This window comes from Plecotus auritus, assembly GCF_963455305.1.
Source record: "Plecotus auritus genome assembly, chromosome: 5".
In the NCBI taxonomy this organism is placed as follows: Eukaryota; Metazoa; Chordata; class Mammalia; order Chiroptera; family Vespertilionidae; genus Plecotus; species Plecotus auritus.
In genome coordinates, this window is record NC_137776.1 from 148,101,638 (window position 1) to 148,245,816 (window position 144,179).

Consider the following 144,179-nt stretch of genomic DNA (forward strand, 5'->3'; position numbering starts at 1 on the left):
ACTGACTAAGGGGAACATCACTTCTCCTGGCCACTCGTCTTTGGATTAAACACTTCTGATCCCTGCACTGAAAGGCATACAATCCAACAATGTTGACTTGGAATAATCGGAAAATGAGCAAAGGTACATGAAGAGGGGTGTTCATCTGAGAACTATTTATGATCACAGAACATCCAGCATCAGGGGATTTCTCAAGCTACAATACTAGTATTTCCATACAGTGGAATACCATGCAGCCTATAAGGAGAAAGGGGAACATTCTAAAGATACTTTTTCATATGTGAACTCATAGCTTTCCAAAAAACCTGTTTGGAAATGTGCTTGGTCCCCAAGCCAGATGGAAACTATAAAGTGACTTCTCATGCTTTCTATTTGTGGATGTGCTTTATCTCTGATGCATAGCTCTCTTGAACTTGGTAAATCAAAAGTTTATCACAAAGAAATGTCTGTATTTATGGACACGAGGAAGATATTTAATACCTTTAAGTGAAAAGCAAGTTAAAACCAGCATTTCCGGTATGACAACAATTTTGAAGTTATGTAGATGTAGACACAAACAGTGTCAGGCATATAAATCAAAATACTAACAGGGTTTATCACTGACTGCTGAGTCTCTGGGTGGATTTTGTTCTGTTTCCTCTTTCTGTGTTTCTAATTTTTCTGTCATAAACATGCCTTTTCTCTCTGTCTGTGTGTGTGTATGTGGGTGTGTTTATGTTTCCCTTACACAAGATTTAAGATTTTGGTAAAGATGCTGTATCAGCAGCAACTGGGGAATATCCTCCCCACCCTCAAACTGACAGCAGCAATTGTATAGAATTTGGTATTAAGAGAACCCAAATCCCTGACTTCATTCTGTCATTTGTTAGCTTTATATCTTGGCCTCTTGACCCCTCCTCTCTTTTATTTCAAAATGAGGATGACAAGATGTCCCACAGGGTAAATTATAATGCACTACCCTGGTTTGGGGTATTATTATCAAACTCTCTGGGAACAGTCTTCATTCAGGGATAGTGGGGCAATAAGGGCACATGCTCTGAAAATTAAAAGGAGTGGAAGGCTTCGATGTCAGGAAAGATAACGTCAGGCATGCTGAGAGCAGGGGAATGGGAGTGCCTGAAGGTCACTGTCAACCAGCTGAGGCAGGACAGGGAGGAGGGGCAGACACCACATTCCAATCAGCCAGACCAAGGGCCTGACTTTCAGCAGCCCCAGAAATGCAGGCTTGGTTGGATTGGTCATCCAACCTTTAATAGGGGAAATTTCCAGAGGATGCAATCTTCCTGGCGAATTCATTTCTGAAGAATTATGAAATAATGGGTTAGTATCTGTTGTAATTATGTGGGAAGCTAACTGCTATTTTTCTTGATGAAGCTGACTGGGGCCTGGGCTGGAAAAATGCATCTGCCTTCCCCAGGCAGATGTGAGCCGGGGAGGCCTTTGTCTCATTGTGTGCCTTTTCTTTTCTTGGTTTTGTTTCTTTTCTGCAACTAAGACTGCTGCTACCACTGCCACTATTTGTTTTTGCAATTGTTCTTTGAAGGCCTCCAGCGAGAAAGCTGTTCTAATTGTACGAATCATAGCGCAGCTGAATCATAGGAGCAGTCCCAAGTAATCTGTGCAACCATTTCACGGAACCTTCAGACTAGCTGGGGGCACTTCCCAACTCCCGAGAGGCCAGTGTCTGATGAGGGACATAAAGCAGCCGCCAAATGAGATGTGGGAACAGTTGTGTGTCATAAGCATCAGTTCAGTCCTGGGCAGTCAGAAGTCAGGCTGCCCTCAGCCGCGCATGATTGGCAGTGCGCTAATGCAAGCTGCCAAGCCGCGCCCCGTCTTGTTAAAAATGGGGTCCCAGGTAAAGTCTGGCATAAAGAAAATGGAACCAATCAGTGCTGGGTTCAAATTACACTCTGCAGGCTAAAAGCTGCATGAACTAGGCAAGCTGCATGGAACTTGCTAAATGTAACTTTGCCTGTCGTCTTAGAATTCCAGCTAAAGCCCAGAAAGGGGAGCTGTTCCCCTCCCACTGCCCATCCATGCAGGGCTTAAATTGTCCTGTGACTCAGAGCTCATCACTCCAAAACAAGGTAAGCCTAGGGCTGCACTGAGGAGAATGAGAGGGGAGAGGAGGTCTTTGAAGAGTGTTGTGTTCTAGTAGGAAATTCCCAGGAGGGAAAGGGAAGGGGATGCTTTCTACTCCTTCAGTGAGGCAGCACATTTGAACTGAGTCCCTATTACCTTGCAAACACAGTTCAAGGTGCAAAGCAGGTGCGGAGAGCTCCCTGAGATGCATTTAGGGAGATGTGGTTGCCAGTGAGAATGAAGGCTGAGATCTCACTTGTAGGCTCGTCTGTGTAACTGTGAGCACACAGGACCAAAGGCCTTTTCAGGAACATAATGTCTGAGTTTTTCCATAGGCTGAGTAAATTCAGAGGAAGGGAGATGGGTGTGAATTGTCCTGAAAGTCTCATACTCAAGGGACACGGCACTCTGTACTTTAGGGAACTCCACTAGCCTTTTTTTCAGCCTTGTTTCTCTCTTCAGAGAAACAGTTCATGAGGTCAAGGAGACATGCTTACCTTAGGGACACATCCTCCTGCAAACCATGCCCTCGTTAGACTGTGACCTGGGTAACTGGGGCTGCAGAATTACCTTCCCAAATAGCCCCAAATTAAGCCTACTTCCAAGAATGGACCCTATCACTGTGTACACATGCCCAGGCCCAAGGGCTGCTCAAAGGCTAGCGTTTTGCAGATGGATGTGAGGTCAAAGGGGTCCACACATATATGCGCAAGACCCCTTGGGATGGCCAAGGGTGAGAGAAAGGAAAGGCCAACAGTGGGCTGGTGGCTCGATGCCAAGGAATGTGAAAATTCTAGATATAATTAGAATTGCTACCTTATGAAAGTCTGGTTGTTAGGGAATAAGGATAGAACACATATTATTAAATTGTCTTTAGTTTGAATTTCAATATTTAAGTATACTAAATATTTAAAATTTATGGGCTTCTGTTTGTACTCCTGCCTAGAGATCCACTGTATCCGGAGTAGCTCTGTCCAAAGGGACTGCCAGCCAGATGAGTCGAATCCCATAGAAATAAGCTGAAGGGGAGAGTCATCTGTGGATAGCAGGATCCATCTCCAAAGTCAAAGAGCACAGGGCAAAAGTTCCCAGAGCCAAGGGGAGGGGTGGGGAAACTTGGGAGAAGGTTATGGAAGGCAAAGTAGGAGAAAATAAAGTGGTAAGAGGTGTCAGGGATGAGCCTCCAAAGCCTTCAATATATAGTTAGAATTTAGACATATGCCTTCATAGAAGGCATTTAACAGCCAGGAGACAATCACAAACACAGTGCTGTAAAATGCTCACAGTCTACTCATTCCTTGTCCCTGCCTTGATCCCAGAGAGAGGGAAAGAGGGGGCACAGGTGCTAAAAGAGCAAACCATAATTCATTCATCGTACTCTGCAGAACCAGGTTCAGCCAGGATTTGGGTAGAGGAGATGTATTTATTTGCATGAGAAATTGCAGTTTGACTTGTATGTAATTGGACTTTGGAAAAAGCTGAAAACTCAAAAGCAATTGGAAAACTATGGGATTGACCAAGATATTTTCAGGGAGTGAGAAGGCAAGGTTGAACAGACAGGTTTGGAACAGCTGTGGTGTGCAGGAAGGAAATACGCAGTTTACTGACTGTACCCCCTTCAGTTCAGAGTATCCAGTTGATGGTAACTACCCTGGCCTTCAGTTTCCTCATCCTCAGTGTTGTACACCAACTTTAAAAAGACGTTGTGAAGAATAGAGATAATACAATGTTTCATGATCTAGTGAGGTAGGTTTTGAATTTGCTGTTGTTGTTCTAAATAGCATCATTATTAAAATTGTGGCTGATAATACAATGGTGAGCTTCACTTTAGTTCCCTTCACCCACTCATCCATTCCTGAATGGTTCTAAAACTCTGGGTAAGTAGAAGTTTCTAGAAGGCCCCATCTCTGGATTCTGTGGGCATAAACCTGTCAGCTAGCTACTAGGTAGCGATTGTCTCTTGACATAGGGATGTCATCACTGAATCAGTCAACAGCAAGAGCCATGGTAATATTCATGGAGAACCTACAGAGTGACAGGCATAATACTGGGGATGTTATATATGTTTTAGCCATCAGCCAATTCCCTAAAAAGTGAAAAAGACCCCAAAAAATGTGCCTGAAATCTTGAGAGCTAGAAAGTTACTGCTCTATAGAGGCTGCCCGGGAAGGCTTTCTGCTTTCTGCAGCCAAGACCAGTAAGAGCTCTTCAGAGAGCACTCGTGATGACAGGAAGGAGGGACAGTGCATGGAGGACTGCAGTGACACCCTCTCCAGGAGCTTCTGTCCCGAGCCTGTGAGTCAGGCCCACTTTATAGCTCTGAGAACTAGGAAATCTTGCCTGATGAGGACAATGGCTATGCACTCCCTTCAAGTCCGTCATTTTGACAAAATTTGTACATTAAATTGGTGCTGCATTCAAGAGTCAGTAATGAGTTTTAGAACATGAACCCAAAGCCAAGCAACTGTCAAAGGGGGTCAAAGATTTATTGAACCCATTCCTTCCTGGGATGTTCCTCCCAGGGTACCATCTAGGAAAAAGATTCTCCTTATTTGCCTCGTCTGGTGGCCCAGGTAACACTGCCCAGGAATGGTTCTCCATCCTTCGGAGTTCACAGAGACGTATGGGAGCTTTTCACCTGAGGGCTACAGACCGGTGAGGACTGAAACATCTGTGACCCACTGGGGAGTGCGCCCACTGAATGGTGTCCTGTCACCACAGGAAAACAGGAAGCAAATATTAAAATGGCCTTGAGGACCCGTCACCAAAAAAAGTATTCATGCACCTGGAAAATGAACAGGGGAAAGGATTCAACTACCCCAATAATCAAGAAAACATAAATTCCAGTAGCAGTTTTTTTCAAAAAACATTTCATAAGCATCTACCACGTGCCAGGTATTAAGTCTTAAGAATTCAAAGATGAAAAGGCAGGTCTAGCCCTCAAGGAGGTCACACTCTGATTGGTGAGAAAGACAGCTAACAGACTTTCGAAGCACAGAGACATAGGCATGGGAGGCAGGTTGGTGCAATGTGCAAAGATATATACTAGGACACCTCACCCAGATTTGGGAGATGTGGAAGACATCCAGTTAGAGGCCTGAAAGACAACTGAAGGTTAGAGAACAAAGATGGGAAGGAGGGGTTAAGGAGAAGGAAAGGGAGCCAGAAAGTCCCTCTGAATGGAGAGACCATCTTGTGCAAAGGCTGAGAAGGAAAAGAATAGGGCTGGTGGTTCAATGCAGCTGGAGTCAAAGATGGGAAGGGAGGGGTGTTGAGTGAGGAGCCTGGGGTATACACAGTAGACAGACCCTGCAGATCCTTTGACCCCAGCTAAGTCCAAGGTGTTTCCTCAGAACATGTTAGTTAATGGCTCTGAGCCTGGGAATGTGGGAGCAGATTTTCATTTGAGAAGGACCACTCTCCTGCAGTGTGGATAGGGTAAAGATGTGGGAGGCCTGAACTAGCAGTGGGAATGAGATAGAATCACTAGTGGTTAAGAATGATGCCTTATTTTGAGACCCCTTTCCCCTGTCCCCTGTCCCCAGCCCCCTGTGCACAACTTGAGACAAATTTGCTCGCAAGTGGTTTATTTTGGAGGTGAGCAAGTTCGATGAGGGAGTAGGAAAGAGAGACAAGGAAGGAAGGGAATAAAGCCAAGGGATGGTATATTAATAATCAAGCCAACGTTATGGGCAATTTACTGTGTAGAGGATGCCCAGGAAACTGGGCTAATCTCCAGCAGTGAGATGCAGGAACTTGATACAGGGAGCCTCTAGGGAACTGTCCACAAAAGCTACAGGGAGCCTCCAGGGTGAGCCAAGTGGATATGGATGCAGCACAGAGTCCCTTCCATGAACTGGACTTCCACAACCAGATCTCACAGCTCCTCTACATTTCTATGGAAATTTACACATGCCTGAGGTGTAAGTAGACTGTGAGTAAGACCAAGGACAGTGACAGAGTCCCTGAGGACTTAACCTCCTTGTGCCTCCATGGCAAATGCCCTGCCTGAGTCTGGGCTGGGTTAACAACCCCTCGTTGCCATCAGTGTCAAATATTTCATAATAATTACTATTGTGATTATTTACTGAACACTGACAGGGTTCACATAGAAAATGTTTTGTGAAATAATTAACATTGTAAAAATGCAGTTACTAGAATTTATTTCTTGAAATGGATCCAAAAGTACTAGAAATTTTTACTGATAACAGGAGCAACGTGCCAACCAGCTGCAGGTCCTGTGGGGGCAAAACGTGGATTTCGCTCTTGGTTTTCACCTGAACTAAGCTGTAGGCACAAGAAATGATGGCTCAAAGCTAGATATCATCTCCTCATTTTAAATTAGTTACTAATTCTAGATGATTGGTGTATATGTTAGATGGTTTAGGTCAGTGGTCAGAAAACTGCAGCTTGCAAGCCACATGCAGCTCGCAAGTTGCAGTTTGCTGCTCTGTTGACTAATGAGTTTGCCGACCACTGGTTTAGGTCATGGATTTAGGAGTCATGAGACTAAAGTTTTGGTCTTGATTCTGTTACTTACTGACAGTGTGACTTTAGGGATGTCATTTAACTTCCTATTAAGACTCAGATTATACAACTATAAAATGGAGCAACTAATTTTTGTCTCTACCACATCTGCATCATAGCAACTGCTTGTGTTGGTCAATGAATAGAGAAGTATACTAGGTGTACTGGTTAATAATGTGGATTTTGTAATCAAAGAAAACACAATAATTTCAAGAGAAACATCAAAAACATCTCATGACTCCTAAATCCATAACCTAAACTATCTAACATATACACCAATCACCTATTCAAAATAATGTCCATCGCTAGCTACACATTTCCCCCATCTTTCAGGTAATTTGTGGATACCGTCCCAATGGAACTTTTCTTGTTTTGAGGCAAACCATTCAGAGACCCAATTTTCCACTTCTTTGTACGTTTTGAAGTGCTGCTCAGAAAGTGCATGTGCCATCTATCAGAACAAGTGGTAATCTGAAAGAGCAAGGTCTGGTGAATACAGCGGTTGGGTTAATACTTCCCAGGCAAGATCTTTTAACGTGTCTTTAACTGGTTTTGAAGTGTGTGATGGTGCGTCATCATGAAGCAAAATTAATTTGCTGTGTCTTCTAGCACATTCTGGTCGTTTCATGATCAAAGTGTGGTTCAAATTGATTATTTGTTGTCGGTAATGATCAGTATTAATGGTTTCACCTGGTTTTAGAAGCTCATAATACACCACACCTTCCTGGTCCCACCAAATGCAGAGCATTGTCTTCTTTCTGAAGCCTTTCCCATTGCTTGTAAATGATCAGAAATTATTTGCTCAGCAACGTTTAATCTTTCTGCAAGTTATTTTTGAGTTTGACATGCATCTTCATCCAATAATGCTTGTAATTGTTGGTCTTCAAACTTTTTCTGTTGACCTGGACGTTCTTTGTCTTTCACATCGAAATCATCACTTTTGAAGTATTTTTTTTTTAAGAATCTTTATGTTCACCATAAGCTTCCCGAAGTATACGATATCTTTCAGCAACACTTTTCTTCAAAATAAAGTAATGAATTATAACTTCCCGCAAATGCTCTTTTTTTGGCACAATATTCGATATTTTTAAGTGTAAAAATATCTATGATGTTAACACCTTCAGAAAACTTGACATATTAAGTTTTGAAGATTGCTGTCAATACAACAAAATAGCATGCATATCAAATCGCATATATATCAACATATATGTAACTTCATCTATTGGAAAAAATCTGCATTATTAACCGCTACACCTAGTAAATAAAAAGCACTTAACAAATAGTAAGAGAACAAAAAAGTTAATTATTATTGCTTTTGTGTTTTTAATAACCCAAAGTCAAATTAGTTTCACTATAATCCTTATTGCTATTATTATCAATACTTTATAGGTCATATAGAAACAAGTGAGCTATCTTGCAGACATTGCTGAATGTGGAGTGGGAGACCTGGACCCATCTTTTGCTAACTGTTTGATCTTGAGCAAGTCACTTAATCTCTCTGAGCTTGGGAGCTCCATTATCTGTAAAATGGGATGACTATGCCAAGCCTCTCTATCTTACAGCTGGGGCCAAAATTAAAATAAGATTTCTGAAAGCACTCATAAACTGCAAAGTACATGAGGGTAAAAGCTTTTATTGTGTGTGGGGTTTTTTTATGGCACTGTGCTTTGTTTTATGAAGGATTTAAAACATCAATTTAAGACATTAATTTCTATTCTTAAAGGCTGCAACATCCATGAGGCCATATTTTGGTAGAAAGCAGACAGGATCTGCAACTTTGGGGGTATAGGGGAATGTGCTAGATTTCACACAGTTTCAAAACCTCAGATCTTTTTCTGAGTACCAAATGGGTGAACTAGAGTGTGAGTGACTGAGATCAGAAGACAGGAAACTAATTCTCAGCTCTTGGAAGCTGGTGCAAGGTTTAGCTAACTAAAGCAGGTAACCAGCAGAATGTAGTGGGAGCTCGCATTGGACTGTAGGATCCAGGAAAGTCAAGGACACGTCCCAGCTTGGCATCTTACTAGCTGTGTGTCGTCCATCAAGTTACTTAACTTCTCTGAGCCTCTGAGTGTTGTACCTAAATTGTGGATAAGAATACCTCACAGCATTGTTCTGGGAGTTAACTGAGTAAGCTACCACCCTCTCAAAAATCAATAGCCCAGGAAAATAATGGAGAGCCTGATTAGGCCAAAAAGCCTTTCATTAATATGACAGGCATCAGAGAGTAGTGGGAAGAACATGGACTCTGGAGCCAGATAGTGAGCGCTCAAATCCTGGTTCTGACCATTACAAGCCACATGCCATCTTGGGCAGGCTGCTAACCTCTCTATGCTGTCTCCTCATCTGTATCATTTGGAGAATAAGACATAAGTTATGAAGATTAAATACGTCTATATTTAGCATGGTTCAGTGGTTGAGCATTGACCTATGAATCAGGAGATCACAGTTTGACTCCCTGTCAGGGGATATGCCCAGGTTTTGGGCTCAATCCCCAGTGTGGGATGTGCAGGAGGCAACCGGTCGATGATTCTCTCTCATTATTGTTGTTTCTATCTCTCTCTCCCTCTCCCTTCCTCTATGAAATCAATAAAAATATTTTTTAAAAATAAGTCTATTTTTTAATAAGTGCCAGTCCTGTATGCCATACTTAGAGCAGTGACCCCACGCAGGCCCTTATCTGCCTGGAAGAACTCAGGCAGAGAAGTACCAGTACTTCAAAGACATCATTTGCCCTCATTTCTTGACTGACAGCTTTAAAACCATACGTGCTGAATCTTCAACCATCCCCCAATGCTACATAAATCTTTATAGAACTGGATTGTAAAGAGCCAAGTATTGGAAAACTGAAAACTCTAATATCCCAATCGATTGCCTGAGAGCAGTTCAATGGCATTTCTTTAAGCCCTCTAGCATCATCCAGGCCCTGCTGTCAAGTCCTCCACCTTAAACCCAGAAGGCAGAGGGCAATGCCGTCATGCAGTTTGTCCCGGTGCCTGTCTGCCTGCTGTCAGGTGGAATAAAATAAATGTTCAAAGGAATCAGGTTATTCTCATTTAGCACCAGTGCATGGGATCCAGATGTTGGAACTTATTCCCTCCAGCATAATCCCAAGGTTGACTACATCTAATTCTATGTTAGAGGGAGGGGGAGGAGGAGGTAAGGAAGAAGTTAGGTGCACAAGAGTAGGAAAGGCCACATTTGTTTTAGCAACACTACAGTCTCAGTCTGGGTCAAAAAATGGAAAACAGAAAACCCTTAAGAAAGAAAAGGTTCTTAGAGATAGGCTGTTGTTTTTTTCTTTTCCTTGGATCATGTGAATATACTAGTAATTCAAAGCCTCTTTTCTCCTCGACTGACCTCAGATGAAAAATGGTGGATAAAATCCCCTCTAAGGAGAGCAGTTGTCCCTGGTCACAGACTGTGCCTTCCAGCTCCAGCAGCCACAGAGCAGGCGGAGACCCAAGGCCCCCACCACAGGGGTGTCCACATGCCCAAGGAAAGGAGCCCTTTGGAGTCTGAGCCATCTGGGCTGTGCGAGAAACAGTCCCTCAGTGCTGTTTTGAGCAGGTCATTATCCTCCCCCTGCCTTTTGTTTCCTCTCGTCACCATCCTGAGCCAATTTTGAACAAGGCAGTCTCAAGGCTTGTTTGGATTCCTGTGCTCTCGGCTCTCTGAGACCCTTAAAAGCTTGAGAGGAAACGTTTAAGAAGCATGATTGAGGCCAGCTGTGCAACACCCCAGCCAAGCCACGCGAACCACCCTTCTACATGACCGATTCTGATTGCTGTGGCAGCAGGCATCCCATCCTGGTCAGCAAAGATGGCTAAGGTGGCTGGAAGGAATGAGATGATCGGGCCACTGGCCACACAGTCACACCCGTCCTCCCTCAAAGCGCCTCTTGTGCAGACATCTTTCTTATGTTTTCCAGAATGACAAAGTCACCTCAAAGGAAAGAGAAGAAGGAATGTTTAGAAATGCCTTCTGAATGCTGTCTTTCATTAGCCTCAATTGCCAGATACATTGGCTTCTTAGGCTGAGTCTCACCTCTCATATTAGTTGTTCCAGCGGCCCCAAAGATGGTTGTGATTTGGAACTCCCATGGTGTGGTAGGGTATGAAAATGGCTATAATCCTTCACCCCTCCCTCTGTCAAAACACTGTGCACTGTGACTTTGTAGTTTGTCCCACGAAGAGGATGCATCTCCTTACCCATTTCTTGAATCTGGATTTGCCTTGGACTTGCTTTGACCAAAAAGTAGATGGCTGCAATGGCTGCAGACAGGACAGGTTGACATTTCCAAACTCTTGGCCTCAAGAAATCTTTCTTTCTTTCTTTCTTTCTTTCTTTCTTTCTTTCTTTCTTTCTTTCTTTCTTTCTTTCTTTCTCTCTCTCTCTCTCTCTCTCTCTCTCTCTCTCTCTCTCTCTCTCTCTGTCTCTCTCTCTCTCTCTCTCTCTCCCCCTCACTCCCCCTTCACCCCCCCCTTTCTGTTCCTAAAGCAAGTTAAAGCCTATTGGGTGGACAAGCAATTATACACAGGCACCACCTATTTCTTGTATAGTAATTCTCCCCAGAGGGGAAAGTGATGTGCTCTGAATATAAAGTAACTTTATTAGCATAGAATAGCACTATTTCTTGTCTTTAGAGCTGAAAAAAGGCAACCTCCAGAGGCTGCAGGAAGGCTTGTGGAGCAGCAGGTTCTCTGCATGTGTGTGTGGGGAGAGAACCGACATTTATTGGGTACCTACTGTTTGACTGGCATATGTTATGTCTCTGCTATTTTAGATAAAATCTCACAACATCACTGTGAGGAGTTTTGAGTAGCAATGATTTATAAGTAAGGACGCTGAAGTACATTGCCCAAGGTCATACAGCCAGCCTATTCTAAAGCTACAATTTGTCCTGTGCTATCACACCTAGAGTTTTTAAACTGTATTACTCAAATGAGAGGCTTCTGTAGAAGGGTGTCAGAAGTTCTTCAAATATGTGAGTAAAATAGCTTTCTTATATTCACCTATTTAAGACTGTAATAAAAATTCACACACCCCAAATCTACTACATCCCGACATTTAACATATTAGAGAACACCATTATCTTGTCACTGTAGGATCTCTATATGAATTTTATTGTACAGACCTCAGAATTCAGCTGTCCCTGATGTCTCTGGCACATATTTAAGTATCTATTATATATATGCTGTTGCTTAGGAGTATAGGCAATCTACACTGTTCTTTTCTTCTTAATTCAGGCCCATGTACATGAGCTTAAATAAGGGAGTATGCTACCATGCACATGCACGTTCCTTTTAATTTTATTTTTTAAATTATAGTTGACATATAATATTATATTAGTTTCAGGTGTACAGTATAGTAATTCAACATTTATATACATTATGAAGTGATCACCACAATAAATCTAGTAATCATCTGTAATTGTACATATTTGTTATAATATTATTGACTATATTTCCTGCTATATATTATATTCCTATGACTTATTTTATAACTGAAAGTTTATACCTCTTAATCCCCATCCCCTTTTCCATCTACCCTTCACCCCCTAGTGACCATTAGTCTGTTCTCTGTCTATGAGTTTGTTTCTGTTTTGATTGTTCATTTATTTTGTTCTTTAGATTCTATATATGTGAAATTATACGGTATTTGTCTTTCTCTGTCTGACATATTTCACTTGGCATAGCACTCTCTGAGTTCATTCATGTTGTTGCAAATGGCAATATTTTAATCTTTTTATGGCTGAGTAATATTCCATTGTGTAAATGTACCACATCTTTATCCACTCATTGATCAATAGACACCTAAGTTGCTTCCGTATCTTAGCTATTGCAAATAAGGTTGCAATGAGCATAGGAGTACATATATCTTTTTAAAGTAGTGTTTTCATTTTCTATGGACAAATACACAGAGGTGGAATTGCTGGGTCATATGGTATTTCTATTTTTAATATTTTGAGGAACCTCCATACTATTTTCTATAGCGGCTGCACTAGTTTACATTCCCACTAGTAGTGCACAAGGATTCCCTTTCCTCCACTTCCTTGCCAACACTTGTTCTTTGTTGTCTGCTTTATAACAGCCATTCTGACAAGTGTGAGATAGTATCTAATTGTAGTTTTAATTTTCATTTCTGTGATGATTAGTGATGTTGCGCATCTTTTCATGTGTCTGTTGGCCATCTGTATGTCTTCTTTGGAGAAGTATCTATTCAGGTCCTCTGCCCATTTTTTAATTGCATATTTGCTTTTTTGATGTTGAGTAATATGAGTTCTTTATATATTTTGGATATTAACCCCTTATCAGATATATCATTAGCAAACATCTTCTCCCATTCAGTAAGTAAGCTGCTTTTCATTTTGTTAATGGTTTTCTTCGCCATGAAGGAGCTTTTTAATTTGAAGAAGTTCCAATTATTTATTTTTACTTTTGTTGCCTTTGCACACACACACACCATTCTTAATTAAATACCAGGCTTGGCCTGGGTCCAGACCATAGTATTGTAAATATTTGCACAATTACTTGGGAACACAACATAATAAATCTCTATTGTGGATGGTTTCAAAATTTTTTTGAGAGTTTGGAGTCTTCCCATCCTTATGTTTATATTTATGATGAGAAGAGCAGGCATTTTGAGGGAAAGAAAAGCCAAGGTGAGGAGGGACATACAGCAACTGTGTTTAACAGAGTTTGGTCTTATAATTAAGGGAAACTGAGGGCATGACACACTATGCCATGATCTAGGTGATGGCTAACTCCCAGACTCCTGTCTGCCAGCCAATTATTGGGACCACTAAACTTGCAGGTTGGTAAAAGATAACTACTATCTGGCTGGCAAAGTGGGCCTGGACAGCCTCCTGCCTGGAGGAACCTTTATTGGACCAACTCTGTCCTTCCCACCCTCCCAAGGGGAAGAAAGGAGGATGGATGAAGCAGGGCTGGGCCTGCCTTGAAGGAAAAGGGCGCAGTTGCCCTCTTTGCCAGAGCACAAGAATCCCAGCTAAGTGAGGCAGAAGACCAGAGCTGGTTCTCCCAAATTCTAAGCCAGTGGGTGATTCAGCTTTGAGACAGAAATGTCCCACTGTTCCTCATCCAAGCTTCTGTAACAATTAAAAGTGTCTTCAGAGATGGAATAGCAAGCAATTAAATAAAAAGAAAACAAAAACAACAAGAAATATGTTATTTGTTAACTATATGTGAATTTGGACTCTGTTTTTATAAAGAAAAAATAATGATAATCAGAAACAAGATCAACAAAGTCAGTAAAGTTTGTCTTCAGATACTAGAGTATAAAAAGCTTATGCTCTAGGATCTGACATATTTGAGTTTTAAGCAGCTTTTCCACTTATAATCTGTATGAGTTTGGGCAAGCAACTTCATTTATTAAAGTTTAGTTTCAAATCTGTAAAGTGTGGATAATACCAATGCACAGAGTTATTCAGAAAATTTAATAAGCTAAATATATGCAATTTCTTAGCACAACAAAGAAGGTGCCAAATAGCTCCATTCATCCCATTTCTATTCCTAGGGCTCTTTCCACCATGTCACTTGATATACAAGCTTCTATTTTCTTCTACCCTCAACTAAATCTATGAGTCTGATGAACTAAATCTATCCAAAGTTGCCAGTGATGCTTGATGATTTTAATTTTCACAAAGGTCTAGGTGTGAAATTGTATAATTTCAGGGTCAGATACCCAGAAAGTCAGACATTATTTTGGACACGAAGACCTTTCTGGCATCTTTATTTAGTTAATTAGTAAAATCATCCACAGTCCAGGTCAATGATCTTTAAAATGCTATTCAGTTGTGTTCACCCCTGGAGTTGTACAAAACACTCCACTAAGGGGCAGGAAAAAAATATTGGACCCTCTATATTTATCTTTAAAAAGGAAAAAAGGAATTATGCTTTCCGAATACCATGTAGATTGACACTAGCACTATCTATGGACTTTTATGTCTAAATGTCACATGCAGGGAAGAGCCAAATTTCTACAACACAAAGGGATTAACATTGACATATTTTCTCATTCATTTGCTTTCATTTTTTTTACCTGGCTAGTGACTCAAATCTTTATTTTAGAGGGAAAACCACTAGTGCTAGTACTGAGTTCTACAGTGTTGCTTTAATGTATTTAATTGGACATGGGATTAACAAGAGACTCCCTAGGAATGTCCTGGATTCAGACAAATCATTCTACTACTGTATAGAAGCAATCTAAATTTCCCAGTGATTAACACCCCAGTCAGTACATTAACTCCTGTCTATTTGTTCAAGTGATGAGAAGCTCAGAATGAACAGGTGGAAGCCTCTGCTCCCAACTCACTGGGATCCTTGTGTCTTCTGTGAAAGCATTCATCTTTTGGGAATATGACTTCTCAACAAGTAAAGCTGAAATTTACAATAAAGACAAGCAAAAATTTTACCAATTATCATTAGGAATAATAGAGAGAAGCCACTCCCATCTCCACCCCCTGGTTCTCTGGTCTATGTATTATTTGGCTACAAGAGAAATGGCAACAAGTAAGTTACTGGATGTTAATACATACCGTATTATATAGGATGGTACTCGAGCCAGATAAAAAGTTTTATTTGGCTAGTGCTACACCTGAGTCTTCAGTAGATCACTCAATATTTTATAAGGCAAACTGCCTTGGATGATAAAGTACTTTGTAAAATAATGAATTCCATGGGCTGAGGTAATAACTACACTACTTCACCTTAAAATGAGTTCCTGGTCAAAAACAATGTGGTGTGGAATACCATGACAATAAATAAAATTCATGGAGTGGTGCTAACTAAAGCATCCTGGGCCAGAAGGCAAATCCAAAGTATATTACAGAAAATTCAAAGCAATTTCCATGATGGAAATCCCTACTGTTGGCTTACTTATCCATGATCAAATTGGGGTGGCTCAAGAAAGAGGTTGACAGATAGCCACACAATAGGTCATCTTGTCCACTTGATTATTGAGTCTCCTCTACAGTGCTTTTCCTTTGTTAAACATTCCACATGAGACTTAAAAATCCTTAATTTTGTATTTATTCTGAGAGTTCCATTCATAAACTTCCTCCCCAGACTCCCTTTTTCCTTCCAAACCAATGACCATGTAGGCCAACTTTTAGATTCTATCCACAAATCAGTAGAGATCCATACTTTTGCCATGTCTTCTTCCAGATGAAGTGAACAACCATGAAGCATGCTGCTCATTGGCAGGATTTCCCTTCCCAGTGTGCTTCAGGATCACTTCTGGGCACACAGAATTACAAGAGTAAACTTTAGTGACTCTCACCCTCTTATAATCCCCTCTCATTTGAGTGTGGGTGGAACTTGTGAATATGATGAGATATCACTCTTATGGCTGTGTTATCTTATATGGCAAAAGGGAGATTATCCAGGTGAGCCTGATATAATCATGTGGGCCCTTGAAAATCAGAGTTCTCTCCAGCTGGTGGACAGAAGTTAGAGAGACTCTAAGGGTGGAAGGGATTTGTTGATCAGTTGGCCTCATGTGAAGCTGAGTCAGAAACACATGCCTAAACATTAAATGTGTTTCTTCTGGAATCCAAAGAAGTTCATCAGGTACTGTGCCTCTTTTACAGATATAGGTAATGGGAAATGGAGTACTATGTTCTTTTCATACAATATTTCCCAAGTTTTACAAGGTTGATGTATGAATCTTATACAACCAACTAACTTAATTTATCCCAGTCCATAGGAAAAATAAAGAAAAGGATGTTTCAATTTGTATGACCAAAACATTGTTCCCACTTCATCAGATCCATAGAAATGAGATCCCAAGCAATCCATTCAAACCTTTAGGCCCGACTCCAGCAGACGCTATGTGCCTTAACGCAAATCAGCTAGTTTATGCCTTGGTAAGAATGAAACAGAAAGCTAAGTAAGCCTGTTATATAAGCATTGAATACAACCCATCCAAAAGAGCATGGATACTTAGTTAAGGCTGAATATTAAAGCCACTACGATCAGAACTACAAATAGCCCATAGAGTGCCTTTGTGATTATTAAAAATGGACATGCCATGCTCCAGGTCAATGCAGGCCTGCAGCAGAAGCATGGCCTGGTGAGAGGAGCCCATTCCCACCCATCCACTCATCAGGCACCCTTATACAGGGTGCAGTGTGCACAACCATTTGTTCACAATGGCACTGGCAAGACCACATATTGACTTATCTAAAAAATGATTCACGAAAGTATAGTCATCTATATTTCTCTCCTGAGCTCTGGGGCTCTTTCTCCAGGACTTATGGGGAATGAGAGCATATGTAGGCAGAAGGAGAGAAACAGCCCCTAGTAACTAACCTAAGTATCCAAGTAATATTTGCTGGAATGGATTTAGGATTAATTGAATCACTTTAACTTGACTCTGTCTAGATGCTAGGTGTGTTCTTTTGTTGTTTTTTAATATTATGAGTACATCTTCTAAATAATGAAAATAAAGTAATAAACAACCAATTAGTTTTTCTAATTAATTAGTCATCAAGTAGTTATGCAGTTTCTATGATCTATTCAATTCTGAACTAGAAGATATAAAAGCCTTATAAGAAATAAAACCCTTGAGGTTTTAACAATCTAGCTAGGGAGATGTTATTGATGCATAGGAATGATAGGACAATTTACCCCTTGCACATTTATTTTCCCCAACTGGCAGCAGAACATGAGAATTACATTTGAATATTTTGTTAGTTTTGTAAACATTTTTTCTTTAACTTTACAAAAGATATAGCTCCCCATTTTGCCAATTTTTTTAGTATATAAGAAAATGTCATGGCCCTAAATGTTTTTTCTACATCAAAGTTTCATATAAGCCAAAACAATGAAGCCAGTCTGTGATGTGGGCCTGAGCAAGACTGTTTCCTTAGCAGTACGCCACACATCACTAAAGTTGCTGAGGCGTTGAGACATCCAGCCCCCATAATATTTCTAGAGCCAGGTGTCTCCATACATGTCCACAAATATAAATCACTTGCAGAGATGGATGGATCCCTGTGTGGCCTCTGCTCTATCCCATTCATCACCGGGCCAGCCAGCTGACTGCTCCACCGATGTTCTCACCCTGACCTGGAGGCACCACCTTTGCTGAGAGGCAGAGGTGAATGAACCCCCTTCATCACTAGTGTTTCCAGAATATGAGTCTTTTTCCTGCCTCATGAGCCATTCTCTTCATATCTCCAGCTGCACAGGGGGTCTGAGAAGAAGTTTGTGCCACTATAGTCTCTGACACTACGCAGATATTCAACTGGGAAAGAAAATGAAAGGGAATGGGATCCTGAGAGCTTAATGGGGACAGAGCTTAATTTCTTTTGCCTTTTTCTATTTCACTAATGAAAAAAAAGCACAGTCTCCTTTTAAAGATGAAATTACAAATTGAAATTTGTGTTGAAGGTGTTTGTCCACTCTTGTTCATACAATGGTCCTCAAGATTAAGAGTATTTAAGAATCACGTGACAGAGTTATTTAAAATGTGAATTCCTGGGCCTCAAGTCCTGAGATCCTGATACTGCACGAATAGGGTGAGACCCACTGAATTAGCCTTTCTATCAAACAGAATAAGATTCTGATACAAGTGGGTCTTAAACTGCATTTTGAGAACATTAGCATTTGGTGATTGCTGTTGTTGCTGTGTTATTGCTGCTGCTGCTATTGGGATTTTCAACAGCTGTTTTCTTCATATGCACCCTATCAGCTGCTTACTCGCTGAATTTTCAAATCTTAGCTGAGATGTCTGGGACAGAGCATTAGCGAGGAGTCAGGAAACCTAAGCCCAGGCTTTACCACTAACTAACTGTGTGTCTGTAGGCCAGTCAACTACCCTTGCTAGTGTTCCCTTGAAATAAGTAATTTTCGAGATCCTTTTTCAACTTAAAATATTTAGATATATGAACCTCAGTTATAATGGCCAATGTATGCTTTCTTTATTTCATATTTCTGAAGATGTTGAAAAGCTCTAATTCCTGGTGTTGCAGGAATGTTACGATCTATGTTAATCTGAAGAAGTTAGTTAATCTCCCCAAATCTCATTCTTCTCATTTGCATTAAGGAAAGATGAACTTCTCCCCTATTTACTTAATGGGATAATGTTCAACTCAAGCGGAATTAGAAATATAGTATTTACAAAGTACTATGTGGGTGTATTGCTTCATGCTTTCCAAGTCAGATGATACAACTATGGGTCATAGGATTGAATTTGTCTCATAAATATATGTTGAAGAAAGCCAGATTGAATTGGGTTCAAATAGAATTGGAGGTAAGAAAATGGAGACAGAGAGCAATAGACAACATTTTTAGGAATTTGCCTTGTGAAAGGAGCAGAGAAATAGGCTATTCACTGTAGGAGTATATTGAGACAAACAGGAGGAAAGTAAGTAAGGTGAGGGATATTACAGAACATTTACATATTCCAGAGAATCAGAAGGAAATGAAATAGCAGCAAGAAAGGGTCAAAATTGCAGGAGTCTGTCCTCAAATAGATGACAGAGGATGGGATCCATAGTTTTAGGTTGGAGCAATCATAACTTGGCTGTTGTAACATAGAAAGTAATAGTGCAGCCGAAACCGGTTTGGCTCAGTGGATAGAGCGTCGGCCTGCGGACTGAAAGGTCCCGGGTTCGATTCCGGTCAAGGGCATGTACCTTGGTTGCGGGCACATCCTCAGTGGGGGGTGTGCAGGAGGCAGCTGATCGATGTTTCTCCCTCATCGATGTTTCTGGCTCTCTATCCCTCTCCCTTCTTCTCTGTGAAATATCAATTAAATATATTAAAAAAAAAAAAAGAAAGTAATAGTGCAGAAATATATATGTAAGGAAGTTGATAGATTTTTGGTGAAGAATATGGAAGCTCTTCCTTATTAATTATATTTATCTAGAATAATAAAATTAAGATAATATCTGAGACTGAAGAAGGAGATGGAGGTTTGAGGAAAATGAGAAGATGCTAACTGATTTACTGGGATAGTAAAAGGTAAACTGACAGAGAAATGGCAACACTAAAAATGCACTGAAGGTTGAAAGTCATGAATTTCAAGTAAGGTCATTCTGCATGATTGTGTGTTTTTCTTTAGCCACATTTAGTTGCTTGATTCAGGTGCAGAGTAGGTGTGAAATTGGATTTTTCAGGGTTTATTTATTTATTTATTTATTTATTTATTTATTTTAATCCTCACCAAAGGCTATTTTTTCCATTCATTTCTAGACAGAGTGGAAGGGAGGGAGACGGGGGAGAGAAAGAGAGAGGAACATCAGCATGAGAGAGACACATCAATTGGTTGTTTCCTGCTCATGCCTCCACCAAAGCCAGAGATTGAACCTGCAACTGAGGTACATGCCCTTGACTGGGAATAAACTCACAACCCTTCAGTCGGAGGGCATTAGTCTAACCACTGAGCAAACTGGCCAGGTCAGGGTTGTTGTTTTTTAACCAGTGGAGTATGATGGGGTGAATGAGTTAAGGAAATGAGGATATGTGCAACAGGGTGATTCTAATGGTGGATCATTATACCCACATTCAAAAGGAAGGACATGTATCAGTGGATTGGTAGCCCTGATAACTTTGAAGAACTGGAGACTGATTATTAGAGGGAAGGAACTGGAAAACAGGAAGTGGTAGCCAGAGAGTGGGGTGTATTTAATCGAAGGTAGTAGTATTGATAAGGTATAGGGATGACCATGGAAATGGGTGATTAAGGTGGAGTGAAAGAAATATCATGGAATTGAGAAGGCCAAGGAAGTGAGGGACCAGGATATTGGATGGACCATCTACATCAATGTTTGATTTCCCAAAATGCTGCATGAATATGATAGTGAGACAGACACTAGGCCAAGGGCCAATGCCTTTCTTCAGTAAAATGAAGGGAGTGACCAGGGCAGTAACGGAGGAATGGATAAGATAGTCCTCTGGCTTTGTTTGAAAGGAATTCTTTTGGAGAGAAGTGAGTGATGACAAGAGAAGATGGATGAAGAGGCCCTGAAGAGTGGAGAAGACAACTCCATTCTTAGTGGTATGCCGGTGATTTCACATGGAAATATAGACTTTATTTCTCTTGGGAAAAAAAAAAAAAGAAGAAATTCCATCACCAGGGACCCCATTTTCACAAATTAACAAATGGCTGAAGTTAAGTTTGGCTGCCCCTGTTTGATGGGTCATTTAGTCCCCATTTTTTCCACAGTCCCTACCACATCCTCCCTTCTCCCTGAAACAGGGAACCCAGGTTAACTTCCACTTACTATGAACTGATTTCTAAAAATAGACCTAAACTGTAAGCAAGTGTTTTACTATATTCTATTTCTATTAAATAAATAATTGAGATGAGGCCTGGCTGGTATGGCTCAGTGGTTGAGTGTTGACCTATGAACCAGGAGGTCACTGTTCGATTTCCGGTGAGGGCACTTGCCTGGGTTGCAGGCTCGATCCCCATAACTTGGCTTGCAAGACGCAGCCAATCAATGATTCTCTCTCATCATTGATGTTTTTATCTCCCTTTTCCTCTCCCTTCCTCTCTGAAGTCAATAAAAATATATGAAAAAAAAGAATTGAGATCAGAAAAAAAGACCAAGAGGACTATATCTTTAATTTAGTCTTCTCCTTTTTAATTATTTGCTTGACTCTTTTAGACATTTGGTCATGAGATTCCTGACATGATTCAACTGATGAATTTATCTCAATTCAAATCTGCCAGAAGTTATTTTCCATAGGCCAAAAATTACAGTTTCTCTTATGTGATAATCCTATGGCTTTGATAGTCCAATTTGGCTTGACAACACCGTAAGAAATGAAACTCAAAAATAATCAGGTAACCTAGTTGTGGCTCAAAAATAAAGCACTTGCCTAGAATGTGGGTGTTAGGAAGACTTGATATGCATTTCCTTCCACCTTCCCACCTCACACTGGTCTTTTAGCAGGTAGGATTCATGAGCAAGCCCAGAATTCTTGGATCCTCTGCCCTGGATGAACTATCAAGGCCAACTTACTTAGGATCTGCCTCTAGGACTAGCAAAGAACACAGAAGGAGTTACATCCATATGCTCCATCATGGACCTGTGATCTCGAGTGTGCCCTTGACTTGCTTAAAAGTTAAAAAGATAATAAAGCAAAAGGAAAGCAATCAAGATCAAGTTATTTCTGCCAATACATCACATATGAAACAGTCTCCTGGTTCTGGCCTAGTTACTCTGAAAGGTAGCAGGTTCCTAATATATTTGAAAGTGGCATTCTTAGAATTTTCCCCAATAAAGCAGTTCATCAGAATAGGTCAGAATTGGGAGATTTATTTAAAATACCTCATAACAGGTACAGAGTAGAGTTTAGGTATTTCTGGGAGCCTAAAACATAAAGATGTTATCCTGTGTGCTAAATTGCCTAAAGCTGAGTTTTAAACTATAGCAAGGATCATCATATGCTTCATTGTCCAAACTAGGACACTTTTGAGAAGAAAGGGGTATTGCCACATTAAAAATTACTTCAGGTATGAATAGGACTTCCAAGAAAAGTAGGTGGCATGGTCACCTTAATTACAGGTAGCTCACCTCACAAGACTTCAAAACATGTTGCCCAGGGACCAGAGAGGAAAGACATGAACAAGATTTAGCAGGATTTACCCTTCAAGACAGTTTGCAGAGCTAACCTGGGTTTGCTCCCCCTCACTGCTCACAGCTCAAAGGCAGGTTTCCAAAATACTATATATTTAACAAACTAACTTTATTTAATCTCTGTGAAAAGCTTAGAGGGGATTTAAAGGAGGAATGGGTAAGCCAGTTCTTCAGCAGCAGAATTCTCTGCCTAGCCCTAAACTGTTCACTCCCCCTCCCAATCCCTTGTCTCCTTCCCTCCCCACTCTGCACCCCCCTCAAGCATAACTCTGTTCACAGTCTCGCATAATTGGCAACCTGCTTTGTTGTTGGTTTGCCTTGCTGATGCCTCATTATTGGAGGGTTGCCAATGTTAGCACACCAGCTACATGCACCAATGGTCTGATCTGGGGTGGATGGGAAATCCTACTGTATATTCCTGTGCAGAAGAGAGTGCACTAAACAGCTCTGAAGAGGAACTAGACAAATGTTTGAATAAAAAGCAACTGAAGGGTAACTGCTAATTCAAAAGAAGAGATGGTCCCGGCTGACTTTCTTGGCTTCCTTCCCTCCTAGATCTCCTGTGCTTCTTTGTTATCTGTGGTTTAATCCTCAAACACAGTTCCGGTACGATCCATGAGGCAACAATTCTAAGTGCTAACATATTGGCTCAATTATCCCATAAGACGGGAACTAAAAATGTTTTTCCTTTTGCTGCTACCACAACTTTGGACAGCTTGCTTAAAAACACACATGTACAAAACGGTTCACCCCCTGTGCTCATGCTGATTTCCTTCTCCTAGAGGCAGCAGGAGCCACGATAAAAATATGAGACATGTAGAAAAGAATCTGCTTCACTTGTTTATGTAGTTTTTGAAAGTTGAGTTAAAAAAAGATTTCAACTTGGATTTTCTAATAGGTTTTTATTTTCCACTATAAAACAAAGAGCTATAATTGGTTTTCACCCCAATGCATGGGATCAGCAAATTGGAAGTATCTTAGTGAAATCTTAGAAATGTTGCGATCCAAATTTCAAATTTTTACATATTTTTGTGTGTATATGTCCCTGTTGCCTCAAGGCAAAGAATGTTCCTGCTCAGGATTCACATGGAATAACTAGTGATCATTTTTTTCATGAGTGAACTGCTCCTGAAGGTTGCATGAAGACTTTTTTTTTTAATCTGCTAACTAGTTTCCATTGTGTTTATGAAAATCCCCCAAGCTACTTTTGTTTGTCTTCCACTCTCTTCCTTCAATGGAAAGCAAAGGCACAAAAGACAAGCAAAACTCTGACTTGCTCTTGATAAATATGGCCCCTATAGCACTCCGTACAATTTAAGAGCTGAGACCATTATTTCAGTGCAGCCTGTGATTGTTCATTAGCACAAAGAGTTTATAATAAATATAATGAAAGACTGCTGGCTGTACTCTATCTTTGTTATCTAAAGCATTTCCATGAATAACTACAGGGATTTGTCTCCAAATGACTTATTTTCCTCCTTTCTAATAAATAACATGTAATTGGGGTAATATATTGTTTCCTAGTTATGTTGGCAATGTAGTGAAAGGAAACAAATGCACAATTTTCAATATGAAAGAATAGTAGATAATTTTTATATTATCCCTTAAAGTATTTAGACTCATTATGCATGAGTTAAACTGCTGGGAGGTCTAAGTACAAAGCAAGAGCCGAGGTTCTACATTTAATGAGTTTCTTTATTACTCAGGGCATGAATTACTACCCTGATACTATAAAACTGCAGCAAGGGCTCTGCATCTCAGATGAGATTCTCTTTGAGGAATGCACTCGTCAGTGAACTGTCAGCAATGGGATGGACTAATCTGATTTAGAAAGGATTAGGTTAGGAACTGTGCCTCTGAATGTCAAGGTATCTACATCTCTCTACAGGGGAGTGGAATGTTTAACTCTTCACATCCAGGTCTGCAGTGTTAGCGGAGCCTTGTGAGACACGAGGTCAGATCCATTACTGAACATCAAGACAAAAATAAATTATACTGATGGCCTCCTCAGGTCCCCGAGAGAAATCCATCTTCAGTCCCATGATACCAGGGAGCTACTGCCAAGACATGGCCTTGGAATTCAAAACATTCTTCTGGAAAAAAAGAAAGAGAAGAAAAAGGCCTCTGTTAATTATTAGAGAAAAAAAGAACAATATGCACCAAATCTAATCTCTCTTATAGCTCCTCACACTTCACTGGACAGGAGTAACTAAATAGTCACTAGAGTTGGAATCTGCTGAATGTCTGGGAACAGGGCAGGAAAGAGGCAGGCATCAAGGAGTCGTGTCTTAGCGAACTGAAGCAAGATCTGTGGAGCCTATGACAGTGCAGACTCTCCCTGGCCTGGGGTTCATTACTTTTAAAAGCTAGGTTGCCTATTAATAAAACAAAAGTTGGTTCAGTATGGTCTCTCATCTCTAAATCTTGTATGATAGAAAGCACTGGAGGGCTCCCCTTTACTCAATTCTTGCCCAACTCTCAGAAAACGGGTTCCTACACCCCCAGATCATGGCGGCCCGACAGGCTCTGTGCACACATCTGGCATGTATTCAGTGGAAAATTAATTGGAAAAATTATCAGGAGCTCCTCTCAGGCATCAATGTGGGCATCAAAACACGGTGGGTCCTCTGAGCGGGAGATAAAAGTAGGAAAAGGGGCACCTAAGAAGTAATTGTTGATAGAGTCAGTTGAATATTTACTTTGTGCAAAGCTTGCATCTAAGTTCTCCATATTTGGACTCTTTCAACTCTCGTGCCAACCCTGTAAACAGGCACTGCTATCCCTGCTTTACAGATGAGGAAATGAAGGGATAGAGGCTACATGCTTTGGCCACTCCTCACAATAAAGAAGTTTCAAGATCCAAATTTGAACTCAGCAGACTGGCTGCAGAGCCCATGCTTTTAAGCCATTCTGGTATCTCTCTGAAGACATTACCTACTTCCTCAGTTTACCATCATAATAAGTTATAACTGGAGCTAATAACACTTTAATAAAAGTGATTTCCAGTTGGGAAAACAAAAAGTAGTAGGTATCCTATTGATTAAAGAAAAAAAACCTAAAATTTGAGACTGAAGTTCCCAATTTTGCTCCTCACATTTGGAAGTGTAGAGCCACAAGCTAAAAGCATAAAGAATTAGTCATTTGGAGAGTAAAATTTTAGGTCCAAAGTGTCTGACTTTAAGCATATTTATGAAAGAACTTATTTCAATAAAAGTCATTTCATCTGAAAGCCAGGTAGAAAACTAAGGAAGGCTTTCTTCTCAAATCCAGAGTGGAGAGTCCCCTCCATAGATTGTACAGAGTTGGTCAGAACTAGGTTTGGGCAAGATGTGAAAACAGCGACTAGTTTTCTAAGCCAGTAATTGGAAAACATAAAAAGGCATGTTGGGACACATCCTTTAATAATACATGCCAGGAAAGCAATTTCTATTAATTAGAATGTACATTATTAATAAAGTATTTAGAACTCTTACCTTAATTTAGTTGTTATCAGGAAATTGAAAGTACTACTAATTCCACCCTAATGGTTGGTGGCTAAATATTCAGAAGATGGCGGGTAAGTCCTGATAAGCTGCAAGTATACTGAAAGAGCTCTGTGGCTCACAAAGGACATACCTGATTTTAAGTAATTCATGTTCCATCATTGCTGTCATCCAGCATGTGTACCAGCTATGCAACTTTTTCCTAAGAAATTCTTCCATAGCTTCCACTGACTAATTCTACCTATAAGTCCGCATACCATTACCTCTGCATTCTGGAGCAGTCCTTAGCATTCCCCTTCATATTTAGCTCATAGGATGGGAAGGAAAGCTCCTGAAAGAACCTGCTTTATGCATAAGCAGATCTTAGGGCTTCCCTGGGACCCCAAATTTCTTTCTTATTGATGTCTAAGATTTTTCGTCTTCATTCGCTGCTATTCATCTCTCTTCATTCCAGCTTTTCACTATCGTTGTCAGATCCATCTATATCTGATACTGAGGATTCAAAGCCCTTTTGGTCTGGTTTCTGGGTGTTATACACTACACCTTTAGCTTGCTATCACATCATTCCCCATGGTCCCATCTAGAATGTTCTAAGGGTCATTCATAGCTCATATTCAGTTCACATTTCCCCCTTCTTCATTAGATGGTGTTGACTCTCTCTTCTGAACTGCCATTGTGCTCAGTGTCTCCATAATCACTTTTGCAATTAATAATGCATCATAATTTAATAATATGACTATTATTGTTTTTATGTGCACAGGGACAGTTTTAAGTGCTTGGCCTGTATTATTTCATAAAAAGTGTCACAGTGGCCCTAGCCGGTGTTGTTCAGTGATTAGAGTGTTGGCCCTTTTATGGAAGGGTCATGGGTTCAATTTCCAGTCAAGGGTACATACCTGGGTTGCAGGTTCAATCCCAGCTCTTGTAGGGGCATGTAAGGGAGACAACCAATCAATGTGTACTCTCACATCAATGTTTCTCTGTCACCCTCTCTCTCCCCACTTCCTCCCTTCCACTCTCTAAATGAAATCAATGGAAAAAATATCCTCAAGCAAGGAATAACACACACAAAAATATCATCACAGGAGTCCTATGTGATAGGAATTATTATTCCCTCCATTTTACAAATGAGGCATACAAACGATAAATAACTTGGCAAAGATCACAGGGCTGATATTTGGCAGAACTGTAATTTAAACTCAGCCAGTCTGAGTGAGGAGTTTATGTGTAGTATTGTTGTTTCACTTTTATGGACTAATTTTGGTCAACCCAAGGAAAACATCAGCTTCTGAAATCATTTCTGAGCATCTTCACCCTTCGCAATGCTTACACATTTGGCACTCAATAGCAGGAGCTGGTATTAGTGTTATTATTCTTTTTATTATCATTATTATCTGCTGGTTGATTTTATTTACTATAAGCATGTCCTATTCCTACAGCTCTCGTTCAAAATGTATCTCCTCTCTGTGCCCTGAATATATTGCTGTGCTTTCCCAATATCTTTACGTAGATTCAGTTATTAGATTTGATGGCCAGAGAAACAAGCAACAGAAGGGATGGGAAGCTTTGAAAGGACAAGCAGAGGTGATGTGGTGGCCACTGAAAGCAAGCCACCTACATCCCAATTATCCACCTACAGCTGGCTCTGCCTTATGACATATTGTTCTTGATTAATTATGCAGTCGCTAATAGAAAACATTAACTAATGGATATTAATATTAATTTGCCATGAATAGTCATTGCTGTGAGTCTCTGAGGCTTGCCTTCTGACCGTCTGAATTTGATTTTAGAGAATCTACATTTATGCCTATGGAGAGCCTTTGGAAGACCATGAGAGCCAAGGGTGTAGAGTGCATATGGAGAGAATAATGTTCATTATCTTATTAAACCCCAGTTCCTCCCAGGATAGTTAAGAGACAGCTGGCAAATTTTATCCCTCATTTGCAGAAGGAGACACAGTAATTTCATAATATGCTTTAAGTCCAGAAGGGAGCAAATGGAAAGCTAAGAATGAACAGCGACTCTCAGGTGCTACCTGTGGCTATCACATACTGAAGGACACAGAGGCATGGTGACACTGACTAGTACAATTAGGCTGCCCAGAATAGAAAAATGAACACTTTTATGCCTCTCTCAAAGCATTTATCCTTTGTGCTAGCACCTAGCACAATCTAATGTATTCTATTATTTTCTGTATCTTTACCAAAGATGTTATAAGCTCCATTTGAATATACACATGCACTGTGCTTTAAAGTTTTTAAAGCCTGTTTATAAACCTCATGTTACTTAATTCATAGGGTCTTCATGAGATATGGTTCCAGTAGCCTCAATTTTTATAATCATCTGCCCCTTAATGTCGTAGAGAGAAAAATACTTGCTCCAGTGCATCCAGGTCATTAGTGGAAGAATAGGAACTGCTACCCAGGTCTTGCTGCAACATAGTCCAGGGTCCCCCACACACACCTTTTGAACTTTCTGTTCCTCTCTTTGCATCCATCTTGCCCATAGATGCCTCTCACATAAGGTAGACAAGTGAATGTTTGCTGATGATGAGGATCAAAAAATAGTCACCTGAATACTGACTTCTACATTTGGCCTCCTGATGTGCACGCTCAAGGAAGAAGCAAGGCTTTTGAGTTATAGCATTTCTTCCCAACTCTGGACTTCTAGCATGAACAGGGAGTGTAGAACAATGTTCGTCTCTTTTGGACATTCATACTGTTCTTTTTTTTTTTTTTCTCCAGGGAATATTTGTTGAGTATCTACCATGTGTCAGCTACTAGGTGCACAATGATAAATAATAGAAACATAACCCAACAATGATAGATAATAGAAACATAACCCAATCCCAGTCCTCATGAAGTTCACAGTCTAGTGGGAAATGTGGAAACTATCCTTGGTTGTGGTTGGGGTCATGCTGCCACTTAAGAATTCATTGAGCTTGGGCGGGGGGAGGGTCAATCAGGGGGAAAAGGAGATATATGTAAAACTTTAGACAACAAAAAAGAAAAGAATTCATTGAATCTGGCCCTAGCCAGTTTTCTCAGTGGTTAGAGCATTGGCCTTCAGATTGAAGGGTCATGAGTTCGATTCCGATCAAGGGCACATACCTTGGTTGCAGGCCCCAGCTGGGGCACGTGAGGGAGGCAACCAATTGATGTATCTCTCCCCGTCCCTTCTACTTTCTCTAAAAATCAATGGAAAATAAATATCCCCAGGTGAGGATTAACAACAACAAAAAAACAGAATGTATTGAATCCATTCCTTGTATTTTAGGTCTTAGTTCTGTTCTGCATCATATTTTCACTAGACTTGAGACTCAGCCCTCTTTCTTAATTTACACACACACCACTCATAGCATTGCTTTAGTGAGCGAATAAGACTTAATGGAAGTTTTTAGAAATGGAAATATACATTGCAGTATACCTGATAATTACATCTTCTAAATATGACTATTATTACCACCTCCAAATTGACATTGTGTCTCACTAGGATTATTGCAACAGCCTCCTAAGTGGTCTCCCACTTGCCTCTAGAGTCTATTCTTCACACAGCACCCAGAGTGATTCTTTTAAAATCTGAATCAGATCAAGTCCTATTCTGCCCCCAACCCCCCAAACACTTTCCCTTCTCACTCAGCATAAAATTCTACAGGGGAACCTGTTTACAGCTCTCATTTCCTTGCTGACCTGATCTCCAGCATTCTTACCTTTTTTGTCCTGCTCCTGACACAATAGCTTCCAGAAATTTCCTAAGAAACAACAAACACACCCCCATCCCCACCCCCACCCCTCAGGGTCTTCACATCTTCAGTTTCCTCTGACTGGATCACCCTTCCCCAGATACATATGAATCATTCCCTGCTTTCTCCAGGTTTCTACCTAATGATCAGCTTATGAGCAAGGTTCCCTTTTCCTATCCCCGAACACAGATCTCAGAGCAGTGCTTAGCATGTGGGAGACACACAATAAGAATTGTTGAAGAATAAATAAGTGAGCTCGAAGTTGGAAAGTTAGGAATCCCATTTCTTAAAATATAGCCCCTGGTCATCTCCACAGCCTCATCTTGGCCTCCCCATATTGTGTCGCTTTCAAGCATCACTTTCCCTCTACCTGTCTCTTTGGCTACTTTTGTATCTCCTGTGCCTCTTCCCTTTCAAGAACATATTCTAGCCACATCCCTTATTACTTGTGAAACCTTAGGAAAGATACTATGTCCTTATTATAAATAGGGTCAGGAATGGTACCTTCACTAGAGTGCTGTTGCGAAGATTGAGTTAATACATGGAAGACACTGAGACCAGCCTGTCACAGAGTAAGTGTTCAATAAATAGAGGGGAAAGGCAAAACAAAAATTTCTCTTATTTGTTTAAGGAGAATAATTCATATCATTCTAAGCTCTAAATCCACCTCAGTTGTAGCCCCAATTTTGATTATCCAAACCCATTAAGACACTCAACAGAACTAAAGGGCTTTTCATCCAAGTAAGATCCAGCCACTTAAAAGGGACAACACAAAAGATATAACCAGTGGTCAGGGAAGTCTTCTCCATGGAAGCGATGGTTATCCAAGACCTAGAGAATAAGTAGGAATTGCGCTCTAAAGAGAGAGGAAAATTCCATGCCAAAGAAGCATGTGTGTGAAAGTGCAAGGAGTGAGATCATGATGTGCTCCAAGCTCTGGAAATGGAGCTCAGTGTGTATCATGAGGTCAGAGCAAAGGATGGACACTGATGATCCCACAGCTTTATAGTTTGAATGTAAGATTTTGATGTTATCTCAAAGAGATGGGGGAAAAGCCATTGAATCTGTTAGGTTTTGTAATAATATTGGACTAGCCTTACTGAGAGGTCATTGTGGATACAGATCATAGAAGGGACCAGACTCATGTGGCAACTTGAATGGCAGATAAACCCACTAGTAGCTGGGCAAGAGAGGGAAGTGTCAATGGACAATGAAGTTCATAAGCGCCCATACTCTACCAGTGAATTTCTTCGTGACCCTTCAGAGTAGATCTTCATCCTACATCTCATGGCTAATAGCATCACTGTAGCCCATGAGGGGTCTTTTTGAAAGTTAAATAGAGTATTGCTTCCTTGAGACACTGTCAGCCATCTACCAGAAAACAATTTGATTCAGTTGATAAAAGGCAAATCCAGCCTTAACAATAAGTGAGAATATTTCCTATACATAAGTCTTGAGTGCCTCTTATTCCTCTCAAGCACAGGGGCCACTTCTTGGCCATTTCCTTCTCAGACATGTCCCCGTCTCTACAAGCCTCTCTACTTCTATGTTAATCCAAGATCCTAAAGAAATATTTGGCAGCTAATGTGACTGAATCAAATAATTCATGTAATGTTCTATTAACTTTGGCAAATCTAATTTGTCCTGGTTGTGAGTGGCAGCCATCTAGAACTATGCCCCTGGAAAATTCCTAGCATGCATGAAATTGATGTAATTCCACTTGTACACCCAGGTTCCCAAGGTAGTCCTTCCACTGGGCTCTGCTCTGCCTTCTTTTCTTTTGTATCCATGTTTTATTAAAGAGGTAATCTGTTTCCACTTAAAATATTCTATTTTTGCCAAAGTGCATGGGAGAACAGCATAGTACCTACCTTGTCTGGCCAAAAGTTGATTTGCAGCCAAGAGCTCCAAATCTGCGCCCTAGGAAAGTGGTGTAGTATAATATGAAGAATGGTCCTGGGTAGCAGAACTGGCTCAATGTCTATCTTCCCGTGATTAAGTTCATAGGCTTTGGCTAGTCTCAGCACCCTCTGAACCTTGGTATAAAGAGCAGTGGCTTCACATTATTTCAAATGAAATCTTCTTACCAGGACTTATGGCCAATAATGAATGCTAATTAAGGCTGCTCTGGCAGTAGGGCTGGGATTTAGTTTGGATCCTATGTACCTGGCCTCACTCTTCCCGCTTTACCAGCCCCAATGCTAACACTTCTTAAAACCAGGCTGTGCAGGACACCATTTGAAAACTTGGCCAGATCTCCTCAAAAATCTCTGCCACTCAAAGTGTCTTTGGTGGTATTGGCTGTGATTTGCATTCCAGAACATTAAGTGGAAGTGATAGCTCCAACTTTAATGTTTACCGCTGTGCCTACACCATGGCAATATCACAATTTCTGTTCTTATTAACTCATCTCTTGATCCCTGTGCAATATGACTCAACAAATACTTATTACAAGAATAATAATATGTTATGTTTGAATAACATTTGACAGTTTCTTAAAACTTTTCCCTTCATCTTTTTTAACTCTTGTTGCAATCTTTGCACTCTGCAAACTCTTTATATAATTGGCACCTGTCTCTGACAGCTGAGAAAACTAGAGTGCAAAGAATTTAGGTGACTTGTACAAAGGTACAAGGACAGGATTTTTTTGTTGTGTTGCTATTGTTGTTTTTGGCTTGTGATGATCATGACCTGCTTCATTTTATAAAGAATTTGCAATAATTTAGATGAAATTATCTTTCAACATCTTACAATACCTTTAAAATATCCTTCCTTTTTACCTTACAATAAAAAAGAAATAGGTAAATAATTAGATATCGGGACTACTGAATGTTAAAAATTAAGATAGCAGATCAGGGCCAGCAATGGGGAAAAATGAAGATACACATGTTATAGATCACTTAACTACAATGAAAAAGAGAAAGAACTCTAGTCAGGCTCTTCCTGCTCTATGTCCAGGCTTTGCTCTAGCCCACTAGACCTACTTTCCATGCTCAGTGCCCTGCTAGGTGCAACTGGGAATAGAGAGACAAGAAAATCTCTGTTCTAATCTTCTAATGAGGATGCATGTGACTGGATGGTTGAGGGCCTTTACTCCTTGGGATATAGACATGAAATGGTCTTATTTTTCCTTATAACTAACATCCAGTTCTGCTTCCTCAATCCCCCTCCCTGGCTGGGTCATCAGTTCTCTTAATAAAATCCTAGTTAAGTTCCATTAACTTTTCTTCTCTTTTGGGTATTAGAATAGGCTTCTGCTGACTCTTCAGGATTCAGTCCTCTTCTTATCATCTAAATCTCACACTCGATTCATGCCATGCATCCTCCTCCATCGGGCAGGTTGGCTAGGAGTCTCCCGGCCCAGGCAGACAGGCAGATGAGGAGTAACTCTCACACCTTCCCTCCCTCTGACTGAGCCTGCTGCTCTGTACCAGCTCCTTACCTTGACTGTCTTTAGCCAGGCTGCTCTCCTTTTCTTGGTTGCCATTGCCTCTGTCTCTCTCTCCTCCCTCTCTCTCCCCCAACCCTGACCAGCCAAAGGTTCTTCTATGTGAAAAGTCTTCAATTTCTGGATCAACCCTTAGGCTCACTTATTTTTTGAAGGGCGCGTGCAGAACTCCCACTGCACAGCCCCCTGGAGTGAATTTGCAACTTCAGAGTGACCTCTTCCTTCAGGGTGGCCTCTCGTGGCTCCACAAATGACCCATCCTGTACCCTTTTGCTGCTGGGATTCACTCGTCCAGCAGGTGGCCCACCTGGACATTTGGCGTAGAGTTCATAATAACCAGAAAGTTTAAGCCCAGGCAGCTTCAGCATGGCAGGCTTGACCTAGAGGAAATGTATGTTGCTATGCAGTTGGCCTCACTGATACCCCTTTCATGGCTCCACCATTTCTCTCTTGACTCTCTCTCCTTGTTCGAGAATCACTAGAGACTCTACTAGGTTATTAACATGCCAATTTTCAGGTAAGAAACCATCACCAGTGTCCAACTCAAGGGAAGAGAAAGACAGTTCAAGCACTGGAAATATTTATGAAGAGGTGAATAGATGAGATGCTATTTTAAAATTGTACTCTCCCAACAGCCAGCTTTCTCCTCTCTCCTCAGGCTTCCTCTTTCAGCAAGGACAGATAGCAGAGAGGAGGGTGAAATCGTTTCCCTCAAATAGACCTTCTGGAAGCACTTTCAAGAGATGCCTGGTCCAAAAATTCTGAAAGTTCTATAGGATACCTAGTATAGTTCTGGAGCTTACCTGATAGAAGACCAGACCAATCATCTTTTTGTCTCATACCCTGGACCTATATATTTCTGGATTGATTCTATTTTCTGTGTCTGAGCAGGTCCCATAGATGGAAGTTTTCAACACTTATATGTTTTTTAGATAAATAAAAAGAAGAGGTGTGATTACCAGAGCATAGGAGCTTGGAAGATGGGGAACTGTGTCCTCTAATTAACTTGAGGAACATCAATGTTATGGGGCGGCCACTTGGCCCAATAAGGTGACTCTTTGCTAGAGTGAAAAAGAGAACTTGCAATCAGGAAGGGAAGAATTTTCTGTCCTGCTGGAGGGTGGGCACCATTTATCATGCTGCCTGGGCTGTCATATCGTTTGGAGGACCCTGGAGAGCCCTGACTGTGAGATTGAAGGTTGGTGCCAATTTACAGCAACACAAATGCATTGAACAGGAAAGAGATAGTTCCTAATCTCTTCAATTTTCTTACATTACCCTGAAGGCCAGAGAATTAAATGAAACAGTAGCTGATGACAAGTTTAGAGGGTCCTGAATGCATGACAGGAAAAGTATTAAAATAGCTCAATAGTTTTATTGTATATGTGTGTTAATCTTGCCCCTGAAAGAGGAACAAAAGTAGAAAATGCTGCCTTTTGGTTATACCTATTCCTCAAAGGGAAAATGATACATGAATTCTGTTTTCCTGTCAGATATTCATATGCAGACAACCACAGTAGAAATGGAGAACATGAAACATAAAGAGACAACCTGAAGACCCTCTGCTATACACATTATCTGCGTAAGATGACTCACAATTTGGTATGACTGCATGACGTGTAGCGAATCCATTAGTCTGCTTCTGCCTGCAGTGTATGTCAGGAGAATCTTTTTAAAAATTAAAATTAACCTCTCATCACATTGGGTGAAATGATCTCTGACTAAGTACAGGTTCTATGTATGCATATGGATAGGATTCAAACACCCAAGCCATTCCAGGGCCTTGGATTACAGAAACTGAGCTAGTATGCAGCCAAACTCTGGGCAGGCCTTCCCAGAGTCATATTCCATTTCCTAACTTACTGAACTGTTGTTGAATACCTACTAAGTTCCAGGAACTGAACCAGATACTAGACATACAAAATTCCATATGTGTTGTTCCTATCCTTAAGAGTACTTTATTAAAGAGCAGTGAGATAAGCATTTAAGAGCTTCAGGTTGGGATTTAAATAATCTGTTTCAAATCCTGATGTAGACACTTATCCACAGTAATTATCTGGGCAAGTTATCCTTGCTATGCTTATATCTTCTTCTGAAAAACTCGGGGTGACAATAGTATCTGACCCAGAGAGTTGGTGTGAGGAAGTGTATGGTAAGATAAATGTTCACTTTTACTAGCTATGAATATAATGTGTCTAAACTTATGGGAATACAGATGAGAAAGCAACTAATTCTGTGAGGAAAGGAGAGCTGAAATAAGCAGGTGTGATATTCGATGTATGTTTTAAAACATGAATAAAATTTGCCTGCCAGAAATAATGACTTTAGAAGCCTGAATATATATGACTTCAACTCGACTAACACAGTCAAGCAGTTCTTTCCCTTGGAGCATGGAGATCAGAGGTCAAAATCAGAGTCAAAATGAGAGTGGCTATGCCTATTGTACAAGTGTCACTTGACGCACAGAGAAAATTACTGTTCTAAGACCACAGGTCATAGCCTCAGGCCCTATTTAATGGACAGTGAGGATCAGTGGGCTGTTTGAGGCTTAATAGGGTAGGTCAAACCTATGGACAGTATTTAGCATTACAATAATTGCTAAAGATCGCAAGTATTATCTTTCTACAATACTTGGAAGATACCAAAGTAATAAATCAGATTTATTTATTCTATTTAAAACTAAGGTCATAGAAAAATTTTAAGTTGAAACAAACACCATTCAATTTATTCAATAAATATTTCTTGAATAACTGTTAGGTATCAGGAATTATGCCAAGCCTTGTAGCTACAAAATAAAACAACATAATCCAAGATCTACAATTTTCCTTTTAAAAGGCAAAGTTTACAGATGTGAGTTAATTCAAGCTGACGACATGTAAATTTATAATGCAACTGTGGGCCGCTATAGTTTATAAATGCCCAAAAGAAATGAATGGACAAACTTTCTCACAATGCATGCAAACAATGAAAGGAATTGATCAAGGAAATAATAATGCAGGAATAACAAACCTCACTGAATTATTAAAAAGATATCACAAATTAAAATATAGTACAATACAAATACCAATATATTTTAAAGGGTTAATATCTATCATAAACTTTTTATATTGATGAGGCATGCTTTCGTATTAATGAGACCCTGCTAGAGCTGAAGGACAGAAAACAAAAGCTTGAAAAATACTATATGAAAAAGGTCAGCCTCACTAGTAATCAAATAAATGCAAACTAAAATGGGGTATTTTTTTGGCTATCAAATTAGCAAAAGAAAATAAAGGATAATCCCATATACAGATGAGGATGTGGTGAGACATGTTTTCATGCACTACCGGTTGTCAGTAAATTGTAATGACCTTTCAGAAAAGTAATGTAGCAATTCATATTGAGAATCTCAAAACCAATCCTACTCTTTGAAACTATAACTTTACTATTAAGATGCAGTGTAAGAACTTGTTGAGAAACTTGGGCAATGATTAATATACAAAAATATTCCTACTTCTTTTATACTAGTAAAAAATAAATGAAAATGATAATATAGGTATCCTCTGAGGTAAAATAGCTCAGTAAATTCTAGTATACTTTCCTGCTGAAATACAACACACCCTTGAAAATGCTATTTTAAAAGGGAAAATGTTAGGAGGGCTCATGATACAATATTGAAGCAAGGCTTACAAACCTAACCAAGTACTTTTTGTTACATTTGCTAAGGTGCCCTTACTTTGAATCAGTAACTTAATAGAGTCAGTAATGCATAAATTGAGTCTATGGAGATACTTTCAGATTTTAGATACTCCCTGTTTACACCTAAACATAACATTTTGAGTGTGTTATACAAATAATTATAATTATCCATTTACATGACATTAAATAGAGCAAATTTACAAAATAAATAAGAAACATTTATTTTAAATGAGTATTTTACTCAGTCTTTTCTATCAGTTTACTTTCTTTGTTAACTCAGGTCAGTCATGACATACATCAATTGTTTTGTTCTTGGCATAATTCTGGCAACTTTAATTTATTAGTTGTGTTTATTAATATTGGTGTGTTGTGTGTTTTTTATCCCAAGACATAAGAATAGTTGATTAGCATTCATTTGGGTAAATATTGCCTACAGAAAATGTAACTTTCTTATTATAAAAAATGAATTATTTTAAATTCTCAACAAAGATGTTTCCAATTTTATCCAAATCCATCTCCTCTCCTAATAAGAAACCTTCCTTTCTCTAGCTTTGTGATATTGTGTTTGAAGGACATTTTATAAAGAGCACATTATATTATCCTTTGAGGATATTAATCTATCAGGTATTCGACCTGGGTTAAACAGCCCTGAACCTTCATCTTAATTTCTTCCCTCACATTCAAATATGTCCCACACCATTGAGGCAGCTTTAAAAGATGCTGCTGCTACTGTGGTTTTAGTTCAGCTGTTTCAGTTTGATGGCAGCACACTAAATTAACTCTGAAGAGAGACAGTAAAATTAATTCTTGCTATACCCCTCAGCCATCTCCAACTACAGCAAGCACCAGCATTGAAAATAAATTTTTTTCCTGTCCCACAAAAACCTCAGTGCCCAGCAGTGCAGAATTATAAAACTAAACTTTAAGAGTGCATTCCCTTTAGAAACAAAAGTATGCCCATCTCACCTGTACTTTTCTATTTTACTACAATTTGCTACATCACTTCTTGCATCCATTTGTCAGTTTAAGAACTTTTCTCCCATATTCCTAGAAAGAATGTAATATGAATGTGTTTACAGGGGATGAGTGAGAGCTTAAATATGGGGATACTGACTTCGATTTACAACCTTACTGCCAATTGAGGCTGCAACTTCTGGGAGTAACTTAACATTTGAAGAGGAACACACCTTCAGTTCTGCTTGCTTTACTTTGCTGCTCTGCCAGGGGGCTCATTTGAGTCAGGGCTACTGAGCTTTCCTTTATGAAAAGTGGATTCTAATTTGCACACATCTTTTAATCTCAAAGATGAGGTGGAAGAAATACAAATGAGTGAGACAGAGTAAGAACAGACAATGGGCATGTATGTCAATGAAGGAAATGAAACAGGGTCAGCAAAAGATTCCTGCTTAGGATTCAATGACATATTGCTCTGCTGTTTCAGCCGTAGACCCATAGTCTGGAAGGTTACCTGAATTTCTTGGGAATAGTTGAATAGTACCATTTTTTCCATTTCTTAGCTTCACAAATATCTTCTTCATGGCTTTATTTCTACTCTTTCTATATCTTATCATGGTATTTTGTCTGAATTCATCTTTAAACTCTGACTTATTATTATGTTGTTAGTATGGTCATCTGTAATGCAAGGACACAGACTGGGTTTACATAAATCCAGTAAATCCTATAAAATAAAAGGGTAATATGCAAATAGAACGGCAGAACAACTGAACAACCAATCAAAGCGTAATATGCTAATGATCTGCTAAGGATGCTCAACTGCTCGCTATGACATGCATGACCACCAAGGGGCAGACAGTCAACTGGTCAACCAGTCGCTATGACATGCACTGACCACCGGGGGCCAGATGCTCTGACTGGTAGGTTAGCTTGCTGCTGGGGTCCGGCTGATTGGGACTGAGTGAGATGGGCTGGACATGCCCTGGAGCCCTCCCTGGTCCCTCCCCAGCCCATTGTGCACTGGTGGAGTCCCTCAGCCTTGCTTGCACACTCTCGCAATCCAGGACCCCTTGGGGGATGTCGGAGAGCCGGTTTCAGCCTGATCCCACAGTCCACTCCCCTTGGGAGGGCGCCAGATGCAGGGCTCATGGCTGGTGAGCGCTGCCACAGCAGCGCAAGCCTCTCCAGATTGGGACTGATTGGGCGCGAGCCCATGGCAGGCACAGTGGGGCCGGGATGAGTGGGATGAGCTGGAGTGGCAGGTAGGAGTTGCAGGCGGCATTGGACTGCGGGTTTCAGCCTGATCCCTGCAGGCCACCAAGACGGTCCCCCCCACCCATGCACGAATTCGTGCACCAGGCCTCTAGTAAGAACATAAGAATATGATTATACTATAAAGAGTTACTATTTTTATATTTTAACCTTATAAATTACAAAACTTAGAAGGCTAAAGAAAATATTCAGAAGGGGCTTACATTATAAATGGACAATCTATTCTAGCTCTTCATTTTTTTAAATTTTTTTTTTAAGTCAGCTACAGCCTATTGCAACACAGGAGTCAGTCGCTCCCCTAATGTTGACCTACCACTAGCCAGCTCAAGTATAAGTCCCAGGTATAACCATTTTAGTTTCAGCAGAGTCCTCCACCCAGGTTTTCAGACATAGCCTAAGAGCACCTATTTACACTTGTCATATTGTAGTAAATGTCATGCTCATTTTCAAAAATGACAGAATCTTCCAGATGACATCTTCCTACCAGAAAGATACCTTATCAAAGTTGGTTTCTGAAACAATCGATTTATCTTTAGCTTCAACCCAATAGCCTCAGTAGAAATGCCCTTTTAGGTAGGAAATACCATGGCATTTGATCTAGCCACAGAGGCATCATATGTGAATTTACTTCAGAAGAAAGAAATGATTAAATACTTCCTTTACCAGAGAGTAGAATTGAATTACTGCTCCCAAAAATAAAATTATGATTGATGAGCTAATTAGCCTCCAAGATTTCCTTACAGAGAGATGAGAGAAGGGATGAAAAATTCACACATACTACCCAAAAGAATAGCTAAGTACTCATGGCAAATGAGCTAAGGGATGTGGGTAATGTTAAAATGAATAATTTGACAAAATAAACTGTCATTGGAGGGTCTATCATTAAATTGTCATTAAAACAACCTCCTGTTATTGAGCAACACTTTTAGGAAAAAAATAAATATTGCCAATCACGTGGAGAAATAGAATTATCCTCTGTAAATCTCAAGACACAGTCTCAAGAGAGGTTTATTATAATATTAGTTTTAGATAAAGAGGGCATTGAAAAGCACACTCTACTATGACAACTATTAGGCAAGCTGATGAAAAGCCACAAACACTTCCAGACCATCCCGTCTATTCTAGAACAAGAGATCCTTAAAACTCAACTATTTGTGAAAAACTGTTTCTTTATTTAACAATTACAAAACCAGTATCCTTAGGGTTTGAGTTACCTCTTTAAATAATTATTTTAATTAAAACTGTGTAGCTCTGTTATTGATTATAATAATAGAATTCTCTCTAAATTGGCCAATTTTCAGAGTACAATGTGAACTAAAACTAGATCACTAAGTTATGTTTGACTGAGAGAAGGTAAGAAATTAAAGCCAATCTATTACTCCAAATATCAGTTTGGTCAATACCTTCAACATTATTAAGCATTATGTCATGTCAAAGTTTTTAAAAAAAATAACAAAACAGATTTCCTGTTTTCATTTCTATGTATTATGTTTATCTTGATCTGCAATTAAGCCTCAGAAGAAAAGCAACGTTGAATCAACAACTAACTCGCATTCTGGTGAGTTAGCCATAACAATGAAAACACATATAAATTCTGAATTGTCAAAAGGCAAAGTAATCCCAAAGTGAAATGTGGAACATTATGAACCAATATAGTTACACCCCCTAATGCAGACTCCAGACAATTTACAGACCAGTAAATGGCATCACCTGCTGCAAACGATTCAAGCCTACACCCAGGAGTCGTCCAGGAGGCCTTCATTAACCTCAGTCTTCAAATCTTCATCTTCAGTCTCTCGGCAACTGGTGGTGCCATGTAACTTCAAATTACATTCCCTGTTGGTCTGCTTCTCTCATTTCCATAGCAAACACTCTAATCCAGGTCACCATCATGGCTCAACTGCTCTATGGTAGTAACTGGTTTTTCTGTATCCCCTCCCACAATCCATTCTCTAAGCAGAATGATCAACTCTTATAACTGATTCCTCTAAAGTTTATTAAACTCAACGTGGCCCCTTCTCACCTTTTCTGTTGCATTCCACATTTTCCTCCCAGCTCTTGTTCTACTATTTACCCACCAATAATACTAGTCTTTTTCCCAATCCTAAGGGACTTGACCTTTAATACTCTCTCTCCCTAGAAGGCTCAGTAGCTAGCTCCTTCTCATCAGTGAAGAGTTCAAACCTCACCTCTCCAGAGAAACTGTCCTTACTACTCTTCCCATAGCCTTTTAAGTTACTCTCTAGCACATCCTCCACTAGCAATTGTTTACTTGCCTTTCTCTGTTCACTAAAATATGAGTTCATAAGTAAAAGTAACTTATTTCACTCAAATTTTGAGTTTTCAGTTTCATTAATTTATTCATTCCACAGATACTTTGAACTCTTACTATTTTTAAGTGCTGTTCTAGATCTAGTGTGAACCAGACAAAGTGTGTACCCTTGAGCTTACATTATACTAGGGGGAGATAGAAAAATAAGTCATGGAATTTCAATAACAAGAGCAGTGAATAAAAATTAAAGCAGTGTGAAAAGATAGACACCGATGGAGAGTGTGTAGAGAGTTTATAAATAGGGTAGACATCTTTGAAGCCATGATTTTTTGAGCAGAAACTGAATGAAGTGAGGGAGAAAGATATGGGATGATCCTGAAAAAGACTGTATGCTCAATTATGAGAGAAAAAGCAAGTGTAACTAACTGTCTAAAGTACCCTGTTCATGGCCAATTTTTTAGGTCCTCGAGCAGGGTCTACTACTATACTCAGTAATATTTGTTGAATGAATGAATGAGAAAGCACTCCATAAAGATTTATTGAATAAAATAGAGGCCTGATGCATGAAATTCGTGCAAGAGTGGCTGCCTCGATCCCTCTCTCGCAGCCCAGATGGCTGCCTCGATCTCACGGCTGAAACCCTGGCTTCGTCCTGGAAGGACGTCTGGAAGGATATCCAGTCTAATTAGCATATTATTTACTATTACAGATGAGAAATTTTGGGTGTGGTTCTTAGTGTTACCTAACAAAAGTGGATACCTTGGGAAGTTAATAATTGCTAGTGCAAACTCTATATGCAAAAAAAGAACACACATACACACAGAGGCAGTTATCTTCAAAATGAGAGGCTGGCTACCCTGGTATGATGCAGCTCCAATTGTAGAAGATAAAAAGAATAATAACAAAGGCATCTAGAAAGTGTGTTAGTATAAAATCTGCTAAAACACTAAAATTATTTGATCAAGTTGACCAAGTGTAGTCAAATAAGAATTTTCAACTGTTGTAACAGGCCATCAATCAAATTGATATAAAATTTATCAGATCTATTCTAAGCATTTCAAGATTAAGCTGCAAAATGAGCTTTTGAGGATTGGATAGTGTGTCCTTTGACATAATTAGTCTGATATCTGATACAGGATGTGAGTTGAAGGGTAATAGGTCAACCCTTTAAGAAAACATCTGAATGTGATAATTTAAGTAGCTATTACTTGAAAATGTATTTCCCAATGAATAGTGTCATCTTTTAAGTCTTGAAAGATTTTCAGACTTTGGATCTAATATTGCAACCAATTTTCAAAATTATCAGCCACAGTTCCAAATCAGGAAGTCAGACTTTGTTAAGCTGTCACTTAAATACAGGTACACTTGCTTGTTCAATTATTATATCCATTTTTTCCACTTGCCTCTGAACCATGTTTAAAGTTAATTCTTTTCCTGGGATAGTTTTTTCTCTATTCCAATGCTGGGTGCCAAGCCTTCTAGATTTTAATTTCTGCTAAAATTGTAGCTGGTGTAGTAGATGCAAAGTTAAGCCTCACTGATGAACTTCACTAGCAGAGGCCTGACACCTTCTTTTAGCATCCTTTTTCCAGTTAATGGGCAGAGTGACAAAGTTCTCTGTCCTGTTATTTGTTTCTGTCATTATGATTGTAAATCTTAGAAATAAAATTCTCATTGATGTATTAACTGGATTTATGTTAACATCATAGGATAGGCCCCCCCCCAAAAAAAAAAAAAGAATTATCAATAGTGCTGTGGTTGAGAAAACTTGGGTGATATTATAATGATTAAATGACTCAAAATTTGCAAATTATTTAAAACAACGCATAACATATAGTATTATGTAGTATTGCTTACATTTTTTAAAAATATATACATCATATGTGGATATTTATATACACATATACTTCTCATCCAGGGTTTCTGTGCTAGCTGTCCCTCTTCCTCGAAGGCTCTTACCACAGATTACCACATTGTGTACTCTCCCACTTCTCACACATCTTGCTCAGATATCATCTTATCCGAGGGAATATCCTGACCACCTTATCAAAATTTCACCAATCTTGCCACTTTCTTTCCCCCTTATTTTGCTACATTTTTCTTCATTGCATGTTCAGCATCTGAAATACTATATATTTATTCATTGGTTCATTGTCTGGACCCCAGCAAAAATTGGTTGCTGCCTCAATATTGCATTTTAATTCTGCTGTGCATTTATTTTAATGCTGCAAAATAGATTGTAAAATGCTTGCAGACATGAATCATAATTTATTATACATTATCTTCTGTAAATTCTACTGTAGCACTCTGCAAATAGTAAGTGTTCAGCCACTAGTAGGTGGAAGTGTTCAGCAGAGCAGTTGGAGACATGCGCCTAGAAATGGGAAAGGAGCTTAAAGTCAGATATGGCTATTTGGAAGTCACTTGAAGTATGCAATTATTCATATAATTCAGACTTAGAATATATCTTTTAATAAAAAAGGTATTTAGCAAGAGGAAATTAGCTACCTCACTGGTCTTCATTAATCCTGCTCTTATTATCAATCCCTGAATTTTTCTTCTGAAGATACAAATATTTTGATGGTTGCAGAATATAAGTCAAGCAGCAGTTCAGAGTTTCAGAAGCAATTGCCAGAGAGCAATATGATATCAGGAATTGGAGAAGGAAGGGGAATGAGCAACTGGGATTTTCTTGAGTAAATACAATATAGAATAATTCAACTGTGAAGAGCACATATGAGACCCCCAGTGCATCTACATTTGGGAAGAAATGGAACTTTAAAGATGTGCTTTCATGTGGGAAAAGCCCTTTTTATTGCAAATATACTCCCACTAAGTGGCAGTTTTCATACCACAATGTTGCTGCATTCATAGCACATCACCTGTCTCGTGTGACAGAAGTATGGAATGTGCAGGCCATTTCTGAGTGCTCTCAATTCTTTGGAGACTTACAGATTATATTATAAAGTATTTACGGAAGTAAGTGCTGCTTTAGTTGGTTGGCAAAAACACTTCCTATATAACCCTCTCCCCTTTGCACCATCGCAAAAACTTCCCAGATAAATTTTCAGGGGTTGATGTTAGCTAATAAGTAGTGTTTGTTGCCTTTGTTTGGTTTTTGACTTCCCAATAGTGTGATTTAAAATTATATTGACATATGTCAGTTGTAAAAATTATTTTTATTTTAGTTGTATTTCAAGAGAATTTTTTTAAATTTGAGCAAATAATAAATAAGCAGGCTTAAACTTCAAACTTCATGAATATCTAGTTCCTTGGCAAATTATAATTGTGGTTAGGAAATAAAAATTTGCAGCAGATTAATGAATGCTCATTCATTATAATGCTTTTCCATAACATATTTTTGTGTGTGTAAGATCTAGGAAGTAATAAATATTCATTTCCTAGTGAGCAACCATTTTTCTATTTTCTTGGGATTTTTTCCCTTAGGTTATACTATCCTTCAATGTTATTCATTTAATATGAACCCTCCCTTCCTCTCCAAGGTTATTTACTGGTGATCCTCACCATTCACTCTCTTTGCTGGCCTGCTGCCCTCTTAATCTTCTCTCATATGTGCCATATAGATTCCCACCACTACCTCCTTTCTCATGCCATGCCTCCTCCTCCTTCTCTGCCTATCCAAATCCTGCCCCTTCTTTAGTTCCCACCTCAAATCCTGTATTATCAGATTTCTCCTTTGAACCACAATGTTCTACCTGTCCTCTAAGTTTACAGTAATTACCTCAAACTGCATTTTATTTTACTTTAAAGTAAAACATATATACAAAAAATGCATAAACCATAATTATGTAGCTCAGTTAATTTTCACAAGGTGAATACAACTTTTAACGTTACCTAGGTCAGGAAAGAGAATATTAACAGGTCCTCATAAACTAAACTAATTCATGGACCTAAAATAAAATGCATGCTGGGGCCATGCTTTGTTAATGTAGTTAAGTAAGAACATACCTTTAAATAAAAGAAAGTGGGAATCACGGAATTGCATTTTTGGATATAGTTTATGCAAAAAAGATGACAAGGAATTTCAATCCTCATTTTTTGTACTAAAAGCCCTACAGTTTAATGCTAAAAGACTGATTAATGTGAATTTCATATTTATAATTAATATGAATTTGTACGGTTCCTGTTAAAATAAAATTTTAAGGCAGCATTTAAAATGTTTTTCACCATTTTTGATCTAATAAGCAATGATAATGGCCATCAGTGATTGTAGGAATGGGAAAATATGTTAAATTTAAGGAAAACCTAAGAAGTAATATTGGCAAGACCTGGTTCAGTGCTAAGGAAAAAGAGAGAGGAAACCTGAAAAATGTTCAGATTTCTAGCTTGGACACCTGAATGGCATCAATAAAAATTGAAGCCAGGCTGCAAGGGCGGCTGTGAGGGCTGAGCTCCTTGCACGAATTTCATGCATTGGGCCTCTAGTCTAAATATAAGAAGCTAGTAGACCCTTGGCTGTAGGCACTGGAAGCTTGGGAAGCTGCAAAGAAAGAATTTGGAGATTTGGGATATCAGTTGTACTTGGAATCATAAATATGTAAAAACCAACCAAGGAGCATGTAAGTTTAAAGAGTAGACTAAGGAAGATATACTGCAACAAAGAAAGAAATGAAGTAAAGTTCATTCTGGTTGTTCTCTGTAGTTATAATCTATTTTAAATGAGAGAACCCTAAACCATGGCTTGTAGGGGAAGTACAGTGTTAGGTTTCTTCAAGTCTCCAGTCACAATATTTTCATCAACTGATAAATATGTCCCTTGTTTTATGTGTGCTTCTGTTTAAAGATGCCTTCTTTAATATATATTGTTGACTCATTAGCATTGAATTCATGGCCACTAGCACTGTCTCTCATGCCTGAAAGAACACATTTTCTTCATAAGGCCCATCACAGTCTTCTTGCTCTTGGAACATTAATAGCTCTTCAGCACTATGCTTTGGGGCCATTTTAAGCAGGGGAATCATCAACAAGAAGCAAAAAAAGTATGCATTCAAATGACTGTTACAGAAAAGCAGATAAGGTCTTGTACAACCTCATGTTTGTGGAGAGCCTCAAATTTTTCACTACTTTGCGCATGCCTTTGATTGACTGTGAAAGTGCCACAAGTATGATTTGGGAGTTATAAATGAATTTTAGCAAGCAGGCAAATGTGCATGTGTGGAATCTGCCAATAATGAGGATTAACTAGTTAGAAATGCTTCAAGGAGCCATGGTGAATTTATCAGTGCTTAGATCATGTGAAAGAAGACCGTTTGCTGTGGATTGAGGGGTCCTCAAACTTTTTAAACAGGGGGCCAGTTCACTGTCCCTCAGACCGTTGGAGGGCCGTACTATAGTTTAAGAAAAAAACTATGAACAAATTCCTATGCGCACTGCGGGCCCGGGATGAGTCAGCTGCTAAGCAGGACAGGCAGCGGCACCCGGCGGGCCGGATAAATGTCCTTGGCAGGCCGCATGTGGGCCACGGGCCGTAGTTTGAGGACCCCTGAGTGCCTACGGAAGTGAAATGGATAGAGTGTTTAACAAATAACTCTGGAAACTTTGAGGGGAAGGGCTAGAAAATGGAAGGCTTCTTAAAGATATACCCTTTTCCCAACCAGAACAATGGTACAGAGATTAAGCTGATTCCAATATATGTATTTTTTAACCTATTTGGGAAAGCAACCAGAAGAAAGCAGGTATTTTAAGGATTAATAAATGTATCTGCTTGACAACTCTGTATGCAGTGTTTGCAATCAACTTTTTAAAATCTTTATTGTTGAAAGTATTACATATGTGCCCTTTTTTACATTGACCTCTTCTAGCCTGCCCCCACCTCCCACCCTAGGCCTTCACCACCCTATTGTCTGTGTCCATGGTTTATACATATATGCATACAAGTTCTTTGGTTGATCCTTTCCCACTCACCCACCCACCCTCCTCTGCCTTCCCTCTGAGATTCAACAGTCTGTTCCATGCTTCTATGTCTCTGGATCTATTTTGTTCATCAGTTTATTTTGTTCATTAGATTCTACATATGAGTGAGATCATGTAATACTTACCTTTCTCTGGCTTATTTTGCTTAGCATAATTTTTCCCTTCATGCAGGGCAAGCAGCCCAGGAAGCAAGATCCCATTGGTGTTAATAAGATGCCTATAAGAGAACACAATAGCATTTGACACATTTTCCTTTTTGTAAATTCTGAGCCTCTCACTCCAGCTGCAATGTTAGCTGACTCAATAGAGGAAAGTAGTTTCCAAATGAGTATTGTTCTTTGGGAATCACAGAGTAATGTCTACCCAAACTTAATTATAACCGTAAATGTTTCCAGCATTTAAAAAGTATGAATAAAAAAGCAAACACTGAAGAGGCTATGCCTTCTGAAACTGTATAATGCTTGGAAATTTTCTTAAAGTAAAAAATGATATATTCTTAATCTGTTTTTTAAAGGATCACTGAACACACCCTTCTACATATAAACAATTTCAATAAAATGAAAGGAACAAAATTATTCAATTTAGAGAATGGTTCGTGAATCAACAACCAAAGAGAATTTACTGCAAAAGAAGGCAGATGTTTTCAACTGTTTTTCCCACATAATTTCTAAACTTATATTTTATATGGGGAAAATCACAGTTTATGAGAAAGACCCCTGTGAAATAGTTTGTATAGTATTATTTATATTTTTATCATTTCTATTACATTCTTGGGAAAAAACACACCGAGTAGCCAGAATAAAATGGGACATTTAAAAGCAACAGAAAGAAAATGACTATGTAAATATAGTTTGATAATTTAGGTCAGTCAAGTAAAATACTTTTCAGCATACAAAATAACAACCCGTGAAGCCCTCAGCACAATATACTGTATATACATATGTCATAGTGAGTAATGAGAATGGCAAGTGTGGAGTTTGACTTTGAACATGACTGAGTTCCTCCCAGACTGACAGCCAACAGCCCTCTCTCCCAGATAAACCATAACCTCTGTCAAACTATGAAATTCAACTACCTGAATGCCCTGAAGAGTGAACTGCACAGCTTCTGAAGGAAGACAGCAGTTGAAGGAAGGAACCTGCATGGGGTGTGTTTCCCTTTTTTCCCCCAGCTTTTAGCCTTGGAGGAGATATAGTTATCACCATATGAGGCAGCTAAAACTTCAGTATAAAATTGGCAGATTTTCTGTGGCCAGGAGCCAGAGGATAGAGTTCAGGGCAGCAATGGTCATTGGAAAATGAGAGGCACCCTGGAGAAACCAGAAGAATGCAACCCCAAATTCTGTGCCTAAACCCTGACCATGTCTTTAGGTAAATTCTTAAGCGTGCACATGCAGAATAGACTCAGTAAAGCCCAAGTAAGAATCAGAGAACTGGACTGACACATTTGAGTTCTCTGCAAGACAGTGGTTTGAATCTAAACAACTTAATTGTCTGCTAAAACAAAATATCAACACTGTTCAATGATATGGTGCGAATCAGTGTCCACACCTAACATTTCCAGTATAAATGATATAATACAAAGTTACTTAATATATGAAAAACCAGGAAAATAAAGACCCTTCTCAAGAGAAATTACTGTCAATAAAAATCAATCCAGATATGTTCCAAATGTTGGAATTAATAGACAATGGTTTGAAATAACATACCAGCAATTATTATAACTATGTTTAAGAACTTGAAGAAAAATATGTTCACATAAGTGAAAAAAATAGAAATTCTAAGCAGAGAAATTGAAACTATAAAAATAAAAGAAATATAAACCCTAGAATAAAAAAAGCATATATTAAATAAAAATTCACTGAATATGCTTGAAGAAGAATGGAGATGACCAAGAAAGAGTCAGTGAACTTAAAAATTGATCAATAGAAATTATCCAACTGAAGAAGAGAAAGAATGGGTAACTATGGAAGAGTTTGGGTATTTACCAACACATTTCCTTTTTCTCCTTGGCCTGATGCTGAACTTATTTCCCAGCTTCCAGGCTGTTAAGAGTAAACATATGATAGTGTCCTCACTTATGTCATATAGCTGGAAGTGAGGGCCATCACTTTCAATAATGAACCATATAAACATTCTGTATTATTCTCCACACTCTCTCTTCAACAATCTACCTGTTGATGGCAAATATCTAGGGTGATCACTGAAGATGATACTGTCTCCATTCCCTAATGCTTACTGGACCACAGCCATCTTCTCCAGCCCACCACACTAGCAAGAAATAAATTTCTATGGTGCTATGGTCCTGAGATACTTGGGTTGGTTTTCCCCAGCACATATTGTTACTATACTAAAGCAGTAATTGTTGTTAACTTTGATGTTATTTTTATATGATGATTTTATACTTTGTCTTCCGCATTCTTTCAGTCCAGTCTTCATGTTAAAAATGAAAGACCTTCTGAACAATCCTTCTTCAATGACTAATACTTTCTTCCCAGACTAATCATCAATAGTAATAGTTTAAAAAATTATTTGAATAGATTTTACAAATGAAAACTTTATTTTTCCAAATCAATTCATTTGATATTAACAATAATCCCTTGATATAAGCTTGGCAGCTGTTAAATTTTGCATTCTCTAGAATGCAAAAAAAAAGGAAGAAAATAGAAGCTTAGAGAAATCGAACTCACTAGCTGAAAATGATATAGTTTCTATATAAGGCAGACAGAACTCTCATATAAGTCTACTAGTAGCTGCTTAAAGATGAATTTGCCTACTGAAACATTTTATCTCCTTTCATCTAAAAGGGAAATTCAAATCCCAACTTTATTATAGGCTCTCCTTTTTAAAAGCTATACAACCTATAGGATAAATTTTATCAGTTTCTTTTGGACATCTGCCTTTTTCATACCAATAAACTAGTTTGAAAAGTTGAAAAATTCCATAGAGAAGGCCCACAGGGCACCACGTGTCTGGTTGAAATGTTCTGTTGCCCGAATTGACCATTTTCAGATGCTGTGTTTGAACCACACACAAGCCCAGTGCTCTGGTCTGTGACCTTTCCTCCGTGTTCCATGGCTCCTGCACAAGTGCTCTCATGAAAGTGATCTTAGGTTTTTAAAGGTGTGAGAATGTTTCATCAACAATAAGCCCTGTCGGTGTGAGTCTGGTTAAAACCTACTCTTCGTCTACTTGCTTGTCAAATTGGGAGGGGGTGGCAGAGAGAGGTTAGAAATGTTGTTTTATTGTTTTTTTTCATAGTAAGAAGAAGTATAACCTTGCTGAGAGGGTGACAAATTCAGTTACAGTCAACCAGTACTTGACAGGTTTTATCAGAAAACCAAACAAGGAAAGAGTGTGTATGCCTGCCACCAGCTGTCACAGTATTGAACAATGAATGTTTGATGAAGCCGACCTGCAAATACACACATCTCTGTGGATGTCGGCTTTAAGTAGCAACTAGCTGACAAAATTAACAAGGAAAGGCCTTGGTAGAAGATAGCAAAAGAAAAGAAAACAAAACCAAAGAAAAGGAATCCGAAATCTCCCAGTTCCCTTATTTGTTTAGGTGGGTAATGAATGAGATGCCACACAAGGGGAAATTTGAAATGCAGTTGCAGTTTTGTTAAGATAAAATGCATGGTCCTCATCTCAGCCCATATTGAAAATACGGTTGGGATAAGCATCAGATTTTCCAAATTAGTGGTTCTATGAGAAACAGAAGCTGGTCTGCGGGAAATCGGAGGGTGTGTCTGTGCTTCTGAAGCAGCCTCTGACTTCTCACTGACAGGACAGGGGATGGAGAGGTTGCCTGTTTGGCACAGATTGCTCTACATTACACAGACTGGCCCTAGATTCTCGTTATCCTTTTCAAAATCATTTTTTCCTGGAGCCTAAAGAGGAACACAAATTCTCCTTCAGCCAACAAAAAGACCTCAACCTCTCTCCCCTTTCAAGCCAAAATCAGTGGCATTGCTCACCATTAAGAGGAAATGCCACATGGTCATTTGAAGCCATTATACAGTAAATCTGATTTCTCTCAGAAGCTTATGAAAGTATTTCAAATTAGAGAGTAATCAAATTGTTATTTATTATTTAACTAGAGGCCCGGTGCATGAAAATTCATGCACTGGAGGGGGGGGGGGGTCCCTTAACCCAGCCTGCCCCTTCTCACAGTCCAGTAGTCCTCAGGGGTGGGAGGCGAGCTGGCAATCAGGGGAAGGCGATGCTCCATCACACCTCTGCTGCTGCCACTACCAGCAGCACAAGCCTCAGCCAGGCCTGATTACCTGAGCCTCGGGCGGCCCTGGGTGGCTGGGCAGCCAACATCCGAGGCTTGCCTGTGCCTCAGGCCGGCCCTAGGCGGCTGGGGGGCTGAGGGTGGGTCCGGCCACACTGCGTGCCTGCCACCCTCCTCTACCCGCCACCCCCCCTCCCCGCCCTGGCAGAGCTGAAAAGACTGGGGGACTCCTGCGGGGCTGAGGGCACTGGATGCCACCATCTTGTGGCTATGGGTGCTGCCATCTTTGTGATGGTGTGATGGTCAATTTGCATATTCCCTCTTTATTATATAGGATAATCAAAATATTATTAAATGATATTTCAGGTTAACCAAGAATAATTTCCCCATCTTTATCTACCCCCTCCCAAGTATTTTCATTGTACTGCTTTGAGACAGTAAGTCCTCACTTAATGTCACAGGTAGATCGGTTCTTGGAAACTGCAACTTTAAGCCAACATAACCACTTTTATTATAGGCTAAGTGATATAAACAAGAATTAAGTTCCTACAGCGTATTTCTGGTCACAAAAACATCGCCAGACTCTAAATAAAGACCCTACTTTTTATTAAACATGGAAGTAAATGTGATTTATACATATTTTTAAGAAAAAAATGAATAAAAACAAGATAATGACTTCCCAACCCACTTATTACAGTTCAGGGTCATGGGTTGTGGAAACATCTCCAGGCAGCTTAGTGCACAAGACAGGACCGACCTTGGATGGGATGCCCTTCCATAGCAAGGCCCTCTCACACATACATCTGCACTCACTCAGGTTGGGACAATGTAGATGGGCCAGTTCACCTCATGTGCACATCTTTGGGATGTGGGAGGAAACCAGAGTCCGCAGAGAAAACCCATTCAAATATGGGGAGAACTTGCAAACTCCACAAAGACAGTAGCCCCAGCCCAGAATAGTTTCGTTTTTTTTCTTATCAATGTTGTAATGAACCAATAGTGAACGAAACAATAGTATTCGAAACCTTCTAATACTAAGCCCAAGTCGCATCTTGACTTGCATTACATTTACATGTTTACTTGTGGGTTCCCTGGTGACAAGGATCTGATCTTGTTTAATCTTGATTCCTCTCCATCTCTAGCAACTCTGACCACTGCTCATGGCAGGTCTCAGTGAGTTATGATGGAATTGAATGTAAACTAAGAAATATTTAAGAGATTCAATTGAACTACATTGTGGCCATCCCAGACAGAATCCTGCAGCTCCTACATTATTACTCAAATGATATTTTTAGTCCTTCCTTGGCAAAGCAGAAAAATAAATCTACTAACTTATGGAAGAAAGACATAAAAGATTATATCCTATGCTTTGCATTCAGCCAAGGGAAGTAAGTAGAAAACTTAGGGAGGAAATTTCACATCCATATCCCCAGATAGAAGCTTTAATAAAATGTTATACTCCATAATTAAAGTATCTTTCAGCTCAATAATGAATTTTCACATGTGCATTTTCCTTGTGAACTTTCATCCTGTTCGTACATTTTTTTAGCTCATCTCATGATAGCATCTAGTATTTTATGGCGAAGAGAGTGGTGTTATAAATATAAATGATGCACTGTCAATCTGAAAAAGCCACAAATATTATCTACAGGGGCTTTTCAATACTTATCTCTGCCTCTCCAAATTTTTCCAATCCATATTGAGTTAAAGAATTTTGAAGATTTTTTTTAAAAATCAGTTCTATTATATATCTATTCCCAGAGTGGTGAATAAGGTTTAATCTTGGCAACAGAGATACAGAGATGAAAAATGCCTATGATGGATTCTATAAGTAAGTAGTGTCTGTAAAACTAAATTAGCCTTCATACTGCATGGATGTGGGTCTCTTATGCACACCAAAGGGCAATGGCTAACTTCACTTTGATACTTTGCTATTAAAAGCATGCAGGAAGGGGAGATAGGAGGAAATGAATGCAATTATATAAACAAATATTAGGGGACAAAATTGCACAAAGAGAATAATGATAAAAACATACTCTATGGAGATTGGTGAAAAGAAACAGAGGTAAGGATTAACCTTCCAATCATTGTTCTAAAGGAATGAAACTGCCAGTTAACCTCTTATTTCTCCTTGAGAATAGGAGAAAAGGCCAGCTACCTTTAATATAATAACAGAGACACAATTTAGATTATCCTTATTGCCAATATCAGAAGCAACCCTAGGGGACAGCTCAGGGGGCTCATCACAATCCCAGACATCTAGGAGAAGGAGATGGAGAAGGAGGAGGAAGGAGACGAGGAGGAGGAAGAGGAGGAGGAGGGGGTGTAAAATAGTAGTTGTGTAGAAAAAAAAAAACAGAGTAAATGGTCAAATGCAGTTATATAGATTGTGGGTATGTGTGTCCTTTAACCTAGAGTTCACAAACCACTGTGAAAATAGAGAAAAACTAAATTTTAATCCTGACCTTCATCTCTCTCTGCTTCCTGGTGTCTGTAGCTATATTACAAATCCACAGCCACATTTCTGTGAACTAGATATAATGTATACATGTAACAAACTTTCTTATAAAATTTCTTGCTGAGTCAGAGATTCAATTACACACCACTCCTACCTCCAGAGCTTTGCACTCAATGAGGAAAATCTGGGCTCTCATTAATATTATCAGTGTAGTTAGACCATATCGTCCAGCAATCCCACTTCTGCGTATATATCCAGAGGAGATGAAAACAGGGTATCAAAGGGATAGCTACATTCCCATGTTTACTGCAGCAATATCCACAATAGCCAAGATATCAAAACAACCTAAGTGTCTATCATTGTGTGAATGGCTAAAGAAGATGTGAGACCTGGCAGTGTGACTAAGTGGTTAGAGTGCCGGCCTGTGAACTGAAGGGTCACAGGTTCGATTCCTGGTCAAGGGCACATACCTGGGTTGTAGGTTCTCCCAGGCACTGGCCAAGATTTGCACGTGTGTGAGACAACCCATCATGTGTCTTTCTCACATTGATGTCTCTCTCTCTCTCCTCCTCCTTCCCTCCCTCCCACGCTCTCTAAGTATCAATGGAAAAAATATCCTCTGGTGAGGATTCAAAAAGAAAAAAAAAAAAAAAAAGACAAGAAAAGAAGGAAGTCCTGCCATTGGCAAAAATATAGACCTTGAAGTCATTATCTAAGTGAAATAAGCCAGACAAAGACAAATACCCCATGGTATCACTTATGTGTGGAATCTAAAACAAACAAACAAATGAACAAAAAACTGATTGAAATAGAGAGTAGAAAAGTAATTGCCAGGGGCTGGAGTTTGGGGGAAATAGGGAGAGGCTGGCAAAAGGTACAAACTTTCCGTTAGAAGATGAATAAAGTCTGAAATCTAATCTATAGCATGACAACTATGGTTGATAGCATTATATTACTGGTATATAATTGAATGTTGCTAAGAATAGAACTTAAATGTTCTCACAAAAAAAAATTTTAAAAAGTAAATATGTGAGGTGATGGCTGTGGTAATTAACTAATTTGGGGAAATCCTTTATATGTATAAAATGGCCACAATGTACACTTTAAATATAGTATAGTTTTATTTATACCTCCACAAAGATGAAAAAGTATCAGTGTAATCAGAATGCATTTGAAACTAGTGGGGAAACTGAAATATAGAGGGGTAAATTGAGTTTCTCAAAATTTAATAGAGAATCAGTAGCTGAAGAAGCAGAATCATTTTTCTGGCAGGAAGTTGGTGCTCATGTTAAAGAATTTATTGAATCCATGAATAAAGTGTGCACGTTTATAACGTATATCAACATGTGTATTTTTTTAACTTTTTTACTTGAGCACTGGAAAGAAGGTCATTTGGGAAATATGACTGATTTCTGCAATGTATTGACTAAGAAATCACTTAGGTAGACTTATTGCCTGTACTATCAGTGTTTTTATACATAAACGTGTATATATACATGTATATATATATATATATATACACTATACCATATGTAGATTCATGTAATTATGATAGAAAAATAACCTAAAGAGAGATCTCACAACTATCTGCTTCTTAACAAAATACTCCAAGTGGCTGCCATAAAAATTATTTGAATGGAACAGACTAAACTTGTAGAGAAACCCTAAGAACTGACTTGAAGGATTCATGGATGTTAACTGCTATTACAGCCTGTGTGTTAAAAGTGGCCTCCTTGGTGATAGATTTTTAAAAGCACCAGAAATGCCCAGCCAGCATGGCTCAGTGGTTGAGCTATGACCTTTGAACCAGGAGGTCACAATTCAATTCCCAGTCAGGGAACATGCCTTGGTTGTGGTCTCAGTCCCCAGTAGGGGACATACAGGAGGCAGCCAGTCAATGATTCTCATCATTGATGTTTCTATCTCTTTCCCTCTCCCTTCCTCTCTGAAATCAATAAAAATATATAAATAAATAAATTAAAGCACCAGGAAGGGCCACGTTCCCTAACTGCCTCCTTCCTATGCCACCTCGCCTGAAATTCTATTGCTAGAAACCTATCTCCTAAGACCAGAAGGAAATGATCAGTAATTCTTATTGATTGGTGAGAATACATGTTATATTTTTTTATATAATTTTCTTAATTTTTTGGATTCCCTAAAAATTTTTTACCATGATAAAAAATTTTTTTAGAGAAATGATTCTTGAAAAGAGTAACTTTGCCAAATAACTTTGCAGTCCCAGGAATGTGTGGTACAGTGATAAAAATATATAGTTGATACATAATAAATATTTGCACTGGACAGAAATATCTATTTGTTTGGGGTATTATCTCCAGAAGTTGACAGGTTTAAATTTCCTTAAGGTAATGAATGACACATTTTCAGTTCTCAGATTCTGACTTTGGTAGATGTTCGAATCATCATGTTCTCAAATCTATGGACATGCATGGTGTGCTCATTTTAAAGGTGAACAGGGAGGGGTCTGCAAGAGCTACCAGGAAGACTGGGCAGGGGAACTCCACTTAGACCAGTCTACTGTTATCAGAGTGTCACCCACATTATACAAAGAGCCAAAGAGCGGTTTGGTGTTGATTTATCAGAACCATTAGGAAGGGGAAGGGACAGGCATTCCTAGTAGATAGTTTCTAGGGCTCTAACTTCCACTTCAATTAGAGCAGTTCAGTTTCATCAATTAAATATATTGACACTTCACATAAAATTTCACTTAAAGAAAGAATTCCACTGCTGACAGAAAAGAGAAACAGAGAAAGAGAGAAGGGAGGGAGGGAGGAGGGAGGGAGGATGGAAGGAAGGAAAAATAAAAGGAAAGAACTCCATTGGTTTCTAGTCCTGGTCCTGGAGAAAATTTTCATTCCTAAATGCAAATCATTTCAAAGGCTAAAGAAGGAAAAGGGCTGTCTACTTTGTGAACTGATAACAAAATCTCTGCCTCATTATGCAAGTCTAGAGAAAAGAATGGTTTATAAACATTGGTTTTTCAGTCCATCGGGCGTCAGGACCCTGCGTTGCCAAGAGACACCTCAGTGCTGAAATGAAATAAGAAGACCCGTGTTTACATTAACATCCCCATTTGATTCACTGTTTGATTAAGACAGTGAGGGAAGAATCAACCTGCCCAGCGTCCTGATTGGAAAGGGCATCACTGGAAGAGAAGCTGTGCACAGGGCCCCCAGCAGAGGCAAAGAATCAAGCCTGCATTTCATGTCCCAAATGCCCCTTCCTCACTGCTCCACCCCGCAGCTCCAGTGGCCCCTACAGCCCACTATTATAACCCAATATTAAGAAAGAGGCGGATAAACCTCTGGGCCAGTGCATAGATTTCTGAGAAAGCTGCACAGAGCCCTGAAAACAGGGTAGGGTTTAGAGTCTGACAGGGATACGGTTGGGAAAGGTAGTTTATTTTCACAGGAAATTGAACAAGAAGCTCTCCTTTGCCATGAAGTCTGCCACCTATTAACTTCATCTGCCATAGATTTAATTACTTTCATGAGAGAGAACAAGAGTGAGAGTGCTGTAGCTGAGAGCCTCGGAGGACGTGAGGACAGTGCTTTTATATGCCTGCTCTAGCCCTATCCCTTTGAGGAAAGAAAAATCAGAGGACGTATATGCAAACAAAAGTATTTCGAAGCGCTGATTTAAGGCAAATGTTCTTAGCAGGACTCCAACGTGGATGAGTTGCAGTCAGCTGGGGGAGGGGAGGTGACTATGTGGAGTGAGGTTTCCAATAAGCACTATCGTGCCAAATCGTTAATTTGTTTGTTATGAATTAGACAAAGTTCAAAGTCATTCCTATGGTAACATCAACCTTCCTCCACTGCATCTCAAACTTCTGGAGGGAGAGTGAGCTAGGTGGCCACACAGGTAAACAGGAAGGCACCCCTCCCTTTACTGTTATTCATACGAGGACCTTTGTGAGAAGCTATTTGAAATGTAGTGCCAGGAAGTTTCCCCTTACTTGCTGGATTTTCTATCAAAATTTTAGTATAAGAGTGTGGTACACATAAACATCCCGTATGCCAGGTTGAAAGAGCTGGGGACCTCTCATCAGTAAGAAAGTGTATTTTCCTTGATTTTACCACATCAATTCCTGAACTGTGTGGCTTTAAATAATTCCTGGGGAGATTTTAAATGGGTTAAAACATGTAAAGCACTCAGAAAGGTGGCTAATGCTATACTCCTTAGTTATTGATAGGACCTTAGTAAGATTAGGCCTGAAGTTTGGAAAATGCTGATAAGACTTGTTTCTTTCCAAGATTTGTTCCGATATGAAAGCAATACCTTTGCACTCTCTAATCTCTGTTTAAAAAGTACGAAAAGGCAATAACCCAGAAGCAGGAGGAAATTATTAATGACAGGACTGCCCTTTTATCTGTTCTCTGAATTAGTCTGCCACTGATTCCAGTCTTTCTTCCTTTTCCTCAGATCACTGAGGTTTCTTCCTCTTTACTCCATCTTAATTCTCTTCCACAAACATTTGTTGACAGCCTACTATGTGCCAGAAATGGTTCTAAATAGCTCAAACACATAAACGCTACTTCTCAAACTTTATTCTGCCACCCTCATTTTAAAATTTTGTTCCTTTGCATTTTGTGTTATTCAGCTGTAATACCCACTTCTCTTCTTTCTTCAATTTTCCTCTCCCTTCAAAGTCATCTAGGAAACTCACAGCCACTTCCCATCTTTAGTTAAGATTTGATCCCATAGTCTTCCTCTCCATCCTCAACTCCTTTCAATACCAGTGTGGCCTCAATTCTCAATTGACAACCCCTTTTTTAACAACCTAACATCTCAATTCTTCCTTGATTTTCTCAATTTCAATGAGCTTCATCTTCCACATTCCCAACACCCATGACCACACACACCTTGGACCTTTTCATTATCCAGACTATTCTACAACAGAAGTAACTTTTTTTTTTCAACAAAATTTTTACTTTTATTTTTTATTATATTTTTTTTCTGGGATTTAACAAACATTATAAAACTTACATGGGAAAAAAAAAACTTACATGGAAATATAAAGAACATGAAATAGCCAAAACAACTTGAAAAAGAACAAAATTGAAGCACTCATACTACCTGATTTCAAAACTTATTATGAAGCTATGATAATCTAAGATACGGTAATTTAAGTATGGCATTGGCATTGAGTAGACAAATATATCAGTGGAACAGAACAGACTGTCCAGAAATAGAACCATACTTTTATAAACAAATGGTTTTTAACAAAGACCCGCAAAGGCGATTAGATTTTTCAACAAATAAGCAACATTTGACAATCCACGTGCAAGAAAATGAACTTCGATTCATATCTAGCACCATCAAAAAACGAACTCAAAATGGATCATAGACTTAAATGTAAAACCTAAAACTATAAAATTCCTATGAGAAAATAACAGAAGTATCTTTTAAATATCCTACCCCTGACTACCACCTCTAGTCTTTCCATTCTGTTTACTCATACACCACAGATACTCAGGACTTACTGACATCTGCAGACTTTGGGCTCCTCTTCTTTCTCCCCAAACTGCTCTCTGTCTGCATTTCCATCCCTCTCCAGCCCAACCCCCAGAGGCCACTACCTTCAAGATACTCTGAATAGTAAAAATCCCCCTATCTTTATGGCCTCCCAATACATGGGAGCAAGCAAGCACCCACTTGGAACGCCTGGCAAAAATACTATCTCCTTCCGCCCATGCTCACTTTCTCAGCACAAATGAAGAGGCTGAGAAAATGGACATTGGAGTCAGCCACACCTGGGCTGACATCCCATTGTCTGCTGCCTGCCTGTGATCTGGAGCAAGTCGCATATTTACCCTGTGCCTTCATTTACCCATCTTTAAACTGGTGTAGATAAAACATCTGCCTCACAGGTTCATTGTGAGGATTTGGTGAGATATTAGTAATAAAATGCTTACCACTGTCTCATGTGGTTCTTGTTCATTATTTTTCCTTTAATTCCAAGACTTCCTTTGATGTTTATTTTAACCAAAGCTCGCTAAGATAAAATCAGCAGGGAGAGGGCCCCACGTAGATTGTGACTGGGGAGATTGCCCCATAGAGAGGAACGTTACTTTGATGATGCCTAGCTCATCATTTTGGAAGGGACTAATGTGTGCTCTCTCCCTTCAGGCTCTGGCTCCACACCTACTAAGAGGTGTGGAAAAAGATATGATTTCGCTGAGCATGAGCAAAATTTGAGGATGCTTCATGGCATTTAATTACTTCAGTGCATGTCAGAACTTGCATGGTCATGAGGGAGAGAAGAAAGCTAATGCCGTGAGAAAATCCAGCAGACACACATTTTATTTTGTTCATCATTAAAGGATAGAGTAGTAAAGTTTTCTGACAATTCACAGAGACAGTTTCAACTGCTCAGAAACAGGTACCCTCAGAAATAAGTAGATTATAAAACTGCCTCCCATAATCTCACAGAGGTTTCCACTCCTCTCCCTTTATGGAAGTAGTGCATAAGACCATCGGAAAACACAGATATTTACATTACGATTCATAACAGTAGCAAAATTACAGTTATGAAGTAGCAATGAAAATAATTTTATGGTTGGGGGTCACCACAACATGAGGAACTGTATTAAAGGGTCGCGGCATTAGAAAGGTTGAGAACCACTGCTTTATGGCATCTGAAATTCTATTGTTTGAGCTTGTTTTTTGGTGGTTATTTAAACACGCATGTCCATTGGGGGAATAAATGTTTATTCCCCCAATGGACATAACACAGCACTTAAGCTGTTATCAGTCCTTTGTACCTTAGGATTAATGAATGTCAGAATCTGTCCTGGAAATATGTTCATTTGTACTCTAGGATTAATAAGTGTCAGAGTCAGTCCTGAAAATATGTTTTGACAAGTCAGGCTGGGAAGAGGAAGTACCAGGTCACTAAATTCCTGAAAGTTTGAGGACAAAAGCCACTCCAGGGAAAGGGGATTTTAATCCAGGAGACTGAGTGCAATAAACATTCACTCCCACACTTCAGACCTGTACCTACCGGCAGGCCTGTGTAGAGGCAACAGATGGAACATTTTTTAACAAATGTGCCATACTTAATCTCAGCCTAAAGGTGCTTCATTTTGAGAATTACTGAGGCAAAGTTCCTGAAGCATTTTGAGTCCCTGCAGAAAAAAAAGAAATTAGATGATAGATAGATAGATAGATAGATAGATAGATAGATAGACAGATTTTTCTATTTAAAAATAGAATGTTTTTAATGGGCTGGCAATTTTATATCTAATATCTTGCACAGTATTAATACTTGACTGTTTATTGCCTTATTCATTGTTATTTCATTGCAAACTTTACAATGAGAATCTCAGTAATACTCTTCTGCTAAAGATGATCTAATGAAGGCATTATCTATTTGAGCTCACACCTCATTATAACAAAATTAAGTGATTGCCAAGTCAGAATCAAAACATTTCTGACATTTAGATTATTTCTTGTCTTAGTAATACATGTCTATATAACATAACTTTTTAATACAGGGTTCTCCTAAAATATTCAAGTGGTACCCACACATGCAAAGTAGCATGTTTGGTAGGGAGAAGGCCAAATTTAAAGTCAAATGATTTGCATGACTTTTCCCCCTACCTCTGGAGCAGGTTTCATATATCTTCCTGGGCTTCACTTTCCTCTCTATGAAATGACAATAATAATAATAATAGTTACCTGTGGGTACTGTGAGGTATTGTGTTATGAGGATTAAATGAGACAATGCCTGTGTCTGTGCTTTGTAAACTCAAGTACCCTGTTTTTTTTTAGTTTTATGAATGTTTTATACATTAGGTAGAGTTATATAATATGCGTAGGTCTCTATATACAGGTATAAAACTTGGTCACTAAATTCTCCATGCAAAGAACATAATCTCCACATGTAAATAAACAAACAACAACAAAAACATAGTCACAAGATTCTCTAATCCATGTTTAAAACACAACCATTAAATAACCTCTATGTCATGCCTAAGACAAGCATAAATCCAAAAGTGAGATCAAAGAAATGACTGCTTCAGCTCTCAGTTCCTGAAATAAAATATCCTGCTTCAGCTCCATGGCCTTATCACTGGCCGATTCACTGTGATAAGATCAACTACAGTCTCTAAAGACTTATATACACTGTAGCACACACAGTGCACTTACACAATGACATAACATCAGAGTGCAAATGCCACCTCTTCAGAGGGGACTTTCCTATTATCCATTCCAAAGAACCACCAGCCCACTAATCACTCTCTGTGCTAAATCTGTTTTATTGCCTTTGTAACACTTGTTATAATTGGAAATATCTTACATTTCATTTGTTCATTATATCACTATACAATTTCCCCATCCCCATTCCCATACAAATATACAAAACATGAAAGTAAATTCCTAAAGGATAGAGATTTATCTGTTCACTGTTACATTTACAGCACCTGGAATAGTGCATGGAATCATATTTAATAAACTAGAGGCCCGGTGCATGAAATTTGTGCATGGGGGGAGGGGGAGGGTATCCCTCAGCCCAGCTTGCACCCTCTCCAATCTGGGACCCCATGAGGGATGTCTGACTGCCCCTTTAGGCCCGATCCTGGTGGGATCAGGCCTAAACGGGCAGTCGGACATTCCTCTCACAATCCAGGACTGCTGGCTCCCAACTGCTTGCCTGCCTACCTTCCTGATTGCCCCTAACTGCTTCTGCCTGCCAGCCTGATCACCCCCTAACCACTCCCCTGCCAGCCTGATTGATGCCTAACTGCTCCCCTGCCAGCCTGTTTGCCCCTAACTGCCCTCCCCTGCAGGCCTGGTCACCTCTAACAGCCCTCCCCTGCAGGCCTGGTCCCCCCCAACTGCTCTCCCCTGCAGTCCTGGGTCCCCCCTAACTACCCTTCCCTGCAGGCTCGGTCACCCCCAACTTCCCTCCTCTGCCGGCCTGGTCACCCCCAACTGCCCTCCCTTGTAGGCCTGGTCCCTCCCAACTGCCTTCCCCTGCTGGCCTGATTGCCCACAACTGCCCTCCCTTGCAGGCCTGGTCCCTCCCAACTGCCCTCCCCTGCTGGCCATCTTGTGGTGGCCATCTTGTGTCCACATGGGGGCAGGATCTTTGACCACATGGGGACAGCCATCTTGTGTGTTGGAGTGATGGTCAATCTGCATATTACTCTTTTATTAGATAGGATAGAGACCTGGTGCATGGGTGGGGGCCAGCTGGTTTGCCCTGAAGGGTGTCCCGGATCAGGGTGGGGGTTCCCTTGGAGCCTGGGGCGGCCTGGGCAAGGGGCCTGTGGTGGTTTGTAGGCCGGCCACACCCCCCGGCAACCCAAGTGGAGGCCCTGGTATCTGGGATTTATTTATCTTCTACAATTGAAACTTTGTAGCCTGGAACAGAACCAAGCCTTCTGCTCGCTCCGTGGCTGCAGCCATTTCTGTTGGGATTTATTTATCTTCTATAATTGAAACTTTGTAGCAGAGGCCAAGGCAGGCCAAGGCTTCAGAAGCTTGGCTTCCTCCATCGCCGGGGGCAACCCTAGCCTCCTGCTCTCTCCAGCTCCATGGCTGCCACCATTTTTGGGGGGATTTATTTACCTTCTATAATTGAAACTTTGTAGCCGGGAGTGGGCCGGCCAGGATGTGCGGAAAGCTTGGCTTCTTCCATCACCGGGGAAACCCAAGCCTCCCTCCTGCTCTCTGTGGCTGCAGTCATCTCGGTTGGGTTAATTTGCATACTCGCTCCTGATTGGCTGGTGGGCGTGGCTTGTGGGTGGAGCAGAGTGATGGTTAATTTGCATATTACTCTTTTATTAGATAGGATAGACAACAAATAAATGGACATTGAATGAATCTTTATGTAAAAAATATTGAACAATTAGCCACATCAGAAAGATAACCAGTACAGGTAACATAAGTGCATGTTTATCTCCATCAGCTGTCCCTTTATCTCTATCAGATCTGTTGACGTTGGTATTGTATCTTTCTTCTAGAAGAACTTTGAAAGTACTGGGTCAATGACTCAACTTCTGACCCTGATTTCTCCCTGACATCCAGGTGTGGGGTCTTGAAGTATTGAGGCCATTTCCCCTGAGTTGTGGAAATATGAACTAACAGATTGTGAACTGCCAAAAATCTCCTTCCAGCTCAGTCAGAACATTGTCAATGACAGTAATGTTGACAGTTTTTACTTCAGAAAATATAGGTATAATGTGATTTCAGTTATTCATCTCCTCAGGTTGATGGATGGAAGTCTGAGCACTGTTTTTAGATGCTTGGTGAGGAATCTACAGACATCCATTTTTTTCCTCCTCCTGACAAGGCTGCCATCACACTGTCACATCTTAAGAATTTTCCAATCCATGAAGAACAGATGGGTTTTTGTTAGCTCACTTCTATCCTGGCTACAGTGTACACGTGTCAAGAACTTATGTTCAATTACTTCCACCCACTGCTATTATTTCTTCAGCATCATGGTTATGAAAGCACCTTTATGAATATGAATTTTTATCATTGTTTAAAGTAATGTTTGGTGCCTGGCAGGTGTTGCTCAGTGGTTTGATTCCTCGTCAGGGCACATGCCCGGGTTGCTGGCTCAACCTCCAGTATGAGGTGTGCAGGAGGCAGCCAATCAATGATTCTCTCTCATCATTGATGTTTCTATATCTCTCTCTTCCTCTTGAAAATCAATGAAAATATAATAAATAAATAAATAAATAAATAAATAAATAAATAAATAAATAATAAAGGTTTGGCAATCTTGTCAAAACAGTATACCTGGTCCCACTATTTTCTTGGGGGGATACCAGGACTCCTAAAATACTGTTAGAGGCTTGGTGATCATATAACAGATGACCAGAAAAGAGTGGATTGCCTTTACCTTGCAGGGTGAGGAGATAAGGGTAAAGATAAGGAGTGGGTCTTCACATTATATAAACAAGAAAAAAGATACTGTGTTGGTTTGTAAGGATAATGTTAACAGGTGGTTGTTCTAATAAGTTATTAGGAGAAATCTTCCAGGTGTCAGAAAGCTGGACCTGGCAGAAGTGGTGTTCAGCTCATCTTTGATGCAAGTATTACATACACTAATCCTTGAGTGATAACATGAAAGTTGGTACATATGATGGTTAATTTTATGTGCAACGTGGCAGGGCCCAGGGTGCCCAGATATGTGGTTAAACATTATTCTGGGTGTTGGTATGAGAGTGTTTCTGGATGAGATTATCATTCAGATCAGTAGACGGAGTGAAACAGATTCCCCAATGTGGGTGGCTATTGGCCAGTCTGTTGAGGACCTGAATAAAGCAAGAAAGCAGAGGAAGAGGAAATTCACTGTCTTTGCCTGTTTTTTAACTCAGAGATTAGAGCTCTCCTCCACTCAGTCTGGAGCTTACACCATAATTGTCCTGGCTCTCAGGCCTTCCTTGTTGGACTAGATCTAAAGTCTTGGGTCTCCTCGGTCTTCAGCTTGTAGATAGCAGATAAAAGGCCTTCTAGGTTCCATAATTACATAAACCAATTTTTAAATAGCTGAATAAGTTGGTTGTCTTACCTTTCTTCTCTTCAGAATCACCAAACAGCAATAAGAACATTGACCAAAACAAGAAACAAAACAAACAAACAAAAAACCTTCAAACTCATCCTCACCAAATTTTTGAGGCATCTATAACCTAAAATTTCAAATTCAAAGAAGGGCTAACAAATGAATTGAATATGCCACAGGGAGAGGATGCCTATGTTTGCAGATCTCAGAAACAACCTCAAGAAACAGATCTCCAAATCATTGACCCAAACATAGAGGTAAATCCAAAAGTCCCTTATCTGGATTAATGAGGTGACAATAACTTTCTCAGAGCAAAAGTAACACTAAGTCTCAAGAAACACACTGGCCAGTCAGATTTGCAGGATACATTCTTTTTGTGAGGCTAGCAGGGAAGAAAACTTGGCATTGTGCGTAGTTCTACAGTGTCAAACATTAGAAAAATATAGGCTAAAAGAAATAGCTCACTCTCATAGCAACTCCACTCCTTTAAATGGCTTTCTTACAGTCTAGAACCTGATTCTTAAAAAAAAATTTTTATTGATTTCAGAGAGAAAGAAACATCAATGATGAAAGAGAATCATTGATCTGCTGCCTTCTGCATGCCCTACACTGGGGATCCAGCCTGCAACCCAGGCATGTGCCCTGACCAGGAATCAAACCATGACCTCCTTGTTCATAGGTCAACACTCAACCACTGAGCCACTCCAGCTGGGCTAGAACCTGATTTTTATTCCTCTCATCACATGAACCTCCACTGAGCATATCTTACTGAAAAATAATTAATAACCAAAAATTAGCAAGCACAGAAATTATACAAATATGCTATAAGGAGAAAATGAAGATAGTATTGGGAAAAATAAATAGGAAATGAATTAAAAAAAAAACACTTTGGAGAGGCTGTTATGAATACATGAAAAGTTTGAACAGATCAACAGGAATTTTTTAAAAAACTATACATAACACAAGAACATAAAGGATATACTAAAATCAGAGAAGATACAGCTATAGAGAAAAAAATAAAAATAAACTATAAGCAGGCAGAACTAAAAAGCAAAAACAATAATCCATTTTTTAAAAAGCCTAAGTAGTATAAATGAAAATAGACACTTTTGAAGACACATTAAAAAATATGGGGCCTAAAATTTGGAAAAGCCAAATTAAGTAATATAGAACTGAATAAAGAATTAAAGGATACCATAGAGAAAAGTATAGGTATTGAACTACCTAAAAGCTGGGGTCTTTGGACCTACATTCTGGAACCTAGCTCCACTGCGACTGGCAAGTTGGGGACTGTTAGAAACTGTTCTGAATGTTTGCTTTTGAAATTTTGAAAAATAGAAGGAAAAAAATGGTCCTGCAGTAGATACTTCAAGATTCACTTTTTAAATTTCTCATGAGATTTGTGGTCTCATAATTCCCAAAGACTAATGGAAATTGCCTCCTCTTTTTATTTAAAACACTTTTTCTCAAACAACTCTCACCTCAACATTCTTTTAGTTAAGAGTTACGTAAAGGTAGGCAGTGTGGTCTCCTTTTCAAGCAACCCCAAAAGACCTCGTATGCATTTCTCCTTCAACCTATACACTCACCTTCCAACTCCGCTGAGATCCAGAACAATGGCTGGATTTTAACTGACCATTTCTCTTTGCAAAAGAATCTGCATTTGGAAGGATAAGGAGGGCCCTCATTGGGAATCTCACCAAAGGAAAGGGAAGAAAAATGCTTTCACCAAGGAAAACATAACAGCCAGTAATCTTTCTTAATCCTTTTTTTCTACCTGAATTATGTTCACATGCAGAAAGCAAGATAGAATGTCCAACACTGTTTAGTCTAGCTCTGGAAAGAAATAATTATTTAAGTTGTTCTAAACAAACACCAGACTATCAAATTGTGTGCAATGGATGAAGAACATTGATCATTCACACTTTGCTCTCTTTACTAGTATTAAATATCACTCTTCCTTTAAACTGAATAAAACTTCATCAACATTGAAAGGAATACCCCCTTTGCTATATTTATAAATGTGGGAAGACAGATCTATCCCTAAAAGTGAACATTGACACAATTTCCTGGCAAAGAATGATCTGATTGCTATTGCAAAATACCTGTTCAGGGAACAAGGATGCATTATTAAGAACTAATAATTCTGCACCTCCATCTTATTGGGTTTCAATATAGATGGACATAAAAGCATATAATTATAAACAAATATCCCAAAGGTTAAATAATCTCAAGGAATCAAGACAGATGATTACATGCCTCCCACTTGATAATAGTAGTAATTTACTCCAATAGCTAATTTTCTCCCACAATATTTTTGCTTTGCCAAACACCCTTCAAATGTTAGTCCTCTCTCAAATGATTTCAAATTTAAAAATAAGTAATGAGAACTCCCATGCATTACTTCACACACATACTTGCAAACATAGCCTTTCCATTTCCAATTCAAAATATAGTCAGTCAGTTCTGATGAGACCATGGGGGGAAGGCTTCATGGTCATGAGGAAACGTAGGCTGGCTTTCCCCTCTCCTGCCATCATCAATCACAGATTGAAACTCATTTTAAAATTAGCCTCTGCCAAACATAGAGGAGTAAATCCACTGCAGACAAAAGAGATATTAGTAAACCCTCTACAAACCAGGGGATTAGGTCAGGGCAGTAAGAAAACAGGCACCAACATGCCTTTGCAAAAAAAAAAAAAAAAAAAAAAAAACCATGGCCTATGAATTCAACAAAACCAGGTCTCCATAATAATGGTCTCTCCCCTGGAAATCCAAACACTTGTTTGTATATTAATTACTACCTTGTCATCTTTTGACAGCCATTGAGTAGTTAGGTCTTTCTTTCTATAGGCACTCAGGAATTTAATTTTCAAACATAAAATTTATTTTTCAAGTTACATATGTTTCACGGAGAAGGAAGAATGACAGCAACACTGTAAAAACCAAATTTGTATACTGACATTTTGCACATGTGAATGTGTTACTCATTATAGTCATTAAAAAAAATCATTCATGATAGATGTATTAGTTTCTTGTTGCTGCTACAATAAATTATAAACTTAGCAGCTTAAAACAACATACATTTATTCTCCTTCGATTGCAGAGGCTAGAAGTCCAAAATGAGTTTTACAGAGCGAAAATCAGGTGTCCTCAGCAGGGTTCCTTTTGGAGGCTCCCGAGGAGAATCTGCTCTTTGTCTTTTCCAGCTCCTGGTGGTCGCTGGCATTCCTTAGCTTGTGGCTGCATCACTTGAATCACATCACATTCTCCTCTTCTGTAGTCAAATATCTTCCTCTGCCTCTCACTTTAAAGGATACATGTGATTTTCATTTAGGGCCATAAAGAATCTTTCCATTTCAAGACCCTTAACTTAATCATACCAGCCAAGTTTCCTTTGCCTTATAAGGTAATATATTCACAGGTCCTGGAATTATGACATGGATATCTGTGGAGATAGTATTTACCTACCACAGGTGGTCTTATTTCTGTTTTATATAGATGAGGAAACTAAAGGTCAGAAAGCAGCTTGCCCACTTTCATGGGCTCATACAACCATAATTCAAAGCCCTCATTGATTGCCCTATATTAGGAAAAAGATTTTGTATTTGAAACGTATTTTAGAATTTAAAAATATGTATTAATACAAAAATTGGTATGAAAATGAAAATGTGATAAGATCTTTGCTTATAACTGATGGCTTGCTTGTTGTGCTTCAAAAGACATACAAAATAAAGTTTGTGCTGTGCAAAAGTATCTCCAAGTCCATGATCTAAAAAGGGGTGAAATCCCACCCCCCTTCCACAAAGACTAAAACTTACTCCAGGTTTATTTATGTAAATGTTTAATCATGTAAATGTAAAGTTATTGACTACAGATAATTTATGGCCATTTCCTTATAAAGCGAAATAGAGATTTTTCTCTTTGATTTGAGTTCCAGGAGATGCTCTAGAGGCCTGGGAAGGGGGAGAAGGGGCTAGGCCAAGGGGTAAGGAGGAGGCTAAGTGGGCTAAGCTTTGGACCTGTAAGCCAGAGCTCCACTTATCTCTCTTTTATATTTAAGAGTCCCGAGTGAAAACCTTCTAGGAGTAATTTTTCTGGTGCTAAAATTAATTTGGAAAGCATTATTCTTAACCTTTAAGGACTTTTATGACTCCTAATGTGTCTATTACACATCCAATACATTTGTGTGTGTGTGTGTGTGTGTGTGAGAGAAAGAGAGAGAGAGAGAGAGAGAGAGAGAACAGAATCTGAATCTCTACATAGTGGATTCCTCCATCATTTTTGCCATCTCCAAAATAATTGCCCATTCCTCTACAATCCGGCCAGATCAGTCTTTTTAGGTTGTGAACCTAGGCAGAGTGAATGAATCAGGTGTGCCCGACACAGCATGCTCAGCCACTCTTTCTAGCCACTAGGGTCTCTTTAGTGTACCCACTTCCTCAAGTGAGCTAGTCTATCATCACAGCAATAAACACTTAAAGCCCTCTCAGCGTCAGCCATTGACTTCCTTCTCAGTGAGCCACATATGCAGGCACTTCAGTTGTGTCTACAAACACACACTAGTAGGGGGAAAAACAAAGTAAAAAACACCGTTTATTTTGCAAACAACTGCTCAAAAACTATATACTCTTCTAAATCTAGTTAATTATTTTCAAAATAACTTGGCTGAATACAGTCTTTTTTTACATCTTCAAACAGGTCTTTGTTTGTTGACACATTCTTTTATATTTGTAAGAAGCACATAAGGACTCCTGCAAGGTCATGCATTCCTAGTGTAATCAGCTCATAGCCTTGGCTTACAGAAGGAAACAGTACAGAAAATACTCCTATAATAGAAGTTCCTCTTCTGGTAATAATGGGTAGTAGACTCTAGAAATTGCACTAATGCTTAAGGACCACCAAAATACTTTAGTACTTCATACCATCAACCAGGCTCCTAGAATTATAGCTGACCCTTGAACAATGTGAGGGTTGGGGTACAAACCCCCAAGCAATGAAAAATCCATATATAAATTTTGACTCCCCAATACTTAGTTGTCCCTCAGTATCCACAGGGGCTTGGTTCCAGGGTCACCCTTGGATTCTCCTGTATAAAATGGGGTACATCAATGCATACAGTCAGTCCTCTGCATCTGTAGACTCCCAATCATGGATCCAAAACAGTACAGGTGTTTATTGAAAAACATCTGCGTATAAGTGGACCTGTGTAGTTCAAACAGGTGTGGTTCAAGGGTCAACTGTACTTGATTTAAAGCAAGTTCAAAAGTATTAATTTAAATCAAGCTATGCAGTAAGTCAAGCTGACTTCTTTAGATTATATCATTCCTTCATTCATTCACTTATTTCCCCCTCTATACATACCATTCTTTCTTTCACATTAGTAAAAGAACAAAAGCTTCTGGTTTTGATGTAACATCCCATCTTTGTAAAATGAAGTGAGTTGTTTTACCTTTCTTAAGAATTATTTGTGCCACCTGCCTTTTTCATATACACTTTTTCCCCCAGTGCTCATTGAAAGGAGAGAGAATTTACACTAAAAAGACAGAACTTTGCTGGGATATATCCCAAGCATATACAATTGATTAAATGTGCAACTTTCTAAATGGTGCACATTTTTATTATTTGTGAAACATTTAGAAAACATGTTTCAAAACATTTGTATGAGCCCATGGTGGGCATACAAATACCACCAGTCTTTGAGAATTTATTTTTCAGAATAATAGCTCCAGTGAGTAGCACAGAGTGCAGGATGTCACTAAGGTGGGGTGGGAGAGGGAGGGACAGCTATGCTGACAGAGCACTATAGATATATTCAGACGAGATAATCAGCTGTCATTGGGAAAGGCTTTGAGGTAAGTGGCTTAACAAGCATTATTATAATTGCCTCTGGCAGCAAAGAGCTTGCACGGGGGGAAGGCTGAAAAGAGAGTGAGGACACCAAGGTCTCGAGGGCAGGGAATTGTCTCCCCAAAGGGACTCACCGTCTTAAGATAATTCCCTAATACACGTCTTTAGGAGGAAAAACTTGCTGCTTGCTAATTAGGCTTGTTCGCAGTTATTTTTTAAACCTCTCTTTATCTACCTTTAATCCATCATTTCCCATTCTGTTTCCCAAAAGACCACATTCCTAAAGCATGTTCAGTAGAAGTGGAGTTGTCCAGATGAGCAGCCGGTAATGCCAAAATCATTTGTAGGGCAGCAGAAAGGGGCTCTGGAATTGGAGGACCTGGCGGCAGCAGCTCCACATGCTTCCCTCTGCCCATGCATGTGTTGGCAGTGTGCACCGGTGAGCCAGAGTTCAAGTGCTGTTATGAGTCACATTTTACACCCCTTGGCTACTGCAGAGTGTTTAGGAGGCAAACATCTCATCAGCCTTGTAGACTTGGGCAAACAAGACTCTTGAGAATCACAAGTGATTTTTCCTCCTTCGTCCAAGCAGGCGTCCTCTCTGTCATTGTTTCAGTTTAGACTCTGAAAGGCAGTCCTCAAAAACAAAAAACGCAGACGCTCAAGCAGGTTAGACTTGCCAATCAATGAAATTGCAAGAGTGCAACAGGGAAGACAATCTAAAGCTGAATAGAGGGAAAGTTGGAGCCATCTTCGCTTTTCTTCTCCTACTTTACCTCATTTGGCTGCGATAGTAAGAAGGTCTGGTCCCAGGCATCCTAGTCTATGAACTCATGGAAATCCATATTGGTTGTCATCTCCTTTTGTGACTATAAACCCCATGATACCAACCAGTTAACCAAGTCCAGCCTCATTTTTTTTCTGGTAAAGCCCATTTACCTTTACCCCAGGACCTAACTTCCAGAAATTTGCATTCTCAAAAAACATGTCAGGGTTTTGAAATACAAGCTACTTCTGGCAAAATAAAATAAAATAAAATAAAAAAGTAAGTTATAATCCCAGGGAAATGCAACAAGAGTCTGTTCTCTGAAAAGGTGAATTTGTTCATACATGCAATGGACATGATATGCAATGATGGAGAAAAGCACACTTTAATTGAAGTGGATTCTTTTAGTGTCATATAAGTTATACAAATATTTTGGTACTATTTAGCACTATGTCTAGAGGAATAAAAATTGACTCACATATGAATTGGTCCTACCTCATCATGATTACTGTGAAAATCAACTTTTCTCTTACTCCTACTCAATAGTCAAAACCAACTCTTGCCTCCATCTCCATCTCATGAATGTAACCAGAATGACTTGGCTACTACTGCTCCCTTACCTAATTTTAAAGTCCTAAGAAGATATGCTGTCTTAGCAATTGGATCCTCAGCTTCACTACTTTTCTGTAGACTACCGAGGGATAATCTTTAAAATCCCATGTCCATTGTAAACAAAAGAGCACAACTCTTTACCTTTGTCTTTCTACTAAAGCACTCAGTGACCTATCTAATTTGTTCCACCACCATTTAAAAAATGTGAATAATGACAACACTTACTCACAGAAATATTATACATATTGTCACATAGTTGCTGTATTCATTTGATAGGGCTGCGGTGACAAAGTATCAAAAACTGGGTGACTTAAACAACAGCAATTTATTGTCTCACAGTTCTGGAAAGAAGTCCTAGGTCACGGTGTTAGGAGGGTTGGTTTCCTGAGGGCACTGAGGGAGAATCTGTTAGTGGGTCCGTCCTACCTTCTGGGAGTTTGGGCATCCCTTGGCTTATATATATATAGATAGAATCCCAACTTCTGCCATTATGTTCACATGGCATTCTCCCTCTGTGCATGTCTATCTCTCAGCCTAAATTTCCCCCTTTTATAAGTATACCAATCATATTGGATTAGAGCCTACACTAAGGACCTTATCTTACTTGATCATCTGCATAGACCCCATTTCCAAGTAAGGTCATGTTTGCTGGCAGTAGGCATTAAGGTTTCAACATCTTTTGTGAGACCCAATTCAACCTATAACAGATGCTAAATAAATGTCTTTTGAATTGAAATTAATTATACTTTATAAATCACAAACCCCTACCCAAACCTATATACTATATGATTATAGAAAGCGCAATGAAGTCCCTCCTGTCCAAACGGGACATAAAAGAACAGGCAACAAACATTTCATTCACTAGATACTTCAAGTGGGTTCAGAAAAAAATAACTGTAACTAGATAGTTTTTGGCCACTGATGTTTGAAAATTGTGGTCAGTACTATACACTTCGGTGTGTAAGTTGATTTCTAAGTCAGCCTGCTTTTTTTTTCTGATTTGTGTTTTGACCTACACGAATCATGTAGGTTGACCCTCCTCCCTTGGTGGTGTTTTCTACAACCTGCCTGGTACAGCAGCTGTTCACTCTCTGACACACCACCCTGTATTGGGTTTGCAAGTTGGAGCTAAGTGGAGCAGGATGTATGGAGGCTGCATCAGAATCCAGTGCAGGTTTGCTTTTAATAAGTTATTTAAATTTAAAGAGTTGATTTAAGTAGAATGAATCAATAGAATGTACTTTAATCTCAAAATTTTCACAACACTTATTATTCATTATAGATTTCTCTATATAGTGCTTTTCCAAACATGCATATTTTTATTACCTCTCCCCTCCCCCAGAAATACAAAAGCACAAGTGTTTTTATTTGGGGGGGGGAGGGTTCAAGAAGTCCTCTAATAACTAACAATAGATGAGAACAAAGTCTTAGTTCGTAACAGAAAAATTTGTCTGCATTGTTCTCCAAATTAATTTTTTTCCAATATCACTACAATGTTCCTCTTCAGCTTACCTAAGTGCCATGCTCTACTTGGATGAAGTGGCATATGGCTGCAAGTTATAAAAACAAAGTCATGAGTGCTCCCATATTTGCATTCCAGGTTTAAATATCCACAGGGAATTTGCAGTACCTGTTCTTATGGTACGAAGATGGTTCAAGCTCTCAGTATCACAATTTGGTCACTCTCAGAAGGAGCAGAAGAGAGAATGTTAGGTTATATTTATTGAAAGTGGATCATGCTTCTGGAACTGCTCACAGACATTAGCTCTAACCCTCAAACCAGTCACACAAGAAAGGTATTATTATACCAACTGACAGAAGAGAAAACAGAGACTCAGAAAGGTTATGTAGATTGCCCAAGAACACAGTTGGCAAGAAATAGAACTAGCATTCTATTCCAGATGCCAAAGTCTACTCTCTTTTTTATCATGGCATTAATACTTAATATTTTTTTACTTTATCAACTTAAAAAATGGTAACCCCGACAACACTCTTGTTATAGTCATGACAAAAGCTTATTAGAATCACTGGTAATTGCACTTTTAAAAAAATGTTATGTGAATTATCCTTTCTATTTCAAAGAAAATCACTTATAAGAAATCCTAGATCTAACAAGATAGGAAGAGATATAATTTTAAATCCCATTTTTGAAAGTAAAACTTTAAGAATAAATCACACTTAATTGAATTCAGCAGCAAACACTAATAAGAACGTACAGCTTACAACAGGGGTCAGCAAACTATCAACTGTGGGATACATCCAGCCTGCCTCTTGCTTTTATATGACCCATGAGCTAAAAACGGTTTTACAGTTTTGAATGGTTAAAAATAAATCAAACTAAGAAGACTATTTCATGAGCATTATATGAAATTCAAATTTCAGTATCCATAAATAAAGTTGTTGGTTGTGGTTTTTTGGAACACAGCCTCCCACATGCTAATTTGTTTATGTACTGTGTCTGGCTCTGAGCTACAATGGCAGAGTTGAGTAGCTGTGACAGAGATTATACACCCTGCAAAGCCAAACGTATTTACTCCCTCCCTTTTACAGAAAAAGTTTGCCAGATCCGATTATAATAGTCACTAATTGCTCTCAAAGAAAGTACAATATAGAATAGTGGTTCCCAACCTTTTTTTGGCCAAGCCCCACCTAAGCATCTCTACAATCCTGATGTCCTCCACCCCCGTGACATAAAATTCTTATTATTCAAAAAGTGAACTTTTATCACATGGAGGAAGCCTAAAAGGCCATTAACTTAATCTAAACAAGCTTCCAAAGAACATGGCATCCAAGAAAGAGAAAAATAAAAGAACAAAAGGACAGTTGAAGTACTGAGGAAGAAATCGCAAAGAAATTGTTTTTAAAAATAATATAAAGTGATATGAAAAAAATAGCAAAGTTTTAAAACATATCATAGAGAACTGAAATGCATAAATATGTCATAATATAGATTTATATACTGTATATGAAGCCCCTAGAACCATAAGAAATGCAAAAAAAATTCACTATTAATAACTCATTCTCTAATTGCCCTCCTTAAAAGTCAAATTGTCCCCCTGTGGGGCGTGTGCCCCACATTGGGAGCCACTGGTCTAGAAGGATAGGATATTTACACAATTATCTTAAGGACAGATCAGTGCATAAAGGACTTTGAGCTCAGTGAATATTCAAAGGACAGGAAGATGTAAAAAGGCTGTAGGCACAGTGGGGGGTGAAATAGGTGAAGGGGGTCAAAGTTACAAACTTCCGGTTATAAAATAAATGAGTCCTAGAGATATAACGTACAGCATGATAATCACCCTGGTAAGTCTAGTACACATCTGACACCAGGCAGAGTTATTAGAATATTATTGACTATATTTTCTATGCTGTATCTTACATCCCCGAGACCATAGCTGGCAATTTGTACTTATGAATCCCTTTCACCTTCTTCACCTCAAACCCCTCTCATCTGGCAACCATCAATTTGTTCGCTATATGTATGTGTTTGTTTCTATTTTGTTTGCTTTTATAATGCAAGGCAGTCTTAAGTGGCAAGGTTGTGGGATAGACCAGGGCCACCAACAAAAAGGCAATGCGAATTCAGCCTGTAAGACAGAAGTAGGATGGGTCTGTGGACCTGGGAACAGCCCATGAGACCTACAAGAAATCCTACCCACCCAAATGTTGCTGAAGAGTGGGGGAAGGAGGCCCCCTTTCCCAAGAACAAATGTAAAGGACTGTTATCTGAACTGTTTGCACTGAACAGAGCAAAACCCTCATCTCAATAAAACTCCTTAAATACAAAAATATTTAGTATGCCCAGTCTGGCTCCTCTTGGTTTTTCTTTTCTTTTTATTTTTTTAAATACTCAATGTAGCGTACAATTTATTTCTCCATTTATAAAAAGCCTTTTTTTTCCATTCTGTTTTGGTTTGTGGGTTTTTGTTGTCATTTCTTCCTAAAGCGCTGTTTCCTCACATTTGCATCTCCCAGCCTTTTTAATGTGATATTCCATTTAAACTGCCTTTTAATTGTACGTGCTGCCTTGGCAGAACATGACTGATGTACCCACGTTAATTAGGGCTCCAGTCAGCAGCCCGTGCCAGCTGGAAACTGAGAAACAAGCGTAAATTATTCTGTCATCAATCAGCTCGAAAATGTTTGAATCACTAATTAGTTTGTAATTTGGGTGACAGTTTATCTGACGCAGGCAGTGTCAGAAACTTCAGATCTTAGATGAATAATTTGCCAGGAACAAGCACAGATTCCCTGCTTTTAAATACATGAAGGTTTATCTGCATGTTGAAAGGTGGCTCGGCAGTCTTCATTAACTTCCCACTGGGACTATGTAAATCAGGAATCAGTGTGAGCCTCTTCAGGCCCTTGGTGGCTTAGCAGATGATATTTAGAAAAAGAAAGCCTCCTTTTCTCTCCATTTTTTTAAAATTAATAATTCATAAACTGATAGACAAGGATGTTTGGGCTTTAACAGCTTAAAAAAAACACAATGGCTTTTTTTTTCATTTTGAAAAAAGCAATCACCCCCCTTTTACATGAAAATTAGTTGTGCTGTATCTTGCTGTTTAACTGATTTATTCTCCTCCACCATCATGTGACTGGAATGTTAAATGGGGAGTGATTATTAGCCCTTTCAAGAAGGATCATTATTGGGACTTTATTAAAAGGCAGACTTATGTTTCCATTTAAAGAGAAAGGTATGTAGACAAGGGTGAGGACAGGAGAGAAGAATGAGCAGTGAAAAATCAAAAAGAGGAGTTTTTGTCTAGAAGCATCATAAAATCTATTCTTTATCCAGTTATGGATGCTAGAACGGCCCCAGTTATTTGAATCAAGTATCAGGCCTGCGTCGTAACTCCCTGTGTTAACTGTTGATAGACAAGATGTCATTTGTGGGATACTTTAGGATTATGGTGTGGTTTGGATCTGTAGCTCCATTATCCCTGCATTTATAGGCCACACATTGCTGTCTTCAGACATGACCATGGATAAAGGGAGCTGTCACCTTTCAAAATTTGTTTGCAAGAGGTGAAATCAAGCCATCCTATTTATTGGAATAGGGCCTAGTGAGCCAAAAGTAGCAAAGATAATGCTGTCCATTTCTAGAACCAAAAAGATAGGTGAGTTTAGAATGTTCCATACCCTCTTCCTAGCCACCATTGAGTGCCACTGTGGCATTCCAGATGGAAAGGCAGAGGGATTACCATGTGATGGGAAAGCATATGGATCAGAGGGCGGTGCAGACTCCGCAGTCCCAGTCTGGGCTAAGGCATCCATAACCAGGAAGGAAAATATAGGGTGAAAGAAACTGAGCTAAAAACTTAGCATAACACTTTTTTCTCTCAAAGCGAGGCCCTCATTTCTTTTGTCTAGGAGTTTCATGGCAATCTCCCATAGCCCTAAAGTCACTGTCAGTCATGCTTCCTCTCAGAGGTTAGTTCATCATTTCAACCCAAAAGCCACTTCCTGAGTTCAAGTTGAGAGATCTCTCTTCTGGATGACCAAAGTGAGTTCCTGGCCAGGCACCCCCTTTAGTCTTTTCTCTTACTCACTCACGCTGCACCACCACATCAGTCCACTGACATTGAACTCATTCCAAATGGAAGGGTAGACAAATGGAGAGGAGGAAGGAAGCTGTGTTTGGCAAGGGCAATGAAAACAGCAAAAGATAAAATGTCCAGAATCCCTATGGTGTGTTGAGAGGACAGTGAAATAAATAATCTGACTAATTAATACCGGGTGTTTAGGTTTAGGGATAGTACATTTATCCTGTGGATAATGGGAATTCATTCACTCAAAATTTCCAAATGAGGAAGTAATATACTGAAGTTAGCCAAGTGAAATATACAATGTCTATAATTTGAGTAATACTATTTTGGTTGTATGCCTTGAAATTGTCTTATTTAGACCAGAAAGTTCTTAAGTATCTTCACTTCTGATCTGCCAAAGGCTTTCATTCAACCAAAGGAGTCTTTCATTCATTCAACTATAGATTTTAAGAAATCTATAATAATAAATGCATAATATGCTAATTAGATCAGATGTCCTTCCGGATGACCTTCTGGATGAAGCCGGGCTGCGAGGGAGGCCCGGGTCCCTGTTGCCTGCCAGCAGGCCAGAGGGAAGCCCGGGAGCTGGGTGCCAGAGGGAAGCCAGTGCCGGCAGCTGGGGGAAGGAAGGCCTACTCTTGCACAAATTTTGTGCATCAGGCCTCTAGTTTTTAATAAAAACATAAATATTAAAAACTGAAGAGACAAGCTATAGCCTGGGAGAAAATATTTTCAAGCCACATACCCAACAAAGAACTAGTATCCAGAATATATAAAGAACTGTCAAAACTCAACAGTATAAAATAACAGACAAGCAATCCAATTGGAAAATAGCAAATGACACAAAGTGAGAAATTAGACTGAAGAGGATATACAGATGGCAAATAATCACATGAAAAGATGTTCAGCATCATTAGCCATTAGGAAAATGCAAATTAAGACCATAATGAAACATCACACATATTTATCAGATTGCTTACTATCCAAAATAGTGGTATTACCAAATGCTGGCAATGATTTGAAGAGACTGGGCCTCTCTATACTGGTAGAAATATAAAGTGGTACTGCCACTCCAGAAATAAGTATGTCAGTTTCTCACAAAACTAAATATGTAGTTACCACACAACACAGCAATTGCACTCTTGGATGTATAGTCCAGAGAAATAAAAATTTGTTTACACAAAAACCAGTACATGAATGTGCATAGTGACTTTATTTGTAATAGGCCAAACTGAAAAGAACTCACAAGGCCTTCAATGGCGAGTGATTAAACAAACTGATATACATCCATACCATGGAATACTACTTAGCAGTAAAATGGAACAAACTCTCATACAAGCAATAGCTTAAATAAATCTCAAGAAAATTATGCTGAGTCAAAAAAGTCAATCCAAATGCTATCTGATTGCATTTTACTAGTATGTAGCATTCTTAAAATGACAAAAGTATAGAGATGGAGAACATATTGCTAGGATTCTAGGTGTTAGGGTTTGGGGAAGAAGAACAGTGAATGGGGTTATTAAGGCAAAATGAAGAATCTTTGTGATGATAGAAAGAACTGTTTCTGCATCTTGACTGGTAGAGGATGCATAAACCTACAAATGTGGTAAAATTGCATAGAACCAAATACACTCATAAACGTACATTTACAAACATACACAAGTACAAATAAAATGGGAATCTGAAAAACATTGGTGAGTTGCATCAATGTCAGTATTCTGGTTGTGATATGCACTGTGGATTTCCATGATGTTACCATTTGGAGAAAACTGAGTAAACAGTACTCAGATCTCTCTGTCTTTGCAACTGTATGTGAATCTACAGTTACCTATAAATAAAAGTTTAATTTAAAAACTATGAGGCCTGAGGGAGAAACCAAGATGGCAGCATAGGTAAACACCTAAACTGCTCCTCGCACTACAATTTCAAAATGACAACTAAAAGACAACATGGACATCATCCAGAACCACAGGAAGGCTGGCTGAGTGGAAATTCTACAACTGGAAGGAAAGAGAAAAGCACACTAAGACTCAGAGGAGCTGCGGAAGGCAGAGGTACGGAGGCGCACACACAGAGAGGGCTGGCAACTGAGTATGCGGCTGGCTTTCTCAATCAGGAGGGAGATAAAAGCTCCCAACTGCTCTGAACTCCAGTTCTGGGTGAGACTCTGGGGACTCAGACTCATTCGGGGAGAAACTGGACTGTGTGGCAGCAGGCGAAGTTCGAGGGTGGCTTTCTCTCAGAGATGCTTGCAGCGATTACCACGGGACACTGAGACCCAGGGGCCTCTTAGGGCAGGGCTGACGGGAAGCCATTGCTGTCTGCTCCACCCTGAGACTTCGTCCCATCCAAGCTGAGCACAGAGGCTTTTGCAAGTCTTGTCTCATAAGGGTGTCTCCAGCACAGAAGTTATCCCAGCATAGACACAGCTGATCCTCACAGCCAATTGGCCTGGAGGTCAGTTCCTCCCAGTGATACCAACAACAATCAAGGCTTAACTACAACAAGACTGTGCACACAGCCCACAAAGGGGTGCACCAAGAGTGTCCACCTCAGGTAACTGGGGAGGCTGAGCCACTGGGCCCTATAGGACACCTAGCACACAAAACCACTCTATCAACTCAGGGAAGCAGCCAAAATGCAGAGACAAAGAAACAGGTCACAAATGAAAGAAACTGAGGAAAACAAACGACTGGATATAGAGTTCAAAACCACGGTTATAAGGTTTTTCAAGAATTTTCTAGAAAAGGCCAATAAATTGAGTGAGACCCTCGAGGATATGAAAAAGGACCAACTAGAAATTAAGCATACACTGACTGAAATAAAAAATAATATACAGAGATCCAACAGCAGACTAGAGGATCACAAGAATCAAGTCAAAGATTTGAAATAAAAGAAGCAAAAAACATCCAACTGGAAAAGAAAAAAGAAAAAAGAATCCAAAAATGTGAAGATAGTGTAAGGAGCCTCTGGGACAACTCCAAGCGTACCAACATCAGAATTATGGGGGTGCCAGAAGAAAAGAGAGAGCAAGATATTGAAAACCTATTTGAAGAAATAATGACAGAAATCCTCCCCACCTGGTGAAAGAAATAGACTTACAAGTCCAGGAAGCACACAGAACCCCAAACAAAAGGAATCCAAAGAGGACCACACCAAGACACATCATAATTAAAATGCCAAGAGCAAAAGACAAAGAGAGAATATTAAAAGCAGCAAGAGAAAAACAGTTAATTATCTACAAGGGAGCACCCATACGACTGTCAGCTGATTTCTCAACAGAAACTATGCAGGCCAGACGGGAGTGGCAAGAAATATTCAAAGTGATGAATAGCAAGAACCTACATCCAAGATTACTCTACCCAGCAAAGCTATCATTCAGAATTGAAGGGCAGATAAAGAGCTTCACAGATAGAAAAAGCTAAAAGTGTTCATCACCGCCAAACCAGTATTATATGAAATGCTGAAAGGTATTATTTAAGAAGAGGAAGAAGAAAAAAAAGGTAAAGATAAAAATTATGAACAACAAATACATATCTATCAACAAGTGAATCTAAAAATCAAGTGAATAAAAAATCTGATGAACAGAATAAACTGGTGAATATAATAGAATCAGGGGCATAGAAAGGGAGTGGACTGACAATTCTTGGGGGGAAAGGGTGTGGGGGGGTGCGGGAAGAGACTGGACAAAAATCGTACACCTATGGATGAGGACAGTGGGGGAGGGTAAGGGCAGAGGGTGGGGTGGGAACTGGGTGGAGGGGAGCTATGGAGGGGAAAAAGAGGAACAATTGTAATAATCTGAACAATAAAGATTTATTTTAAAATAATAATAAAAAATAATAAAAAAACAACTATGTAGTCTACTGGAGGTCATGGAGGGATTAAGAGAGATAAAGAGAAAGAGAGCAAGAGAGAGAGAGAGAGAACATTGTGGCGATTGTGAGAGGCAGAAGGGTGGATGGAGGTGGAAGAAGGTGTAAGAGGAATAAATAGTGATGGAAATAAAATTTTAAAAAAAGAAGAGAAAAGAAAAGGAAGAAAAAAATGTAGACTAGAATAACTCTGTCAGTGTCTCTGCTTGAAAGATCTGCAGAAACACAGGACCCATGGAGAATTTTCTCCCACCATTTCAGAGGTGGGAATGGACGCAGGTATTATTCAGGGATCCAGGTTGATGACAGCTCTACCATGTTCAACACATGGCTTCTAAGGCCACTCTGTTGGTGGGGAAGTAGGATTAAGATCCCAGATAGCTGGAAGGGGAAGAGTACAGAGAAGAAGCATGAAAGGGAGATTTTATGAGACAAGCTTAGAAGTGGTGCACACCACTTGCTAAAAATAACAACAAACAAGAAAGTTTGTCAGAGCCCAGGGGGATACTCTAGCATTATTTCAATTCTTCCCTTTCTTAATGCTTCTGAAAAGAATCAAAATAGCCTCCTATGATGAAAATTTTATTTGTAGAATATTTGGTAAATGAAAGGGAAAGATGAAAGTGCTGATTACTACTGCAATATATCTTTAAACCTTGTTATTTTTAAGATAATTTATTTCACTATCAAGCTCTTCATTAAAAATTCAGAAATGAAAAACCAAGTCAGTGATTACCATATTAGCTTAGTGGCATCTAAATTGCCTTTTATAACCCTTAGCATATTAGTATAAATCAAGCATCTGAGGGAGTGGGACAGCATACAGGTTAAGTTTTCTGTAAGAAGGCAGGAGGGAAGATGGGCTCAGAGCCTGCTTTTAGTAGATCACTCCTGGGTAGAGCATGACAGGATAGCGCATTAGGTAGCTAAGATGTATCATAAAAACACTGGATACCAGGCAGAACCTACAAGCAGATTAGCCTTACCTACTTCACAACCAACCATCTGATTTACCCAATCATTCATTCAACTAATGGGAACAAGTATGCAAGTACTGCACCAGGGACTAGGAATTCAATGGAGAGCGAGACAGACCAAGTCTATGTTCCATGGAGTGTATAGTCCCTTTGAGGGTCAAGCCATTTCAAATAAAGTTTGGTAAGTTTTTGATAGAGGAAGTAGAGTTTACTGTGACAGCATATAGCAGGAGTCTAGGCTCAATCGGAGATGGCTCCCTTGTGGAAGATTAAGTTACCATGTGATGAATTATTAGGAGTTGAACTAGGATAAGAAGATGGAAAGAGGCAGAATTGAATGTGTTGGGTGAATTTTTTTTTGTATGTGTGGAGTAGGGCAATTGTAACAAAGAAGTGGGAAAGTTTGGGTGAGCACCTCAGGCTTCTGCCAGTGTAAAGAAATGGGAAGTTTGATAATGAAACTCAGAATCTAGGTGCCCTATGAAGGCAAACTCTGGCTCTGTAATGATGATCAGGAATGGAGTGGTCATCGCAGAAAACAAGGCAGTAAAAGAAAACAGTCTTTCTAACACATGCTCTTCCCCCTTCCTCTGTCCACACCTCGATGATAGAGAAGACTAAATCTCCAGTTGTGTATCTCCTTCTCTTGGGATACATCTATCCCAAAGTCAGTTTTAACTCTTTAACTCATCCAGCAGCATGCTCCAATCCTCTCCAGAAGCGTCACTGAAATATTGACTAACCATTTATATTACTAGGCTGTGGATTCAACTATTCAATCTTGTTTCACTTCCTAGAGTGTTACCCTCAACTGCATGGTCCAAAATGGCTCATAACCTTATTCACAGTCAAACCAGAAAATTGTGAGGGTGGGGAAGTGGAAATGGGGGCAATGTCCCTTCTTTCATAGGAACTTGTGTACCTCCATCCCCCTATATTCCACGGGCCAGAACATAGCTATGTGCCCACATCAAGCCCTAAGAAGGCTAAGAAATGTATCATTTATTTTAGGTGTTGCTATGTGTCTAGCTAAAAATTAGGAATTTGATTACAATGAGATGAAGGGGAGAATGGATATTAGGACAAATAGCTATCTCTGCTACATCATTTTCTTTGAACATGATTAATCCCTTGTGTAGGAATTTACTGCAATTTCAATTCAAAGTAGCTCAGTAGTAAAGGCCCATTTATGTGGAAATACAAAGGAAGAAAAAATATTTACAAAAAGCTCTGGTTATTCATTTGAGGGGTGCAAATCAGGCCACATTACACATTAGAATATTTGGCTCTAGAAATCTGTAGACTAAAGGAAAAACAATTCTATCCATCAGCCATCTTGAATTGTCTACTCAGAATTCCCAAAGCTTTGGGAAATTTGTCTGAAGTTAAGAAAACAGAGAGGCCCTGACCGGTTTGGCTCAGTGGATAAAGCATCGGCCTGCGGACTCAAGGGTCCCAGGTTCGATTCCAGTCAAGGGCATGTACCTTGGTTGCGGCCACATACCTAGTAGGGAGTGTGCAGGAGGCAGCTGATCGATGTTTCTCTCTCATTAATGTTTCTAACTCTCTATCCCTCTCCCTTCCTCTCTGTAAAAAATCAATAAAATATATTTTTTTTAAAAAAAAAAGAAAACAGAGTTTTTAGCCTCTGTTTCATTACATCTGTTAAAAGATGGACATAATCATTAGCCAGGTTCTTTATCCTATTATATAAGATCATCGGATGATAATTTCATTCTTTAATCTGCACAGATAGAACCACTTAACTCTGTCTACAGCCTCTGACCCACTCAGACTCCAAGCAGCTTCCTGAAGAAAAATATAAAGTTGGTACCTCGCAGCTGTCAGTACCTCACTGCTGTACTGTTGATCCATTTTACTCCAGGTTTTTCTCTAACCTTGGCATCCCAGTTTCTGGGTTCCGGTCTAGTCCTTATGATCGAGTTTCGCCTTCTTTCTTAAGGGCCAAATACTGTGAATCAGTTCCCTTCTCATACTTCCTTCCTATTGCATTTCTTCCTAGGCCCCCTTCCCATGAATAGCTTTCCAATAGTAGATTCCTTTATTCTTTAAGTGGAATCACTGCCCTATTCATCATCCAATTTGATTATTAGATGCTTGAACTCCAGTTTTTTTGGAAAACAAACTATTGCTAAGCCAACTAATCTGAAATTCTTCTGGGACCCACTTAAATTCTCTCTCTCTCTCTCTCTCTCTCTCTCTCACACACACACACACACACACACTCCACATAAAGATGTTTTGGTCAACAACAGACAGCATATATAACACTGTTCCCAAAAAGATTATATTAAAACTAAAACATTCTTATTGCCTAGTGACTTCGTAATGTCCTAGCATCGTAGTGCAATGCATTTCTCATGTGTTTGTGGTGGTGTTCATGTAAACAAACCTACTGCATTGCCAGTCTTATAAAATACAGTGCATACAATCATATACAGTACATAACACTGGATAATGATAATAAACATCTATGTTACTGGTTTATGTATTTACTATATTACATTATTATTATTATTATTATTATTATTATTTTAGAGTACTCTTTCTACTTATAAAACATTTTTACTGTAAAACAGGGTCCCATGTTACACTGGCAACTTGTGTTTATTGTGACTCTTGATTGCATCATTTACTCTTGTGCTTGACTTAATCTCATGCTGTTTTGTACAATAACGTGCTGTACAGGTTTGTAGCCTAGAAGCAATAGGCTATACCATACACTCTATGATCCTCACACAGTGACGAAATCACCTTACAACACGTGTCTCAATGTATCCCCATTGTTAAGCAGCACTTAACTCCATTATCAATAATGTCTAATATGTCATTTTGCCCTCAAAGACTTCTTTCCTAATTTGAGATCAGCCTTTAGATAACTGTCTCTGGATATTCATCCTTGGAATCACCAATTAAAGACCTAATTTCCATTTGTTGACTGCTAGCCCTTTGGTTCTACCTCAATTCCTGATATTACCTTTTATTATTAAAGATAGTCCATAACTACCTCAACTGGCAAATGACTTTTTTTAAGTGATGTTGTAGTCAGATTTTGCCAGGTCGTGCTGTAGTAACAAACAAACCCAGAAGTTTAATAGCTTACTGCAACAAAGATTAATTTTTCACTCTACTTATAAAGTTGCATGTTGGCTGCAGCTCTACTCCATACCCGCTTTATCTGGGAACAAAGTCTGAAGGAGAAGCCCTATCTGGACCATGCCATTATCAAAGCAGAGGGAAAAGAGAGGTGGCAGAGCCAATGAGGGCTCTTAGAGCCTCTGCTCAGAAGTGTCACATGTCACTTCCACATACATACCATTGCCCAGAGCAGGTTACAATACCAAGTCACGCACCAATGAAGCAGAAATTATAATATTTTACAGAGCCAACCCTTCTAGAAAAGGGCCTTTACCTTTTAGCAGAAATATTGTCTACAAAAAACTTTCCCAAAATATCCCAAGAGCTTTCTGAGTTGCCTGACATTTGCTGGTTAGGACTAGAGATATCCTCCATGAAGTAGAAGTTGAAACTTCACACATCTTTCATGGACTAGGTAACTAACTAGCTTCCATTTGTTACTATAAACACCTGATCATTAAGCTAATCTGTTTGGTATCCAAACAGTCTTTTTGATTCCCCACTGATAAAGCTGCTCTTAAGCTTGACAAGTAGAAAGGAGAACAATAGAGTGGAATAGAGTTAGGAGGGGTCCCACCCCAAGAACACAACTACAGAGCTTCCACCTGGTCCTAGCACAGACAATGTTTCTATGCAGGACACCAGGAAATGGGACACTATGAGCCTGCTCATGCTTAACTTGGATCTGTAAACCTCTTCCTTCATCCTGCTGTACCAACATTTTGAAATTCATTCTCACTCCAATCTTCCATGTTGTGCCTTCAATTTACACGGCCCATCAAGACATTATTTTCTACCCTCTTCAATATCATAATCAAAACATTGACACACTGCCATCAAGTACATGCTGGTGAACAAACCATAGGCTTGTACTCCAAATAATCTGGCTTCCCAGATTGACAATGAACCTCATCAGAAAGAATTTAGCTAGCTCTTCCACTCTATGTGGTTGTTCCTCCAAAAACAAATAAACAGAAAAAAAAAAACACCCACACAGCTATTAAAACAACAAATACCAACAATTATTAACATTAGTCTATTCTCCTTCATTTTAAAAAATGACCAGGATCTAAATAATCTCAAATATCAGGGCAACCCTAAGGAATTACCTTGAAATTTTTTTATTTCCTTTACCCACTCAAGAAATGATGTTTAACTCTTTCTCTTACTTACTATATTAGGGTTGTAAAACGGCCCCAGGCTCTAAGGGTTCCATGTGCTATCAGGAGCTAGGAAGTATGTGCGTCTGTCCAACAATGGTCTGATCATTCAGCTACTAAAATAATTCTTAACAGAGATATATTGTACCTTTGTAATCATCATTTCCCCAAACCATATCCACAGCAAACATTAATGATCAATCTCAGCCCTCTTTCCTTCCAGCCTTAGAATCCTTCTCCACACAGTGCACCAGGCAGCATCTTAGCACTGAAAGGACTCAAGCTGGGCACAGAACCCGAAATTAACTTGTTTTCTTAGTCCCAGAGAGAACTGAAAGTCCTTTGCCACCATGACAGCTGCCTGTGATAAAACCCTTCCTTACCAAGTCCCTGGGGTATTTCTACAGACCATGTTAGTTTCCTTCTGCTAAGAATCCAATCTTTTCTATCTACAGAGCTTGGCAATATGACATACCCATCGATTTGATTTTAATTTAGTAAGTTTTCTTTCATTCACTACTTCTCCTTTGTTGACTTCCCTTTTGTGCCTTGAGTTTTTTTATTAACCTTATTTCACTTTGAATATTTAAATCTACATAGAAACTTGAGACAACACTAGTAATATTGGCAGATTCCCAGCTCACTTAACCACTTTACCTTTCTACATGTTTGCAAGCACTCTCAGTTTTGAGCAGAGATAGAAAATGATTTTTGTTAAATAAATGTTTCGAGTTCTAAATGAGCAATTGTAATTTAATAGTGTATTCATTTCCTAGGACTACCATAACAAAGTACCAGGGACGGGGTGGCTTAAAACAACAGATATTTATTGTCTCACAGTTGCGGTATCTAGAAGTCTGAAATCCAGGCATTGGCAAGGCAATGCTTTCTTTGAAACCCACAGGGGATGATCATCCCTGGCCTCCTGCTCGCTGCTGGTGGCTTGCCAGCAGTCCTTGGGGTTCTTTGACTTGTTGCTGTCAGATTTTGATCTCAGCCTCTGTTGTCACATGATGCTCTCCCCTCCTGGGTCTGTCTCAGTGTCTCCTTTTCTCTTCTAATTAAGACACCAGTCAAGTGGGTACTAGACTTATTCAGGTGATCACTTTGTAAGGTATATATGTCTAGTTGCTATGTTCTACCTAAAACTATTATAATATTGTATGTCAACTGTAATTGAAAAATAAAACTTAAACAAAGACTCCAGTCTTATTGGATTAGGGCTCACACTAATGACATCATCTTAATTTGATTGCATCCGCGAAGATAATAAAGTAAGATTCACAGAGGTACCAGGAGTTAGGATTTCAACATACATTTTAGGGAATTTCAATTCAACCCATATCACCAGGTAACATAGCTTTAGAGACAGTGCTAATTGTCTAAGTTGGCAGACTTGAGCCAGTGCCTAATTGGGAGAGAGAATGCATTATCCTTGTTGTGAGAGGTGTATCTCAGGTAGTTCATCTGCTTGTGCAAGTGTGTCACTCTCAAACATTTCTGTTTCCAGATGAGACACTATACACCAAGTGACAGATTTATTGGCTACTCTTCACATATGCAGTCTTGCCCTGAAGGGACAATTATTTATTCAGCAAGGATTCCAAATAGATCCCAGTTCCTGTTCTTTGAACAATATCTTAATTCTTGATAGTGTCCTTTGCAAAACATAATGAATCTAGATGAAATTAAAAATATTATTCTATTTATACATTTATTATATGCCATGTATAAATGTTGTTGGTTTGTTCTTTTTATAAAAATTACACATGGCCATTATGGAATATGTAAAAAAATAGAAAAATATAACGTAATAGCCCATTATTCCATACACCTTATTATTATCTTCTTGTAACTCCTTTCAGTCTTTATGCATAAATTTGAAAAATAATTATGAACATACTACAAATACAAGTCTGCTTTCTTTTTTAAGTGAGGAGCTTTAAATCTGTACTTTAATTGTGATGATAGATACAAAAATCACTCAGTTCCTGGTAAGGGTACAAAAGAAAAAGAAAATACCCTATTCCTTGACCCTAAGCCTCAAAAATTGCATATTATGAGTAAACAGCTTTAGTTTATAATAAACAAGTATTAGTTGTTTAGGTTGTATTAGATAACTAAGAAATTAGGTCTACCCAAAGTGGTTTAAATAATGCCACCTTGCCCAGCCAGCATGGCTCAGTGGTTGAGCATCGCCCTATGAACCAGGAGGTCATGATTTGATTGAGTCCAGATTGCAGGCTCATTCTCCAGTAGGGGGCATGGAGGAGGCAGCTGATCAATGATTCTCTCTGATCATTGATGTTTCTATTCTCTCCCTCTCCCTTTTTCTCTGAAATCAATAAAAATATATTAAAAAATAGATAAAGGGCCCATGCTTTAGGTCCACCCAGATAATATAAATAATAATAATGCCACTTTTTTTCACCTCAGGCACATAGAACAGGACAGAAATATTTGATGGGAATAAATTTGGCTGTGCTCATCACATATGCCTAAATAATCAGCAATGTGGAATCCCCAAATTAAATAGATAGCTGTATGTTTCCTGTTTTTATTGAAGAAAATTATATGTGATATATTTCTTAGAACTATATATGATAAATATATAGTGAAATATATGACAGAAATATGAGGCAACATCTTTAGTTTCTGACTTGTTTTTCTCTTCTTATAATTCTCAGAAATTTCAATATATCTACACTGACAGTTCTCTTGATGTTCCAATCTATCAGTTTGTCATCCTCCTCAACTCATTACTTAATCTCTGTGTCACTAAAGTTACTCACTGATAGAGCTACAACTGGAATCCAATAAATTCACTAAAAATTCTCTCTACTCCATAACCACCCCCTCCTTAACTTCTATCTTATTCATTCTCTCATACTCAAAGAATGTCCAATTCCTTGAAAATTACCAGTTTTCTTTGCTTGTGAAATATCATCTTGACTTCATATTTCTACACAAATTCTAAATCTCTAGTCACTTACTATTTTCTCCACTTCCACTATTGGGAAGAACAATTGAAGAAAGTCAAGAAATTAAGCTTTCTAACTTCAACTAAGCCTTCATTGTTGAGTGTCTTATTTCAGTGTATTACAGCCTTCATATCAATTTTTCTATTTCCACATTCTTCAAACCTTCGGTTCCACCCCGAAGTATACTCCCCACACCCAAGAAATGGCCACACCTGCAACTTTAAAGGGAAGATCAAGGCTTTTGTGGTCAGGCAGATCTAGGACCTCTACATAGTAGCTGTGTAACCTTGGGGAAGTCATTCACTTCCTGCAAACCTCCCACTATTGTGAGGATTAAAAAAGTAAAAAACAAACAAAAAAAAAACAAGCTTTGTGAAAGCCCATCACCCAGTGCCCAAAAGGTGCCCAAAGCCAATAAATGTGAGCAGAACCCAAAAGTTGAATATTAGACAGCCATCTAGATTGCATTTGCTTAAGTCTGGCCAGGAACCAGAAACCGAGTGACAGAGTTTGTGACATTAAGACTCTACTCTTAGACAGAAGAGATAGAATGTGGTGATGATAGCCAGGAACAATTTGGGTTGAATCTAGTAGCCTCAATTTTTTCCTTTCTTTTGCTTTTCCTAGCCTCTTTTCAAGATGGCTAGCTGGAGGAATTGTAAAAACCTTTGAAGGGTCAGCAGAGAAGTACATGAGACAAAACCAGGAGAGGATCTGGGTTTTTCTAGATGGGCTAAGTTTTCTGTGTTCACTTAGATGGCTAACATGTGTATGAGCCCTGACTCTTGGTCCTATTCCAGCTAATGTATTTTCTTGTTAACCCAATGTTGATGGCTCTAATACTGAGAATTTGGGCCACTGTGACAAAGCTTGGGGAGATATTTTAAAACATCCACTATGGTCCCATTGTGGAAGTGACCATCTTTACAGTGTATGTGAAAGTTTAAGCTGCTGTCCACAGCCCATAAATAGCAGAAACCACAGCTACTCATTCAGAGCAAAAGGGGATGTTTGAGTAATTTGAGGGTTAATGAATGTTCTGACTCAGATGGGCTGGTTTAAGAGGGGTAGGTGCCATGGACCAAACTGGAACTCTTTCTAAGTCAGTCAGGTTGCTCTACGAAGATTCACCACAAGATCTGCAATGTGCTAAGCCATGTAATCTAAAAAATGCCACCTGAAATAAAAGTCCTTATCTAAAATAGAGGAGGAGTGGGATGGTGCTAATAAGGTTGGCATCCTCTGTGTGACAGACCCCCTGTTAGAGACTTCACATAACCTATTATGGGGAGCTATGGTATGCCTGGTTTTATTCTAAGCACTTCTCACATAATAACTCATTTAACAGTCATAATCACCCTATGAGGTAGGTACTGTTATTAGCTCCATGGCGGGGGGGTGGAGGGGGAGTAATCCTCACCTTAGGATATTTTTTCCATTGATTTTTTAGAGAGAGTGGAAGGAAGGGAAAGGGAGGGAGAGAGAGAGAAACATTGATGTGAGAGAAACACATTAATTGGTTGCCTCCTGAACTCGCCCTACCAAGAATGTGCCCTTGACCAGGAATCAGACCTGCAACCCTTCCCTGCACAAGCTGACATTGTAACCACTGAGCAACACTGGCCAGGGCTATTGGCTGCATTTTACAGAAACAAATATAGAGGTGCACAGCTGGCAAGATTCAAACAAAAAGCTTGTACTGCTTCATTCAGCCTCCACCGCGATCTGCGAGATGCACCTTATTATCTCCCCATTTTGCATAAGAGGAAACTGAGTCTCATAAAAATTATGTGGTGTCAGGTAAAGGTTACATCAATTTGGTAGCAGGTCTTTTGGGCTCTGAAGTCTGTCTCGTCTCATCACCTCATGCTGCCTAGTATTCTGAAGCCATGATTCCTCCTCCATGCAGAAGTGGCACCTGACAACCGAACGGGTTCTGTCAACAGGCACAGGCGGAATGGATGAGCGCAGGTGTCTCGGCGGGTCTCCCCTGTGCATTATGGTCTCAGCGAGAAGGGCCATAAAACAGGGACAAAATGAAAGGCTTATGAGTACTAAAAGGCTATAAAATCTCCCTGGGTTTCATTTCTAGCAAATCAAATGGAGAGGAAAATCCATCCTGGCTCTCTCTGAGCTCTGCAGAGGTGGTCTAATTCTGAGTCCTTCCTGTATGCTTCTGCACGTTGCAACACAAACCTCAACTCTTCTTGTTGGGATGCTGTTAGTTTGCATGGGGCAATTTCAAAACTGGTCCCTGCTCCTGTTAAGAACTTTTGATTATTGCCCAGCTGGTGTGACTCTGGGATTGAGCATCAAACCAGGAACCAAGAGGTCATTGGTTTGGTTCCTGGTCAGGGCATATGGTGGGGTTGAGAGCTCAATCCCCAGTAGAGAGCATGTAGGAGGCATCCAATAGAATAGATGATGTTCCCGTCTCATAGATGTTTTTATCTCTCTATTCCTCTTCCTTCCTCTCTCTCGCTAAAAATCCATTAAAAATTTTTTTTAAAGGAACTTGTAATTATTACCTGATTCTGGATTGTCTAAGAGGGAGTTTCCTCCCTAATACAATGAAAGATTGCATTCATGATTTTACTTTATATGTTGGGAGAAGCTTCTTTTAAGATGTTAATTTCCTTCCATCACTGCTTTTGTAGCCTTTCTCCCCTTATGAATAATACTAATACATTATGTAAAAACTACATGTTGTTAATATACTTTATTAATATTGTGACCACTGAGTTCTTGAAGATTTTCTTTTCCTACAAATGAAAATGTTAGTTAGCTTTGGCTGTTCTGAAATGATCATCAAAGCAGGCAAGAAAGGGGCCATCATCCGTTGTCCAGTCAGTTCTCTTCACCCTGGCTTCATGGTTTAAAACTAGTTGTGGTAACATTGTCTGCCACGCATTCTGTTCAGGCTATTGAGCCAAAGGAAGCTGTCCACTTTGATGGCTAAGTTGAGGTTGGATTAATACCCTACCAGTGGATATCAAGAGCAGAGAAGAGTCTGCTGAAATGGGGTGTTTGGGAGAGGGAGGGAGAGTGCCTGGTAGCAGCTGGGGTCTTCAGTAACATGGAGATTTTGTAGAAGAGTCTTTAGTAGGAAGTCATTCAGAATAAACAGTAAAATTAGGGTAGAAACAGGAGCAATGGGGGTGGGCAGTGAATAATGGGGTGAAAACAACAATCAGAGATCAATTGACACCATTCCAATAACATGGAGATCTTCAAGTTGTGTCTGATGGGGAGAAGCAATAAAGAGCAATGTAGTAGACTTAGTCTGTTTGATTCCCAATGAGTCATATAAGTGGATTTTTGAAAAAAAATTAAGGAGAATGAGGACTAGATTGATCAGGAGCCATTCAGCCAAGCTGGTTGACATTGGGTAGGCTCACTTAGTGTCCCTGATGGGGGATGAACTAGAGATTGTGGGTGTGAGTAATCTAACCAGGCATCAAAGAAATGCAGGCACAAGGGACCCTACAGATGGCCTAGACTTCCTATGGTGGTAGCTCTGTGAAAATACTAGGGGTCTCTTTTGTAGCTTGGAGAAGGTAAGACTGTCCCCAAACTTCTCAGACTAAGAGTAAGAAGACAATCAAGACTATATGCTGCTTGACAGTTGTGGGTTGGTTCCAGGAATGGAGGTGGAGTTCTGGTGCAGGTGGGGATTGGGGGAGGGGGGAGATAATATAAATACTTGAGAGTTCAGGATTCATTTATTTAATAGGAAGTTATTGAACACCTATTATTGACAAGCATTCAGTTGTGGACAAAAGAGAAAGTGAAAAACAATTATAAATGCTATAAATGCCAAGTGAAAAGGGCTACAATGGTGGTAGTCCAAGGCTTTATGGGAACACAAGAGCCCCAGTCTAATCTTTGGGAGTTCATGAATGTTTCCAAGAAGTGACACCTAAACTGAGAGCTGTGAGTAATGAGCAGTTCAGCCAATAAAAGGGTGAGTGGACTGTTAGAGAGAAAAAAAAAATTCAAGGTTTAGGGTGTGGAGAACTGAACCATGGTACAATGGAGAACTGAAAGTTACCCAGTTTCACTGGAGTGAAATATTCAGAGATGTGGCAAGGGACAGATAATGAAGAGCTTTCTAAAGGGGTTTATACAGTTCAGCCCTGTCCTTTCGAATTTAGGGTATAGAGGGTCAAAACTCCACCCTGTACTGTATTAAGACAGCTTGATTTTTAGGGTTGAGAAGTGCTGATTTAGATTCTGGCTCTGCCATGTAAAATAGGTGAAGTGAATGATCCCTCAAACTCTCTGAGCCTCAATTGCCCATTCTGTGAAATGGAAATTCTTTTCATACATTGCATAGTTCTTTTTTCAAATTAGAATGTTTCACCATCCATTTGAGGAGAAACCTTTAGTAAATGGAAATAATTATTCATTTAGGTTTCTTATATTGTTTTTAATACCTATGCCACTATTCAAATTCATGATATTTTCAGTAAAACAGGACAATGGATATAGAAGATATATTTAAAACCCTCTCTAATATACTGCTAGCATTGTGAGCCGAGGTTCAGACTCACAGTTTTTTATCTGTAAATCAGGAAAATAACACTTGATTTCTCACTTCCAAGCACGTTGTAAAGTTTAATTGTATGTTATCCATAGAGTACTATGAACTTCTCAGCATATAAATACAAGTTAAAGACCTCTTGTTAATTCATCTTTCTTCTCTGACTTATCTACATGCCAGTCCCATGTAACTCAGAACTTTTGGCATTTTCTACTCAGATATTCCTGATCTTTCTTATAGGAAGAGTCAGTATCTTGTTTTTTTTTCTCCTTCTCTGGATGTCTGTGCATTGACCTTCACTCAGCCTATCTATGTCACTCATTCATCACATCCTCTGAAGCATTTCCTTTGCTCACCGAGGACTTTGGTCAAAGGATGTTTCAGACCACCGAGACGGCTTGGTCTCTGTAGTATTCTTGTGAACTTTCAACTTTACATTTTATTGGGTACCAGTGGGATTCTAATCCAGGCAAGGAAGATTGATGATTTGGTTCTATGGTATATGCATGACTCTAAATCTTCTAGACCCCCTTGGTTTTTAAAGAAATTGATAAGTCATTAGGGCTGAGATAGTGCCCTTCTGAACTGAAGACAAATGTCTAACTTGTTCAGGTCACTTGTGGCCTAGTGGGTTAAGCCTGTCATTTCTGCCCAGTTTTATTTTTCAGATATTATTAAGCAAGACAGATGTTTTTGCCTGCTTTTTTTCTGAGTGGGATTTCTACAGACAAAACTAAAGGTGATGTAGTCCTGTAGGACAATTAATACCTGGAAATGGGCTCCTGCTCTCCTCCTTCCGCAAATGAAATGCATTGTTTTTTGTGCTAACTGCAAAGCAGGAATGAATTTTATTAATACTTAATGCAAAGTTTTTAATTTTAATTAAAATCAATAATGGAGTTTTTTAAGGTTGGACTCAATATTAATAATCTCTCAAGTATTTTCAGTGTTTACAACAGATGCTGCCATATGTCACAAACCACAACTACATGGGATAAATAGACAAAACACTTGTGCTTAGAGTGAGAAAGGGTCAAATAATGTCAATGCATCCTACAAGTTTCAAAAAGAAATCACTAAAATGCTATGTGGATGTAATTTCTACCAAAAATTTGTTGGAGCACAACAAATATGGTTTAATTCTGGGGAGCAGGATAGGTAAATTGGTTAAGGTTCAGGCTCACAAGAGTCTACAATTGTATCCATAATATTTAATTTTTTTAAAGAAAACAAGATCAAAAGCAAAGGAGGCAAAATGCTGATTTTATAAGTGGCAAATGCATGGCTATTCATGGTATCATTTCTATTTTTGTCTAAATGTTTGAAATAAAAATATAGTTTTGCAATAACAGTGTTACTTATAATATTTTTAATTTTGAAAAAAAAAAAGGATGATAAACGTAAATTGGTTCCACCTTACAGAAGGTTCAGGACTCCAGTCAAGAACTTTGCAAACTATCTTTGCTGGAAACATGTTATGGATGAAAAGGTGACATTGAGCATGGAAACAGAAACCTTAAAATGTTTTGAGAGTGCCATTTATGAGTTAGCTCTATAATTCTTTACAGCCAAAAGCAGAATTTTACATTTGTCCTTGTTACTCTTCATCCTATGTGCCCACAAATCTAACCTATTGAGGTATTCCTTTAAAAGCATTTATTGTCTTTATATAATTTTTAAAAATAAGCATTTTAGAAAAAAAAGAAAGCAAGAAATCTCTGTAAATACTATCTTTCAGAAACAGAAGCATTTTTTTATATACCCCTTTTCCTTCACAAATTGAAATAGAAATGAATGTTGAGTGGAGAAGAAAATTTCATAAAAATTAACACTAAAAATTTTTATTTAAAATATATAAAATTTAATAGAAAAATAATAATCTATAAAGAAACAGAAGGAATTTCTGAACCTTGGATAAATGAATCTTTTTTACTAGAGATAATGATTCTATACCAGGGGTAGGCAAACTTTTCGACTCGAGGGCCACAATGGGTTCTTAAACTGGACCGGAGGGCCGGAACAAAAGCATGGATGGAGTGTTTGTGTGAACTAATATAAATTCAAAGTAAACATCATTACATAAAAGGGACGGTCTTTTTTTTATTTCAATAGTTTTATTCATTTCAAACATTTTAACAAGAAGAATGTAAACACTAATTATTATAATTTGAAACTTCAAAAAATGGAGGAATCATAGCACAATAACATACCTTATATTGAAGATGGCAAAGGCAAAATAAAATTGCCTAACAAAGGAAAGGTACAAAAGCCTTTCAAATTAAACTTAAATATAATAAAATAATTTAAAACTGAAACAAATAGAAAAGAACAAAATTAGTAAACAGTAAATTAAACATTTTCTTTAGTGCAACTTCCAAATTATGCCTGGGACGTAGATGTAGATGGCAATGTAGACTGGGTTGAAAGGTTTTTGGTCTTTAAAACATCAACTTCAGTGGGAACAGTGTTGTTGGTCTCCTTTTAGCTAATGCTCTGATACTGTGCTCTCCAGGGGCGTGTCTCCCTACATCACCACGATAACATGTCTATGCATTCCCAGGGTGATGTCGGGGGACGCGTCCACGGACATTACAAGGAGCCTCTGGAAGATTGAGAGGTTGTTCCTTCTACTGAATGGGCAGATATAAATCCGCCCACTCAGAAGAAGGAGCTGCAGCAGTGTTTCCCGACGTTGCCATGTTAATACTGCTGCTGGTGAAGGAGCGGAGGGGAGAGCAAGAGAACCCTCCGCTCTTTTGGCTCCGCGGGCCGGATAGAACAACTGAACGGACCGGATCCGGCCCGCGGGCCGTAGTTTGCCCATGGCTGTTCTATACCATCGAATTAGTTAAAAAGCAGATTTAGACTTCCTGGGTCTGGTCTGGCTTTTAAAGGAGCTTAGAAGTCACCTCTCCATCCTAACAAGTAAAAAACTGAAGGAACTGAAAACTCAACAAAACTTGTTAGATGTGTCAGAGAAATGAAGTCACAGAGCAAACCACAGCCCCCAAATTGAAGAGACAGACAGGAAGATACAGAGAATCACCTATGGGAGCAGAAACCCAGAGACCAGAAATTTCTGTGGGAGGGGATAAATTGATTGGATTAAGCGACTCAAGGCCCATCTCTGGTACTGAAAATGAGATCATTCCCACACAAACCTCAGGTATGAGATGAACTCGATAAAGGAATATTGGGGTATGATTGGCAGGAAACTTAGGGAATAAATGCTATATAGACAACAAATAAAAGTCCACTATATGGATTCACTTTCTTGTTTCAACTAAAGTGGTTCAAGTACTTCTTGACTGTCTCCAGCTTCAGCCGTCATGATGCCTTTCTTATAGATTCATGGTGTTCTCTTGTATTTTTTGTTTGGTTATCTCACCCTCCTCTCTTATCTACTATTTGTTTTAAAAGCTGAATCTACTACAGAATTTCTTATGCCCTCATACTGATTTTTGTACTTGCCCCCCTCCCCCTTCTCATTGGATATTTTAGGATTATATAATATTTTTTAAATTTTTTTATTGATTTCAGAGAGGAAGGGAAGGGGAGCAAGAGATAGAAACATCAATGATGAGAGAGAGTCATTGATCAGCTTTCTCCTGCACACCCCACACTGGGGATCAAGCCCACAACCTGGCCATATGTCCTGATCAGAAATCAAACCATGACCTCCTGGTTCATAGGTCAATACTCAACCACTGAGCAACACCAGCCAGGCTAGAATTACATTTTCAGGCTCAGCTCCCATCCTCTCCATATGTGTTTTCCTATATATTCTTCTAAATACCTTAATAAAGGAACCTAACAATAGTGACAATTATATTGTTACTAGAGGCCCAGTGCACAAAATTCGTGCACTCAGGGGGAGGGGGGGTTCCTCAGCCCAGCTTGCGCCCTCTCGCAGTCTGGGAGCCCTTGCGGGATGTACGACTGATGGCTTAGGCCCACTCCCCATCAGTCGGGACATCCTCAGTGCTGCTGTGGAGGTGGGAGAGGCTCCCGCCACTGCCGCTGCACTTGCCAGCTGTGAGCCCGGCTTCTGGCTGAGCGGCACTCCCCCTGTGGGAGTGCACTGACCACCAGGGGGAAGTTCCTGTGTTGAGTGGGATTGGGCCGAAACCAGCTCTCCGACATCCCCCAAGAGGCCCCCGATTGCAAGAGGGCACAGGCCAGGCTGAGGGACCCCACCAGTGCATGATTGGGGCCAGGGAGGGCCATGGGAGGTTGGCCAGCTGGGGAGGGACCACAGGAGGGCTCCAGGGTGTGTCCGGCCAATCTCGCTCAGTCCTGATCGGCCAGACCCCAGCAGCAAGTTAACCTACCAGTCAGAGCGTCTTCCCCCTGGTGGTCAGTGCACGTCATAGTGAGCGGTTGAGCGGCCTTAGCATATCATTAGCATATTATGCTTTGATTAGTTGAACGGCCAACCAGACGACCAGACACTTAACATAATAGGCTTTTATTATATAGGATTAGAGGAGATGCAAGAAATATATCAGTTAGCCCCACTCGTTCCTTGATGTTATACTTGGTAGGGATTGGCAGGTGTAACTGTAACATGCAATAAGGTTGAAGGAAACCAATGTTTTTCCCTAGGGAAGAACATTTATTTAGCAATCTTTAAATGGGTAAAAGTTTTGAAAAGAGAGAAAAAAAATCTGATTCCTGATCTGGTACCATTCTAGAAATCTTTCTCCAGATTGCTTCCTAGGCTTACCTCTCCTCTGTTCTGAGTTTTCTATCAGTGAAAGTAAGAATTTTTTGTGATGTGAGAAAGAAACCCTCAGGCTGATTAGCTGATTGTATGCCATTTTGTTTTATCCACACTTCATTAGCCCAGGTAATTGAGAGTCAACTCCATTTCCCTCTCCTATGGAGATTCTTCATTCTCTCTTTCTCCCTCCCATCCCCTCTCCATCCTCTCTCTCTCTCTCTCCCTTTCACACACACACACACACACACACACACACACACACACACAGTACACCCATGCACATACAACCTATCTCTTTCACAATATATCGCTTTCATCTAAAAGTTTGAGATATTCTAAATATTCCTTTAGCCAGGAACCACATGACGACTCTTATAGTGAGTTTAGGATGCAGAGAAAGATGGTCAAGTTTAATGAAATTTTGTTTCAACTGAAATTTTTGTGGGTCTTAAGGAATTAAATTATGTATGTTTTCATAGGGAGTTCATTTATTATTTTTTAATTGCTCCAACTTAAGATCTTTAAGAAACCAAGTAGTGAGTTATTTATAATAAAGTTAGAGGCAAGGTTTGAATAATCATCTTTCCTGTATTGCAATAAAAAAATCAGGAATATATCTTATATTATTAACCCTACCCTAATCACAAAACACCCTAACAGTTTCTCAGATACATAACTGACGCTTGTTTCTATGAAACACTTAACCATATACTAGTATAAGTTTCTCACAAACTTTGAAACTCAATAAAATAATTATGAAAGATAGGTGTGTACATTCCTTCTCAATTTTTGGTGGAAATTTTCTTAAGAAAACTTCAACTATTATTTCACTTGCATCTTAATGAGAGAATTTTTATCTTTGATTAGTGCTTTTTTACTAAGAAGTTAGTATTTATTTTAGCTCATTAGATACCCTATGTTAATAAAATAAAACACTTTTCCCATTTTTTCCATCATAATCTAATTCACTTGGCCATACTCATTGTTCAGGTGCCAAATTTCTGTGATGACAATTGGATGTGTGGTTCTAAGCGAATAGTTAACTGGGCCTTCAGACAAATGACAAACATTAGCTCTTAACTGAATACACAATTATGTACCAAGTGATACGTTCACTGATATTTTTACTTTAGAAGATAAATGATTGAATGACAACACTATGCATCTCTATTATAAACCCTATAAAGTTCTATTTATTTGTTATTTCCAGATAATATGTTCCAAGATAAAATCTATCTTAACAGATTGCATTTCCAAGAAAAATAATTACTGTTTCTGTTTGTTGCTTTTACCACAAGCACTTTCAAAGGCTGCTTAGAAATAGAAAGTAGTTGTGCTCCAAGGGAGCCTAAGAGCCCTACCACGTACTGATGGAACCAAGACAGTACAAATGGCTGATAAGATCAGTTGTAGGGGAGCTGGAACCCAGTGACAAATCCCAAAGCCAAAGGCCAGTAGTGTTAAGAAGAAACCAGACATATGACTAATGGTGGGAGACAGAATAACATTATCAAGTCACAAAGCCTAGGGCTAGACTATCAGGGACAGGTAGAGATGGAGTAGGGGTCACAGAACATGGTAGAATGGAAAAGTCAAATGGAGCCACTTGGAAAGGCAAACTTTGCTGCTCCCTTACATCTGCACGTTGTTTTTCATCGGCTACCTCTTGAGTTTGAATATTACAACACTTGGTAAGGGAAGTATCATAAACAGGTCTAAGATATTTAAAGATGAAAGCTATTTGGAGTCAGTTCTGTCCTTTTCTCACACATACACACAAAAAAAATTATCAAATGTATTATTCACACAAAGCCCAGCCATTCCATGGCCCCTTGAGGGCATAATTTCATGTTAAAGAAGCATAAGTCTGGCATTCAAAATCATTGAAAAACAACGTAAATTTTTACTGCAGCCATTTATTAAAAAAAAATCTAAGGATGGATGCATGCAGAAAAACTTGGGCAATCTTTTCTTTTCAATCTTGTCAACTGCTTTCACTTCAGGCAGCTGCCCCAAAGTTCCTGTTTCTCCCCATAGTTCAACTCTCCAAAACTCTCGCTCAACCTTTGAGCACAGCATTTCTTGTATCCTCCCTCATCTGACTCTGGTGCAGCCTCTTTAATATGTTGCTCATTTTAACCTCTCTGACATCTCTGATCCTCCTATACCAAGATTCTGTTGAGCAAAAGTATGCCTAAGAACTCACACAGCCATCAAAAAAAAAAAATTATTCTCTTTGTTTTCCAAGGTTTGTTGCAGGCGGGCGAGGAGAGCTTGAAAACACTTATAACTTGTTTCTTTTATCCTATATCACCAGTCACATACATGATCTTTCCTTTTAAAGTAACAGTTTGTTAAGTAGCAAGGTTAAAAAGGAAAGCTCTGGCCTTGCCTTTGAATTATGGAATGCAGGCAAAGCTTTCCTTTGATAGACAGCAAAGCCCCAAATCCTTGACCATGTACGTACACCAAGGAGACTTGGGATCCAACTTTACAAGTTTAAGTTGAGAAAACAGTCACGTCAAGCTCAGGGATAAACCAGGGTTAGGCTTTACGGTAACTCAGAGCTGCTCTGAGTGTTTATACTTCTTTCAGGGACTTGCTTTTTTACATTAACAATTTTATCTTCTACAGTAAATATTTGTATTTGAATTAGCAATTATCAAATGAGCAAAATTACTCATTAATCTCAGTGTTACCTGAGCACAAAATATGGACTGTTTGGATCACAAACTCCCCACCAGGTCTGACTATTGGCAGATCTTTGTAATTTTAGGTAAAGAAAGAACTAGGATCACTTGAGTGATGAGTAACAATTCCAAAATCAGATGGAATATGTGCAACAGTGTGATAAGAATATTTGAAAATTAATAAACTTCTATGGGAACCATTTATTTTGTATTTCTACTGGTGTTTCTTCTTTATTACAATAATCACAATGCCCTTCTTTAAATGATGTCATTTTCCATCAGTGCCCATAAAACCACATTGTGTCTGTTAATAAGGTATTTATGTCTAAAGTAGATAGGATATGATCAGGGGTCATGTTGAACAATACTGTAATGCTAGCTCAGGGGTGGGCAAACTTTTCGACTCGAGGGCCACAATGGGTTCTTAAACTGGACCGGAGGGCCAGAACAAAAGCATGGATGGAGTGTTTGTGTGAACTAATATAAATTCAAAGTAAACATCATTACATAAAAGGGTACGGTCTTTTTTTTTATTTCAATAGTTTTATTCATTTCAAACATTTTAACAAGAAGAATGTAAACACTAATTATTATAATTTGAAACTTCAAAAAATGGAGGAATCATAGCACAATAACATACCTTATATTGAAGATGGCAAAGGCAAAAAAAATTGCCTAACAAAGGAAAGGTACAAAAGCCTTTCAAATTAAACTTAAATATAATAAAATAATTTAAAACTGAAACAAATAGAAAAGAACAAAATTAGTAAACAGTAAATTAAACGTTTTCTTTAGTGCAACTTCCAAATTATGCCCGGGACGTAGATGTAGATGGCAATGTAGACTGGGTTGAAAGGTTTTTGGTCTTTAAAACATCAACTTGAGTGGGAACAGTGTTGCTGGTCTCCTTTTTAGCTAATGCTCTGATACTGTGCTCTCCAGGGGCGTGTCTCCCTACATCACCACGATAACGTGTCTACGCATTCCCAGGGTGATGTCGGGGGACGCGTCCGCTGGCATTACAAGGAGCCTCTGGAAGATTGAGAGGTTGTTCCTTCTACTGAATGGGCGGATATAAATCCGCCCACTCAGAAGAAGGAGCTGCGGCCGTGTTTCCCGATGTTGCCATGTTAACACTGCTGCTGCTGAAGGAGTAGAGGGGAGAGCAAGAGAACCCTCTACTCTTTCGGCTCCGCGGGCCAGATAGAACAGCCGAACGAGCCGGGTCCGGCCTGCGGGCCGTAGTTTGCCCACAGCTGTGCTAGCTACTTTAGGAGAGGTATTCCTGAGGAGGAGGTAGATAAAGTTATTCAACTTGCTCTAACAAATGTATTATATTATAATTTTATGACTATTACTATGCAGTAACAATAAATAAGAATTGTCAATTAAACAGCAAGGAGAGACTCCCAAAAGACTCTGGTATGTGTGCAAATTATATGTATACTAGAGGCCCGGTGCACGAAATTTGTGCACTGGGGAGGGGGGTCCCTCAGCCAGACCTGAGCCCTCTCACAGTCCAGGACCCCTCGGGGGATGTCCGCCTGCCTGGCTTAGGCCCGATCCCTAGGTTGGCAGTCAGACATCGCTCTCGCAATCTGGGGCTCTCGCAGTCCAGGACCCCTCATTCCTTACCACCCACCTGCAGCAGAGGCAGGAGAGACTCCCACCACTGCCACTGCGCTTGCCAGCCATGAGCCCAGCTCAGGGCTTCTGGCTGAGTGGTGCTCACCATGCGGGAGCGCACTGACCACCAGGGGGCAGCTCCTGTGTTGAGCATCTGCGCCCTGGTGGTTAGTGCACATCATGGTGACCGGTTTTTCTGCCATTCAGTCAATTTGCATACTGGCCTTTTATTATATAGGATGGTATACATGGGATCATGAAAGAAGAATAGTGGACAAATTGAACAGGAGAAAATAGTTCACTGTTTGGGAAAAAAGTAAATGAAATCTTCATTTCATGTCATACCACAAAGTAAATTCATGTTAAATTTTAAAGATTTATATAAAAAGAAGAAAAATCATAAAATGGTTAGATCATCTCTGGGTGCTAGAAGATTTAGCAAAAGAAGAAATAGATTTGGTGACATAAAAATTAACTTCTATACATAGAAGAGGCTTATAGATAGAAAGACAAGCAGCAAATGGAAAAATACTTGCCACATACATATAACTGGTTGATATCCTTAATATATAAAGAGCTCTTACAATTCAATAAAAAAACAAGCCATAGGAAAAAAATGGACCAAAGAAATGAACAGTAAATTTACAAAAGAACCATATTAATGGTAATAATTAATGGGGGAAAAAAGCTAAATCTCAGGAATTTTTCAATGCAAATTAAAATAATAGTTAAATATTTTTCATTCTTCAAAGTTTTAGGACTTTTTAAAGATCTAATAGCCACCATACATAAGCATGTAAAATGATTATTCTCATACTTACTCTGCTATAAGACTGTAAATCAGTACATCTTTCCTCAGGGAAATTTAGAGACTTTCAAATGTATATATTTTCTTTGGCAGAATTAGCACATCCTATATAATAAAGAGGTAATATGCAAATTTACCCTCATGCCCTCGTGTCACAAGATGGCCACCCCCACATTGTCACAAGATGGCTGCCCCATGTTGTCACAAGATGGCCACCCACATTGTCACAAGATGGCCTGCAGGGGAGGGCAGTTGGGGGGGACCAGGCCTGCAGGGGAGGGTAGGTGGGGGTGATAGGACTGACAGGGGAGGGCAGTTGGGGGTATCAGGCCTGCTGGGGAGGGCAGCTGGGGGCGATAGGGCTGGCAGGGGAGCGGTTAGGGGGCTATCAGGCTGGCAGGCAGAGTGGTTAGGGGCAATCAGGCAGTTAGACATCCCCTGAGGGGTCCCAAATTGGAGAGGGTGCAGGCTGGGCTGAGGGACAACCCCCACAGTGTATGAATTTTGTGCACCGGGCCTCTAGTTACTCTATAAATTCTTTCAGAACTTTATCCTGAGGGAAAATTTAGCTATGTGCAAAGAGATTTACAAGAAAAAATATTTATTACAATGTTATTTGTGGTGTTTTTAAAACTCAGAATTGACCTATATGTGCAAAATTAGGTGACTGTTAAATCTATTATTTTGAAAAATGTACACAATTCAAAACTTACGTTTTTGTAAATTTTTCAATAACATAAAAGTCATAGTATTAGTAATAATATCCAGATACAAAACCATGTTCAAAAGGTAGTATTTTTTAATGTTTGATGTCATTACACTATACAACAGGTAATTTGATTTATTCCTGACACTTTTCTATATCTACAATAAGTATGTATTATTTTTATAATGAGGAAGTGGGGAAAAGGGAGAGCACTTTGGTCAGCATAATAAAAAGGTCAGATCAATGCACTCTTTTTTTTTCTTATTAAATAATGCAAATGGTTAAAGACACATAACAGACATTATAATAATTGTGATTTACAACTGTTTCTTGTGCTTAACAGGGTGAAAATAGTATCACTATGTTTTTGACTGTGAAGAGTAAAAAAGCAATATTTTATTAATATGGAAAAATTAACTTAAATATATAATTTGTATGAAATTTACATAACTACCATGTACTTTTAGAATTTAATAACATTATTTCATTATGTGAGGACTTGAACTGACAATTAATACCTACTCTATGCTAATCAAAGACTCTTTCACTATGTGAGGCTTCACAAAGCCCCGGAATAGAAACAAAGAACATGTATTGTCTCTCAGAGGAGTTTGGATATGTACTTCTGACTCACTTGGACAATCTGACCCATAATTGTGGATAAGTTTTAAAATAAACCAAATGCTTCTGGTTCCATAATTAGAAATAAGCAACTGTGTATGTAATTGGGATGATCATAACCAAATAGAGGCAAGTTTTCTCTAAAATGGATTAGAGAATAAACTTGTCATCTTGATAGGTCTGGCTTTTCCACCCTGTTCCTTCAAAATACTCCAACTCTGATTACCTTTTCCAGCTGGAAGGCAGGTTTCAGCCTACATACTCATTAAATTGGGAGATATTTTGAACATCCTGCCACTTTCATCAGCTTGCTGTGAGAGACAAAATTTCTTTCATTTTTTGCTAGATCCCTGACACACAAGAGAATTTAAAACATCTCCCCAGAGACCAAAGGTTGAACACTTAGGTGGTTTTTGGCTCTACTATCTGACTCTGAAAACTATATTTTCTTCTAAGGGGAAGGAGAGCTCAACACACAATTCATCTTCCTTTGATTGACGGATTTATCGATAGTCGCATAGCAGTTTTGTAAGTAGTGCGGTTTCCCCAATTGTATTATTAAATGACAAGTACAGGGAAGAAAAAAAAATCACTTTTAGCAAATATGAAATTTTAAAACTGTTTCAAAAGTGGAAGAAAATTGGGTGGCTCTTTACCTTCACCTCATGGTGCAAGATTTAACACCCTTTCTCCCCCACCCCCACCCCTGCCCGCCCCGCCCCGCCCAAAGTCACACACTTTTATAGTGATACCTGTCTGATTGAATGTATTTAAGTAAAAAGATTTCCCAAAACATATCTCATTTGAAACTGCTATTTCCGGTGGCAGGAACAATGGCATCAATTACAGAAATGTTACTGACAACGAAAACATTCAATTTACCAACAAAGGTCAGCAGTAAATCTTTAAAATATGTATAGCTCATAAAAGTAATGGGTTTACAACTGTGATCAAAACAGATGTTCATAAAATCAGCATTTAAACGTGAAGACACTATAAAATAAATGAAGATGAAATTAATTTAACAAGTTAATTCCAAAGCTGAATGGGAACGAAGATGAACAGTAAAGGCATACTACTCAAAGTGAGATGATTTGGGTGGCAGTCAAAGACAAGAATATTGCAGTGAGCTAACAAACTGGAAAGCCAACAGAGGGTTTATTGTAAGAGTGATTTGCATTGGGCACAGGCATTGACTTTATACTGTTTTATTACAGCAAATAACCTTGTGTTCTCAGATTATATTAATATATATAACATAAAAAGTAGGAATATTTGGTCAGTTTCCTTTCTTCACATTGAAGATGAGGGAGTTTCATCTCAACTAACTTAATTCTAGTTTCAGCAAAACCCTCATGAAAAAAGAAAAAGATCCTAGAACCATTGGCAACTATTATTTTTAAACACCAAGTTGTGGGTGCAAGGGCAGCAGTAGAACCAAAGCTGGAGTTCTCTAGAGCACCTAAGGGATATTTAAGAATTTCTTTCCGGAGCAGGTGCGAGCAATTATCCAAGCCACAAACACGTGAGCCTATAACCCAGCTCTCTCTGTTTGCATCTTATTGCTACAAAAAAGGGAAGGTTCAGAAGGATCATTTCTGGGGCAGAAAGGGCACAGGCTACTTTACATATCCACACACAATGCACTACCCTGAAGCCCGAGGCATTTCCCATTATGCTCCTGGGTGGGAAGTAAATCTTGGACCGAAGGGTGTTCTCACCACTGGGAGGCAGCTGGCGGAGTTTGGGTGGCCTTGCTGTGTCTTGGCCTCCTGCTGTTGGAGGCAATCTTTCTCCTGGTCATTGATAAAGGGCATAAGGGCAGCACTGGCTTTAAATCTTCATAAAATACAGACAACTGTGACCAAAGTCTGGTTTGGATGCCTCACATAACAGAAACACAGCCAAATTTGCACAAACTTTCTGTCTCGAAAAGCAAAGAAGTTAGCACTGAGCAGGGACAAGAGGACTTGGCCTCCAAAGGCAAGTTCCTGAAAATAATGGTCTCACTGAAAAATTGATTTATACTGAAATAATCCTCTCTGTGCCCACTACAGGACTGACTCCTCTGAAGGCTGTAAAGCTGGCTCTGGCAGAACTGTAGTTTTATTTGGGGTCTTTTTTTTAAAAATGATTTTTGACATAATTCACCATATAGCTCAACTTGGCCAAATTGATTGTCATAGATACAAGCCCTCAAACAATTAGGTGCCCCTCTTTAAACAAAAATCAGGTCTAAAGCAGTCAGTAATTAACCATGTTAGCCTTCACCTTGAGTTCTTTGGTGTTTTATTGACTGGTTTCTTCATGCACATTTTAACCATATAGTTGATCTTATTAAAACTGAACAAAATTACCAAACTCATAATTTTTCAGAGGGACAAGTTAAGTCAATGAAACTAGTTAGGCCTAGCTGGCGTGGCTCAGTGTTTGAGTGTTGACCTATAAACCAGGAGGTCAGGGTATGATTCCAGTAGGGGCACATGCCTGGGTTGCGGGCTCGATCCCCAATAGGGGGTGTGCAGGAGGCAGCTGATCAATGATTCTCTCTTCTCATTGATGTTCCTACCTCTTCTCCCTCTCCCTTCCTCTCTGAAATCACTAAAAATATATATTAAAAAATAAAAAGTGGCAATGCCTTCTTTAAAAATATATAAAAAATAAAACTAGTTAGTATCAGTTAACAAGCATGCATTGATCTAGTACTCTGAGTAGGGCACTGTGATAGATAATCTGGAGGCAGACTGCAGGGGGAAGAAAGAGAATCAAAGAAGAATGCTAGCCTGACCCTCAGGAAGCCTATCATATAAAAATAGTTTCTTCTTAAATAAAATATATGTATTTGAATATTAGAAAACATTTTTTCATATTTTAGAAGTAATATGGGTTCATTATAAGCAATTTGGAACATTCAAAAATACGAAGGGAAAAAAATTTTAAATTATCCATTATACCCACCACTCAGGGGAAAAACGCTATTAATATTTTGAAGTCAACTTCCTATTTAAAACAACCTTCGATTTACGGAAAAATTGTGAAAATGGTACTGAGAGCTCTCATATGCCCTGTTTCCCTTATTAGTAACATCTTACATTAATGGATTATGTTTTTTTAATTAATGGATACATACATATTATTAACTAAAGCCCATACTTTACATTTTTATTTTAGTTTTTACCTACTACTTTTTGCAGTGAGTCCTTAATGTATTGGTCCTAGTTAATTTTAAATTCCCTGTGTGATCATTCTAACACCTGTGCAACATCTGAGTTTGGTTCTGATGCTAGCTTTGCCTCTTCAAATTGTGTTTTTTCTTACCTTTTGGTATTCCTTGAAATATTTTGTTGAAAGCCAGACATTTTGTATCTGGTAAGAGGAACTGAGGCAAATAGTCCTTAAGGATGAGGCTGAGGGGTTTTTATTTGACGGGCTGTGGTTCATAGATGCCAGAGTCTTTACATTTCTCTTGTGTTTTTTTGTTGTTGTTTGTTTGTTTTTGGTCCCCCCTCTTACGTGTGGACTTTTCTAAGTATTCCTCCTCAAAACGTCACACAGCCCTTTCAGCTGTAATCCCTGTCATTATACTAAAGTCCTACTGGTGTCATGGTCAGGTGAGAGGGAGGGGAAGTATTCTATAATCTTATGATTAAATCTCAGTCTTTCAGTGGGTGACCTTACCTGGCCCATGACCTTTACAAGTGGTTCTCCAGTAGGACAGCCTTTTTCTGAAACCTACCTCAAGTGAAATAGGAAGTGTAGAGGGGACTAGAGTGGGAGGAAATCTCTTCTCCCAGCTGGAATAAAGGTCTGATAAAGCCTTTTTCCCAAGACAGTAGGCCTCTCTTACATAGAACCCTCTGGGTATATTTCACAATGATTAGACTTCCCCTCTCTTGACATAGCCACAAGGTGGACCATTCTTGGATCTTCACTGGGCAACTCTGGTGGATTTCTTGGAAGTAAAACTCACTAAAATGTGGGGATCTCCCAAAACTGATTCATAAAAATTCTTTATATACTCTCTGACATCTGATTGCAAATGTTTTTCATCGTTTGCCTCTTATGGTGTGTTTTGGATATACAAATTTTTTACATAAAATGTAACCTAAAATTATTTTCTACTTTTCTTTTGTGGTTATAAATACCTATATATTTACTGATATCAGATTGTCACTACTGCTTTTTCTAATTGTCTAATAGCTCCATTTCTACACTTAATGTCTAGAATGTATTTTGGTGTAACATATAATTTAGGGATTTTTTTTCAAATCATTACCCAATTTCTTAAGAGTTGCTATTGAATATGCTTCCTTTCTCCCCTGGCATGAAATAGTGCCATGTAAATACACAAAATTCCTATATGTAAATTTTGTTTCTATACTATATATTCAGTTCTATGGATCTATCTGTTATTTCATGGTACCTACTGTTTTAATTCACAATGTATTTCTTTTTAACAACTGCAGCGCTTTTCTTCTACATCTAAATTTGCTTTGATGTTCTCATCTATTTATTTTTCTATGTTAACTTTTCAATAAATTGGATAATTTTTCAGCCAAACAAAGTTATTTTAAGTGGAATTACATTCTTGAACTGGAGACAATTGGTAACTTAAGAAATATTGAGTTATTTCCACCCAAGAATATGAAAAGTTCCTTTTATTAGACACTTTTTAATGTCAATTAAAAAATGTTTTTTGGTTTTCTTCATTGCTGGTTCCACATAGTTCATCTTGGATTTATTACTAAGTGGTATTTATTTTTATTATTTTGAAAGTCTAGCATATGATCATTTTTACATGTCCTGTAGTCATTTCAAAACTCAATGTGTGTTCTTTGGTTATAAAGTGGAAGATTTTATATATACATATCTATATGTGTAAAATATATATATGTACACATATATATATTAAACAAATCACTTAAATTCTATTTCTTGAAATCTGTACCTTATTTATCTTTTATTTCCATAATATGGCTCAAAACAATTTCATAACAATTTCAGGCCCAAAAACGATTTCATAACAATTTCAGGCCCGATATTTAATAATCTGTGTCTCCTACTTGCTCTGAAACAGGCATTAAATTGGGATAGGTCTTAATCAGAGATCAGAACCCTGCCTGCATATTAGAATCACCTGAGTAGTGTTTTAAAAATATGAATGCCTGACTGCCCATCCTAGAATTACTTAAAAAGAACTTTTACATGTGAGGGCCTGGACTTCAGTATTATTTTAAAGTTCCCCCAAGTGATTCTAATGGAAACAGAGTTGCAAACCACTATTCTAAATAATTATTAAAATCATGTAAAATTTACTAATTAATTATATAGCCAATTACAATAACAAGTGGGTAAAATGCAATCTGGACACTCAAGTAATTTACATATTAAACCACCAGTGAGGTAGCCTGAGTATCTGAAGGGAAAGCCCTGAGCTTTAGAAATCTGATTTTCAATCCTGAGTCTCTATCAGGCTCTGCCTCTAACTTGAGTAGCTTGTGTGATACTCTGTGGCATATTTTTCTCACTTGTAGTATAAGTCAGGTAAATGAAATTATCACTGGGAGAAGCTTTAAGCTCAATCATTTAAAACATTTCTATAAGAACAAGTCAAAGGTTACACAAATAAATCAGGGATTATATGCAGGTGGGATACACATAGTCCATTTTAGCTGGATGGTGAGATATAATATATAGTCTCAAACTCAGATGCCTTCAGGAGCCAAAAAGTTAATGCCCATTTGTGAAGCAGCCAGGTCTAAGAACAATGAGTTCTGTTGTCAACTTGAGGCTTATGCAATGTATAAAGACATTCAAATTCAATTGTATAGACCAAGGGTCTTCAAAGTGGGGTTTATACAAACCATGAGTGCATAAAAAAATCCACTGGGCTGCAATAAAATAATAAGCTTTATTAATATTTAATGTGTGGATCGATAGTAATGTATGTGTAAATGTATAAATTGAAATAGATTGGGAAAGGATGCTAAAAACTTTTTCACTAATATATTATTTTAAAAGAATGTTTAGACACAACTAATATAGACCAGTCACCCATCCTTGAACAAGTAACTTAACTTCTCTGAATTCCTACCTGTACAATTGCAATAATAACAGAATCTTCTTGCATGGCTGTGGTGAGATTTAAATGAGACAATGCATACAAATCTCAATGAGTGTTAAATACTATTAGAATAGATTAAGATCAAAATGAGCCTGGCCAGCATGGTTCAGTGGTTGAGTATTGACCTATGAACCAGGAAGTCATGGTTTGATTCCTGGTCAGGGCACTTGCCCAGGTTGTGAGCTCAATCCCCAGTGTGGGGTGTCCAGGAGGCAGCTGATCAATGATTCTCTCTCATCATGTATGTTTCTATCTCTCTCTTCATCTGCCTTCCTCTCTAAAATCAATAAACATATATTTAAAAAACAAAAACAAAAAACCAAAATGAGCTCTCCTACTGTCCACTGAAACTATTTCTCATCTAGCCTTTCTGTTTCAAATCCCCCTGTTATACTGTTAACACAGTAAGTTTTCTAGAACACAGCCTAACCGTGTCACCATCCTGCTTAAAAGACACACTTATTCATGCACACACACAGATCAGCAGTTGTTTCCCTGTTGTTTACAGGGCAAACTCAGTAGCTAAGCCAGCAGTCAAGACCATTTACAAACTGGCCGTCCTCTGGCACTGGACTCTTTGGCCTTTTTAAATGTACCAAGTGTGTTTATATCTCCTTGTTTACCTCTTTGGGGAATTCCCATCCTCTGCTTTCCCCCCCTGTAACAAGGTCCCACTGCCTGTGCTTATTAATTATTTAATGTCCCCAGATACTAGTATGTCTGGTAGATATAGGAGTAGAAAAAGCAGAACTTATTTGGGATTCCTTGGAAGACACCAAAACTTGCCAATTGTCACTGAACAAATGGTGAGTTGTTATGAGACTTAAACTCTTCAAGCCTAAATCCATCCAGGTTGATGTGATCACTATCCAGTGGGCTTGGTATTTACCATGACAACCAAAGCTAGCGAGGTAGGTGATAGAAAGAACAAGACAGGGAAGATGAAACATTATCTCTATTAAAATGAAAGGATTGGAGGTTAGGTGTTAAATAAATAGGTGTTGAATAGGTGTGGGATAATGTACAAGTCTGGCAGTTATTCTTGGTCTTTCTTCATCTGTGAAATTGAGGAAGCTGAAATAGAAAATATATGAGATCAATGTTTTAACATTTATCATTTTCTCTACAAAGAGCCAAAAATTATAAAGTTTATGCATAGATTGTTTAACTTTAACCAAGTGTGTGTGTGTGTGTGTGTGTGTGTGTGTGTGTGTGTGTGTGTGTGTGTGTGTGAGAGAGAGAGAGAGAGAGAGAGAGAGAGAGAGAGATCTTGGGTTCAGAGGGAAGTTATAGCACATCTTGAATATAGGAAGATATCTACACTTATCTAAATAAAATAAGTTCCATTTGAATATCTGAGTAAAGATAGTCCTCTCACAGTGAAGAGAGAACCACAGTAAGTGGGTATTCCAGATGTTATGTTATCCTGAATCACTTTTCACCTCTTCTCCATTACCCAAGAGGTCTGAAGTTTGAATTCCAATTAGATTCTTTTATTATAAGGATAGACAGGTGTTTCTTGGTGTATATAGTGCTTGTGTAGCTCCTTTAAAATTGTTTGAAAATTACATTTCTATAAATTAAAACATTTTAATTCAACCAGAAGCTCTCTTCAAAGGAAAACTGTGATAAATTGCTTTGTGAACAAAAATACAAAAGTTTTGGTAGGATAGATACTCATCAATATCTGAACACTGGGCTTGTTATAAGTTTAGAAGATTTAGAAATGCATATATGAATATAAATATAAAGATAGAAACATAAATTGCACTTACAAATATAAATGTACATAAAACTGTTATGAAAGGCAAAACAGTTCAAATGAAAATAGTCATCTAATACTGTCTGTGCCATATTAGGTAACATGGTAGCCACTAGCCATACACAGCTACTGAGAACTAAAATATAGCTACTGCAATTGAGATATATTGTAAGGTTAACATACACCAAGTTTTTGAAGATTTAATACCAAACAAGTAAAATATTTCATTAGCAATTTTATACTGATTACATCTTGAAGTGAAATTTTTGATATGTTGGGTTAATAAATCATTAAAATTCATTTCACCTATTTCTTTCTACTCTTAATGTGGCTACTAGCAAAACTAAAATGAAATATATGGCTCACATTACATTTCTATGGACAATGCTAATGTACAGGCCTTAAATATGGAGTTTACCTGGAGTGATGCACATGTGGAACCTCTTCGCATGAATTTGTCACAGGTACAGGCTAATGGTGATTATGGATTCTCAGGGATTTGTTTTCTTATTTTAGTAAAATCTTCTTTTCCTATTTCCAAGTGAACATCTAATTTGGAATGGATTCCCCTGATGCATTTCTCCCAAGTTTTTAGATGTGACTGTGACAGAAAAAAAAAAAAAGTACCATCAGTGATGTCGAAAGCCTTTCTTCATTAAAATATTTTCTAGATGCACATAACATGAAGTTTACAGAACTTGCTCAGAAAAAAAAAAAAAAAAGTGCTTAAGGTAGCAGAATGTCCAAAAACAAACAAATAATGCAAATACAGGAAGTGCCCAAGTGGCTTTAGTTATCAGGCAACACTTTGCTGCTTCTAAGTCAAAAACAGACTGCATTTAGTCAGCAATTGAAGTCCTAAAAGAATGAGTCTTCATCTGGCTTAAAGAGTGACTTTCAAAAAACAACAACACAAACTTCCTTGCAAAGTTCTGAGCCTCTTGCTTAAATAAATGGCAGGCTTGACTTAAACATAAATTGTCCAGAGATATTGATGTCCTTTGTGTAATGTGTTTGACATGGACAGATGTAATAATATGTGGGGCTAAATATTTTTAAGCCCTGAGAGACTTTTTTTTCCACAAAGGTTTGGATCTGTAACTAATTAAAAATCAGACTTGTCTATGGAGATCCAAGTTCACAATAAAACTATCCCAATGGCTAAGACCTTTCACATTTTGGAAGACATAACTGTGTTTTTCTCTTTCCCTGTTGTTTCCTTTAAATACTGGCAATAAAACAGAAGGAAATGCATTTTAGCCCTAAGACCCATCTGGAAATGATATTTCAAATATCCCCTCATGGGCCCCTGAGTTTAAGCACCCCAGTGGCCTACTTCCCTTACCTCTGGAAATTCTCTAGATGAAATCAGAAGGCTATTGACAGTACTGCAACACTCTTGGGGCTTGGGAAAAATAAGTACGAAATCCTCTTTAAAACTCTGCAGTAGTTACACCCACATTCATAACAGTACTATTCACGAAAGTCAAAAGGTGGAAGCAACTCAAGTGTCCATCAACGGATGAATGTATAAACAAATGTGGTATACATACATACAATAAAATATTATTCTGCCTTTTAAAAGAGGAGGAAATCCAATTGTAACAACGTGAATAAACCTTGAAGATATTACACTAAGTGAAATTGCCAATCACAAAAAGACAAGTACTGTATGATTACACTTACATATGGTAGCAAGTCACATCCCTAGGGACAAAAAGTAGAAGGGTGATTGCCAGGGGCTGAAGGAAGCAGGGAGGACACTGTTTCATAGATATAGGATTCGGTTTTAGAAGATGAAGCGTTTTGGAGATTGGTTACAGAAACAATGGGAATATACTTAACACTATTTGAACTGTTCACTTAGAAATGGTAAAGATGGTAAATTTTATGTTACATGTTTTTTATCACAATTAATTTTCTTTTTTGAAACTAGGCAATAATGCCCTCTTCCTTTAATTCAGCTATTTGGCTAGTTGATTCTATGATATTTATGTTCTTCAGAAGAATCTTTGGCAGGGAAGTTCATTGAGTATTCAGTGTGGGAACTCAAAGGCCCTAGAGACAGCTAACCCACATCCTCAGACAGTGAAACCCACCACTGTACATGCAGGTCAGAGGAGTGAGGTCCAGGGTGGCAAGATGGCTTTGACCTAAGACCATGAAGTTAATTGGCAGTTTGGTCAGGGCAAAAATTAAATCCTTTCACAACACAATACTCTGTTTTCTTATACATATCTGTAACCCAGCAAAGCTTCCTGAATAACATGTTAGTATTATAAAACCTGGTGTGTTGTTTTTTTTTATGAAAAACCGGCTTAGGTGTTAATAAATGCCAAGATCTTCTTTTCATCCATTGATTGCTGGCCCCAAAGCTCTTTTGCAAACAGAATGAAATGTAGAAATGATGAGGTCTCATTAGTATATGACTTCTCTGAATGTCTAGACTTCAGCAATTCCGTTATTATGGTTTTGATCTCCAACACTGATGTGAATTGCTGCTGAATCATTTGTTTAGGGAACATCAAAACTGTGACATAACCTATTGAGAGATATGACTAGCCTCTTTAGAAGGCCAAATTTTTAGAGTCGTGATTAATCATAATTATTTGCACAGAATACCTACCTAAAGAGATTGACACAAATACAAAGGTTTGAGCTTCCTCCTCATCACTTGGAAACTTCCATTGATGCATTCATACTCTCAAGTGTCTAATCCACCTGTGCTTCATTCCCTGTCTCGCCCTCCGGAAAGCCAGGCCATGTAGAAGCACAAATTTTTTGTAATTCCATTACCCTGTTGAGAACAAAAACAATTCCCAAAGTTCACAATCAGTACTGTTTACAACACCTGCATTCTCTTTCTAATCCAGACAACTTATGACTTCAGAAAACATGCTCAACAAGGCTTTTACTTTTAATTTGGTCAGTCTCTTGAGCACACTATCTCAATAATAGTGCTATTATTTTTGCTCTCGACTTTTTGGAACCACAGCTGCCCACCTCTCCATGCAGGAGACCTGGACATCTGCAGTGATCTCAGAGGGCACCACAAAATATTTTAAATTGTTGAGGAAATAGAAACTTGGACACTATGCAAAGTGCTAGCTCCAGTGAGTTGTCAGTTTCAACATTAGATCACATACATTTCTTTGATGATGTCATATCTTTGTGTAGCTGGGTATTTGGTTGCTGTGATATAAAGCAAGTACTATGCAAAATCAGTGTGAATCAACAAATGAGGGCGACAGTGTCCAATCTGATTCCAAGTTTGAGAAGTTGTGCAGTGCACAACAGCTATACCCTCCATGTTAGTAACTGGTTACCTACGAGAAAATTAAAATAGTAATTTTGTCTTTCAACATATGTGTATTATTTTATTTTCTGATGGTTATCTAGTTGTTAGGACAGAAATACATACTGAGTTGTTTAGACCTAAGTACTTAATATATAACTGTTAAGTATTCCTTTGGCCAACGGACATCATGAAAAAAATTACTAAGACACTAGAGTCACCGTGAACTGACAAAGTTGAGGAATTCTGCTCTCGGAGGTATTAGGGTTGATATTGTGGCAACTTGAAGTAGTTTGAGTCCCCACAATGAGTTGTTGTGAAAGGTTGGTTTGTTTTTTGCCAGATTGTTGATGTCCCAACACACCCTGTGACAATGATGACAAGGAGGAATTCTATTAATAAAAAATTGGACAACAGAAGGGGATGAAAAGCTGTTCAGAAATACCACTGCTAAGCAATTGAATGTGGCTTCCAACCTGAAGCTTAAATAGACTTTTTGTTTAAATCAGCTAGCAGGGACTCCAGTTCTTGGAATCTTATCCTAAGACATTCTCATTCTATTTTAAAGCAAACAAAGGGCAGGGGCCCTAAACAAATTTCCCTTTAGCCTTGACATTCCCAACCTGCTAAAAGATATCAGCAAATGAACAACAAGGAGGCACCTGTAACAATGACCTCTTTCACTGAGATACATTTCCAGGGAGATACCATGAGGCAAAAATTTTCATTGCCTTGTACATTTTCCTGAAAATGTGATTTCCAGGATTCCAAGTGTGATTGCAATGTCCTGATGAAGCTCACAGAAGTCATGGATGGCTTTCATATCAAAGAAAAGCCAAGCGATTTCAGACTTTCTAATATCATATTATTAAGCATGTTCTTAATTGTAAAACAGACTCAAATGCTTGAAATGCCCCCTAATTGGATTTCTGTCCTCCGTTACAATCACAATTCTGTACCAGTTGGTTGCAATACATCTGTTGCTGGCAGCCATCATTCCTGACCATGTTCAGATTTGGCCTTTCTGGTCCAATTTTTCTCTCTGATGTCTTTTGCTAGAAGCCACCTCAAATAAATTTGGAAAAAAGGCAGAGTAATAAATTCCAGTAAAAAAAAATTATGGTGACACTTACTTGGACTTCCTTGATGCAGATTTGTCAACAAAATTGATTTCTCATCGTTCAACATGTTTCTCCATGTTCAGCAATAGTAGCTTATCCTGACAAATGGGGCAACTTTTGGAGACTCGTCTTAATTATCTTCATCCATAATTAGCTAATGACCAGCAGATAAATAAGAACGTACCCTAGATGCTCCTTTGCCTGCATTATTCATTTTACCCTAAGAGATTTTCCTTGTTAAAAGCCATGTGGCTGGAACAGATGGCCTGCATGTGTTATCTCCATCTTTATCAGCTTCATGGACATTTCTGTTGGGGGGAACTTGACAGTAGCCGAATCTTCAGGGATATCTATCCTATAGCCATCTGGCATTGATTTTTCAGCTCTAACCCCTGAGATTTCCTGAGTGTCTCAACATGAAGAAAGTAATAAGTCTCCGGTCACTGCATTTGCTAACAGGGGTAACCAGGACTTTCTACACCTACGAATGTAAGGCAGAGATCATTTTCATAAAGGTGCCGCATCCTTCCTATTCAAAAGGTTATACAATTAAACTGAGAGTTTGTTTTATTTTATAGGATAACATGTGAAGCTAAAGATCCTGAGTACATTCTTAGCCCCTGAACTTAGTAGCAGTGAAAGCTGGAATAAGCCATAAATATCCTTGGCCTCAGTTTTCTTGTGTATAAAATGGGAATAACCTTAACATCTATACCACAAAGTGGTTGGGAGATTAAATTTGAAAGTGATAGTCACTATGAATTATTATTACTTACAGGGGGAAACTGGTATTTTGGACTCAGCAGGGTTGGGTAATCTATTTGACTTGAACCTTTTTATTGTCTTTAAGTTCCTGTTTGTCTTTTATTGAGTTACTAGAGGCCCGGTGAATGAAAATTTATGCACTGGAGGGGGGGTCCCTCAGCCCAGCCTGTCCCCTCTCACAGTCCGGGAGCCCTCAGGGGCAGGAGGCAATCTGGCCATTAGGGGAAGGCGACGCCCCATCACACCTCTGCTGCTGCCACTGCCGGCAGTGCAAGCCTTGGCTGGCCCTGGTTACCTGAGCCTCGGGCTGGCCCTGGGCAGCTGGGCAGCCGCCATCCGAGGTTTGCCTGTGCCTCAGGCCAGCCCTGGGTGTCTAGGAAGCCACCATTCAAGGCTTGCCTGTGCCTCGGGCAGGCCCTAGGCGGCTGGGGGGCTGAGGGGACTGGGGGACTCTGGAGGCAAGTACATGGAGCGGCTGGGCCTACCTGGGGGTGGGCCTGGCCTTGCCACATGCCTGCTGCCCTAGTGAGGCTGAGGGGACTGGGCACCACTATCTTGTGGATGTGGGTGCTGCCATCTTTGAGGGTGTGACAGTCAATTAGCATATTCCCTACTTATTGGCTGTGGGTGCCGCCATCTTTGAGGGCAGGCAGTCAATTAGCATATTCCCTCCTTATTGGCTGTAGGCGCCGCCATCTTTGAGGACGGGCAGTCAATTAACATGTTCCATCCTTATTGGCTGTGGGTGCCGCCATCTTTGCGATGGCATGAGAGTCAATTAGCATATCCCCTCTTTATTAGATTATTAGATAGGACTAGTATAACTGTGATAGCTCAAGAGGATTCTTGCAGTAAAAAGTGTTCCTTCCAAGACAATCTTGTTTTACTTTCAGAACACAAGAGGTAAGTAACTATCTCCTAAGAAGGCACCCATTTAGCACCATGGTACTATCTAACACAAAACTAGTGTTTAGATTATTTCAAAAACCTCACCCTTTTAATGAAGCTCTTGGTAATGACAGTGTTATAACTTTATAACCGTCTCTTCCTTTAACTCCTGAAATTATGACTTTTGAAGGATTTCTAAATTACAATTTTTAGTTCTATCTTTTTCTCCCAAAAACTGGAGGATTTTTTCCCTTGCTTTGTTTTTTCCTTAGTTGCTCTTATCTTGGCTTCATGGGTAGAACATTCTGAAAGTCACTGTTTTTGATAGAAATAAGTAAATAAACGCAGAGAGGGAGGCATTGTGTGGGCTCAGAATTTTTTTTTCCACTGCCTTCCTATCACACATCACCCAGGGACAGCAGCGCGGCCTTAAACAAGTTCAGAAGAAAATATGCAATTTTAAAATTGACTTAAGATTGACTCCATCTGAGGCCTGCTTTGGATGCCACAACTGACTCTTCCATTCCTCTCAGGGTCTTGAGGAAAGGAGACGCTCCTTGTCTGTCAGTTCATCCACATCACTGGAATGGCATCACTGGAATGGCCTGTTCCCTTATTGCTGATTCTGACTGGCAGTCCCCTGCAAGGACAATGACAGGCACTGACTGGTTTCCCACCGTTTAATGAGTGCTCTGTACTCTTGACATCAGCTCGGCCCTCCTTGTCTTTTCATTTCATCCCCTTTTAAGGTGGTTTTTATTTTATTTTATTTTCAATCATAAAGAATTCCCTAATATCACCTCTGTTGGTCGAATACTAAGTAATGATTTCAGGACAGCCTTGCATACAAACGTTTAGATTTTTTCCCCAGAGGCCCACCCAGCTTGAGATACTGGTCAGGCGACCAGCTTGTCTCGGGTTGCTTGGGACTGTCCTGGTTTTAGTTAGCACTGAGGGGCAGCATCCCAAGAACCTCCTCTGTCCCGGGGAAGCCAGGATGTTGGTCCTCCTAGCCCTACTGAACAGTGTAATTAATTTGGCCTAAATTTAGATTCTCCTAACTTGCTCTGAGATCGTTTCCACACAAAGCTCTTTTTATAGATTCCAATGCTGTATCTGAACAAGTTCCACTTGTTTAACAGTGATCTGGGGTCAGAGAACTCTTTTCAAGTTTGCCCTTCATCTATGAAATGCTCTCTTTTTCTAATTCCCAGCATCCTATATTTATCCCTTTTCTTGTTGCATCCATTTGTAAGCTTTGGAGAATTTTATAAAATGTGGTCACATGCTACCTGGCCTATTTGGCTCAGTTGTTTGGAGCGTGGTCTCATATGCCTAAAGGTCCCGGGTTCAATTTCAGTTGGGGCATATGCCTAGTTTGTGGGTTCAGTCCCCAGTTGGGCATGTCTGAGAGGCAACCAATTGATGTTTCTCTCTCTCTCCCTCTTTCCCTTCCTCTCTCTAAAATCAGTAAACATATTCTCTGGTGAGGATTAAAAAAAATAGATGTTTTTTGTAAAATGTGATTACTTGAACTCTGGTTTTATAAATTAATTGGTTGGGTTTAACTCAAACAGTCAGTTCAGGTAAAAGAATAATAAATAATGCAGTTTAAAATATTAACTGTGAGAGAGGATCCAAGATGGCGGCGTAGGTAAACACCTAAACTGCTGCCTCGCACAACAATTTCAAAACTACAACTAAAAGACAAAACGTCTATCATCCAGAACCATGGGAAAGCTGGCTGAGTGGAAGTTCTACAACTAGAAGGAAAGAGAAAAGAGCAGTGAGACATGCACAAGAGCTGAAAAGCTGAGGTACAGAGGCACGCGAATCGGGCTGGTGGCTGGCGACTGGGAGCACTGCTTTTTTCAACCCAAAGGGAGACAAGCTCCGGATTACTCCAAACTCCAGTTTCTGGGGAGACGCGGGGGACCCAAACTCCTATAGGGAGAAGCTGGACTGTCTGCCGTGGGGTCGGAAAGTGAGGGAGGCTTGCTTACAGGGCTGCGCACAGGAATAATTGTTTATTGTGCTGGGGTGCGGGACGCGGGGACACAGTCGGAGACGCAGAGCCTGCTAACTGGCAGCCATAGCTGTTTGCCACACCCTAGCCTAGTCATGCCCTGAGACCCTGCCCCGCACAATCTACAAACCCACCCAAGCTCCAAGCAGCGGCTTTAGCATATGAATGACCTGCCCTATCGCAGCTTAACCTAGCAAACTTGCAGCCCAGGTCAGACAGCTCCAAAACCTCCAAACCCCAAGCAAAGAGGAGAAAACTGTAGTTCTCACTGTAGCGCCTCCTGGGTAGCCTCAGACAGTAGCTGACCTGCACCCCATTGGAGATCCAGAAGCCAGTGTACCTAGTGGTCAATGTGAGACACCAGATTTCAACTTCTCACATCCATAAGTGACACATTCAAGAGGCAGACTCGGTGAGCACCAAAGCCCCACTGAAACAAGTCCTGCACCATAAGCGTGTCTCCAGTGCAGCAGTTCTTCCATTATAGACACAGCGGGTCCTCACAGCCAATTGGCCTGGAGGTCAATTCCTCCCAGTGTACCAACAGCAATCAAGGCTTAACTACACCAAGACTTTGCACTCAGCCCACAAAGGGGTGTACCAAAGGTGTCCACCTCAGGTGATTGGGGAGGCTGAGCTACTGGCCCCTATAGGTCACCTACCACACAAAGCCACTCCATCAACACAAGGAAGCAACAAAATGCGGAGACAAAGAAACATGTCACGAATGAAAGAAATGGAGGAAAGCAAACTACTGGACGACATAGAGTTCAGAACCACATTTATAAGGTTACTCAAGAATCTTCTAAAAACCGCTGAGGAACTTAGTGAGACCTTTAAGGATTTTAATGAGAATGCCAAAAAAATGGAAAAGGACCAGTCAGAAATTAAGCATACACTGTCTGAAATAAAGAATATACAGAAACTCAACTGTAGATCAACGTACCCCAAGAATCAAACCAAAGAGCTGAAATATGAGGAAACAAAAAACACCCAACCAGAAAAACAAAAAGAAAAAATCCAAAAATATGAAGATAGTGTAAGGAGCCTCTGGGACAACTTTAAGTGTACCAACATCCGAATTTTTGGGGTGCCAGAAGAAGAGAGAGAGCAAAATATTGAAAACCTATTAGAAGAAATAATGACAGAAAACTTTCCCTACCTGGTGAAAGAAATAGACTTATAAGTCCAGGAAGCGCACAGAACCCCATACAAGAGGAATCCAAAGAGGACCACACCAAGACACATCATAATTAAAATGCCAAGGGCAAAAGACAAAGAGAGAATCTTGAAAGCAGCAAGAGAAAAACGATTAGTTACCTACAAGGGAGTACCCATACGACTCTCAGCTGATTTATCAACAGAAACTATGCAGGCCAGACGGGAGTGGCAAGAAATATTCAAAGTGATGAACAGCAAGAACCTACAACCAAGATTACTCTACCCAGCAAAGCTATCATTGAGAGTTGAAGGTCAGATAAAGAGCTTCACAGATAAGAAAAAGCTAAAGGAGTTCATCACCACCAAACCAGGATTACATGAAATGCTGAAGGGTATTCTTTAAGAAGAGGAAGAAGAAGAAAAAGGTAAAGATAAAAATTATGAACAACAAGTGAATCTAAAAATCAAGTGAATAAAAAATCTGATGAACAGAATGAACTGGTGAATATAATAGAATCAGGGACATAGAAAGGGAGTGGACTGACAATTCTCAGGGGGAAGGAGGTGTGAGGGGTGCAGGAAGAGATTGGACAAAAATCTTACACCTATGGATGAAGACAGTGGAGGGGGTTAAGGGCATGGGGTGGGGTGGGGTGGGGAATCAGGTGGAGGGGAGCTATGGGGGGAAAAAAGAGGAACACCTGTAATAATCTGAACAATAAAGATTTATTTTTTTAAAAAAAGTGAAAAAAAAATAAAATAAAATATTAACTGTGGGTTGGTTCAATAGTAGAATTATGGGTATTTTTATTTTCTTCTTTTCTAAATTATATGTGCATGTATTACTTTTAGAAAACAAGATCTTTTATTAACTTTAAAGTTAGGTTTTAAATAACTTCCATTAAATAAAATTGATAATGTTCATCCAAATCCATTCATAACACCTCACCATTTCTGGTCAGGGCTGCCCATGGGAATACACTAAAAAAGTGTCTAGGTCTTCCGTGCAGAAAGACATCATGCCAGGAAATGAAGCTACTTGGGTTCAGGAAATAAAGTAGGAAAGCTTGAGAGCTGTCAGGCAGGTCGTCCAGATATCAAGCGGACAACGTCAGTTGGAGCATGAACAAATTTCAGGAGCAGGTGGCCAGAGGCAAAATGGAATTCAGAAGGGAAGGAAGATGTTAGGAAAATAAGTCTTACAGTATTTTTTACTGGACCAGGGAAACTTTCATTCATGTATGTACTCATTTATTCACTTGAAAATATTTATATAATACATTCTATGTGCCAGCATTTTCATTAATGAGCCAAAGGTATAAAAAAATCATTACTCTGCCTTGTGGAACTTACATTCCAATGTGACAGTGACAAGAGATAGCAAATATAATAAGTATATAGTATTTTTAAAGTGCTATGGCAAAAAAGTTAGAGTAGGCTTAGGGGCATCCGGAATGCAAAACAGAGTGGATGGAAGAAGGATTGTAAAATTAAGCTGCAGGACAGTGAAGCACTCAATTAGTAAAAGTTCTTAAGGAAACAGTGAATGCAAACAATGACTTTGTAAAAATTCACTGAGGTCAGAGCTATTTGACATGTGACCTGTATACTTGGTAAAATAAAAGGGGAACAGTGGCTTAATGTCAGCTGGACCTGGCCCAAATTGGGTCTTGAACTGAGAACAACCCAGTTCTGCAAAGAAGTGCAGAAAGGATATGAATCAACACGATGAACAAATGAATGAAAGCAGAGATGAATCTAATAACAAGTATAAACCTTATGCATTATGAAAACTTAGTCATATATCCACTATTGCTTTTTATTAAGAAAACAAAGCATCCCAGAGGAGAAACATTATATAAATTGTACTGTTTAAAAATTGCTGTGTTCATTATGAGGAGCTTAATTATGGTTATCATTTACAAAAAAAATCAAAGTCTTGTCAAAGAATTCATAATAATGAATGTTTCTCATTAAACATTAATGAACAAGTGGCTTATTCTGAAGGCATAAAGTCTGTGGAATACCATCATTTTTCTCTCTTGTTTAAAAAAATTAATATTCATGCAAATTAGGTCCAAATTACTACAGCTTAGTAGTTACTTAGTACTACAGATTATGGATTTGTTTATTACCATAGAAGCCAATTATATTTGTCAGCATAGGCTAGATTATGCTATGATAAACAAACCTTGAAATCTCAGTGGTTTAATAAAACAAAGGTATCTTTCTCACTCATGCAAAATGTGATGTCAGTAGGAGTATCCCTCAAAACAACTCTTCTCTGTACAGTAACTCAGCAAGGTCGGCTGTTTCTATTTTAGACCATTTCATTTTAGACCATTTTAGCCTTTAGGGCCATCATGCAACAAAAAGAGACAGGCAGCAGGGTGTGCAGCTACTCTGAAATGCTTCAACCTGAAGTGACACCCATCACTTCTGTTCACAGCCCAATGTCACATGGTTTCAAGTAATGCATCTGGGATATGCGGGGGAAGCAGATGAATATTCAACGAATACTAATGTGCCTGTAACAGCAGTATCAAAACCAAGAGGAGAAATTAGTTAAAAGCATATAATCACCAGGTAAGGAATTCTAGGATACACACTGAGTGGCCAGATTATTATGATCTCTAAACGCATAATAATCTGGCCACTCAGTGTATATACTATATAATAAAAGGCTAATATGCAAATTGTCCCCTGGACCAGGAGTTCGACCAGCAGGCAGACCGGCCAACTGCCCATGTCCCCTCCCCCTGGCCAGGCTGGCCAGAGCCCCCCACCCATGCATGAATTCATGCACTGGGCCTCTAACACACACACACACACACACACACACACACACACACACACACACGCACACTGAGTGGCCAGATTATTATGCGTTCAGAGATCATAATAATCTGGCCACTCAGTGTATTTTGCTTAAAATTAGGAGGAGAGAAAGAGCAGTCTATTCCAATAACAGCCCTGATTCTTGGAAACAGTAATTCATAAATCCATAAGTTAGTGATATCATTGCCATTGCATCCCTGTGGCTGAAATGGTACGATAACAATTACTCACAGTCTGCCCAGCCAGCGTGGCTCAGTGGTTGAGCATTGACCTATGAACCACAAGGTCACGGTTAGATTCCTGGTTAAGGCATATGCCTGGGTTGTGGGCTCGGTCCTCAATGCGGGGCATGCAGGAGGCAGAAAATCAATGATTCCCTCATCATTGTTTCTATCTCTCTATCCCTCTCCCCTCATCTCTGAAATCAATAAAAAAAATATTTTATTATTTTTTAAAATAATTCTTTATTGTTGAAAGTATAACATATGTCCCCTGTTTTCTCCCATTGACCCCCTCCAGCCGGCCCCCTCTCCCGCCCCAGGCCCTCACCATCCCATTGTCTGTGGCCAGGGGCCATGCATATATGCATGCAAGGTTCTTGGTTAATTACTTCCCCCCACCCCTCCTTCCCCTGACCCCTGCTGCTGAGATTCTGCACTCTGTGCCATACTTCCATGTCTGTGGATCCACTCCATTCATCAGTTTATTCTGTTACTTAGATTCCACATATGAGTGAGATTATATAATACTTGTCTTTCTCTGACTGATTTCACTTAGCATGATACTCTCCAGGTCCCTCCATGCAGTCTTGAAAAATAAGAGATTCTTCTTTTTTACAGCTGCATAGTATTCCATGGTATAAATGTACTTTTTTATCCACTCATCTACTGATAAGCATGTGGGCTGTTTCCATATCTTAGCTATTGTAAATTGTGCTGCTATGAACATAGGGGTTCATACATTCTTTCTGATTGGTGTTTTGGTTTTCTTAGGATATATACCTAGAAGTGGGATCACTGGGTCAAATGGCAGTTCCATATTTAATTTTAATAAAAATATTTTTTTAAAAAATCATGACTCACAGGCCAAGAGGGAGCAAACCATCTCTCAAAGGAAAATTGAAGGAATGACTTCCTTGAATGTGGGGTTTTAAACAGTACCGGCAAGCCCCACACTTCCGGTGGGTATACCACTCTGTTCACGTCTAAGGAATGCTCTCTCAGCTCAGTTACCAAGGAACACAGTGCTTGACTGGGAAGGAAAAACCCTCCATTCTAAAGTCTTGTTTGAGAACACACACAATTTAACTTCACTTTCTTCTTGATCCCTAGGCTAAAATAGCAAATAAATGAAGGGCTGAGTTAATTAAATGCATATTTTAAAGTCATTTATCTGCCATTGATTGGCTGAGGCCACTTACAGTAAAGTGTGGAGTAGTTAATATAAGTGCCGGCCATCTCCTAAAGGAGGTGACCTCGAGGTTATATAATTGTAGCAGTAATTTATTTAGCTTAAAATAAATGTTCTCAATTAGGTCAGGAGGCATTATAATAACACAAGTGGGATTTATATTTGCTTAGGTCTTGGCTGTGAGGGTTTAGTTATTGGATTTGTTTGCCTATATTTAGTCCTCCAATTCATGAGCCTTCCCAGTAAAGATCGGGAGGCTCGTTCATGTTGATTAATAGGGGCCCAGTCCTCCCATTGCCGATATTGGCCTGATCAACGCCAGAGGCAGTGGAGGAGCAGACACATAGCACAGCTGCCAGCAGACAATGTTATCTGGGGGGTCTGCTCGTGGGAACTGCTTCTCCCCCCAAATACAGATCCATCAGCATCTTAAATGTGCACATAAATTGGGGCACTTCAGGACTTATTGCAGGATTTATCTTGCTGGAATTCGTATTGTTACACACACACTTCTCTTCCTCTAATCTGGTCCTGTAAGGCAGAAAAGCTATAATCTGTGATGCTGTACTCTCAAATGTGAACTTCTGATTTTATTTATTTAGATAGGGGGACTGAAGTGTCTTTACCATTCCTTGGTCAGATGTGGTAAAGAAATTTTAAAAGTCAACATGCAAATGGCTGATTCTTTATCTACCATGTCCACTCAGACCTCTCTGAATTTTTCAATCTCTGCATGCATGCCAACTATGCAACTAATAATTCTTTATGAACAAACAGAATCATTATTGTTATCATTTTTATTTATTTACAAGCTGTCAAGAGATGAGAGATTGGTCAGTCACAGGGTCCAGCAGGAACTGGTCTGAAAGCACAGGACTCAGCCAGTAGATGTCCCTGTTAGACTCACAATAGTGGAGTATTCATGCCCCCTTGGGAGGGTGCCAGTTCTCTCAGGATGAGTGTAGCCTGCTTGCAAATGTATATTTCTTTCCAAAATTTTTCAAAGCCTAAAAAGAAATCTGGCACCAGTTATACTTATGTTCCAGTTTAGACTGTCAACTTCATAACATAGTGTATGTTTAGATCAACCAATGAGGGAGAAGGGCCCACTCATTGTCCTGATGAAGAGGTTACTCTCCCCCATCCCAGCCCCCAGCATAAAACACAGCCCACGTGCCACCTTCCTTCTCCAGGGGAACTGAAACGAACACCCATCTCACTGTCTGCTTGGAGCCATCTGCTTTGCCTTTTGGGCTTTCACCAGCACAAACTTGGGGTCCTTGGAAATAATCGAAACCCTTCCTTCCTTCCTTCCTTCCTTCCTTCCTTCCTTCCTTCCTTCCTTCCTTCCTTCCTTTCTTTCTCTTTCCCCTTCCCTCCTCCCTCCCTCCCTCCCTCCCTCCCTCCCTTCCTTCCTTCCTTCCTTCCTTCCTTCCTTCCTTCCTTCCTTCTTCCTTTCTTCCTTCCTTCCCTTTCATTTTTGGTCTATTATGCAACATATTCAAGTAAGTCATCAAACATATGAAACTGCTGGAGATGAAAACTGTCACCAAAGCAAGAAGGAAGGTGTATAGATGTATTTTCCAAGCAAAGAGTGCTCACTACCAACTCATTTTTTTAAATTTATTTTTCAAATTTATTTTTAAAATATTTATTTTTAAAATTTATTTTTAGAGAGAAGAGAAGGGAGAAGGAAAGAGAGAGAGAAACATTGATATGAGAGTGAAACACCCATTGACTGCCTTCTACATGTGCCCTACCAGGGATCGAGTTGGCAACCAGGACTTGTGCCCTGACTGGGAATTGAACTGGCAATCTTTCGGTGTACTGGACAATGCCCAACCTGCCAGTTCCCAACTCGTTTTTATTTGATGTCCTTCAGTGGCTTTGCAACCTAGAGAAGCAGTTTCTTCAAGTATCTACCAGCACATCAGTGAAGGATATGAAGACTTTATTTAAAGGTTGCATAACTGAGTCTCAATTACTAGGATGCTTCTAGTCTCAGGAAACCCTGTCCAGTGGAAAGAAAATTGGACTTCGCGTTAGAAGACCCATGTTCTACTCTCAGTTTATCTTTCATTTTCTGTGTGATGTAACTTAACTTTTCTGATCCTGCTTAATTCTCTGGGGCATGGGGGATAATAACATGAACAAAGGAAGACAAAGTTTTCAGAAGTTGAAAATTTCTTCTCAGGATTGTCCTAAGGCATAAGTAAGATAATGTATATAATCCTCCTGAATTATACTCAATTACTGCTTATTTCTTTTCTCCTCCTTCTTTTTTCATTGATCTGATCAACAGGAAGGTGGAGAGTACTTTTAAAAATTGATGAGAGGATTAAGCTGCTTAAATGAAGCTTGGGGATATTAGAGCATATCAGAGGTTTTATTTACTACTAGAGGCCTGGTGCATGAAATTTGTGCATGGGGGGGTGTCCCTCAGCCCAGCCTGCACCCTCTCCAATCTGGGACCCCTCGAGGGATGTCTGGCTGCCCATTTAGGCCTGATCCACGTAGGCTCGGGCCTAAACCTGGAGTTGGACATCCCTCTCACAATCCAGGACTGCTGGCTTCCAACTGCTCGCCTGCCTGCCTTCCTGATTGCCCCCTAACCACGCCCCTGCCAGCCTGATTGATGCCTAACTGCTCCCCTGCCAGCCTGTTTGCCCCTAACTGCCCTCCCCTGCAGGCTTGATCGCCCCCAACTGCCCTCCCTTGCAGGCCTGATCCTTCCCAACTGCCCTCCCCTGCTGGCCTGATCGCCCACAACTGCCCTCCCTTGCAGACCTGGTCCCTCCCAACTGCCCTCCCCTGCTGGCCATCTTGTGGTGGCCATTTTGTGTTCGGAGGATGGGAGGGCCAGGCACACTTCTGACCCTGTCTGTTCACTGCCTCAGTCTCCTCTCTCTCCTTCTCAGATCACCACATTGCATAGTGACATCTAGATGTAGTAAGAGAAACTGACTTGCCCACCAAGGACTATACATTGAGAGATAATTTTAAAATATTACAAAAGCATGCAAATTTAACAGAGAGTTCTTATGTGTGTGATTTCAAAGCACTTTAAAAAATTACTCTTTTAGCACTACAGGGGGACCCAGCTCACATTTGCATCTTGTTCATATTTCAGATAATCAACCTGTAGACAAGATATTAACTCATTGTTTTAGGCTTTAGACCCTAGAACAATAGATAGGAATAGAGTCCTGTTATATAGAAACATATCTTTCACTTCAGCAATGATAGGAATGCCATATAAAATGTATACCTCCCACCATTAGGATAGCACTAAACATTTGAATCCATTTCATGCTAAAGATTTTTCCCAATATGCAATTTGTAATGCTTACAAACCAGGCCAGATGAAAACACAGCCCAAAGATTGTAACTATAACTACAGCCTCTCAGTAATAATTTTTTAAAAGAGAAATATCTAGAAAAGAGAAATGTTGAGGCAGGTAGAGCTCTGAAACATGTATACTTTAAGCCTGTTATCACTTTGATCCGTGGTGTTTGTGAAGTAAAGGCTTTCCCCAGAAAGGCCTGGAGGCTGGTCTTGTCCTGCAGTTGTTTTCTTAAGAGCCTGGAATAAATTTTAATTTTAATGACTTTATTGGTATGACAGGGCAGATGTGTTGGGGAAACTCAGTATAACTGAACACCTGCTAAAGGATAGGTTTTGTGGCATCTCTCCTTTTGCTATCCTCTCTGTCCAAATCTGACTGTGTAACAGACTGCTAAGGCCAAGGTTAACACTTTCTCCCATACCTCCTTTCCCTTTTCTCTAACTTTTTCCCATAAGTGGTGTTTGGGAAAGGTAAGTGATTAAAAAAAACAACAAAATAACAACAACAACAAAAACACGGTACTTTTAAATGTCTCCAGTCCTTGGATTTTAGCCAAATATATTTCTATATTGTGGTCAGTGAGCCTGAAATGGATAAATCTGCAGAGTTTGTGAATTGGCCTTTTAGAAAAACAATCTAGGATATTTGTGAAATGTTCCTTGTCTGGAACAGCAAGTACAAATATTTCTACATTTACGACCATTGCCCATTTGAGAACCTTTAACAGTCATGCCAGGAATGGAACTTGGGATGGTACAGAACAAAAAAACAAACTGTTCGGAAATACATACCATTCATGTAAAGGGTGTCCGAAAGTGTATGGAAACATATGTGAATACATATAATGCCATCAATAACATCTCCAATTTGCAATAAAAAATAATAATATGAAATAATGTTAACATATCTTTGCTAATATCAGCAACCTAGTAATATTAATAATACAGGCATGCCTCACGGATACTGTGGGTTTGGTTCCAACCACTGTAAGAAAGTGAGTTGTACTCATTTTGTTGGTGGTGGGTATTGCCTTCAATTTGTAAAAAATGCAAAACCTGTGAAGTGCAATAAAGTGAAACACAATAAAATAAGGTATGCTTCTAGTGATATTAACTAGATAATGTCTTTTTCACCTATGTTTCCAGACTTTATGGACATCCTGCACAATATTATCCCAAATTTATTTTTTAATGTGTGTATATATGTTTGCATATTTAAAACACAAGAAAAATACATTAAAATTTTAGCAGTGTTTTTCTCTGTGAGGTAAGGTTATGTACCATTTTTATTCTTCTTCATTTCTCTGATATTTCCAATATTTCTAATACTAACATGTGTTACTTTTGCATTCAGAAAAAAATAGAAATAAAAAAACAACAGAATAGGCTATGTGTCAACATGTCCACTATGCAATATAAGGACTGGTAGATAAATTCTACCAAACACACATTCAGCTCCCTGGAATAATGTTTGTGAGATACATGCTTCGCGACCCACAGGTTGAGAACCACTAGCAGCGTCGCCTAAGACCATCAGAAAACACAGATATTTACATTACGATTCATAACAGTAGCAAAATTATAGTTATGAAGTAGCAATGAAAATAATTTTATGGTTGGGGGTCACCACAACATGAGGAACTGTATTAAAGGACCGTGGAATTTGAAAGGTTGAGAACCACTGGACTAATGGCTTAGGCTCCCAGGCTGCCAGAGGGATATCTGACTGCCAGCTTAGACCCAATCCCCTGGGAGCGGGCCTAAGCCATCAGTTGGACATCCCCCGAGGGGTCCCAGGCTGGGCTGAGCGACCCCCTCCCCACTCCACCCCCGAGTGCACGAATTTTCATGCACCAGGCCTCTAGTGTGTTCTATAATAATCCCATGTAATCATTTTCTCCCTCAGACAAAGATCCTAGGGAAAGCACAGAACATGATAGAGTCCTTCCCTTATCTTTGATTTCTTTCATTTGTTCCCCCACCCCATATCACCAAAAGCATTCTGAAAACAAACTAACACTTCATAATGTTTGTGAAATCACAAATCATGCAAAATATGCTCTTGAAAGGCTAGCAGGAAGAAGTAGCAAGTGCTTTCCCCATAAGGAAGAGCACGTGTTCCCATACACCTGAAAGACAGAACATCATTTGCTTTTCTCTTATGGAATATTCCCAATGCATAGGTGTCCAAACACATTTGAGGCATATGTACCTGTGCTAGGTATTTTTAAGTATGGAAGTGGTTTTCATTCATGTGGTAACAGAAACAAATTATCAGTTAGATTTATGAGGATTAGCAGAAGAGAATATCCCAGTGCTAGTCGACAACCAATTCTGAGAGAGCTTTTGTGTAACCCAAGTGTGTGTGTATGAAATTATTACTACAGCCTGCTACAGCAACGGTTGATTCTGAGTTCCCTGTGATAACATAGATTGAATTATGCAAATGAATAACTTAGGAAAGAGCTTTATTATGAAATTGAATGTGTCCATTCGTTTTTAACTGAGACCTCTTACAGATTGTTTTCTCTGCCACAGTTCCCTTGGCCTTATAAAACTTCTCATATGTTTAACCTGCACATATGAAACTCACGAGATGAAAGCCCAATACTTCCAAGGTAGCAAGTGCTTGCCCCGTAAAGAAAAACATGTGTTCCCATACACCTTGAAGACAGAACATCATTTTGCTTTTCTCTTATGGAATATTTCTAATGCATAGGTATCCAAACATATTTGAAGCACATTTAAAAAAATTTTTTTTTAAATTTCAGAGAGGAAGGGAGAAGGAGAGAGAGACAGAAACATCAATGATGAGAATCATCCATCAGCTGCCTCCTGCACACCCCACACTGGGGATCAAGCCCGCAACCGGCCACGTGCCCTGACTGGGAATCGAACTGTGACCTTCTGGTTTATAGGTTGACACTCAACCACTGAGCCATGCTGGCTGGGCTTGAGGTATTTGAAAGCTGTTCGAGGACAAAAATGAAAATATATAGGGAATCGAATGATTCTGTTTTTTTTGTAAAGGGCTGGCCATTCCATCTTCGACTGCTGACTTTACTACGTCTCAAAGGCATGCGTTTCTCTTGCTGTTGTAAGGAAAGTGTTTTAATTCTGTAGACACTGGCACTAGAAGATGCAGATCTAACCTCAAGCAAAAATAATTATGACTTTGTAGAAAACACCACATCTGAATTATAAGAGTTCTACAGAGCATATTGGTTGGAATGACACTGTCACCAGCTATCTCAGTACATTTTTAATAAAAATTCTCCCACCTTGATCAATCCATGCTCTACAATTTAGAGCTGAGATTAATTCTCCAAGACACATTATGGTTCAGTATTAACACTTGAAATCATCTTATAACTGCTTGCTTTCATATTTGGCATGACTATTGTACCACCTCAGAAATGTCTTCTATTGACCTTTAGATTAAAGATATGTTGGATTATCATGATTGACACTTTTAAAATGACTCATTCTTGCCAAACACAGCATAACAACTTTTTAACATTCTCTTCTCTTTACAACTGCCTCTACTTTCATTATATGAAACATGGCTGTATTCTACACCACCTCTCATTGCCTAACATGCTTTTTTTTTTTTTCATAGTTCAAGAAGATTTACATTTGGAGCTAAATGTTTCAGTGATTGCTCTGTTGGGTTTCATTATACCAGTGTAGTTAATCAAAGCAAGTCTGGCCTTGCTACCATGATTCATTGTATGGTTTTTGAACTTAATCATTTACACAGAATGAATATACACATCATCGCCAGGGCTAGATTTCTTTAACAGCCTGCATGACGTGGTACTGTAAATGCCTTTGTCGACTGCTTGTTCCTGGGAACTGCAGAGTTGCTAGGGTTTTTGTTAAGACACTTCATTGATGGGCTTTCAATTAGAAAAAGGCAAATAGGAAGCCCCTAGGTGGAGCCGCAGAGAGCAGAGGAAATGCTGGTGGACCACTTATCTCCAAGTTGGGCTAACTGGGAATCCTTTCATTTGTACATAATGTTTCCTTTCATGTGTGTGTGGTCTTCACAGTCATAATTAACAAGTAACCTTTCTTCACTCTCATTCCTAATCCCATCATAAATTATTGGCTGCTGCCGTCTGGGTAGGGTTTGGCAGATCTGGGATTTTAAGTACAGCCTGGGGGAATTACAGGGTTGTTGTTTTTAAAGTGAAGAAGCTAATTGTGTAAGTATTAACATATGGGAACTAGGTCTAACACCAGTAGTTTCTGTGTCTAACAAGTTAAGCCCAGTGATGCTTCCATGGACAACCTATTCCTCTACAAAGAAAGCAGATTCACATTTAACCAGGAATGGTGGAGTGTGGAAGCCTGCTCCAGGCTCGTGGGAGTCGACTCCCAATTTTTCAGGAATTTTATACACTGGTTGTTAGGCATAGATATTATTAAAAATCAAAGTATATTAACCTTTCATTACATTAAACTTTTAAACAGTAAATACTCATAGTTCATAACTTTCTAAATAGTTTACTACATTTCACTACAAAACTAAATATTTTGCTAATTCTTGAGTAGTGATTTGGCTGTGGGATTCCATTTTTCTGACTTCGTTGTACTGCTGTCTATGCTCTTGAGGTTATTTGTGTCCAGTATAGGTGTATGGTGGAAAATACTAAATACAGTAGTGCCCCCTTACCGGGGTTTTGCTTCCCAAGGTTTCATTTTAGATTGCGTGCCATTCTGAGTATTGTGATGAAATCCCGTGCAGTCCTGCTCCATCCCGCCCAGGACATGAATCATCCCTTTTCTTCAGTGTATCCACACTGTATACACTACCCACCCTTTAGTCACTTAGTAGCCGTCTTGTTTATCAGAGCAGTTATCAAAGAAAGAGACAGACAGACCACATTCACATAATTTTCATTACAGTATATTGTTATAATTGTTCTATTTTATTATTGTTGTTGTTGTTGTTAATCTTTTGTGGTACTTAATTTATAAATTAAACTTTATCGTTGGTATGTATATACAGGAAAAACATGGTATACGTAGGGTTCAGTGCCACCCAGGGTCTCAGGGGCCCACTGGGGGACAATGGTGTCTTCCCAACTCCACATTCGGTGGCATCATGGCCTGCAGTCAGCCATAATGAGAGTATTTGCTTCATAGAAATTGCAAATACTGCAAACCAGGACTTGATTTATGTTTTGGGCCCCTCCTTATATTTAAAGGAACTACTATTTTATTTTACGTACCAGGAAACTAAGTCTTAGAAAAGATTAGTACGTTATTTGTCTGTAGAATTCCACTGTAGGTGTTTTCTGATTTCAAAATCCATTCTCCTAAGTTCTGTGTTCTACAGTATAGCTCTCTTTTCGTGGGCCTTTTACCTGCCCCTGATCCTGTATACTCATAAAGACTGCTGGTGCATGGTTGATATATTCGTTGTGTTTCTTGAGTAAGGTACAACTTAAGTACATTTAAGTTAAGTTGCCTTCTTTTCCCCTTGAGAGCCAGTTGTTATGCATTTACCAACACATCACCATCCAGAATTGGAGATTCAATTTAAACAAATCTATCCCCAGAAATAACCGAACTCAGCTGCAGCAATCCCATCATTTGGCTTTAATATCTTCCTTGCCTATCTTCCTCACCATCTCCTAACCCCAGAAAACACTGAGAAGTACTCCTACAAGTAACTATTTACTTTCTGTTTATGAAAAAAGTCCCAATTACTAGAATTTACAAACTGCCAACCCTCTTACTGCTCTCGTTCACCATTCTTCAGGACTCACCATCACTACCACCAACTGTGTTTTCCATCATTAGCCAAAATGCTCCCATTTGATTTCAATGTGCAAGCAACATGAAGCCAACCGAATTAAAAATGAGAAAAGGAGGGAGTTACACAGGTGTGCAAAGAAGCACCAACCCAAGCCTCAGGCTTCATGGGCTTTGAAAGAATCCGGTATTGGACTACCCGAGTCTGTCCTCTCTCTATGCCATTCTGATTTGCTCCCCAGGGGGAACACAACCTCTCAATTGGGAACTAACTCAGGGTAACTGAGTTCTATGCAATACTACCTTGCTGATGTAGAATGAAGGAATGGAGTGAAGTGGTAGCTGAGAGACCTACTATAAGTCTGGTGAATTATAAGGGGCTCACCCACTTCTGTTTCTCCTTTTCTTAGCATTATTTGTGCGTATACTCACAAAAGAAGTACTAAGTCATTCTGCATGTGTATGTATCTTACCAGCTGTGTCTGCTATTTAAATTTTGTGTGCGAGTGAGAATGGAATGTGCACGTTTCTGTGGGTGCAACTCCACTGATAGTATATTTTATCCCACCCACACCCTCCAAAGCTCTTTAAATGGTGACCCCAGAACCTGACTTCCTGACACATTTCGGTCTTTCTGTTCGTTATTGGTACCGTATGCAGCAGCAAGAATTACCTGCAGCTTTTACCTCTGATCCTGGAAGTCATGGCTTTCTCACGACTTTATCTACTCTGGCATAAAGAGTAGTTCTTCAAAATTATTAGTCACTGCAAATACTTTCCTCATGCATACCATCATCAATATCTTGGCCTGTTTGGTAACTTCTGATAGAAAGAAGCTGACAAGTTTCTGCATTGCTCCTGACTCAGAGGCCCACAGATAGCTCATAAATGAAATTGTTTGGTGTGTTGCAATTAGATATAAATCACACCCTAACTTTCCAAAAAGCTTTGTTATCAAATAGAAAAGAAAGGAAAAATGATGGCAAACCTCTTAAGTTAGAAAAGCATCTTTTACCAAGGAAAAAAGGTAAAAGAACTCATTTGGTTCAAGTAAAACCTAAAAATTAAGGAACCAACTACTGCTTATCACAAAATTGTTGTCAGTTGTTGGGATTCTTTTTATTCTCTCATTAAAAATGCATGGTAGCAGTTTTTTTCCATATATATACACACACACACACACACACATATATATATATACATATACACATTTTTCTCCTCAGCTGGACTAGAGATAAATTATTTTTCAAAGAGTAGCTGCTCAAAAACACAAGTCCACTGGCTGACTTCAAAAGCTGTGGGATTCTACAAATTTATCCACTAAACAGATGCTTCCACCTATAAGTTAGTCCTGGTAACACTACAATGCAAGGTTAGACCTCACATAGGCTTGGTAATGACACTCTCACCTAGTGTTTAAATTCAATATGTCAAAATTCCAATCAGGTAAGAGGATGCTGGGAACATAGGTGTTGGGGGGCCCAAAGTTTTGACCTTCCAAGCTATGCTATTCCATGCTGTTTTATTAAGGAAAACTTGTAGCTAATTTACCTTACAATTGAACTGGAAGAAAAATAAGCAGTGAATACATGCAGTAAAACTTTAGAGGAAAAAAATTAACAATGTGCTTTGGTGTAACTCAACTTGGTCAAAGGAGCAATTTCTGTTCTGGAGTTTGGCTTTAGACTGCTAGTATGTTCTATGACTTTGGCCAAGTCTCTTTAACTCACCAACTATCATACCTTTTGTGAAAAGGGGAAAATAATACTGTCTTAGTCTGCTTGTGCTACCATAAGAAAATACCATATGTAATTTATACGTATGGTAAAATACCAAAGTGACATAAACAACGGAGACTTGTTTCTTATGGTTCTGGAAGCTGGAAGTCCAAGATTAGGTTCTTGGAGGACCTGCTTCTTGATTCATAGGTGGCCATCTTTTTGCTGTGTCCTCACAGGGTGAAAGAGTAAGGGGTTTCTGGGGTCTCTTTTCTTTTTTATTTTTTTAAATATATTTTATTGATATTTTACAGAGAGGAAGGGAGAGGGGATAGAGAGTTAGAAACATCGATGAGAGAGAAACATCGATCAGCTGCCTCCTGCACACCCCCTACTGGGGATGTGCCCGCAACCAAGGTACATGCCCTTGACCGGAATCGAACCCAGGACCCCTCAGTCCGCAGGCCGACGCTCTATCCACTGAGCCAAACCGGTTAGCTGGGGTCTCTTTTCTAAGGGCACTAATCCCATTCATGAAGACTCCACCCTCATAACCTAATCACTTCCCAACACCATCGTATTGGGGATTAGGTTTCAACATACAAATTTGGAGGAAGGGGGTTGGCTTAGGTCAGGGGGTGGGGGCAGGGAGACAAACATTCAGTCCATAGCAAATGCATCACTAGAAAGTTTCCCTAGGATTTCAGAAGATGAGAATTCTGGCGTTGATAGCTGCAAGTGCTCAGAGAGCTTGGTCTAGGAGATGCTGCACATTTCCGGCACAATGGTAGGAAGATAAAGAGTCAGGCTGCAGGAGAGAGACACAGCTGCAGCGAGATGCTTTCTCAGCACATAGCAGGGTTCTGGCCTCCTGAGTCTCTGACACTCAGATTCACTGAATGCAGAGAGGAGGAGGACTATATGTATGTATATATTGATCTGCATGCTGTGGTTTCAAATGTGATTCATTATGTACTATTTAAATCCTCTACCCTAATCCATCTGTGCAGAAGGAATTTGAAAAAGAAATGCGACTTTAACTGAGAAGAGAGTAACAGCATGACATAGTTAGAACCACCTGCACTAAGAAAGATTCAAGATGGTATTTGTCAAATATTGGAAGATGTGTGTCTGCTAGCTGAGGGATAGCGGGATGTTTTCAGAGACTGTTTTAAAGTTCTGTGGCCAAGAGGAAAAAAAGCTGCATTTGCTTCTCATAATAGTGGTTATCATTTCTCTTGTGAAATGTTTATCTACTGGTGATCTCACTATGGCTTCCTTTGGATTGTCTTCTTGTTTTATTTTCTCTCACTAGCAAAAGCAAACATCTTGCTTCCTGTCTCTTTCTATTATAAGTACCAAGCATGTGCAAAGTTAAAAACAAAGGGTGCACATTTCCAAGGAACTAGATACGTACAGTCAAGTGGATCCTGATGGGAATCCCATGGTGTGGGCATTTGGTAACAAAGGCTTGTTGATTCTGTAAGAAGTGGAGGAGAGATGGATAAAGGAGCGGGGGGGCAAGGAGAGAAGAGAGAATAAAATAGACACTTAAGATCATAGTTCCTTAGGTGGGAGTGAATATCAGCTTAACTTAGAGCTGGTCGACTGTGCTCTATGTGCACGTCATACTAAATTTCACTTGTTGAAACCTGCTGATCTTCAATCAGGGATAAGCAAAATTATATATCATAGCGATATGAGCATTTAAGTTTCAGTCTACTGATGTGTTTATTATCCACACCTATGGAAAGATGTCAACTTCACAAAATTATATTTCTGAGCTTGACCAGAGTATTTATTATACCTGCATATTTTCCTTTATTCTTGAGTCTAAAAGAAAATTTTTATCATAAAAGTAATATAACCATGTTGCAAAAAAATTATAAAATAGTGAAAATGAGAACCAGAAAATATCTAAAATGTAGCCACATGACCACCTTAAGAATGTTGATGTATGGCCTTTTGCCTTTTTCATTCTTTTCTGTTTACCTTGCATTTTTATATCATGTTATAATCATTCACATATATGTCATATATTTATATATATAACTTTTATATATACATATACAAATTTTCTATCCTGTCTTTTCTCCATAAAATTATATTTTCAGCATTCTCATGTTAGTATTTGCTTTATAAATAAAATTTAATGACTGCATATTATTTCTTAGTGCCATGGTCAGCAAACTGCGGTTTGCAAGCCACATGCGGCTCTTTGGCCCCTTGAGTGTGGCTCTTCCACAAAATACCATGGCCTGGGCGAATCTATTTTGAAGAAGTGGCATTAGAAGAAGTTTAAGTTTAAAAAATTTGGCTCTCAAAAGAAATTTCAATCGTACTGTTGATATTTGGCTCTGTTGACTAATGAGTTTGCCAACCACTGTCTTAGTGGATTATAATTTATTAAATCTAGCGTAAGTCCATAGAAGATTAATATATGTTATTTCAATAACTGGGGTCCAAAAATAAACAGATTGGAATACACCTAGTTGTGAAATTTAAAGATGTTCTTTTGTAACATCCCCCTATGCTGTTTTCACTCCCAGAGAGGACCTCACCGTACTCATTTCTCAAACTTAATTAAACATGGAACCAGTTCACCATGGAGCATTGTACAACATTGGTGTTCCCCAGGGCACACTTTGGAAAACAATGGATAACCATTTCCTATTGTTGGATAGCTAGGTTGTAAGAACTTTTTCAATAAAATAACTAAGACTTTAACATCATGTGCAACCAGATTTTTCTACATTAAGAATTATTTTCTGAGCCTAATTTCCAGCAGAAATTAAAACAAAAGAAGTGAAAAATTTTGTATATTTTTGCTACATATAGCCAAATTTGCTTTCCAATTGCTTCACCAATGTGTTAAATATCCTTTTAGCAAATATAACTTCATTGCAGAGTCATTTATGACACGATGGACAATCACTGCTGCTCTTGGATTTGAGTATAACTGAAAAAATCAACAATTATACAGACAGCAATATATTTCTACACCGCCTTAGGTGAGCATACAGTCAGTATCCTCATGTATGTGCCCTGTGAGTCTTCTCGATTTCATGAGCTACAAAGTAAGCTACCTGCCACTGATATCATACACTCAGATTGTAGGCTAAGTTTATTTTCTGCTGTTCATAATGAGACTGAAGATGATGGTGCTGTATTGTTGAGATACCAAGAAGGTTTCTGACACATGGTGTTCACTGGTAAATATTTGCTGAGTGAAAGAATGATTAAATGTATGAATGAATACCAACAAAATGTTTCTTTTTAACCAACCATCTTGGAATAGCCTTTATTTCACTCATTATCCCCTTACCCTGGGCTTCACCATTGAGCACTTAGCCAATGCTCAAACCATGGATGCCATAGGACTTAGATATGGCTGACAGGAGTGGTCGAGGTACTCAAAATGCTCATTGAAAGGGTGATATAAACAGCAGGACTTGGAAGCTCTTCAGCAAATTTTAGAACTCTCTGAGTTTATTTGTTCATATACAAAATAAAATTAATAACTCCCTTTCTTGAATATCAGGAAGCTCAGATAGATACAAAGGCATTTTGAAAAGTTAATACCACATTGAAAATATGAGGTATAATTATTATTTTTACCAACTCTATATTACCCATTCCAAATAGTGAGTAAGTCTGTAAAATGGAGTTTGTAGATTAAAGAGAAAAGTTAATGGAAGCCCTAGGCATTCATTTTCCTTCAGGTGGCAAGCCTAAAGACAACACCAATGTTTTCCCTAAAAGAACAAAAGTCTTTCCTCTTTCTGGGGTTTCCAAATTCTTCAGAAATTGCCAGGGGTAGCAAACCTCAGAGCAATTTTCTGACTTAAAACAGTACATTGTTGGCAAACTGGAATTATATGGTATCTTTTTCCTGATATCACTTTCTATTGGGTTTTAATCAGATCTGATCTTGTAAAATGCTTTGAAACTTGATTAAAAGGCAACATGAATAAAGGTGAAGGAGAAATAACAGCAGTGTTTCAAACCTAAATAATAAATCAACACAAATATAGAGGTAATTATATGTAATTAGAGTAGACACTTGACATTCGTGAGGGATACTGACTGAGATCTTTGGAATCCCCAAATTTGTGAATTCAGAAATATTAGTACAGACATTCTTGTTGAGAGTCATACATTTCTTGGACATATCTTCATATCAAATTAAACATTGTTTCAAACTTTGAAGTTTAGATCTTACCCAGTAATTTTGCAGTGACTGGCACATTTTTCTGAACAGTTTCATGAATCTAATTTCCTGATTTCCATATAGAGTTTATGGTCTTGTTTATTTTATTTTCTAAAGTCACTGCCAAATAGATATTGCACTTAATTATTTTCCTAAAACTCTTAGTTGTTGTTCAAGAATCCATTATTTTTTCCTCCCTCCCTCTTTATTTCTTCCTTCCCTTCTTTCCTTCCTTCCTTCCTTCTTTCCTTCTTTCTTTCTTTCTTTCTTTCTTTCTCTCTCTCTCTCTCTCTCTCTCTCTCTCTCTCTCTCTCTCTCTCTCTCTCTTTCTTTCTTTCTTTCTTTCTTTCTTCTTCTCTTTCTTTCTCCTAAAACATCTTACAATGTACAGCAATTTTCAAATGGTGTGCTGCAAGAGTTTTTAAGACATGCAATACCTGACTATTTAGTTAGGGCACTGACCTCTTTTCCCTTAGATTGTCAAATAAAAAAATGATAACAGCCAACACGACAATGTTGTGAATGAATCCAGTGTGAATGAATCAAAATTATACCTACTTTTTTGTGTTAGACAAGCAAAAAATATAAGATATTTTTTGGTGTGCTGCAGAATTTTAGTAGTTTATGTGTGGCATGAGATGAAAAACCGTTGAAAATTGCTGCCTTATAACAAAGAATTACCTGGCCCAATGTGTCAATCATGTCAAGTATGAGTAACGCTAATCTAGAGTGAATTAGGATAATGTTCAATTTAGGAATGGTTGAGGATTCTTAAATAAGTCCCTTGCCCTTCCTTTTTCTTTTTGTGATTTCCCTGCTTACAGAGAACACACATTGCCTTCAGCTTGCACTATTCTATGGGGTAAGTTTAGTGGGGCTTCTACCACCCACAGGGTAGAACTGCAGTTTGGGGGTATTCATTCAATTCAGGGGACTGAGAGCAAGCCCATATATCTGCATTCCCTAATCCTTATTAGTTTATAAAAGGGGACATTTTGCAGAAACCGGTTTGGCTCAGTGGATAGAACGTTGGCCTGCGGACTGAAGGGCATGTACATTGGTTGCGGGCACATCCCCAGTGGGAGGTGTGCAGGAGGCAGCTGATGGATGTTTTTCTCACATCAATGTTTCTAGCTCTCTATCCCTCTCCCTTCCTCTCTGTAAAATATCAATAAAATATATTTTTTTAAAAAAGGGGGGACATTTTAATCTCCTTTTGCTTTGAGTCCTGAGTGTCTCTCTCTGTTTATCATAAACTTGGGTAGGAAAGGTTACTATTTGGGGGGCTCCCTCAAGCTCCAACATCTACACTAATAAAAGAGAAACATGCAAATTGACCATCACTCTGCTATGCCCACCAGCCAATCAAGAGGGAATATACAAATCAGAAGGCCAAAGATGGTGGCCGCCCAGCTGCTCCAGGCACGGAATGGCCGGGCGGGGCAGGACACCTGCTATGAGAGGGAGGGGGGCGGGGCGCAAAGGGATCTACAGGAGCGGCACTCCAGCTGCAGCAAAGATGAATACTGCAGACTCCAGAGTCTGCAACAAAGACGAAGATGGCAGACTCCAGCCAGAGCGAAGGCCTGGGTCCCAGGTGCCGGAGGAAAACTGGAGCTGGAAGCCAAGGGAAGGAAGGCCTATTGCATTAATCTCTTCATGCAATGGACTTCTAGTTATATATAATGAAGAAAGCATGAGACATGGATGCTTAGTGGCCAGCTGGGTTTACTGACTAGCTGCAGCTCTTCCTTCCTCATACCAGCTCTACTAACGAACAATTGAAATGGTGATGGTTACAGTAATGGATGTTAAAGACCTGGCAATTGGAAAAATTAAGATCTTGTAGAGGTAGGA